Source organism: Pollicipes pollicipes, unplaced genomic scaffold (assembly GCF_011947565.3).
Source record: "Pollicipes pollicipes isolate AB1234 unplaced genomic scaffold, Ppol_2.1 Scaffold_5724;HRSCAF=6776_pilon_pilon_pilon, whole genome shotgun sequence".
Taxonomy (NCBI): domain Eukaryota; kingdom Metazoa; phylum Arthropoda; class Thecostraca; order Pollicipedomorpha; family Pollicipedidae; genus Pollicipes; species Pollicipes pollicipes.
Genome location: NW_023596746.1, coordinates 21,670,172 through 21,773,029, shown reverse-complemented (window position 1 = coordinate 21,773,029; position 102,858 = coordinate 21,670,172). Strand labels below are relative to the sequence as shown.

The window sequence follows — 102,858 nt, the reverse complement described above, 5'->3', positions numbered from 1 at the left end:
ACGAGACCATGGCTTGCGGCGACGCAAAAACTAATGGGCGTGTATTCTTTGTTTGATTCTAAGCACAAATGGTGCATATTTTGTGTGGGTTTGGAGCATATTTATGAGATGCTTCTTCAATACAGCAATTTGGCCCGCCGCGCGTTGTTCTGCCCGCCGGCGTCATCCGTAGATCGCCGTGCGTGCCAGTATCCTCGAAAGCCGCCCGCCGCTCCGAAACTAGACAAGTTGAGAGCACGTTTTGGGTCAACGCACGCGCAACAGATGCCCCATAGGTTATCGAAAATTTCGGCGCGATTGCACCGCATACCGGAGAGGTATCTTCAAAAAACCTCACTGTGGGTCGCATTGCCCGCCCCCCCCCCCGACCCCCATTGGGGCGAGGGTAAATAACCGGTGTGCAGAATAAGCGCACTCGTGCTCTATATTTGTCGGCCGGGGTTTCTGGCGGCGGGTGCTTTTATCGCCGGCTTTTCATCCACCGCTGGTTCGGAACCCAGAGTGCACCCAGCATAGGGTGGTATGGGGCGCAGCAGCACAGCCTGCAGAACAGACAAATCGACTCAAAACCCCTAAAGATAAGGTATGGTGAGCGTCAGTGAGAAAGCACGGTAACAGGGAGCATTCGGGAGCATCTCAAAGTAGTAGTGTCATAAGCTGCTGGTGGCTGCTGCTACTTGACAGGTGCTGGCTAAGCCATAGATGGAGCGTCTGTGATGAAATTGGGGTAACATTGGGAGTTTTGCCGCAGCCTAACGTATATCGTGCTCAGAATCCGGTTCACACGGAACTGTCATCCCATATCCAGCTTCCGCCCCCCCCCCCGTCTCCCCAGTCTCCCGTCAGCTCCCCCTCCGGGCTCCCGTCAGAGGCTGTTTTTCCTGGCCTCAGGAGGCGCGCTAGACTGCCGCTCTGATGGCCATGCCAGTCACATGCGGTTGCGGTGATCGAAGGACTACACGGGTCACCAGGCGCGCCTCGTGGCCGCCCCATCGCGGCACATCCAAACCGGCCGTGCGTCAGAACCCACGGCTCTGGACTGGCCGGCTCGCCGGGGCGGCGGTGCCGTGACGTCAGCGCGCCACCGCACCGTGGCGGCCGGAGCGGCACGCACCTGTCCGGCCCCGGCCACCTGTTCCGCCGGAAACACGCCTCGCTCCCTCGCCCCTCCCCTGCCCGCCCGCCCGCCGCCGCCGAGCCGAGTGAGGGCCTCTCCGGGGGTAATTAGGCGAGTTCTATTGGACAGCCGCGGCCGGAGCCTGGCGGCGAGCGCCCTCTCCCGGTAGCGCGGCGGCCGGATCCCCACCGGCCGTGCGCGGCGGTGACGATCGGCGACGGACACGTGCCTACGCGAGACCCGTCGGGACAGGCCGCGGTTGAAGCCGTGGTCGTCTGGACCGTGACGGGGTGGTGCATGACTTGACCCCGGCGAGCGTCCCGCTGCGATTCACGTCGCAGTGGAGCGGGCCGCCACGGCGGAGCGAGCTGCGGCGGCCGGCGAGCTGACCGTCGCCTCCTCTCGGGCGGCTCTCGGCTGCGCTCCGGCGCCGACAGCATGTGAGCCGTTCCGATCGGCCGTCCGCCTGGAGGGACGCGTCTGGTGCGGGGGGGGGGGGGGGGGGGCTGCCGGTGCCCCCACTCGGGCCGTGGTCGGCCTTCTCCCATCTGATGGCGGAACGCGCGTCACCGGTCACACCGGCGATCGCCACGAGATTTAGCCCGCGCCGCGGAAGCCGGCCGCCGGCCGGCGCTTCCTCGATGAAAGCAAAGTGGCAGCGAATCCGGGACGGCGGAAGCGGTGACCTTTGCCGCCGCGGGGTCAAGGGTTGCCGAGTGCGCTTCGGGTGACCGGCCCGCCGCGACCCCGGTCCCAGGCTCTGGGAGAGATCGATTGGTTTGTGTAGCGGGTGACGTAACAAAGCCGACTGTGTTATGCTATATAAACTTGTGGAAGGCATTGCACGTTCGCCGAAGAAGTCGTGTCCGGGCCTGCATGAACGAAGGTTGCAACTCATTGCCGAACTTAGTCGGTCATTGGGAACGTCGTATTCACGCCTCTGCCATGTCCAGTTTCACGCCTCAATTCCGGCTGACGTGTTCGTGGCCATGCGAGCGGATTCGTGAGCCATACGATGCGGGACGTGCTCCGGAGCCGGCGGCAGCCGTGTGTGTGTGTGGTGTATGTGTGTATCGGCGGTGGGGGGGAGCGCGCCGGCCGGCCGCCAGCGCCGCTCCGCGGTGCGGAGAGGGCACGCGCGGGCCGCCACGGGCCCGCGCGCCGGCGGCCGCCGCGACGCCGCGCCTCCAGTCGAGTGTCCGCCGCCGGGCCGCGCGGTGCACGGGTAGCCATGATCGGCGTGGGCAGTCCTACCCCGGATGGGTGACGCTGCCCAGGGGTCACAAGAGCCGCACCTTCCACCACTGCTACGGACGCTGCAGAATAGGTCAGTCATGCGGCCACATCGCCCCGCCCGCAGACCTGCCGTTGCCGCAGGGATGACTGTGGCAGGGCAGCTGGGACCGTACTTCCGTCCCTTCTTCGTCTACGTTTCTTGTCTCGTTTGAATTTTTTACGATTAGGTCTACGGCACATTTTGGAATTTCGCCGTAATTCCAGCAACGTTTCGCCTTTTGCATTCAGAATCTCAAGAAAAATTCGTGCGCATCGGTGCGTTGGGCGCAGGTTGTCGGCACGGGCTGGGGCTCCTGCGGACACTGCGCTAACTCCCTACCAATCGCGCCGATGATGAACTAATGGCCTGTTTGCGCCGGGTGCCCCGCCAACGGGCGCGTGGCGGCGCACCGCTGTGAACCCGACTGCAACATTCCTTAGGCGCACCGCGGTCAGTAGGTGCTGACCACAGGCTACGCTGTTGATCTGAGCGCAGGACAGACGCCGTGTGGCATGGTTGTTGATGTGGACAGCGCACTGGATGGGTGCGCTATAGTTTGACTGCGAGCGAGGCCGCCGCCTGGGCTGACTGGGCGGGCTGCGAGTCTCCGCTTAAAATACGGGAAATTTCAGCTAGTCCAAGCTATCGCCTCCAGGCTTCCAGGAGGCGATAGCCTTTGCAGCTACTGATCACATCTCAAGTTGGTCACATCTCAATGCAGGTTTCTGCAATACAAAGCCCAGTATTGTTTAAAGCACGTGTGTCGTGTAAGGTTTTGGACCTGGCGTGGCTTTCCCGCGGCATGGCGATCGGAGCAAAATGTAGCATTGCTCCATCTATACATGCGAAAAGTGAGATGTTCAAATTGCGACAAAAAACGGAAGAGCGCGCCGTGAAACCGGGCTCAAGTCTCGTCGGGTCGAAGCGAAACCAATCTCAAAACCAGAAACCAGGCTCAGTTCTCATTGACGTCGTCGGAGCCGCGGGAGGCCGATACGTTCAGTAGGGGAGGAGACCAGGGTCAGCGGCGCGTGTTAGAAATGTGCATCGGGTCACGCGCTCTCGAGAGAGCAGCTGACGGTTCTGCCCGCTGCTGAGGGTGTTTGAGAATTGATGTCGGAACACCGCAGCTAGAGCCTCTGGCTGCCGGGGTGTACCATCTACAAATCGCTAGCATGTCCCAAAACCGTCTGACACGTAGGTGCGTCAGAAGGTTACCGGGGCATCGGCCAGTGTCACTGCTTCCGAGGCTGACCTTGAGCTCAACGCGTCGCGTTTCAATCGAGGGAGATTGATACCTAGAGGTTGCATAGGTGATGAAGTCTGCAAAAATTGCGTGACCAAATACCCACACGATGTGTTTGCGGTTCCTCACAGCATGCTCGTCACAGTCACCCAGTACGGAAAACCTTGCCACATTTCTCGGTTTCGTGGATCGAAGTGGCTGGGCATTGTCTGGTCCGAATCCGGTTATTTTGTGAGCGAAGTCGCTTGGAGACTTACGTGGGAGCGCTTAACAATCACTTGCGTCTGCCGGCCAAACTCAGGGGGAATGTAGTTCAATGCAATTGCGTTGACAAGGCTTTTGTGCAGGGTGTCCCAAGTAAGCTGGCTTCAATCTCTTGCGTTTTGTTTCCGTCTGCGCGATGATGGCACTCGCCGTCTGCTACCGCCGCTCTCGTCCCACGCCGCCGAGGAGGTCCCCGTCTGCTATCGCCGCTCTCGTCTCCTACCGCCTCTCTGGTCTCACGCCGCTGAGGAAGTCCCCGTCTGCTATCGCCGCTCTCGTCCCACGCCGCTGAGGAAGTCCCCGTCTGCTGTCGCCGCTCTCGTCCCACGCCGCTGAGGAAGTCCCGTCTGCTATGCCGCTCTCGTCTCGCCCCCGCTGAGGAAGTCCCCGTCTGCTGTCGCCGCTCTAGTCCCACGCCGCTGAGGAAGTCCCCGTCTGCTATCGCCGCTCTCGTCCCACGCCGCTGAGGAAGTTCCCGTCTGCTATCGCCGCTCTCGTCTCACGCCGCTGAGGAAGTCCCCGTCTGCTATCGCCGCTCTCGTCTCACGCCGCTGAGGAAGTCCCCGTCTGCTATCGCCGCTCTCGTCCCACGCCGCTGAGGAAGTCCCCGTCTGCTGTCGCCCCCCCCCCTGGTCTCACGCCGCTGAGGAAGTCCCCGTCTGCTGTCGCCGCTCTCGTCCCACGCCGCTGAGGAAGTCCCCGTCTGCTGTCGCCCCTGGTCCCACGCCGCTGAGGAAGTCCCCGTTCTGCTGTCGCCCCCCCCCTGGTCCCACGCCGCTGAGGAAGTCCCCGTCTGCTCTCGCCCCTCTGGTCCCACGCCGCCGAGGAAGTCCCCGTCTGTTATCGCCCCTCTGGTCCCACGCCGCTGAGGAAGTCCCCATCTGCTATCGCCCCTCTGGTCCCCACGCCCGCTGAAGAAGTCCTCGTCTGTTATCGCCCCTCTGGTCCCACGCCACTGAGGAAGTCCCCCGTCTGCTGTCGCCCCTCTGGTCCCACGCCGCTGAGGAAGTCCTCGTCTGCTATCGCCCCTCTGGTCCCACGCCACCGAGGAAGTCATGCTGCGGTTGATCCGCATTAATCTGGCGTATTTTTGCCGCTGAGTTAACACTTGAACATGTCTGGTGGTTGCTGTTTGCGTCTTATTGTTATGCAAGTGCTCCAGTATTTCTAGAAGGTGATTAGCTTATAGGTCGGTCTTCTTCAATAATGAACGTGCAGTGACTGAGCGCTGTCAGAAGCTCCTTGTCAAGGCCGCGTGTTTGCCGCCGGGATGGTGGCGCGCGGGCACCAGCCGCCGACTGGCCGGGCGGAGCATGGCGTGCACGGTGCTGGGGTTCTTTGGCGACGCCGATGACGTCCGCCCCCGGTCGCGTGCTGGCTTTATTTGGCCGCAGCGGCGTGCTGGCCGTCCAGCGCGGCCGGTTTGGGAAAAAAGGGCCGGCAGGCGGGGGCCTGCGCCCGGCGGGTCAGGCGGCGGCGTTCGGTCACAGCACGGCCGACACGGGACGGACGGGGGCAGCCTCAACGGATGTGATGGCTGTTACAAGCCTGCCGCACTGCTGTTTCTGCGGTGTCCCGTACTGCCCTGGCGATCAGCCAGCTCTGCGAACTGCGCTTGTGATCATTCGGTGTCGCGTACCGCGGGTGTTGTCATCTAGCTTCACGAACTGCGGTGCTGACCTTCCAAGTGCGAGACGCACCAGTCTGGTCCGGGCCAGACACCTCTAGTCCAGACATCTCCAGTCCAGTCCAGTCCAGTCCAGTCCAGTCCAGACATCTCCAGTCCAGTTCAGACACCTCCAGTCAAGTCCAGTCCAGTCCGGTCCAGACATCTCCAGTCCAGTCCAGACACCTCCAGTCCAGTCCAAACACCTCCAGTCCAGTCCAGTCCAGTCCAGTCCAGCCCAGTTCAGTCCAGACACATCAAGTCCAGTGAAAGACTCGATAATTCATGGTATTATGTTTACACTAGATAATTGTGGGTTCATTTGCTTCGTTAACGCTGGACGTCTCTGCTATTCCTGCTTTTGGGGGGTGGGGGGCTGGAAAAGAACGTCATACAGTACGGCAATTTTCGTAGCTTTTCTTGTAGTTTTTTTCTCGCGTGCTTCGTTCATAGCTCCGTTCTTAGCAGTCCGTTCTCTGAGGGCACGTATGTGGCTTCGCGTGAGCTGTTGACCGTAATATGTTCTGATACCAGCTTGCATTTTTTATACCCAGGCGGCCGGGGGACGTCGGGTGACAGTATTTTCTGTTCGAGTTTGGTGCATGGCCCGCATTGTTCGTGCATCGGCGTTTGAGTGTCCAATTTTCCTGGTTCGGTCTGTGGGATAGATGGGGAGATTGCAAACAGCAGTTGCATGCAAGCAGTTCATCCTTACCAAGTCGGAACTATGTGGGGAATTAAAGCCATGGACCGTCGTCGCGTGAGGCCCCTGTGCAGGTATTCCTGCCGGTGGGAAATCAACGAATTAGCATACTCATCACCCGCCGGTGCAAATTAATAATGCCTCAATGGCACCAAATTAGTGGCAACAACTTCCAGCGGTGAGATCTGAGCCGAGGACGTGCCAGCGCCGCGCCGGCGCTCGGCGTCATGACTGGGGCGCATTCCTCGTGTCGTCTGCCTGGCCCGCGAGCGCCAACATCAGCGCGCCACCAACCCTCGAGCGCGGGAAGTTCGTTTTGCATCGCGTTACGGGTGAGCTGCTGTGGGCTTCCGACCTTGCCAGGTGACGACGCCGCCCGTGGGCGTCGTGCCCGGCCGCCCCGGGCGCGCTGTCGGGTGGCGCGCCTCCCCTGCCGTCCGCTGCCGGCGGCGGAGGTGGCACAGTCTGGCCAGGTGAGAGGGGCGGCCATTGATCTGCCGACCATCGATTGTGATGTGCCGGGCACGCGTTGGTACGGCGCCGGCCGTGCTGGCGTCGCGCCGGTCCGTCCCGGCGCGGCGCCGTCGTCTGCCGGCTGCCGCCGCCGCCGCCGCCACTGTTGTCGCTGTCGCTGTCCGTGTCGCTGCCATGGGCTTCCTGGCCTCCAGTGAGTACGAGCTGCGGCGGCCTGCGCCGCCCGGCCGCCGGCACCGATCGACGACCGGAGGAAGGCCGGTGGTGCTGTCGAGGTCGGGCTTTAGGTGCCTCAGATTCCTGAGCGTTTCACGGGTATGAGAGCGTGCCACTGGGAACTGAGGCTGGTGAACACGTGGGGCAGGATTGGGCAAAGCACTGATGACACCCTCTGAAGACGTTTGTTCCCCCTTGTGGCCGAACGAAATCCCAGTTTTGTCGTGAAGCCAGCCGAATCTTCGGCTGGCTTGGACGGCCTTCAGCTCGGCTTGCCGGCCGGCGTCGGTGGCACCGATGCTTTTCGTCGATGTATGCTCTGTGCCGGTGCCATCGACCGCTCCGCACCACGTGCCCTGCTCGCTGACAATTTGTTCGCTGTCGTGTTTGTGAGCCGGTCTGACCCGGACCAGACGCACCTTACGCCCCTATTAGACGGCCCGGCGAGAGCGGTGAATACCTGCGCCGCGGCGCGGGCCGGGCGGCCGCGGCGCGTGGGCCGCCCCGGTTGGCCGCTCACGCGGCGCCGCTCTGCCCTGCTTGACCGGTCACGTGTCACGACCCGCGGCGTCACATCCGGCGTCGGCGCGGCCCGGCGCAGGTCACCCGCGGCGAGTGCCGGCCGGCCCGCCGGGCCCCACGCGGCAGCCGCCGGCCGTCCCAGCCGATGCGGGCGCGTGACGTGCTCGCTGTGGGCGTAACGATTCCATAACGGCGCTGGCTGTGCAGCCACGCACTGCCCGGCGGCGCGTGCCGTGACCGCCGGCAGTTCCGGCGCCGCCGATCGTGATGCCCGTCGGCTGTATCACCTGCGACACACGCCGCCTCCAAACCCGCCCCGGTCACGCGCCCTCTGCGCCGCCCCGTGCCCGGGTGGCCCGCTGCTGCAGGCGCCGTGTTCGGCCTGCCGCAACGGCCCTGTTTGGCCGGCTCGGCGGCCGGTAAACAGGGCGGGTTACGCGGATGGGGCTGTAGCGCCGCCGAGTGCTCCTTTGTTTACGCGATGTCGTCCCGTCAGCGCGCGGCCGTCGGCCGGGGAGGGAGCGGGCGAGGGAGGGGATTATCCGGCGGCCGTTCCCACGCCGCCGCCGCCGCCACCGCCGGGTGTCGGTGTCGGCGGCCGCGGGGGAGCCGTGTTTGGACCGGGAATTAGCGACCGCCCTCTCGCCGCGCTGACGAACGGTGGGAAGCGGCGGCGGCCGCACCGCGCTGGTACTCCCGGCGAAAGTGCTGGCGCGCGGCGCGAGTGGACGGCCGACGTGGCTGGGCGCGCGTCGGTGGGAATTTCGGTGCCCTCTGCCCGGCCTAACTACCGAAGCCATCCATTGTGAACGGCATTGTTACAGCCATACGCTCACAAAAAGCGGAGCCTTCTCTCATTAGTTGTTGACCCGCTCATGCTCGTCACCAATCACATGATGAAGTATTTGGCTGCCTTAAAGTGACTGGATCGCCAAGCGACGCGTTAGTGAGCTTATGCTTAGTATGATACCGAAAACAAGTTGTTCTATGTCAGCTGTTCTATGGGGTCGCGGTAGTGATGTACATTGTACCTTATCTAACTTTAGGCATGCCTCTCATTATTATCAGCCTTAAGTTAATGTCACGTCTGTTATTAATATGGTAGTGCTCATTTGGGAGGGGAGAAGTGATTTATATGGTAATGATAATGCCTTATGGCGCCACGCACCGAAGCCGGAAGCTCCCGTTGCTCAAACAACGGTATAGCATTCTCCATTGGTGTGACCTTATAAGCCAACGCTTGTGAGTCACATTTTCCTCAACGTGTAAGAAATAATACAGGAGCATTTTGGTGTGAGGGGACGTAACGCGCCGCCGTGGCGGCGCGGCAGCACGGTGGCTGGCCGGGTGGACGTGTCGCTGTCGCTGGCGGTGAGGTGAGGCTTACGTCCGGCCGGGGCCTGAGACCGACCCGTGTCCTGCCGGCGCCGCGCGACTGACGCCCCCCCCCCCCCCCGCCTGTTGCAGAGGCGCTGGTGGAGTACGACTACGAGGCGCAGCACGCTGACGAGCTGACGATCCGCGTCGGCGACATGGTCACCGAGCTCACGCCCACCGAGCCGGGCTGGATGCGCGGCCGGCTGCGCGGCAAGGTCGGCGTCTTCCCGGACAACTTCGTCAGGGTAGGTCCGCCCGGGCGCGGCCGACGGGGTCTGCCCTCGACGCCGGGCCGGTCCGGCGCTTTGGCGCGCGACGCGCGGATGTGTTATGTGGCGAAGGCGATGGCGGGTAGCCGCTGAGTCACCAAAAAAGGTTCGATGAATGTTGGACAGACGCGCAGCTGGCCACGGTTTTTTTTGCCGTCCGTGCGCTACCGATACGCTTATTAGGTCGGGCAACAAAGAGCGCCTGCCTAAAGAATTATCCGCACCATTGGCTTCCCGCCGTGCCCGGCCGGCTCGCGTGTGCATGCCGCGCCGCCGGCCGGGCCCGACCGCCAGTGGGCCGGCCGGCTCTGTGGGACAACAGCCGGCGCCGGCACACCACCGCACCTGGACGCGTCAGGAGACGGCCCGTGACGGACCGTCACGGCGCGGGCGGCCGAGGCCGGGTGACGCCTGTGACGCCCTCCCAGCTGGGGTGGCGATGCGCCACCTGCCTGGGCGGGCACTATCGGCGGTCAGGAGCTGTCGGCTGCTGCAGAGGCCGCGGCTGTCCGTCCCCACACACCGTGGCACGGCGGCCCTGTGAGCTGGATCGGTGTTACTGCGAGCGGAGTCGACGGCGTCTCGCCCGCCGCTGACGGGGCCGGGTGTCGCGGCAGCGCCTGAGGCGCCGGGCGGCCGGCGTCGGCGAGCGCGGGACACGGCGGACGGGGCGCCGGGTCAGTAGTGGACGTCACGGGCGTGGGAGGTGCGGCGACCGGCGACGCCACCCGCGGGTCTTGCGTCACTCGGCGACGGTCTGATCGTCCGGCGGCGCGCCCTCCGGTCACGCGTCACCGGCGCGGATCGACACGGATTCGCCGCGCGACCGCGGCGGAGGCGCGCGCCCGCGGCGGAGGCGTGCGCCGCCGCCCGTGTGTGCCCTGCCGAGGCGGCGGCCAGCCCCGCGGGCCGACGCGGCGGCGTACGGCCCAGTCGCGATCTGGGTCAGCGGGCTGCCGCTTCCGGACCTTTGTTTAGCCGCGCACGGCGCCACCTGCCGACGGCCGCGCTCGGCGACGCCGAGCCGTCGGCCGGGACGAACGCCGCTCGGCCGGACCTCGGCGCCGACCGTCCCGTCCTGACGGTCGGGCCTCGGCGCTGGCCGCCCCGTCCTGACGGTCGGACCTCGGCGCCAGCCGTGCCGCCCTGACGGTCGGGCCTCGGCGCCAGCCGTTCCGTCCTGACGAACTGCCGCGCGGCCGCGGCGCGGCCGGAGTCTGTGTCGCGGGACGCTGGGGTGCAGCTGGCAGGACGGCAGCGGTTCTGGCTGGGCACCGGACGTTGCTGGTCGTCGGTGCCGGGACTTTCCGACTTGCCACGCACCCGGACTTGCTAATAGGACTTTCGGCGCTTGGGAATACTTGCGAAGCCTGGTCGAAATGTTGATGCTGGCTCGACACAGCATGGCGTGAAAGTAACGTGCTTTGTGAGCTTACAGTTCAGAAGCAGTTATCTGGGCTTAAGCGGGCTCGTCCGCCACTGCATTGCCTTCGCGACGCCGCAGGTTTGCTATCACACCATACTGACCTTTGGTCACCCTCAACCCTCGCTTTGCCGCTGACAGTTCCCGTCCGCGCGTTCCATCATGAGTCCTGAGAACTGAACAGGTCGACGATGTGGTTTCCTAATGATGGACCTGCTGAGCATTTGCGAGTTGTAACGATCGCATGCCCGGAAGAATTTATTGGCTCACGCCGGCTTCTGCGCAGAAAGTGGCGCCCTAACGAGCGCTGGGCGACTGCACATTGCGCAGAGGCGGGTCACAAAGGTCATGCGATCACACGGGCGGCCTGATTCGAATGACCCGGGCGCTGCTACTCTCTGGCCCTGATGGATCTACCCATCAAAGCCTTGCAAGGGCATGGTAGGATGCTCACCTGCGCTCATGCGACCCTCTTGTAGTTAATTTTACAGCCAAGAACCGTTGCTCTCATGTCGTGGACACTGGAGATATGCTTTGCTGTGAACTGTGCGGCATCCTTAAACCGCGCTGTCTCCTGGTGCTTTGACGTGAAGTTTATTGAGTTCAAACCAAAACATACATACGGGCCTTGACCGATGAATGGCGTTGCCCTTTCAGCCTCGAGAAACCGCGTTCTGTCGTCTCGACCGCTGTTCGCGACTAAAATTGTTAAGTACTTCGGTAATCGCTGAAGTGGCACGCTTAGCGTAAGTGAAACTAATGGGATTAGTTGGCGGTACTTAAGAACATGGACGCACGCGCGGTGAACTGCAGACGCGGCCTCCGCCTGTCCGGGCCTGCGCCGCCCCGGCCCGCTCCCGACCCCGTCTCTCACGCCCCGGCCCGCTCCTGACCCCCCCCCCCCCCCATAGCTCCCGGCCCGGTCCGCTGCTGACCTCCTGCTCTCCTGACCCGCCCCGCTCCCAGCCTACCCTCCTGACCTGGCCCATCTCGCCGCCGACCATGCGATGGGCGCGCCGGCGGCCAGTTTTTCGGCGGGGTGGGGCGGGCGGGGCGGGGCGGCGCCATGGGCCCGGGGCGCGGCCGGGCCGTCCGGCCGGCCGGGGCGAGCGCGTGCGCCGGCCGCGGCCGGACCGGCGATCGTTAGCGTGCCGGCCGGCCGGCGACGCCACTCGGCGTCCAGGTGGCGCCGGCGCCGGGCTGCGCCGCGCCGCCGCACGCATGGACCTGCTAGCCGAGGTGAGTGCGCGCCGGCGTCGGGCCGAGGGGGCAGGTGCAGCGCCGCCGCTGCCTCCGCCGCCGGATGTGGGGCTGACGCGCAGGAGGCGCGGCGCCGCCCCCTGCCCGCCGCGCCGCGCCGCGTGTGCGGCTCCGGCGCGGCCGCCGTAACCGCCGCTGCACCGCTGGGCGGCCACTTCCTGCCGGCGGCGTCGCCGCTGCGGCGCCCGGCCCAGGGTCTGGCACCGGACGGCGCGGAGGCGGTACGGCCTGAGTTGGCGCCACCCCGCCTTCGGTCGTGGTCTGCGGCGGCGCTGGTCCATTTCCGATTGTGCTGCGGCTTTCGTCATGGGGCAGGGGTCAGTCATGTCGCGTCAACTAATGATGTGACATGACTGTGCTCACGGTTGGTCGTTGTTGTCATTGGGGCTTTACGACGCACTCCGTATCTGACGCTCTGTGGCGTTCACTACCTATCCTGGCAGGAAGCGCGGACGCCGCTGGGAATTGAACCCCGCACCTCTGGTTTCCCTTCCGCCTAGTGAAACCACCGCGCTGCTAGCATTCCCCAGCTTGGCCTTTCCCACGCTGATTTTGGGTGCTGCTCAGTTCAGTGCGTGAGCTATGTACGCGCAGTGATGCGCCTGAGGACGCCCGCTTTACCCCGTCCCTTCGCACCAAGCCCGAGACACCATCGGTCCAGGCTGGCGCCGCGTGCGGGGTCAGGTGTCTGTGACCTCCGGAGCCGAGCGGACGTCGCCGGCACAGGGAACGCCGTCACCCGGCGCGGCGGACCGCGGGCCGAATTCCGCGGGTCATTAGCGACCGAGCTGTTTGCCGATCGGGCCGCGCGCGCGGCGGACCGGCTGGCCGGCCCGCGCTGTTTGCCGGCCGGCGGAAGCGGGCGCTCACAAGGGCGGCGCCGTGCCCCGGTCGATCTGGTGCCCGGAAACGGGCGCCGTCGGCCGAGCGATCGAACTGTCGCGTCCGCCGCCGGCCGCCGGCTTCAGTCACCCGACGCGCTGCCGCTCGGAGCGCGGTCTGTGCAGGGGCAGCGGCTCAGGGCTGGACATGATGTCCGTCCCCAATGGACATCGTATGCTGTCCGTGATGGGATTATGGGCAGCGTGGGGTTTGACTGCTGCGGTGCCGCTCCCCGTTATCCGGGGTTTATCCGTCACGATGATGGCCTGCCTCTCCAGCCGCTGATCTGAGGGATTACGGCCCCTCCCTGGGACGTGCCGTGGGAGTTTGTGGCTGCGAACGTCGGAAAGTAGCCCGCGCAAGTTCGAGCAAACAATGCAGGCGCGTGCAAGTCGCAGTGTTCCCAATCAGGCTCGCCGGAGAAAGTCAGCTGGGCGGATGACGAACGGGGAAGAAGTCCCGACGCTGTTGGACGGAGTCTGTCGGAGCAGTGCATCGCCGCCGCGTTCCGGTCTGCTGTGTGGACTCGGATCACCCATCCTCCGAAGCCAGACCGACTGAGGCAGACCGTCGGCCGACCTTGCTCAGCTGCGGCCGGTCCTGCGGCGTGGGGCCGGTCCCGCGGCCTGAGGCTGGCACCGCGGCGTGAGGCCGGTCCCGTGGCATGAGGCTGGCACCGCGGCGTGAGGCTGGCCCCGCGGCGTGAGGCCGGTCCCGTGGCGTGGGGCCGGTCCGGCGGCGTGAGGCCGGTCCCGTGGCGTGAGGCCGTTTACACAGCGCCACGGGCGCCGCCGGTCCAGTCGTCTCTAGTCCCGCGGTCGATTGTCGCCGCCGCCCAGCTGTGACGGAGCAGCGCCGCGCGCTGACGGCGGGCGCCCGGCGCCGTCGGCGGGCGAGCTCGGGCCGCCGGCCGACGCGACAGCCGGCCGGGGAGCGGCGGCCCGCCGGCGCTCCCGACGGCGGCACACTGGGAAACACTAACTGGTGGCTAAGCTGGGCTTTCTCGGTCGGGGGGGGGGGGGGGGGGGGGCGTGCTGGGCGCCGCCCGCCGCCCGCCGAGACGCTCCCATCCGCCGACGTCAGTCTGTACCGGCGCGAGGCCGTCGCCGTAGCTAGGCTGGCAGGACGCCGGACATCTGGCGCCAGAGGCGACGTCGCGAACTGATCGGCGGGTGCGCACACAGACCCCCTCATTGGGACACCGTGCCGCTAGAATACAACTTATACATTACGACTTATCACACATTGGAAGCCATGGTAGGTGTACTTCGCGCCACGCTCTTTGTGGGGCGCAGGGGCGACGCCGCGACGGTTAGGGGGTTTGGAGGATGGGCACCGTATGCCGTTCCCGCGGTGGACATTTCCCACAGAGTGGACTCACCGCAGTTAAGGGGCCTCTGAGCGCACTACTGTCCCTTCACTGGCTGGACAAAAATGGGAGAGCACATTCCAGGACCATCAGTTTCTACGACCTCAGCGCAGCACCAATTTGCTTATAGTTCCATAAAAAACAAGCAACACGCGTGTGTTACGAATTATTGTGGCATTGGGGCTTTGCCTGAGCTACTGCACGGATCTGCTAGCAATCATGTAACGTACATCCTCGTGGTCAGAAGAAGACTTGGTCTCGGACTCGAAGTCATGGCGAGGGAAATCCAACGTTTTTTTAACGATCGGCATCCTTTTATTGTGGCTTGGCATCTTGTGGTTTACATAACCATTTGAGGGCAAATGTCGCTTTTTCTAAACCTTGCCGCATACCAAAGCCGCGCTTATTGCTTGATTAAAGGAAGTGTTCCATATTTGTATGGGTCTTCGAACTGGAATAGCGATCTCGAAGATCATTCGGTGGAGTTCACAACTTTGCCCGTCTTAAGACCCAAACCCCTCTAGTTTCTAAGATACACGCCCGCGAAAATGGGGATGCTTTTTCGGAGTGTTTCAAGATCACACAGGCATCCATAATGCCATAATAACGTCATTCAAATCCTGCCATTCCGTTAACCATGTGATGATCAAGACCAAGAAAAATATAATTGTCGAGTCGTTCATATCTGGCGTTCTTGAGAACGATTTTCAGATACAACGGCCGTCAATTTGTTCCTAATCAATGTTGTGTAAGGTCCGATGACTTCACGAAGAACTGACGTATTGAGGAGCGCATTAACCAAACAGAGAGATCGTCTTGTCTTGCAGTCTTTTCCACTTATAAATATACCGATGATTGTAAGTTGCCTTATTTTATCTTCTCCGGTGATTGCTTGTGGATTATCAAATGTGGAGCATTCCCACATCGTGCATACATGTTGAGGCACGGCCGAGTGTGGCCCTGTAAGACGGCACATATTTGTGTAGTGTACAGCGCACAAAAACTTCTCATTGTACAAACACTCATTTACGTAATCATTGTTCGTAATGGCACACTTCCGGTCAACAACACACGAACGTTCACGCTTGTTTTACTCAGCTGAAACACACATCTGAACATATCTCAGCTTTGGCCAGCCCTGCCACTGGAGGCATTCCGTCGTAACATGAACCCCAGCCGTCTCAAATGTAGCTAGGTCATCGTGGGAGCTTTCTCTCCGTCATCATGGAGCCTCGCGCCGTCCCTTGGCTCCCCATCACGCCAGATCCATTCCTTAGAGGCCACCTCTCGGCACGCCCTTGAGCCCCAATCATCATCATCTATCACCCAACCGTCTGATGCACAGAGTTGTGACCTGCTGTCGGTCATGATGCAGGTGTCCTGCTCTCGGTCATCATACAGGTCTCCTGATGTCGGTCATGATGCAGGTCTCCTGCTGTCGGTCATGATGCAGGTCTCCTGCTCTCGGCCATGATACAGGTCCCCTGCGATCGGTCATTATACAGGTCTCCTGCTCTCGGTCATGATGCAGGTCTCCTGCTCTCGGTCATGATACAAGTCTCCTGCTCTCGGTCATGATACAGGTCTCCTGCTCTCGGTCATGATACAGGTCTCCTGCTCTCGGTCATGATACAGGTTCCTGCTCTCGGTTATGATGCAGGTCTCCTGCTCTCGGTCATGATACAGGTCTCCTGCTCTCGGTCATGATACAGGTCTCCTGCTCTCGGTCATGATACAGGTCTCCTGCTCTCGGTCATGATACAGGTCTCCTGCTCTCTGTCATGATACAGGTCTCCTGCTCTCCGTCATGATGCAGGTCTCCTGCTCTCCGTCATGATACAGGTCTCCTGCTCTCGGTCATGATACAGGTCTCCTGCTCTCAGTCACGAGACAAGCCTCCTGTTTTATCTGACCTCTCAGTCTCTCAAGATAATTCCTAATTAAAATCAAGATAATTCCGGCATCTACTCGGTCATGAGAGCCGCTGCCTGCAGCACGATAACCCCTGACCACGTCCGGCTGTCCATAGCTGGGACCTCCTCTCCATCAATGCAGCGTTACGTTAGGGGTCATGGCCGGACCTGCTGACCGCGTCGTTGCCGCGTATCGCGTACATCACACACAAGGCTGTGGATGAGCCTCCCGGAATTTCGAGATAGGGTGTCCAGTTGTTGGTGCTCCATTATTGGCTGCGCAACAGCGCGCGCCGCGTAACCTCTCAAAAAATGATGTGATGGGCGACCGTGTCTGACTGCAGGGTGGGTGGCTGCTCATGCTGCCCACCCGGTGGTGCTGCCCCTGCTGGCAACCCTGTGGCAGACATGTGGATTGGCGCCCCAGGCATCGCGCTGTTTGACGCGTGGATGTCAGTCAGTGGGCAACCGCCCGGGGATCGTGCTGGCCCGGGGCGGCCGGGCCATTATACCCCGCATGGCACGTTAAAATCTGTCCGCACAAGGTGCCGTTGAGCTGGTGCTGGTGGCGAGGTGTAGTGCCCTGGTCTTCGCAAGGAGCCATGTTTAGCAAGGACTCTGATATCAACTTATTTCGCATAACTGTTGATTGTATGCTTTTTTTAAATCGATTATGAAGGCGGCACGACTGCGGTGGCTGAAGCGCGGCGGCCCGAACGCGTGGCCGCGTCCCGTCCCGAGCCGACCGCTGACCTGACGCTGCCGCTCTGTTTCAGATGGTGCACCGCGACATGGCCAAGCCGCGACCCAAGCCGGCCGAGCCGCCGACCGGCTCGCTCAAGCCCAACGGCGTCACCAAGCGGCCAGGTGAGATTCGGCCGGCGCCGGACGCGGCGGCCGATTTCGTCCCGCTGTTCGTGGCCGGAGGCAGCCCCGCTCCCCCCCCCCCCCCCCCTCCCCGATGAGCTGTGACGATGGCCATACAGCTTATTGTAGACTGGGCTCGACCGCGTGGGGCGTCTGATTAAGCCTCCATCCACCCTTCCTCGCTAGTTTTGGAGGGGCGCTCTATCGTCGGCACCATGCGAGGCCGGCGCCGTCCGCCACCTTGCGGCGGCCAGCGCGTCTCCCGTCTGCCGCGCCGGCCGCGAGATGTCGCATGCGGCCGCGCCACCCAGCCGCGCCGCGCCGCGCCGCGGCCCCTGCCGCCGTGGCGCGGCCAGTGCTACTCGCGCGCAGCGGCCGCACACGCGCCGCGCCGCCGTGCCGCGTCCAGCCGGCCTTGGACGGTGACCGAAGTCGGCCGTGGTGAGCGGGCGTCGCGCTCCCGCAACGCGCTGCAATCGCGCGCCGTACGGCCTCGCCCGGTGTCGGCCTGTTATCGGCCGCCGTCGCCAGCGGGCGGCCGATACACCGCGCCGCTATCGGGCGGGCGACGGGCGCCACACACGCGCCGCACGCTGCGGCCGGCACGTCCGCGACGAGTGCACGCACGGCCCTGACCCCGGCCCGGCCCGCCGCCCGGCTGACCCGCCGCCCGACGTGAAATCGATGGCGCGCCCGCCGGCCGGGCGCCGCTGAAATTCAGCTGCGCCGAGTTCCGCGACCGACCGACCGACCGACCGACCGGCGGTCGGCGTCCGGCGTGCTCGCCCGCCCGAGCCGACGCGCGCCGCGGCGGACGTGCGTGTGGTGGTGCGTCAGCGGCCGCCGCCCGTGCCAGTGGTTCGAGCGGCGTCAGTGCGTGAGGCGAGATCGACGGCCGGACCTACGCCATGACCAGTACAGGTATGTAGCGCCGCCGCCGCCGGCGTCGCCTGTGACGTCGCGACGCGGGGTGCGGCGGATGACGTCATGGCGGCGGCCGCGTGACCCAATGTCGTGTACGGATGGTGACGGCGAACGATCCGCTGCGGCCCCGGCCCGGCCCCGGCCCGGCCCCGGCCCAGCTCCGGCCCAGCCTGGACCAGCCCAGCCCAGCCCACCCCGTCCCAGCCCGGCCCAGCCCGGCCCAGCCCAGCCCGGCCGCACCTCCAGACCTTAGGGAGGAGCGCGTGCTTCGTCGAGCAGCGGGGGGCGGAGCAGATTTGCATGCCGGGCACGGGACACCGCCGCAGCTGAGGCGAGGGGGGGGGGGGGGAGGCGACCCTGGCTCGCGTTGGGCGGCGTGGCCTCGCGGGGAGAGAAGTGGCTGGCGCAGCGAGGAAGTGAGAGCCGTCTCTGGAGAATGGGGATAAATCCGGCTCGTGCAACACCTCTGCGGTCGAGCCGGCACACGGCCGTCACGCTGGCGCTTCGTCGAGAGCCGACTCCCACGACATTCCCCGGCTCTCGTTGGCGCCGTCCAGTGCTGATCGGTGTGTTCGTGCAGCCGGTTTCGTCACGCGTGGCGCCGACCGGTGGCGGCCGGCCGGCTGTCGGGCCGGTGGTCTGTGCGGCGGGCGGGCGGCGTGCTGCCGCCGTACCGCCGCGGACCTGTCGTCGCCGGTGCGGCGTCAAGGCCGCCTCTCCGGGCAGAGCGGCCCCATCGCGCGGGCGGGACTACGCCGGTCGGCGCGCGCGGACGGCGCCGTTCGCCGGCTGTGCCGCCGTCCGCACGTCCCGTCCCGTCCCTTCCCGTCCCGTCCCGTCCCGCCGCGCCGCGCCGCGCCCCAGGCCGCTCCGTCCCGTCGAACCCCGCCCCCCCCCCGCTCCCCCCCCCCCTGCCCCCGTCGCTGTGTCGACGGAACGGGACAGCCTTTGGACGGACGGCGGCGCGGAGCGACGCCTTTGTGTACTCCGCCACCGGCATGCTGCGCTGTTTGGCGACTGGGGAGGGGAGCGTCAGCGCTTGACAGACGCGCTGCGGTCACCGTGCTCTCACCGCCCCACCGTCAGGCTTGATGTATTGACTGAGCGTTTCGCCCCACCTTTTCTGTAATTTTCCGTATTGACACTGGAGAATCCACCGCGTCGCGACCTCGTGCTTCGCGCTCTGGGCGGCTTATCGGGTCTCTCCTACCTCTCAGTGGAGTAGGCTGAGCTCATTTGGAGTGCTCTTTGCCAAGCGTCGGAAGTTTGGGAGCACCACAGCGACCCTGACGTCGATACGCCGAAGGGTTGCGCATCACATAGCGTGCCATGGAAGCTTGCCCGACGCCGACTGGCGGGCCGTCGGGCGTCGTCGGACATTGCCGCTGTCGGTGGGCCCGGTCGTGTGGTTACCCCATGGGCCATGTCACGCCATACTGGCGGCCGGCGGTGGGCAGGGCGGCCGCGCGGCTCCGCCGACGCCGCCGCTCCAGACGCTACCCCGGCCGCCGGTGCTGCCTCACAGGCTCGGGCTCCGGCACTCCGAGCTCGGTCCGTCCGTCAGGCCGGCCATATCACCTGTTCCGCCGCAGTGTCACGGCCTCGGCTCCGTCAGCTTGTCGTCGCGATCTCTGCCCGCAATCCGGTTTCCCGTCAGTTCCCGTGTCTGGTCTCCGTCAGTTTGTCTATCGGAGGCGCCGGTGTGAGTGTCTCCGGCGTGCTGCCGATATCCCGAGGCGTGTTGGCCATCCAGAGCGTGACGGTGTGCGGACGATTAGATTGTGTCGTGCTAGCCCCATCAGTATTCGCGTCGATTAGATAGCTATCACTGTAAGCGTTCTGTGGCAGCGACACCGGGCCCGACGGCTAGCGCCCGTGGCCGTGTAGCAGTGCTTTCGCGACCTAATGCAAGACGATGACGCAATAATCCGCCAGGAAAATATGCATCGCACGAGGCAATAACAAACAGGGTCATCTCGCTCCCGGGAGCGCCTCGCGCGACGCAGGCGTGTTGCGTCACCTGCCCCGGGCCCGGCGGGCGGCGGCTGACGCGGCGCCCTCCGCCCTCCGTCGACAGGCCGCCGGCGCTGTCGCGCCCTCTTCAGCTACAGCCCCGAGAAGGCCGACGAGCTGGGCCTCAAGCTGCACGACATCATCGACGTGCTGGAGGAGGTGGAGCCCGGCTGGTGGAAGGGCTCGCTGAACGGCAAGGTGAGAGTGCGCCGGCGCCGGCGGCTGGCCGGCGGCGGCTGGCTGGCCGGCGACTGGGTGTCAAATGGTTCCTTTGTAGCCGGTAGCTGTTCATTTGGATATTGTGTAATTTATCACAGCTTCCCAAACGTTCGTAAGAATATGTTGTCTCACGCCGGAGTGATCAACCTTGATAGCGCAAGATAACTCAGGAGTCGGCGCGCGCCAAGTCGGTGGGCGCCCAGCGCTCCTGCAGCGGCTCGTCCGCGCTCGGCCCTGCCGGATCCAGGCTGGCGACGGCGCGCGGTCCGGTTCGTCGCGCCGGGATGACAGGGGCGGCCGTCCTGAGCGGGCGAACCGGTCGTCCGTCTGCACGGGCGGCTTTTTTGCCAGGTGTCTGGGCGCATTGGGCCGAGTCATGCCGTGTTCGTGTGTAGTGCGCGGGTGGCGGCGGTGCTCAGCGTGGCAGACAACGGCAGGGCTAATGGCTGTTTACCAGGCCAGTGTTCGCGTAGTCTTACGGTCAAAAACCAAATGAACGCTTCGTTTGGTTCCCCGGGACCACGCTGACCTTGCAGCCGTGGTTCTGGTGCTCTGTTTGGGTTTTGCAACCCTAACGGTAGCCAGATGCAGCATGCCGGGCTGGTTTGTTGCGCAATTTTCATACCGCGCCAATGAAAACAACCAATGTTTACATTCCAGATATTGGAATAACACGTCCGAAGCTGAAACATAGGTGTTTTGTCTGAACTATCGTCCTCGTCTGATGTACTAGTTACGCAACGTTTCGTTGAGGAAATTCTCCAGTCGTCTTGACGTGTTACGGGGTCTTGATGTGATGCTGGTTGGCAGCGAATGATGCTTGGCCATGGACCAGCTTTGCGTCACAACGGTCATGCTCTCTTTCGAGAATTCCTGTTCTGATCCCAGGAATTGCTGGGATTCGAACCCCGCGGCTTCTTGATTGTAAGTCCAGTGTTCTGTCAACTGATCTAACCGTAAGGACTCCTCATTGCCTGACAACGGCCGCAGAGTGTACTGGCCCAAACTGACACACTGACACACTAAGCGAGAACGGTAGTCCGAACAATGATTTAATCCTTGGTTCCTGATGCCTCGCTGAGATCCCGTAAAACTATAGGCTTTTCGCTGAGTCTCAGAGTCCGATGGAGGGCGAAACAAGATAACAGTCAGAGAGCAAGGAGTCATAGCGAGCAAGTGTGAAGCGAGAAAATCGCGGACACACGTACCGCATTGTTTACTTTAGTCGCGTGTTTGTCCCAAATCAGCCTCGCGGCCACGCCAGGCCACGCCAGACTCGCCAGAGATGCGTGACCAGAGCAGCATGCACACCGCGACCGGTGCCCAGCAGTCGTCCTCAGACACACCACGGGGACAAGCACACCGCAACGAAACCTAATATACCTGGCTGTCGGGAAACTTGTCCAAGGCCGTTGCCCGGTGTTGAGAGCGTCGTGTTTTCCGCATGACTGAGCGGTGACGCGGGCGGCCGGCCGGCCGTTGCGCAGCCCGGACCGTCTGGCGTGGGCCGGGCTCGTGCGGCGCGGCGCCGTCGCCCCCCCCCCCCCCCCCTCCTCAGCAGGCGGCGAGCGGTGGGTCGGGGCGTTGCGGATGCTGTGAAGCACTCTGAGGTGGCGCCGGCAGCGCAGGACCGCCCAGGTCTGGCGGCGCAGTCGTGGGTGTAATCACGCCTCGGTGACTGGGGACGGTCGGGGCTGGTCTAGAGGGGGAGGCGACCAAACTGAAAGCTGAGCGGGGAGACAGCGTGGCACGGAAGTATGTTTTGCATGATTAAACAGAACTTGTATGCTGCTAGCCAAATTGGAAAGGACAAAATCTCATTTGGGGAAATCTCAGATTAAATCTCATTTAATCTCTAGCCAAATTGGTGACACCTGGCCCCAGTAGTCGCCACCGTGGGGCAATGGCTTGCTGCCGCTGCCGGGCAGTGGGCAGTCTCCACACCGCGGCGGGTGGCTGGGTGCTGGCGATGCGGGGCGTGGGCGGTCTTGTAGGCGCCGCGCTGCCGGTGCCGCCGGCGACAGAGCCTCCAGAGCCCCTCCCTCTCGTAGCCGGTCGGGCCGCCGCGGTATGGATTGACTGGAGGCAGGCCTGGCTCGGCTGGCCAGTGACTCAACGGGCCGGCCGGCGCACAGGAGCGGCTGGTCACGTGCTCCACCCCACAGCGCTGGCCGCCGGGTCACGTGGTTGGCGCTCAGCGCGCGTCGCGAGTCACGTGCCCCCACGCGCAGCGCTGCAGTCATCGGATCATGTGGTCCGGCGCGGAGCACTGGTGACGGGTCACGTGGTCTGCCGTCCGGCACCGGTGTGGGATTCTTTCCGCGCCGCCGTGGATCTCAGCGACTGCAGAGGCCGGATCGGGCCGACCCCGTCTGCCTGCCGGCCGCGGGGGTCGGCCCGGCGCGGGCGGCCGGCGGCGCTGCCAGTGACCTTGGGTCGGCCGCGCTGGACACGCTGTCGCGCCGCCGCTCCGGGCTCGCGCCCGGCCGCGGCGTGCGTGCTGTGGCCCGAACCATGCAACGCTGGCGACGTATCGCAGCGCCTGTTGCGGTCTTTCCCGCGCTGACAAGGTAGCGGCGGTACCTTGGAAGCGTTGCAGCGGCCCGCGGCGGCCGCTTCGGCTGCCTGTGATTGATTGAGGCCTCGCGTTGTCGCACTCGCCGTGCGGTGCGCGTCGCAGGTGACGTCACTGTGCGGAGGGTGACCCTCTGACGCCGCGTTCGACCGCCAGGTGGGAGTGTTCCCGTCGAACTTCGTGGAGGAGCTGGCGCCGGCTGCCGACACGGAACCCGTGCAGGAGATCAAGCCGAAACCGTTGAAGAACAGCGGCGGCTTGGGCGACATCCTGCGAGAGGGGAGGACGCGACCGCAGCTGCCCCGGCCGCCCGATCCGGCCGCGGCAGCGGCCACCGACACCCCGGCCCCGCAGCTGCCGCCCAAACCAGGTCAGGGCAGCCGCCGGGGCGGGGACGCTCGGTGGCGCCACGTCAGGAGCCCGTCCCTGGGTCACTGGTCAGGGACTCCGTCCGTGGGTCGCTGATCAGGGAGCCCGTTCCCGGGTCACTGGTCACGCAGAGCCCGTCCCCGGGTCGCTGATTTGGGAGTCCGTCCATGGGTCACTGGTCGGGGAGCCCGTCCTCGGGTCGCTGATTTGGGAGCCCGTCTCTGGGTTACTGATCAGGCAGAGCCCGTCCCTGGATCGCTGGTCAGGAAGCCCGTCCCAGGGCCACTGGTCAGGCAGAGCCTGCGCCCGGGTCGTGAGAGCCCAACGGTGGGCCAGCGACGAGACGCCGTGCTCTGCTTCCGCCCTGTACAGATCACTCCTGTGCTGTGAGTCGTCTGGCGGCCACATCCTGGCATCCGCCGCTCGCCGCCAGCTGTTTCCGGTCGCTCGCCCCCCCCCCCCCCCGCCCTGCACCCCACCGCCCCCACGCTTGACATCACGGCATACACCGCGGGGGAACTGGCGCGCCCGTAGCTGGACGGTGACGCTGACCTTGTCTCCGAGGAGAAGGCGATGAGTGGTCTCGGTGGCGACTGAAGTCCTAGTACAACTGCCGTAAATAAACAGTGTTTTTCACGCGGTGTCGTGCCGGCTTACGCAAACATACTGACGAACGCGTGGAGCGGAGGCGTTGGTCGCGCGCAGTGAGGGTTTGACTGGGGTGAGGTGTGTCGCGGATTAATTTGACCGCATCGTGAGCTGGCCAGTGAGTGTCTGTAACGATGGCTGGAGCTGTGTGACCTTGTTCCATCGTCACTAGAGGGACGATCTGGGTTCGATGTTCCCGCTCCCGTGTTTTGTGGCTCAGTGAAGGAGCGGTGTCCGACGCCGTGTGGGACCGTTCTCCGTGCTGAGCTCCCAGCGACGGGAGACCGTCGAGCGCCGCGTGACCGTGCCGCCCGCCGTGTGTCCCAGTGAAGGAGCTGTGCCGCGCGCTGTTCGCCTACCAGCGCCAGAATGAGGACGAGCTGACGCTGAAGGAGGGCGACGTCGTCACCATCGTGTCCAAGGAGAGCGAGGACAAGGGCTGGTGGCGCGGCGAGCTGGCCGGGAAGGTCGGCGTCTTCCCCGACAACTTCGTGGAGGTCATCTCGACGGCGGAGGTGGGCTCTCGGGCGGCCGCCGGGGGTTTGAGGGACTAAGCCGCTTCAGTCTAAAAGCACCGGCGCAGTGAGCAACGTGGGTAAAATTCTGACACAACTCAGTGCTGTTTGGACAAGCCATTTTGTCACTGTCATTGTGTTTTCAGCCGCTGCAGTCAAGGCTTCAGACTCGTCCAAGCCTGTGGTCGCCCCCAACACGCCCAGTTGACCTTCCGGCGTTCACTGTTGATTGTACGCCGTCTGTGCCAACGGCGGCTGATTTGTGTCCCAGCACATCCGCCGTGCGAGCTCGTATCAGCGCAGCGACCTATGGCGGGTATTTGCCGCCAGCCGGTATTTGCCTGGAACGCCGCGCGCTAAAAAACAATGGGCTTCCTACAGCGTGCCAACCACGGAGTGGGTTCGCCCCGAGTCGATGCCGGCCGGAGACACCCGGTGCATGAGCTGACTCAGAGTCAGTGAGTCAGCGGGCCACCCGGGCCGCCGCACGCACCCCCGCGCCGTCCTGGGCTAGCTGGGTGGGCGGGGGGCGGGGACGCTAGAGGCGCGGCGCCGGGTCGCATCCGGCTCCGGACCCAGTCGGCGCGGCTGTGGAGGGGGGGGGGGGGGGGGGAGGGGAGGGGAATGACGTCGCCTTCTCATGAAATCGGCTGTTAACGGCTCCAAAACATGCTCAGCTGCGAATAGCGCGAACGACTTAGCGGTGGTTCAGTGGTAGTAGTTAACGTTGTCAACGGTGGTAATGTTTTATCCGCTCTTGGGTAGGAGTTTGCTCTGACAACGAGTGGGAGTAAGGTGTGAGGTTTGGGACTGCAAAGCCAGTTACGGTTCGAAGTACTGTTAAGATGATGGTATCTAAATCACCCATTGCGCTGGTTTTAATGACCGCCGCTGCAGTACTCCCAGTCTACTGCGTCCAGTGTGTCCAGTTCGCTGTGAACCCTTTGTGACTGAGCTGCGACGCTGAGGCTGCGGCTGCAGTGATCGATGGACCGTGTTCTGACGCCGATCGGCTCACCTTGACCGGGCCTGCGCCGGCTGCGGTGCGCGCGCGTGCGGACGTGTCGCACGCGCCAGTCACGCGTCCCCTCTGTCGCCCGCAGAAGCCGGCCCGGCCCGACAAGCCGCCGTCCAAGCCGCTCACCAAGCCGGAGGCGCCACAGGCCACGGACAGGCCGGGCAGCGCCGAGCCGGCCGGGCCTAAGCGGGCGCCGTCGCTACCTCAGCCGTCGGCCGCCGGTCGGCCCGCCACCGGTCAGTAGTGGCCGGCAGGGAGAATCACTAGTCATGAGTCACGAAGCCGGTGGATCCAGCTGCGCTCGGTGCGGTATGCATTATGCACGGGGCAGGTGGTGAGGCGGGCAGGTCCTCCACAGCGCGGATGTTTCCTGGTGTCGCGGTGTGAGTCGTCGCGCCGTGTATCTGTGCCGGCTGATGCGTGCCGACGTTTCAGAGTCTCCCGGAGAGGCGGGTCGCGTGCCAGCCATGTCGCCCCCTCCCCTGCCGTCCACGGCGCCGCCGCAGCCATCCGCAGCCCCCTCCCCGCCCCCGGCCAGCGCGAAACCCGACCCCGGCGCGTCGGCGCCACCCCCCGCCCTCCCGAAGACGCCCCCGCCCAAGCCGACCTCCCCCAACCACGCTTCCCGCGAGTCGACACCGCCGGCCACGGCGTTCAAGCAGTCGGCTAAGCCCAGCTCCCCGCCGCCGCCCGCTCCAAAACCGGCCGTCCCGCCGCCCACTAACACGCCCCATTCTGAGCCCACTAACACGCATGTCCAAACAGAGGTGGCGGCGCCGCCGGCCGCCGCGCCGACCAGCGTCACCGACGGCGCCAAGAAGGCGGGGAAGCCCGACGGGGACACGAGTCTAGGTGAGGCGGGTGTGGCGCGGCACTTGATGAGGACGCCGCTGGTCGTAGCCGGCGTCTTATCGTAATGATAGGCCAACGTCTTCGCATGCGTTCCTTTTTATAGCGTACGCCTGGCGCGAAAGCGATGATCGATTTTCTCGAGAGTTGTCACTGAGCCGGGCCAGCTGCCCGTGAGCGTCGCTGGCGGCGGCGGGGTGTCCGCGCCGCGCGTGACGAGCGCCTCGGCCTCGCTGTCGGCCGTCTGTGCGGCCTCGCGCTGACGGCCGGCGCCCGACCCGCAGAGGAGTTCGACGCCGTGGAGCGGGGCGCTGATCGACTGACGCACATCACGGCCGACCGCGCGCGCGCGCCCGGCCGCCGGCCCCCCTCCAGCATCTTCGTCCGGGAGAGCGTGAGTTGGCCGGCGCGAGCACCGCACCTGCCCCCGGAGACCCCCGGACGCGGCGGACAGTGACCCGGCTCAGCACGATGGGTCGGAGACAAGCTCACAAAGTTTGGGCACCCCTGCACACTATGTGTGGTAGATTGTGAATGTCGATGGCTGTGCACCAGCACATGGCTCTGCCCGACGCTGCACGGCGTGTTTTGCTAGCTGCACCGATTGATGGTTGCGTGCCCGACTCGCTTGTTGGCGACCAGTCTCAGCCTACACCTCGTATCGCTCACTCTCAGCTCTGTAGCCTAGCAGCACATAGCAATTCTGCCGAAAGTCGCTTTTGTAGATTGCACTGCGTGTTGTCCCGCCGCGCGGGGCAGCGTTCCGACTCGATCGCTCGCAGCTTAGTGTGCCTGTGCCCTCCACAGATGTCGCCACAGAACTCGCCGTCTCCCTCGACGCCCGTGGAGACGCCTGTGTCAGAGGTACATGGTCGGTTTGTTCGGGTGCCGCCATCGGTCCCGGGCGGGTGGGGGCCGAGGCTGTCCGTCCGGGCGCCCGCATGCCCGTGTGTCGGTACGCGGCCGCCCGCCGCATGCCCGTGTGTCGGTACGCGGCTGCCGCCCGCCCAGCCGGCCGCCGCAGGACGGGGCGGGCCGCCGGCCCGCCCCGCCCACAGCCGGTGACCGATGGCGCGGATGGTGGGTGAGGCCGTCGTCTCCTCTTGCCCGCCCGCTGAGATCGGTGTCAGAACAGCCTCATGAATGTACGTCTGTCCCGCACGTTCTGTGAGTGTGAGCTCCGCTCCTCCCGTGTGGCTCCGCGGGTGAGAGCGCCGCTCCTCCCGTGTCGCTCCGTGGGTGAGAGCGCCGCTACTCCTGCGTCGCTCCGTGGGCGTTAGCGCCGCCCCTCCCGTGTCGCGCGGTCGCAAGCGCCGCGTCCGCTGCGGCGGAGTGGGCGCGGTGAGCGCGGCCGCTGACCCGGCTCTCGCGCCTCGCCGCCAGGAGCCGGAGCTGGTGAACGGCTCGGCCGAGCGCGACGGCGCGCCGGTCGCTTCGCCCACGGCGCCGGCCGCGCCGCCCTGGATGAAGGAGCTGCAAGCGCGCCCAGAACAAGCGCAATCTCGCGGCTAGGTGGGTTCCGGCTCTCGCGCCCGTCGCCGAGGGTGGTCCGCGGATGTTATGTGTGGCGCACGTCTGTGCATGCTGACGCGAATACCGCACTGGAGTCCAGGGTCATGCGACTCAGACGGCAGCAGGCACCGAAGGCAGCGTAATTGCCACAACTGATGTCATCTGTCATGTTCTCTCCCTGTCTCTATCGGTCGTTAGAAAGATCGTCACGGCCACGGAACTCTCTCCTCTGCGATACTGCGATAATCGCTGTTTGAGTCCGGGTTTGTGTGGTCTCTGCGTACACTGCGATAATCGCTGTTTGAGTCCGGGTTTTGTTGTGGCGTTTGACCACAACTTAGGGGCGGAAGATGGGAGGCTTAACCCCCCCCCCCCAATGTGCTGGCAGCTTAGCATTGACACTATGTACGTTGTTTAGAAAGAAATGACAAAAAAATGTCTATTGCCCCCATCCCCGAACTTGGGAGAGCTTCCATCTCCCCAACACGGGATCATCAAAGCAGCATCGCAGTTTGAAATTAGTTGTAAACGGCACCAGTTGCGTGACTTGTGCAATAATCAAGCCAAGCTGCCTAATGTGAGTCACAGGGTGTCCAGTACTGCCACTTGATTTTTTAGTGTCTGAAAACCGGCGCATGCGACGCACGTCACGTATGCGGTTATTACGTTCTCGTTCTGGGACAACCAGTAAAGCTCATAAGATTGAGCTTCCGGGTGATCTTGCCGGAAAGGATGATTGCTAAACCGGGCGGGCGTTCCCACTCGTACCGGCTCCCGACTGACTGCCGCTGGTCGGCTCCGCGCGCTGTAACGCTGCTGCTGCGTTGTGTGGCTGTTGTCGAAGGTGGATAGCTCTCAGCTGCTTGTACTTCTGTCAACGCGGCATGCGGTGCTTTATTGAATATGTAGCTCAGGATGCATGTATCGTGCTGTAGATGTGTGCACATTCCGGCTGGAGCACAAGTCGCCGACCCGCGTAGCTGCTTGCTCACTGGCTGCCTGCTCACTTATGCTCGAGTTTGGCCGTTGCCCCCATTCGTTGCCTGTCTCCCTACGCACGCCGCCAGGCGGTGGCCTCTTGCGCGACCGCCGGCCTGGCCCGAGCGGCGGCGCCGTGCCTGTGGTGGCCGCTTGTAGAGCCCGTGTTTCTGCGCCGCTAGTGGAGACCGATGACGATAAGATGGAGCAGCAGACGACGGAGCCGGCGGCGGAGGCCGGTCCCGCCTCCGCCGCGCCGCCGCCCTGGATGCGTGAGCTGCAGCGCGCCCACAGCAAAAAGCAGCCGGCGCCGCGACCCAAAGGTGCGACTCCGGACGGGCTCACGAGCGCCAGCGACCGGGGTAGGTGGCTGCGATTGGGGCCCGGGTGGTGGTGTGCGCGCCGCGGCGGGAGTCGCGGGTCGGCGCCGCCGGCCGCGGACGGCCGCCGCATGTCGGCGAGGCTTGCGAGGCGCCCGACGGACGCTCCGGAACGGGCGGCACGACGGCGTCCGAGCGCGGAGGCCGCCGGCAGCACGGCCGGGGCGAGCCCCTGCACCGTGCGATTGCCGGAGGCGGCTGACCGGACGCGGCGCTCTGTTGCAGACGAGGAGAAGGCGGCCGGCGAGTCGCGGCCGGCGCCGGACGCCGCTGACGCTGCCGCCGCCCCGGCCGCCGCCCCCGGCCGGCCAGCCAGGCCCGAGCCGCCGTCAGAGGGTGAGCGCAGCGCTCCGGCTCCCGACGGCGTGGAGTGGGCCTGAAGCTCGTACTGCGGCCGCTTCCTGACCGCCCTTGAATGGGGTTGCATTTGGGGCAGTTCGTTTGGAGGTTGTGTTGCGTGTTGCCGCTGCTCCGTGCTGCATGGCGGTCCGCTGACGCGTCTCTGTCCCTGCAGTGAAGGCTCGGAAGCCGACGGCCCGCGTGCCCGTCGCCAAGGCGGGTGGAAGCGGCAGCGCCGGCCGCCGCTCCGGCCCGACCCGCGCTGCCGGCGTCAGTGGCGGCGGCGGCGGCCGTCGCCGCTCCGCCCGGCCGGCCGACCGACACGCGAGAGCTGCATGAGGAGTGCAGCCGGCTCCAGAAGCAGCTGAACGAACAGGTGAGGCGCTGGGCCGGACGCCGTCGGTGGGCGCCGCCGGTGTCCGCAGTTGTTCATCTCGCTGCGCGGTCCCCGTGTGTCCGATTGCGGTGAACAAAGGTTTGATTGTTCTTATGTGACTCCAGGGGAGCTGGGCCTGACAATCCTTGTCCTCTTGTCGATCCTTGTATGTGACTCGTGAGCTCGAACTCGAACATTCCGTGTGTGGATTGTAAGGCCGGCAAGCAGCAGTCTGTTTGCGACTCGAGGCGCTCAAGTTCATACATTGCATGCATGTGTCTGGCAATCCCGCGTCACAGCAGTCCATATATGAATGCTGACCTTCGAGTTCAGGTGTGCAGCGTGCGACTCCTTACGCTCGCGTTCCGTCTCCCCGCACGTGCGTGAGTGGCCTCGTCCGTTTGCGCCTCGCCGCGCGGGCCGGCCCGAGTTGTGACGGTCGGCGTCGGGGTCGCCAGGCGCGCCAGTTCTCGGAGGCGCTGACCGCCCTGCGAGCCGACTACACCAAGCGGATGCGAACGGTGCTGGACGAGCTGGACGCCGAGAAGAAGTCGCGGCTGGTCATGCAGGTGCAGCTCGACCGGCTGGACAAGCTCGTCAAGGACATGAACTTCACCGTGTAGCGGCGCGACCGCGTCCCGCGTCGGCACCGGCCGTCCCTGTTCGTTCCCAGTTGCCAAACCGCCGGCGCGCCGTCAAATCCCCGTCTGTAGCCTAGAGGGGGGCGCGAGCGAGTAAATCCATAGCGTTATACTATATAATATATGAGGCGATGTAGAGTGGGATCAGTCGTTCACCGCTTGCGAGACCTGATTGCGAGGCGGCGCGCCCGCGTTTGCAGTCTCATGCGACCGTCGCGGGCGCGGGCCCAGTCCGCCGCCCGGTCGAGCGGCGCTGCGCCGCCGCCCGCCGCCAAGTGCCCATGCTTTTAAATCATAGACCACCGTGTGAAGTCTGCTGATGTGATATGGAACGTTCCCGCGCCCAGATCGGCTCGCGCCCCGCGTAACGTGTGGTGATCTTGTTTGCGTGATTCCTGTTCCGTTCTGTTGCGAGAGCCGCGAATCGTTCGAGGCGCGCGCGCGTGTGCCTGTGTTCACTATGCCCGCAATAGGTGGAATTCTGTTGGGGCCGCGTCACGTGTTGTTGCCATTGCGGGCTGATTGTGCTCATTCTCGCGGCTTTTTACTTTGCATGTCGCAGCAATGAGACCGGGCTCCTCGTGCTAAATCATGGCGCTGTATTTTCTGAGTAGGCGATTACATTTTTATGGAACTTCGGAGCGTGTTTTGTTGCGCATTCGGGCTGAGGAGTCTCACTGGGATGTGGCTGAAATCTTGCCCATCAAATGTCACTCATCAAATCGTCAAATACGCTTATCAAAAGTGAAGCCCTTATCAGCATGCCACGTCTACATAGCCTGTCTGTTGATCAGACTGACACTATATATCCCCGCTTTCAGCGCGGGGTGTTGGGATGCAGCGTTCTGTGCTGTTCGCCTGGCGTGCATCAGTGACGCAGCCATCTCCCCTGTTAGAACAGTTGTGGTCATAACACATGCAGTCGGATATCCCACACCCAGCACGCATCTCAACCTCCAAGCTTGCCGCATTCACGTTTTGTGGCATTTGCGCCCGTTACGTCCGCTCAACTCACTGAAGCAGGCGTTTGGCGACTGGAAAGTCAGTTCGGGATCACACATGCCTAGAAGTAGTGGGTAGCACCCACGCGTCCAATCGGTTCAGAATGCAGTGTTTTTTGTTCGTTTTTTTGCTAGGCCGTGTCCACCGTGCGTGACAGCTGCCAGCAGCGATCATTTCATCACATTGTTATTCGCTTGCTGCCCCGTCCGTTACAGTACAGACACACAGGCACTTCGGCTGCTCCGACGCACGGCGCGTGACATTGTAACTTACCGTGACAACTGCACAAGTTTAGCGCCATGCAATCACGATTTCACGCGAGGGGATGGTGATAGCAGTACCCATCACTTGCGATAGGTGCTTTAATGACATGGTGATGCATTTGGACGGGGACGTATTCAAGGCGAACATCAGAGCACGTCCCCCTCCCGTGAAAAATTGCTGCTTGCCGGTGAAAATGTGGGGCCGTCAGAAAATTACGTTGCACATGTCCAGAAAATCCGATACGCACAGAAGGGGTGTGCAGGACGTCACGCCTCATAACGGAGGCGTGCGGTGTCAAAGGAGGGCGAGGCTTTTGACAGTAAAATTGCTCTTGCGTGTTTTGCAAGTCATGCTAAAACCTTTGAACACAAATCAAGCCTTGCGGCCAGATGCTATTGACTTTCGTTCATGACAAGGAATATGCCCGTTATTCCTTGCATGCAGCGTTCCACCAGGGATTTAATCGGCAACATTTTCTTGGGACGGTTCTATATACTCAACATAGCGTAACCAGGATGGGAGTGGGTTTCACCCGACGTAACTAAAAGAACCTCGGCCAGGATGAGTCTTAAGGCCCGAAGCTCGGTGGGCGCGCATCACGCCGAATTTTAATATTCTATCGGGAACCCTCAATGATGAAAAATGAATGGGTATGATTATGTCGACCGGCTATGGGGCCCAAGGGGACATGACTCCGCCCCCTCCCTACTCTGGATTCGCCCCCTGAAATCCGATTAGTATTTCGCACCGGTCGCCTTTACAGCGACTTTCAAGATCCTGACCCCCCCCCCCCCCCAATCATTTTGGGAAATCGATGTCCATGGGCCTGACACCTTCCATCAGACCGTGCCATTACAGGTCAACGGCAGAATTTGGTAGTCACCACTCAACGTCGCCTAACCTTTAGCGTGACCGCTGATTACGACCGCAAGCCATACCTATCAATAGCAAATAGCGAGCATTTAAAGTGACTCGAACCCCTCGCCGCGGGTGGGCAGATCGGACGGCAGGCGCTGTAACCAATACATAACCGAGCTGTGATAACGCATCGTGATGCCCTTCTGAGTAATGAATGGCATTTCGTAAATTGTGTTCCTTTTTGTGCATCAAATGGGGATGCTGTCCTGGAAGTTGCCTTTAATTTGCCCAGAAAATAATTTTCACGGTTTGCTCTCAAAACTGTAATTGCTTGCGGAGACTTTATCACAATAATAGTTCATTGTGCCGCAGCTGTGACAAATGCGAATTAGGCCGCTAACGCTATGTGCACTTGTACCTCGACGCCGGAGGCAAGCTATACGCGTATCTCGTATTTAGCGGGGTGAATGCTGACTCCTTGTTTCTAGTGTTGGCGAGGGCCGAAGGAGCAGGCGGTGACTCACGAATTTGCAATTAGTTGAATCAGTGACCTGTTCTCAGTTTTCTTCAGGCCCTCAGATATGGTGGTGTGTAAATATTTCACCCAAGGTTATTGTCGTTATGGAGATAAATGCCGATTTGATCATCCATTTAAAGGACCAGCCCAAGGTGAGATTCTTTTGCACAGATCATTTCATGCACGCGTATATCACTGTAAAAATAGCTGTGAGTGATCTTCAATGTGTTCTTGACTCTACAAGGTGAATAATGTTGGTAATGATTACAGGAAATGTATCAATGATTTAGTTTGCTAATATGTATCCACTGTGCTGGATGCCTGTTCAGCAGCTGTGTACTGAATCTTATGCCCATGTATACCAAGCTTCAGCTAGGCCAAGTTGTACTTTCTTCTTTGGGGAATAGTTTATTGTCCTTGGATGTTTGCTTTAAAGAATCAAGAGAATTGTTCTTAATGATTGAACTGCCTTGAATTTGGTACAAACTGTGTGATCATCTCTCATTGCTTGGATTTACAACATAAGTGTGCTGAAATCACTGCTGTTATTTTTCTGCCATGCCAGGCAATGTTTGGCAGAATGTTTCTCAGCCCAGACACTGATAACAGCATTTGAGTCATAGGTATCTTGTCTGATTGCATCAAATAAGGCATGCCATGTTCATTTCCATGTGGTAACACACCATTACACAGGTCTGCAGAACTGAACATCAAGTGAAAAGTGAACACACCATGTTTCAGGGGCATTCAGAGGCCAGCAGACCAGTTCCCAGCCAGCAGGTGTGGCTGTCACACCCACTACCTTTGTTGAGCTTCTGTAAGTTCTGTTCTGAAGTGACAGCAATTGGACATGAATCAGTTGTATGCTCTGATGTAGGAAGGCAAGGGATGTTGAGTGTGTGAAAATGTGTTTGCATTGCATATTGGTATTTTAACCAAATGTTTCAGGCCAGGTACATGAAGTAGGAATATGATGTGTACCAGCTCAAGTATTTGTCATGTGTTTGTTGTTGTAATATTATCCAAACTGTGAGAACTTTGCACACCATACTCTGTTTTCAGGAATGGGATAGCAACTGAGATGAAAGTATGGGAGGGCTCAAAGCAGTGGCCACTCTCCTGCTTCTCACCCCTGAAGGGCCAGCCCTGCATTCCAGGTAGTGACTGAAAGAAGTGGTTTGACTTAAAGCAGTCCAGCTACTAATCTCAGAGAACCATTAAGGAACTGTTAAAAAACAATTATCAGACAAAATGTTCTTTTTCACTACTGCTGTCACCTTTGTGTTTCCAAGTTTTCTGTTTGTTTTTTATTAACATTTCTGGCCATGTCACCACACAGGCAGACTGTATGCATGTGGATGGTGTGATCCAAACCTTTCACAAGCACAAGCAAACCATTACAAGATGAATGTAGACCCAAAGTGTGGCATTATGGCTGGAGCATTTGGTTAGCATGCCATACATCTGTCACTTGTGATGTCTCATTCAGGTCTCCTGGACCTCTCGCCCGAGGAGGTGCGCGCCGAGGCGTACAAAAGCAAAGTGGCCAACACACCGGACGTTTACGTGAGTATCAGGGACGGCCCGCGGCCAGCTGCCGCGCTGCCCTCGGCCTGGACCGGCGATGCAGCGTCCGGCTACGGCCAGGAGAACGGCTCGCGCGCCGTAAAAACTTAGCGGTGCTGATTCGGTGCAAGATGTCTGCGCAGATGTACAGTTGCTGGTCCGAGAGACTATGCCTGTGTGATATGAAGTTTGCTATTATGGACGAGTGGGAGTGTGAGAATTTGAAGAGAGAACGCGATTGTGCCCTGTGGTTCCTCATGTAGCCATAGAAGGAATGCCAAATCCCAATGGTAAATTAGTACTGAATCAGGGGCAATGCCAGTTGTGGATCGATGAAATGGTAAAGCTGCACGTATTTCTGCTCGCCCGTTGTAGTTGCTCGTTCAGAGCGCGGACCTCGGAGCAGGGGCTGGGTTAATTCCCCTGTCTATGTCATGGAGGTTGAACATGTTGCAAGTTTGTGTTAATGTTTGCGACAAGCTTGGGGCGCCAGTTCCTCATTTCGAATTGGCTTTGAAATGGGGTTGTTATGGACGCTGTGTGACCGTGCGTTTCATGCGCCCTGAGACCCAAATAACCAACCAATAAATAGGGTTTGGTGCCAGCTTCACCGACGTTCGTACATCTTTGGACATGAGGTTGTTTATTTGGCATTCCGGTTCATTTCGACGAGATATTGATGATCTGAACTTCGGGTTGTGTGGTTGCCAATTTGGCTTATTTCGACGAGACCTTGATGATATATTTACGTTTTAGCTATGCTCGTAACGCATTAGCCGCCACCGCCGTGTGAGTTGTTCGCCGAAGTGGTAACGTGGTCAGTGACACTGGCTCTTATCAATTGCAGCTGCAGTACTTCAACACTCAGATAGCTGACTATCGACAGAAGCGAGAGACGCTGAAGAATCCGTCTCCCGAAATCCGCAGTTACCTGGTGAGTGAAAATGCTGATTCACAATAGAATAGAAGCCAGGCGCGGGCTTTCGCTGGCGAACATGGCGGCCGGACGAGGACATGGTGACGCAAAGATGCTTTACCAAACAGGAATGGGCGGTATTTTTGCGCACAAGATGCCACGGCAACACTGAACACCTATTTGTACCAACATGAAGGCCCGGTATGTGGGGGCGTCCTTACTCTTCACTTGTCGACATGTGCTGCCGAAGGCTGAAGGTAGAAAAGGTACTTTTATTTTACGCACAAGCGGTCATGACCAATTCAACAAGGCTTGTGCTGATCCTCGTTTTCCAACACCAAGTAGCCGTGGTTGTGACTGGGTGGAAGCTCAGTGTTGGTTGTTGATATATAAACTGCGTGCACTTTCAACTACATTTGATAAACATTTGTGCGTAAAATTTCCAGTTTGGCCATTTCAGTACAAATCCGAGGACAAAGTAACCGTGACAAAACTTAAGTTCAGTGCTAAACCTTTGGACCTTGGTGGTTTGATTGCACTAAATATACAGGGAGGACTGTTATGTTGAATTCAAACCCGGTCTTGACTAGACTTTATCTGCTTCCCACCGACGTCGTGCGCTATCCGTTAGGTATGTATTTGAGCGTCACGCGTTGTTGTATATCAAAGACAATTGTGTGATATAAGCAAAAACGCCATTCGTTAACCCTTACAGGATTTTACTTCCGGTCCATGTCATACCAGCTGTATTTCGGTACGGCGCCTGCGCATGACCTGTTCCTTCGTTTTCCAGCAGCAGATGTTCAACGCATCCGCGGCAGGCCCGGGCGGCGGCGGCACTGCTGGCACCATGTTCGCCGCGTCCTCCTCCAAGCCGTCTGTATTCGGCGGCGGCTCCGGCCAGGCGTCCTTGTTCGGCGGCGGCTCCGCGTCGGGCGCGGTGTTCGGCGGCGGCGCCTCCACCGGCTCTGACCTGTTCGGGAAGTTTGGCGGCGCCCCGGCCGGCCAGTCCGTCTTCGGCGGCGGCGGGCAGCAGGCTTCGGCCGGCTTGTTCGGCGGACAGGCTCAGCCCACCTCCCCGTTCGGAGGTCAGCCGCAGGCCACGTCGTCGGTGTTTGGCGCCCAGCCGCAGGCCGCCTCCTCTGTGTTCGGTGGACAGCCGCAGGCGTCGTCTTCTGTGTTCGGTGCACAGTCCCAGGGTGCGCCTTCGGTGTTCGGCGCCCAACCTCAGGCTACATCCTCCGTGTTCGGCGCTCAACCGCAGGCTGCACCATCTGTGTTCGGCGCACAACCGGCCGCGTCGCCTTCTGTGTTCGGTGGGCAGCCTCAGGCCACCTCCTCCGTGTTCGGTGGACAGCCCCAGGCCACCTCCTCCGTGTTCGGTGGACAGGCTCAGCCCGCCTCGTCCGTGTTCGGTGGACAGCCTCAGGCCACCTCGTCCGTGTTCGGTGGACAGCCTCCGGCCACCTCGTCCGTGTTCGGTGGACAGCCTCAGGCCACCTCTTCCGTGTTCGGTGGACAGCCTCCGGCCACCCCCGTGTTCGGTGGACAGCCACAGCCCGCCTCGTCCGTTTTCGGTGGACAAGCCGCGCCTTCCACGCTCGGGGCCGCCACTCAGTCCGCCACGGGCGGCGGGCCGTCCGTGTTTGGCTCGGCCCCCGCCGCGCCGGTGTTCGGCTCGGGCGCGTCCCAGCCCCAAACCCCTGCGATGCCGGCCGGCGGTGCAGCCGGCGCCGCGCCGCCGGCCGGGGGCGGCCTGTTCGGAAAGGGCGTCCCGGCCGGCGGCGGCGGCGGCGGCCAGGCCGAGGTCGAGCCGCAGGCCTACTCGGAGCCGGCCGAGTTGAGCGAGGCGGAACGGCTCGAGTTCGAGGCGGCCGAGTTCACGCTTGGCCGGGTGCCGATCAGGCCGCCGACTCGCGACGTGTGCGCCCGCTGAGCGGCGGCTGGCCGCCCGATCAGCTCGTGTCGCGCGGCGCGTGCTCTGTGAGATTCACCACAGCTGCGGGTGGTGCTGTCCAGATGTGCTGTCTGTGATACGTGCCGGAATGTCGTTTTGTCGTGCCCTTGTTCTTGAAATCCTGAATAGTTGGTCGTAGAGGAATACGGGACTACTGGCCGTCTGATGTATTTGATGGATCATGAGTACGGACCTTTTGGTTTCGTTGGCCACCCCGCCCACTCACGCAACGTGTGTACCTACGTTTATCAGTGGCCGCTGAGTGCATAATTTCGTTGTTTGAGAAGGCAGCGCTGTAGCACAGCGTAATTACTGGCGCGTTTAAGTGCGTGCGTTCTTCACATCGTATCTGGTATACCTTGTGATGATGTTAGCGGATGTCTCCGCATCCCGCAATCACTGCGACTGCACGACCATCGAGTGGGCGTGAGCTTTCTGATGGGTCTGATGCGCGTTTTTCGGGTACTTCGCACGAAGGCGCCGTGTTGTGTGACCAATTTGATATAAAAATCTGATGTTTGTCGTTAGTATATCCTGGAATTTCGCAATCTCGCTCACTTGCCAACTCGCTTGAGTGCAATGTAATCGCTTTGAATGAAATTCTAAATTCTAAAAAGTCTAAGTTACCATTTTGTGTTTGAAGAATTCAACCGGTTAATTGATTATAATTATGACTAGAGAACACGACACTCGATCAAACACCTTTTATAAATCGTCGGTGCGGTTAAAGGTATGCATGCGCTTTGGCAATGCTGAGTACTTGAGGCACATACAAGCTGGAACGGCACTTACAGGCAGTCCACGGCAGACGCAATAGTCATACCAAGATGAGGGCTGATCAAACATTTGAGTAACACAAACAACCATTTGTGCAACGTTGCAGCAGATACGAACCTTTGCAGCGTAAAACCGGTTTGGCATTACAGTTGGAGTTGACACTAAACAATTTCCGCGATAATATTCATGCACGACTGGACGTTCAGACTTGGTTCGTATTCGGCCATTCCGGTGGATATCGATGTTCTCCAATTTAGTAGTGTATTGGTGGGTCTTGTATGTGCCACAAATTTCGATGGGTTATTAATCGATGGATATTAATTCGACCAATGACGCTATTAACGCACCTGGGTGACCGGTTGAATGCCCATTGCTCGGGTGGGGGTCACTTTGACGCCCTGAGATCTCCGAAACTAAGAGAAAGAGGCGCCAAACTCAAACTGTGTGTTAGCCGGCGCCTGAACTCACTTGTGTCAAAGTTCGATGTTCCTAGGTCATGACATTCGGGTCAAGTAAGGTCAAACGAGGTCAAACTCCAGTTTGGTGTCCAAAGTGCCCCCAGACCTTCTCATGTGACCACCGTGAATTTGGATACCTGTTGAAGGCAGAAGGTCACCGGTGCTCATTTAAGGTCAGTGACCTCGCGGTTCTTTCGAAGGTCATGGTGACCCAAATCATGCAAGCTTGCTTTGATTTTTGCATTTGAATAAGCGTAAAATATCATGCCAGACTGTGATCCTGAACAAACAAAAAAATGTTTGCCTGGGTTATTTTCAGTCAATGATCTATTCCGACCTTTGAAAAGCTCATTTTAGATGTGTAATTCGGTTCCTGTTATCATTAAATTGGGAATGAGTACCAGAAACTACCCCCTATGGCAAGCTCTAGGGTAATACAACAGGTTGGTTTTGACCTTCGTCTGACCTTTATACTTGGCCCTAGGTCAATGGAACTATTTATTCGACTGTTGTGTTGCCTAAGAAACTGTCTGAGAGATTATGGTTTCCTCTAACACTACGTTGTTGCATCAGACTGAACCACTCCCTAGTCATTGTCCTCGCTGAATCCATGGCCTGACTGACCTGCCGTAGGTCAGCGACCTTACAAGGTGCATCGAAATTTTTAACGCCAAACTATCCACCATTCAATTTTCTAAAGCTATACAAACTTCGTAAAAACCTTCCGGGGTCAAATTGACCTTATCCAATCGCATGTCAACCTTCTTCAGCAGCACTAGAACATTGGAACCCCATTGCATTTATAAATCCTCGAACTCCTTTCAAATCATAATCGCGCATAGAACTCTTTCAATCGCTCCGCTGCGCACAAGTCAATACTATTGACAGAAATATGCTTCCTATAACAATCAACAGCCACCGCATCAGGCAACGGACACCGAGACCATAACGCGCTGCAACAAATACTGCCGCAGCAACCCAAAACCGGCCGTAAATCCCACTTGCCCATTGCCCCACAACGCAGTTCACTTGTACAAGCATCAGAAGGCGGCGCCGCGCCCCCCGCCGTGAAAGCCCCGCGGTCGCGCCGGCGCTGGCCTGGCGCGCGCGACGTCACGTGCCCACCGTGCTGACTGGCGTCGGCGCCGCCGGCGACTCGCACCGGCCGTCTCCGTGCGCGCACGAGCAGTCGGGCTCCTCGCCCGTGGCGGCGGTGGCCGGCGGCGAGAACTCTCTGAACACGTTGTATGGCTCCGTGAGCGAGCTGTCTGCGGCTGGATCGCACTCCGACACGCAGCGGGAGCGCACCTCGGCGACGGCGGCGGCGGCGGAGGCGGGGCTGGCCACGGTCGACGGCGGTGGCGCCGACTCCGCCTCGATCAGGTCGCACGCCTTGCCCAGGATGACGATGGTGTTGAGCACGCGGAAGGTGGCGAGGGCGAGGTAGGCGGCGGCCACCAGGAGCCAGGCGCCGGTGCCCGTCAGCCGCACCGACTGCAGCAGGATCCGCGCGGTAAGCGCCGCCAGCGGCAGCGAGATGAAGCCCATCCGGTGGCTCACCATGTCCGAGTGGTCGCTGAACGCCTGCCGGGGGTGCCGCGCGCCGGTCAGAGCCAGGCGACGGGCCGGGGTGTGCGGGCAGTGGACAGGCGACGCCCCACACGGCAGCTGGTCAGGTCACGGGGTCACGCCGTGCCACATGCACCCCGTCTCCCAGCTGTGTACAGAGGAGCCAGCTCAGAACTCGATCGGTTGCAAGACTTTAGAGCAGGACATCAGATATGGAAGAAATAGCAGCAAGAAATACTGCTGCGGATAGTGCCCCTCCCCCCTCCACCTGATAAAGTTCGGTCAAATCGAACAGGAAGTAACAGGTTCCGTCATGGACTAAAAGGCAACCTTTCAGCTTCAGCTGGGCGGGGATGCCTCGGTCTGGGCTCCGTCCGCCGCCGCGAACGGCGCGGCCTCGAGCCAGGTCAGCCACCTCACCGCGCGGGCACACGGCCAACGGGAGAGCCTTCTGTCATCAAGTCATGCAGCAGCACAGCCTTCAACCAGGCCATCTAACCTCTCCACACCGGTCCCCAACAATGTCCCCAGTCCTAACCCCGACAGAAAATCAAGGTGACACAATATCGCAACATCTTGCAGGATCGCAGTAACGCGGTCGGCGGTCACCAGTCCCACAAGTACGCACGTATTTCCCCTCGGGTACGTACGTATTTCTGTTTGCTGGATATCAGGTCGTACGCCAGTGTGAGCGTGTACTCGCGATAAATTTCGACGGGAATCTCGTTGAATCGCGTGATGAAGGCATGCTTCACCCAGTCCACGAACAGCTCGGCCACCAGCACAAGGATGCAGTCCGGCAGCAGCACCCACAGCTGGTCTGTCGGCAAGCGCGGTCACAAAAGTTCGGCAAACAGGCGGACACGAGGACAAACACTTATCAATCGTCCACCGGCAGATATTCCTGAGCATGCTTGAGCATGAGCACTTCCGTGATAAACATATCTTGATTGCAGGAAGGATAAGGTTTAAGATTCCATAGGGCTTATGGCGCGGTTATCGTACGTGAGTGTCCCCCGGGGCCGGCATACGGGTATGACCAGGGCCCGCTGAGCTGAGGGCCTCGCCCATTTGGTGCTTGATCTTCCGCAAATGCCGACAAACCACATACAGATCCAACCCACTACGGACCAGATCCACGTTAGATGGAACCGAAAGTGCGTCATAACATACCGAACATATTTAGATGGAACCCACCACTCCGACAATTTCAGGGTGTAAAAAGCTAAGCGAACATTAAATAAACACATTTTTGAAGCGCGAAAACTGCACAGGCATCTCGTCGTTTCAGTATCGATAAACATCAACTTCAGAGCAGCGCACTGGTGAATCCGGCACGGTTGACGGGATAGAAAAGCATGGGGCCTTGACATGTCAAACCACTCGGCCAACGTCAGGGACGTGCGTGGTGTCGCGGACGTTTTGCAGCACGTTAGCCGGTATACTTCCAGTCGGGCTCAGGCCTCAGCCATCGTCAGATCACACCGTTTCCATAAATCAGCTGCACAGCATTTCCCCACCATCCCGGACCTCATGTGCAAACGGGCGGATGGACCGATCGGCTTGAGAATAGCCTGGCTGCCGACACATGTTAGTACTGCCCGAAATCTTCGCACAGCTTTCCTCCGTGTTTGTCACTGATGACATTCACGCAACGTAATCAAACGCTCTCACTTGATAGGTAATACAAGTAGGGTGACGATCTGGAGAAACGTTTGAAGTTCTGACGGCACTGGAGGCTTGCCATAACCAGAGCGTGCACTCAGACTCGATGATGACTGATCGTACAGCCATCACTTTTCAAACAAATGACATCTTGGCGTCTAGTAAAATAGCTCAAAAGGCAGTGACACGGCCTCGTGACACGACGGCGCTGTCACTTGCCTGACCACACCACCTGGCCGGAGTCAACCTTGGTCAACTTGTTTCGTTCTCATGTAATTTTAGGCATAGCAAATAGTTTTCCGGTGCATTTTGGCTGTGCGTGGTAATTAAATACCTTAATTTAACGCTTCAAAACTCAGGTACGAAATCTCACGATCACAAAGTTCGTGTGATCTCATCACACTTCTTACGTCAACCGATGTTCAGCCTAGCCGGGACGGAACGCGGTCGGGACATCACGCAGACGAGACGGAACACGGTCCGGACATCACGCACACGGGACGGAACACAATACGGGCATCGCGCAGACGGGACGGAACACAATACGGACATCGCGCAGACGGGACGGAACGCGGTCCGAGCACCACGCCTGTCAGCTGAGGGCGTCGGGGTTCGCGCCGGCCAAACGCCGCGGTAAGATCAGGCGCGCGCGCGCGCTCTTATAAAGCAAATGCATTCCTCGATTTAACAGTGCGCTTATGTTGGGCAATGTGATCATCATGATCAAACACGACCACTTGAGGCGATTTGGTGCCTGAACTTACTCTCATTCCAACCAAACTCCTTCATGGTCTGAACGGTGACCAGCAGGAGGAGGACACAGTAGTGGAAGCGCTCGCGGATGTCGCTGCAGGCCACCTGGAGGAGATTGTTCCGATCGAACTTCTTGAACACCGAACCTTTCAGCTCGACGAACTGAGAAAGAACGGCAGACATTTTCAGATACGCTGGAGTCCACATACGAACTAGTGAGAAACTACATCCGAATCGATCGTAGAACATTCCATATCTTCCAGAGGCTTGAAGCCATATGTTAATGGGCTAGCATCAAACATATTGGCTGGTTTAGAACAATTGAACCTAATCACTTCATTTAACAAGCTCGACCTCTATAATACAAGCAGCACCCGGCACAAATGATACTGCTCTCTGTGCGCTGCAAATACGGCGTCACTAGATACGGCATGCCATACATGGGAACGATGACTCACGTTGTTGGACATCATAACCGTCAGCAGGGCCTTGTTGCTCGAGTTGATCGCTACGTTCAGCACGGTGGTTTGAAACAAAATCAAGATCCCGTGCAGGACTGCGACTCGGTCAAGGGAATTTCGGGGTCCAGCACAAACGCCGTAAAACCAGATCCCAACAATCAACAGGAACTATGCGTTACCTATTACCAGGAGCATCCATAAAACAACACTTCGAGAGCGGTTTTCGTCCCCCCCGCCCGCCCCCGGCTTCCGAATACGTGTCGATGGCAACAGTGCAATACAGCTATAGTACAGCTTACAGCTGCGTCTGTCGAGGGTTCGTTTGCGGGCCCTGCGGTAACTCGTGGCATGACGCCGAGCACGGTATGTAAACGGCGAGATTGTACAGCTGCGTCTGTCTGTACTGTCTGTCTGTACTGTACAGCTGCGTCTGTCTGTACTGTCTGTCTGTACTGTACAGCTGCGTCTGTCTTGCTGTCTGTCTGTACTGTACAGCTGCGTCTGTCGAGGGTTCGTTTGCAGGCTCTGCGGCAACCCGTGGCGTGACGCCGAGCACGGTGTGTACACGGCGAAACTCGGGTCTGAACTTCTCATAACAGCCCCAATCGTAATACTAAATGACAGCCGGCTCCATATTGTTCACTAGAGGATAGCAAAATACAACATTGGTACGCCCGGGTGAACACATGACAGGCATGACGAGTGATGTTAGCAGTCTGTACTAAAAGAGCCCAGAGAGCTTAGTGCGGATAGCCTAAAGAGCTGCGTGCCTGGTATGACGCACATATTTCACACGAGAAAGGACGCGTTTGTTCTTACCCATTCTCTCCCGCCTAACGCGTGCGACGGGACCCGTAAACGAAAGCCCAACCAGCTCTGACGGTGAGGATACAGACGTAAACGGTGGCCAGGAAGAAGTGCGGCAGCGTGCCCAGGTGCTGGCGCTTCTTCTTGCGCGGCTCCGTGGCCGTCCAGTGAAGCGCGTCCAGCGTGTCCTGGCCGAACGACGACATCAGCTTGTCTCCCACCTCCAGCATGTTGTAGAACATGTACAGCTTGATGATCGACTGGCTCTTCACCTGCCGTCCGAAGAGGGCTCGCGTTATCGCCGTGCAAGCTTCACTGTTCTCTGGTCTCGCAGATGCGGCATGTTTGACAAACGACACCAGCGGCATGAAATGGACGACACAGATGAGAATCAGCCGGCACAAACGTTTTCAACGGTGGTTAAAAATGCGACCAAACGTTTAAGGTGCAAGACAGATCACGCAAAGTCAACGAACACAGTGCCCTCGTCGCGCTAAACATTTCAAAGGATCACTTACCACGTGATACAACATAGACGTGTCGATGTAAGACAAAAAGAAGCACGTGATAATGATAATCAGGCCTTTCATCATGTCGATAATCTCGGACGGTTTCAGCCAATGGCCATCTCCCTGCTGTCTTCTCAACCTACGGACGCAAAAGCCAGAGGTCAAAGACAGGCGCAAAGGTGTACACAAAAGAACACTATGGAATGACATCGACCACTTCGATCCATGAATCGCTCCAAGCCATCGCTACATCGCGAGCGATTGATGAAAAACTCAGGAAAGCAACCGTCGTCACCTGACCACAGAACGATTAATTCCTTAAAATAATCGGCATTCCGGGGTTTAAAGGGATGGCGCGCTAACGTCACTTCGGCACTCATCCAAGGCTCGGGTAAGTACCACACGAACATCACATAACCAACACTAAATTAGCACTATATACCAAAAGAAAACTTACCCGACGGCGATCAGCAGCGGCCTCGTTAGAAACGCCCAGACAGCGAGCACAAACCGCAGCGGCAAGAACGTGAAAATGAAAAGGAACGCGTCCACCACCTGTAAATCGAAGACATCGCATGTGTCGCGCGCCGGCAAAACCATTCCTCGTGCCACGCAGGGGAATTTACCCCCTCCCCCCCCCCCCTATTAGAATATCTTGTCAGCGAAGAGTTTCCAACTTTGTCGAGCGGTAGTCAGTGCATTCTAGTCTACTACTCGGAACCAGCTTCTTAATAGGTCTCAAGGATACCCTTATAACTGACCAGAACACCCCCGCCTTGACGGGGCCGATGCAGCGTTGCAGAAGTCACGACACAAGAGCCACGGCCGTAGTCAACACATTTTTTCGAATAAAAACTCATCGCGAGGTAGTTTAAAAGCCTCGAGCGGACATTCCTCGAGATTCAGATTCAGCACAGATTCAGGGAAGACCGCGGACTAAACAGCCACACTGGGTTACGCTGAATCGATTCATCAGACACATAATGTGGGTCGAAATCGAGACAGCCATACCAACCATTCAGCCACGAACCTTCCAATGTTTTTGTGTTTCCGGTGTGCAGCAAATGCATCATTAGATGCATAGCTGTATTTCCCGACAGTTGTTGCATGTATGCTGTCACGAAACCCATCCAATACTGTATCACACTAACTGCTGTCACCTCAACCCAAGTCCCCAGAGATGCTTTCAATGACACTGGTTCCGAGAATGATTCATATATCCATGAGCCAGGCACAACAGTCAAGCCCAAGGTACAAAATGCGGCCAGCGCCAGAATGGGAACCTATCCAATTTGCTGTGAGACAAGCCAGAATCGGTTCAGAGGGTCGGAACAGAGCACCAGTCCTCTCAACCTCATCCACTTACTTGTCCAGGCCATAACAATATATATATATATATATATATATATATATATATATATATATATATATATATATATATATATATATAGCCCAAAAGCATTGATTCCAAGAGAGACATGTGTTTAAATGATGTGTACTTACCTGGAAGAACCCATAACCAATCAGCTTTTCAACCTCTCTTGGAATTTTCATGAAAGTGTATATCTGTTCTCTTTTGAATTCATATCGTTCCTCATATTGTTGGAGGAAGTAACTTCGTGTAACTTCAGATTTCAAGAACTTGCAAAGTGAAACACCTGAAAGCATTATACATGCTTTGTTTGATTTACTTGGCAACACACAAACTGAGGTATTATCAGCACACCAATCCACGTACAATCACATCGCTGAAATTTGGCCTCACAATATCACATCCACTTGTACCTGAGCAGCACTGAATGTGTCTTTGATAGCCTTGACAAGGATCAAACAAGTTTCCATTTAGACAATGGTCTTCTGTCTATTTGCATAAGAATTTTGGTTCACATATGAGCAGCCTTTTCTCCAGAAGTTACTAAAAAACAGATCAGAAAAAATGTTGTCACTTACGATTTTTCTTCTTGCGATCTCTAGGCATTGTTTTTTATCTTGACTTCTTCAGGAGCCAGGCACAATGGGCTAAAAAACAATAATGAATACATCAGCAGCAGCACAGCAAGTGAGTGGCATACATACTCATGAATACATACTCATCAGCTATGACAGGCCAGTGGCCCTGAATGTGTATAAAAATTTTAAGAAAACAATGGACTGTCTCATTCAGTATTACAGCAGCTTGTCAAACACCAGAATATTAGTGCCACTGAGTTGCTTTTATACCACAGCAACATCTCCAGTCCATATCCAAATGTTGTGACCTGTGGAAGCATGGTTGTTTGACCTGAACAGGAAAGGGCCACTCACTCCAGTGATGATGAGGTGGCTGTGGAACACACTGCAACATGTTGGAGCATACAAAAAGGTGGCCACAGTAGCATCAGCAAGTCTGCACAACATGCATTACAAAGCAAAGGCAACAATCTCAAAATCCAGCAGGCCACACATCTTCACCAATATGTACTAAATGCACGGCAGTAAGCTTACTTCAGTATGTTTTTACTGTCATGATTGGTTTACACACAGGCCTATGTATGCTGCAGCCAAATATTTTAGTGAGCTCCCATGCAAACTGTATAAAAATTGTACATGAGCACTACACTTCATCCCAGCTGGCATTCACAGCCACCACCTTAAGAAGCCTCAACTTGGTTATCAGTATGTCATACCAGGTAGAATGCCTATTGCAGTATTAGCAAGAGTCATTTGTTAAGGGTTGTTTGCATTATTTGCAGCTTCAAAATGCAATGTGGTTCATATCGTTCACAATACAGCATACATGCAACCTGCTTTTAGTTTACAGGACACAACTGGCACATGGTGCCTAGAGGGTAAACTATGGGTCTGGCACCCTGCAGAGCTACACAGATAACTTCATGGATCAACCTTCAGGATTATTCAAATGGTGGGAGTGCTGAAAGTTTACAGGAGGCCATGGCCTTAGCCTGACCACCACAACTGACAACAGCCCTGAAATAAATAGAATCCCAAACACTGTCTCTATGGTTTAGGGAAAAGATGCTGGACCAGTTATCTAGCAGCATTGGGTATGAGACCCAAGTAAGTGCAGTACTTGGTTTGCTCTGACCACATGGGAAGGTCAGCTGGGTATTGTCTTCTGCCCAAACTTCAAAAGTATGCACTATGCTAAGCATTCAATATGAAGTGACCACACCACTCTAACAATTTTATCACATGAGCATGATAAATTCAATTGCTCGTGGTTAAGCCCACGTTCACCACCAATTTCGGTATACAAGGCCAATGTTTCAGGGAGTTATGATGTAACACAGGCAAGTTTTCAAGCAAAAGGACTTAGAACACTATTATTACAGACTCTGACAAGCTGGCTGACAGATTCTGACAATTTGGCCTGATCTCCGTCCAGCACACAGAAATACAAGGTTCAGTGCATCACAAGATATCAGTGTACCATGCAGCGGATGGATTCTATGCAGCCTGATCTAATGTAAGTCAACCCAGGCTTGGAGTAGTCATTTTGCAGCACTGTGTGGCACAGAAACATTTTCTGCTCCTAACCAGTGACAAGGTAGAGACAAGTCTTCAATTTGTTCACTGTCCACTTAAGGGGCCTTTTTATCATAAATACTGTGCATTCCACTAGTATCACCAGGCAACACTCGAGCGTGATGCAACTGAATAGTGGGTACCTTCTGATTCACATTGGGACATTTCAACATAATCCAATTGCAGCTTGAAGTGTTTGGGGCAAATACATAACAAGTAATAGGCACTGGGACTTCGGGCAATATGCCACAACTAGCACCCCCTGGCCTGGGGAAACTCATCAATTCCCACACAAATTTCATCACTAATGTTAAACGGTTCAATCACCTTGCATGTACCTTTATTTTAACGGTCCTAATTGGGCAATGGCATGTAAACATACTCCCCGCAACATACATATTCCTGCCAGCACAAAGCTAGAAAAAGGGTAGAGTATTTTTTGTCTCTACTGCGTCAAAATAGGATGCACAAAAGCAATTGTCTTCTAAAGTACTGCTAACACTTTTAGATGCACTCATTGAGCACCTTGTGACCCTGCTTCTAATTGGTCACTTGCTATGGTTAAAATGACAATAAAATCGAATATCAATGTTATAATTTTTCATCTTGCGAGATTGCTGTCCGTTTAAGGTAATGCATTGATTGCTGAATTATTAGGCTGGTGGCAAATCCTCAATTTGCTTGTTACAAACGGTCACGTGCGTGCACTCATACCCTCTAAACAGATGAAGAAATGATCATAACAGTGTCAAATGATAGATTTATCCAATTTTGATTCGAAAGCTTGCAAAATTTCCTCCTAAGTTCTCAGGTATCGAACTTACTCGCCAAAGATGGCATAGCAGTATTTCACATTCCTTCTTCGTGGTTGTAAGACCTTGTTCGTAAACGATTTGTGGCGCCACCTTCAAAAAATCAATCACCTGACTGCAGCATCAGTGTGGTCTAATGAAATGTAAGTTGTTGATTGGGAACGGATGAGAGAACATACTGCATGATAAGATCAACCTGTGATATTCCAGTTGAGCAGGCGACACAGCTTCGGAAAACCGGCATGACCAAGATGCAGCAGCCTTATAATTTAGATTACCAGGGACAATGCTTATCTGACTTATTACCGTCACGTGGGTACTTATAATTTCGGCTTGCAGAGAATTGGAAAATAACGTGTAAAACTGGGCCTGGTCTGCAAATTATGACAGACTTTTATAATCATGCGCAGTCAGACTTAGTCGGGGGCCGGGGGGGGGGGGGAGGGCTGCAGCCATCTGCACCCCCCCCCCCCCGAATGAATAGATGCAGCCTAGAGACTGTGCATTTGTGCAATGCACTCAATCCAAATTCACAGGATGTCAGAGAAAGATTTGCATTGCCTCCCCCTCCTGAGGAAAGCTGTTACATGCCAGGGCTTTCATACTTTCTTTATGCATGTTCTTTATGCAAGACACAATGCATGTTTACTGGCCATGTTTACATCATTCACCATTCTTGGAATTGGTGAGCTGCTTTCTGATACCACCATGCTTGTCCTGTTACTTAAGACAAAGCATGTAAAACCTTTATTAGTGTGTCTGGCATTTGCAAATGACTTTCATCATGCGCCATCATACATTAATGGACAAAATCATTAAAGGTACAATGCAGGTAACAAAATAAGCCATGTAACAAGACATCCATTACATATTTCAGGGACACACCTACAGGTGTGTCCCTGAAATATAAATATGTGTGTCCCTGAAATATGAAATATATGCATTGTGTCTTCTTTGACTCATGATACCACAAAACTGTCAACTAGATTGGGGCCATGATGCTGGTGTCATGCAGAATGCTGCCCTCCTAAAATTGCCCATGTCTAAGATATATAAGAGAAAGTTACAAAAATTAGCAACATTTATTGTGCAGTTCTACAAAAATAATCAAGTGCAAAGAGCAAAACCGCTGATATGCTTCACATGTCGGTATATTATAACAGGAGCATATTCTGACTACAGCTCCCATTGTATGTATCTACAAATTGTTCCATCTTGATATGTGATGGATGATGTTGTACTTATGCAGATCTGTGCATATGCAAAGCTCATGGTTAAACCTTCCCAAAAATGACCACTGTGGTAACCTGTATTTAGGAGGTGGCACTCCTTTGTATTTCATCACATAGACAAAACTAAAAGCGTCTCACAAATGTCTAGAAAACTTCCATTTTTTTCTTCTGGGTTCTTATAAGCAGGTTCTTTCCAGACATCGGTGTGACAGCAGCAGCAATGACATGGCAGCCAAGAGTGTGTCTGAGTTTGTGAAGGAGTCGCGTCGGCTGAGGAGCCAGCTGTCCGCGGCTGAGGGGAGCTGGAAGCAGTGGTACAGCGACGAAAGTCGACGTCAGCTGTGTGGCCTGCTGCAGCCGCGCGGCGGAGATGGCGACGCCGACAGGTAGATGGACCACCAGACGCCAGTTCAATAGGCTTGACGTGCACTAAATATCATGCAAAGAGGTGGCTTAAAGCAAAGAAGGGGGTTGGGTGGGTATGCTTCATCAACATCGCATGAAAGTGGTGTACTGTGCGCAAGGAATCCAAGTTTCACTGCAGATGAAATAAGACTATAAGGGGCTGATGTCATATGCAGCATGTCCGATGCAGCTGGTATGCCCGCACCGCCTATGGCGCATAACCAGCCCTGTGCAGGACCAATGCGGCCATGACCGAATCGCTCCCTCAAACCCATAGGCGAGATGGCGGCGGCGACGGTGCGTGGCGCCAGCTGGTGGCGGAGGTGAACCAGGTGCGCCAGCGCGTGCTACGCCTGCGCCAGCTGTGCCAGCTGCCGGTGCACCACCAGGACCGGGGCCGTGATCGGGGCGCGTGGCCGCAGCGTGCGAGCGCAGGCGGTGTGCCGTGTCACACCGCTGCTGCCAGAGGTGGGCACCGCTCTCGCCCCGGCCCGGGGTGAGTGCTGGGCACGCACGGCGCCGGCCGCCGCCGAGATCGGCGCCGGTCACCTCATGAGGCTCCCATAACGGTATTGGGCGAGTCATGTGTTGTTCGCCTCAAATCAGGATGTGTATAACTACCGCTAAATAATAACTGCGTCTTGATAAGGTATACCATCCGTTTGTGGCCAGTGAGGGAGCATTTGTGTTGTAGCAAATAATATATACTGTTGATGGCTGGATACTATTACTTTCAATTGTCAATCAGATGGTTCCATTCGTGTTACTAAAAAAAACCGACAATGTGTTCCACCTAATGGTATAGTGAGACACATGGCAGTTGGGTCGTATTTGCCAGGCCGGTGCCTGCATTGCATTCCATCTGATGGTGTACCAAACCGCACAGCAGCTGATTGTGTGTGCCAGACCCGTGCCTGGGTTGTATTCCATCTGATGGTGTACCAAACCGCACAGCAGCTGGTCGTGTGTGTCAGACCCGCGCCCTGCGGCCGGCAGGCGGCGTGAGCTGGATGAGGAGGAGCGCGAGCTGACGGCGGCGGTCGGCGCGCTCTGCGACCGCGTGCACCGCTGGAGCCTGAGTCCGCGCCGGCCGCCACGGCACCGTCCGGGTCGAGGCGGCCGCCGGAGCGGCCCCGCCCCAGCCTCAGGGTCACCGCGCGCCGCCCGAAGTACGGCCCGGACGCTAGGTCGGAGCGGACTTGGCGAAGGAGAGGGGGGGGGGGGGGGGGCGGCCGCCAGACTGTGGGATGGAAGGCACCGCGATACGGCTGTCCGACCACGCATGGGGGCGTGTTAAGGGGGGCCCTCATGTTCACACTGCAAGTCAGATCCTCTGGGCTTCGCTCTCTCGCTTTATGCAAAACAGCTTGCTATGATCGGAGGCCGCCTTTATTAACAGGGAGCAACTGGTCTGGTTTGAATCTGCCGCCTGCCCAGGTTTCTTGGTTTCTGATCTGAACCTGTTGTCTCCAATGGACTTCAGGTTCTTGTTTTAACCCGCGGCCTCTCTGGGTTACTGTGTCTTGTCCTGACCTGGACCTGCTGCCTGTCCAGGTGACCTTGTCGTGTTCTGACCTGAACCTGCTGCCTGTCCAGGTGACCTTGTCGTGTTCTGACCTCAGCCTTCTGTCTCTCCGGGTGATTGTGTCTTGTTTTGACATGAACCTGCTCCCTGTCCAGGTGACTGTGTCGTGTTCTGACCTGAGCCCGCTGCCTCTGTGGGCGACTGTCGTGATCTGACCTGACCCTGCTGCCTGTCCAGGTGACCTTGTCGTGTTCTGACCTGAACCTGCTGCCTGTCCAGGTGACCTTGTCGTGTTCTGACCTGAGCCTTCTGTCTCTCCGGGTGATTGTGTCGTGTTCTGACCTGAACCTGCTCCCTGTCCAGGTGACTGTGTCATGCTCTGACCTGACCCTGCCGCCTCTCCGGGCGGCCGTATGGTACTAAGGTCTGAGCCGCCGCCCCGTGCCGCCACCTCTCCAGGTGATGGCGTACGACGCCTTCCTACGGGAGCACGGCGGCCTGAGCGGCGGCTGGGACGAGACCGACCACGCGCTGTTCCTGAAGCTGCGTGCCCGCCACCGCGGCGTCGCGCGGCAGTGCCAGGCCATGGCGCAGCAGATTCCCAGTCAGTGAACAGCCCCAGCAGCTCCTGTCGGCCACCACGCCGTCAGAATCAGCTTAGGCTTCATGTCTGTGTTCGTGTGTGTTCATGAGCGCATACCTATAACCGGAGTAGCCTGAAACAGACACTCAATTCAAAAGTTTGGCCAGCAAGCATTGCATGACGAGGATGTTGATACTACGCCGAATGTCTCGCTGTCCCAAAGTCAACAGGCACGTCCCCCCCCCCCCGCCCCCGCCTTCCTAAGCGCACCACCCTTCGCCTCGTACGCCACGCGCCCACCAGCCAGCCCACGTTACTGATAGCGGGCTGCGGGTGGTCGTCGGTGGCGACTGGCACGATGCCCGAGCGTGCCGGCCGACGGCGGCGCCGCCTGGAACCGTCACCGGGCTACGTCCTGACGGCGCCGCCGACCCCCGCCGTCCACAGCCCGCAGCATGGCCGAGATCGTGGAGCACGTGCAGTGGCACGAGCAGCTGCAGTCGCTGGCCGAGGAGCGTCGCCGGGCGGTGCGCGGCTGGCGGGAGGCGCGGCGGACGCAGACGGCGCACGCCGCCGACACCGAACCTCAGCCTCAGCCCCAGCCCCAGTCCCGGGTCAGTCAGCGGCGGCGTCTCTGCGGAGCGGGCCGGCGGCCAAATTCTCTGCCGGACGCGTGCTGGCTCGTTAAAACTCTTCGCCGCAGCGGAGTGGGTATTCCGGATTGGTTGCGTGCATGAAACGCTGCGCACCGGCGATGCTGGGTGCGTGCCAATCTGCGGTGCCAGTCTGCGCCCATCGCGAACTGCGTTTGGGTGCTGTGCGGCGATCTTCGTGGTTCCGCCCTCTGCTTCCAACTGTGTCATCTGGTCTGCGTATTATTCAATGTTCGTACTGGATAATAACATTATGAAGTAACGCAGTTTTGTCGGGGACAGATCTATCACTAATACTATCCCCGATTGTATCGCCAGAGTCACAAAGCAAAATGTGATGTGTCGACTCGGCCTGCCTATCATGCAGGCGGAGTCGCCTGGTTCTCGTCCAATACGCCTGTTCCTGACTCAAGCCGTGCTTGGGTGGCCGGCGCCGCCTCTAACAATGCCCTGAACTCCCTCACAGCCGCTCGCGGCCGAGAGCGGCGGTCGCCCCATACGTCGCCGGCCTGCGCAACCGCGCCCGGCCGGCCCGCGCCGCGAGCGCCCCGCCTCCGCCGCCGCCGCCGCCTCCGCCGGCAGCGCCGGCGCGGCTGCGCTGGGAGCGCGAACAGCGCGAGCGGCGGGCGGCGGCTGCCGAGCACCGGCAGCGGCGCCGAGAGGAGGAGCAGCACGCCCAGCGACGTCAGCAGCAGCTGCAGCAGCAGCAGCGACAGCTGCGCGGCCGGCTGGCCTCTAAGGCACTGGAGGTCTACCGGTCAGTCAGGAGCGGCGCTGCTCGGACGGCAGCCCGCAGACCGCCGCGCCGCCGTGACGCCTCCCCCCCCCCCCTTCCTCACCGCGTTACTCATTCGGCGTACGTGTTCCCTGTTCCTTCGTTTGTGCTCGGACGCTGCTTGTTTGCTTTTTTTGCATCGGCCTCTTTCGTTGAAACAGTCGTTCGCTTGCAGTGGGTTTGAAAGAAGTCCTTGTGCTTCGTACGTTTTGCCGATCGCCAACAACTACGTTGCCGCGGCACTTCAGGTCAATTCATTCATAACGATTCTACAGCTATGGGCGCTCGCACCATTTCACACCGCGTGGCTTTTCCCCACCGTTTCCCGCTGTTGGATGCCCGCCTGCTGAGCTGCGCTGCCGGCCCGCCTGCAGCCCCCTGAGCAGCTCAGCTGATGCGCCGTACCGGTGGTGTGCAGGCGGCGTGACGCGGAGCAGATGGCGCGTCAGAGGGTGGCGCGGCTGGAGAGGGCGTCCCAGCCGACCCGGTCGCCGGTCCGGCCGGCGCCGGCGCGCCCCGCTGCCCGGCCCGCCTGCTGGCCGAGACCAGCGCCACTCGTCGACGGCGGCAGGCGGCGGAAACACACCCGGGTCCGGTTAGCGTCGGCTTGCTGGCCGCGTCGCGCAGGTGAGGTTGGCGGGATGCTGTGCTGGGCGGACGGCGCTGAGCACGCCTTCATCGGTTGTTTTGATTTTGTTTGGTCGTGATCCAACGAACGCAAGATGTTTGTTTTTGCTTGAAGAGCTTAATAGGCCAGGCATCATCATCTCCCTAACCCCAATATGCGTCATTGATTCCACGACTGACTAGTTAATTAAACCGTACAGGCATTATTTCAGGCAATTTACCACGCCGCGTTCGACTGTCGCCTTTGCTACGACGAAAGCTTGCTGATGACACCGTCTCCCCTGGACGTTTGAAAGCTGGATGGTTGATGCGACAATCACCACAGGCCGGGAACCCATAGCGGCCAGGCTGCCCCCGCTATCTGCTGCTTCTCGTCGGTCTGTGGTGTATTCTTGCCGTTGTGTGTTCTACATGTCATTGCTCCTCGGTGGGATCCGTGGAATGACCTTCGTGTTCTCATTCGTGTTTCTCGTGCGTCGCCGCTTCTCATCGGGTGGTGCGGGTCTCTCCAGGGCCGTCCCGCTCTGGCGAACCGGATTGTAACGCCACGCGATCACTTCTCGCCAGAAACAAGTATGTAAGTACCAAGTGCTGTTTTGAGAGCACCGAGTGTAAGGCAGCACGAAATTGTGCCGCTCGCGCACGCTCGCGTGCGATGCGGATGGGCGTTTCCGGCCGGTGGCCTCCCGGAGCCTGCCCGCATGGCAGGCGGACCGGCCGTCGGCGCATGGTGACCTCTCAGCCATGGTCTAACCCGAGCTGGCCAGCTGCCCGCCGCTGAAGGTGCTACATTGGAGACGTGTTAATACATTTTAAACGTTACATCTGTGCTTGTGTGTGTAGGGGACGGGGTAATGGTCGAGTGGTCAGCACACTGAACCTCTTACGTATGGGGCCGGCCCTTGCCAAATGTCAGTCAGCTGGGACTGGAAAGTGACATCTTGTAGAATAACTTGTATCTGCGTGAATCGAGCCCCGTCCTGCCGCGCGTGACTCGTGCGCTGTCGCCCTACACTGCCAGCCAAAGCAACCCTTCACGCTCTGCCCTGCCCCGCCAGCAGTCGGCCCCCGCCCCGGGCCGAGGTCAGAGACCGTCACTCCGTCGTCCTGACACGACCTCCCCAGCCGCCAGGCGGCGCCACCGGCAGCATGTGTCTCCCTCTGTATTGCGAGACGCGGCACCCGACCAGCCGGCGCCGCCAGAGCCGGGTTGTACAACAGTGGCGCGGTTTCGGCACGGTCCGCCGTCCACAATATCACAGCGGCTCGCGGCGGCGCCACACACACGCTGCGTCTGGCCGCCGGCCGGCACAGTGGCCGTGCGGTCGACGCCTGAATTGCGGCACGCGCGCACACCTCCGAAGACGCAGTACGTGTACGGCGAGTCAAGATGTTGTACCACGGTATGTAAGAATAAACCCACAGGCTCTGAATCAGCAGACGTCGATACACTGACACGTCAATGTCATGATAAGAGGCGTAAAGCTAGGCGTTTTACTTTGAAGCAAAATATCCGCGGTAGCAAACTATGCGATCTGTACATATATTTGTTTAAGCATCGTCTGTACCCGGTCCGTGGGCCAGAAAAAAATACCGAGACCTTACAAACCACCTCGGCTATATGCATAGTGGCAGAGGCTCCAATACCAAGCAGGTAGACATGACAGTGCGTGACATTAGTGGTCTGTTATTTGCAACTTCATCGATATCTCATGACCACTTCTGTTTCACTGAGCTTGCGCTTTCGTGCGGCTAATCGTCACAGTACCTAGTAGATGAGCGTCGTCCGTCGATCGTTCTAACCATAATGGGCTCCTCAGTGGTCAGTGGTGTGCACGCATTTGAATTCGCCCTTCATCACAAAATAATTCACATGCCCCTCCATGCAAATTCCTTCACATCCAAGACACTTGGCGGATACCAAACACCACGGGGAGCTCGTACCTCCTCGACAATGCGGGCATTGTCTACACGTAGATATTCGGAGCATTAAACATCATATTACCACGACGGGGAGGTCGCAATCTCCATGTCATTACTAAAGTTGTTATTTAACGCTGGCCTGGGGCGGCTCTCCCTCGCGCCTGACAAAAGCTTGCCCCCGGACCGACCCGCCCGGCCCAGCCGCGGCCGCCTGACCGCCGGTTACCTGTGCATGAGCGTCTCGGCCCGCGCCAGCACAGTGCGGATCTCGACGGGAGGGTAGCTCTGCAGCAGCTTCATGTTGTGCGCGAAGTCGCCCGACATCAGCTGGTCCCGTATCAGGCTGGCGGGGCGCGGCGGCGCGGTCATGTCACTGTGGCTGCCGCTGCAGGTCAGGCGCGTGAAAACGCCGCTAATCGTAAGAGAAAGCCCGTCTCCGGATGATGCCTCAGCCGGGCGGGGGGGGGGGGGGGCAGTTAAAAAGGCTGCTCTCGGGAGCATCTGGAGGTTTTCAAGCGCGTATAACACGGACAATAAGGTCATTACTTAAGGAAGATCACAATCCTCGTCAGGTATACAGATCGAATAGTTTTCAATGCATGATAAACATGCTGTTGGACACGATACTCTGCTGCTAACGCGCGAAGGCTATTGGAACATCAACTCACACCATCATGGCGCAGCAGACTTCTGTGAGGAAGTTGAACCGCTTCTCGTCGGCGAAGAGCGAGTCCCAGATGCGGATGACGTCTGGCAACGTGAACTCTTGCGACAGGAGTAATGTCATCCACCTGACGGACCGCGCGAGTCGAGTCAAATACCTCCACAGGACGCCCGGTGAGCCGCCGCGAGCCGCGGCAAGCCCACGCGCCACGGAACACGGCAGACGAGCTCGTGAGGCGTCACGCGCTCAGGCCCCAGCGGGGCGGGGAACCACGAGCCAGGCCACATCCGCGCCCTGTCCGGTTCTGCTTGCTGCGGATCAGCACCCGACGGTCGCTGGCTGCCGCAGGCGGGCAGACAGCCCGCAGGCCGTCGCCTCAGAGGCCCGCCGCGGCGGCACGGTGCGGCTTTGGGGACCCGCCGTGGCGGCAGGCCGACCGGCACGCAGGTACGGCTCCGCTAAACCCCCTGTGCCAACGCACAGACGACGGGAACCGCCTGGCTCCGACTCGGACGGGAGGGCTCCAGACGGCTTCATCGTCGGGCGGCGAATCCGGCGCGAGCTCCACCTCCGTGTGTGTCATTGGGGCTTTACGACGCACTCAGCTGCTCAGGCTATATGGCGCCGCCTGCCTCTCACCCTGGCAGGAAAAGCGGGCACCGCGGAGAATCGAACCCCGTACTTCTGGCTTCCCAGATGTGCAGGGGTTCCCAGACCACTGGCGCCCCCGGAGCTCCATCTCCGCAGCCGAGCACGAAGTGTCCCCTGGGCGCCCCTCAATCCGCCGCGAGGTGGAGCGACTCACCGGAAGGCGAAGTACTGGGGTCGCAGCTCCTGCACGCGCAGCCGGACGGCCAGGTGCGGGTCGTGCTGCTGCAGCCGCTCCATCAGCAGCCGCAGCCGGTAGTTGATGCCAGACTCCGAGTCGTCCAGCGTCTTGATGAAAAAGTCGCGGATCTCCGACATCAGGTTGGTGAACACGCCGAACGTGTCTGCCTCGGCGTGCTCTGGAGGAGCGGGCCACCGGCCCGACGCCCACGGTCAGTCTACGACAGGCGTGTTCGGCGCCTGCGTCGCCTTGGCTACCAGCGTTAATCTCCGAACAAACCGTGAGTGGTGTTCCAGAGTGTTTAAACAGAGCGTTTGGGACTCGCCACTCCATTCGCTGCTATGCTACTGTCCTTTAAAATAATTTGTCCATGGAGGCCCGTCACTCAGGAGCATACTACAACGTCCCGTAGTTTGATGAGCGATGTTTAGGACGAGTGCATCACCGCAACAGTTGAAAAGCGTGTTACCAGCTAAGTGTGATGGCCTGACGCGGCAGCGGTGGTGAGCTGGGCGGCTCGGCGGTGCCCTCTGCTCACCTCTCCACTTCGTGTCGGGATCCGAGGCGAACGTGTAGTAGATGGGGCCGATAATCTCGTTCATTGCCCTGCACGTAGCTCTGGCCGGGGTTGAGCTTCGCATACAGGAAGAGCACGCGCTCCACCACCTCCCAGTGGGCCTCCTGACCCAGCGGCAGCGGCACGTAGTCCATGTCCGACGGGCGCAGCTTCGAGTCCACCATCTGAGAGCAAAACGACGGGCGGACGCAATGACAGTGACGCACGTGACGGGGAAATGTATGTTCAAACTGAGTCAAGAACGTGTATGTAGCCTGTCTTATTCCGGGACCTGTAAGGACTAGGCTATTCACCCACTTGTTGCATTCCAAATCTGTGGTTTTCTATAACTGGTTTGAAGCAGAAATAAAAGCTGAACAGAAAAACAAGAAATGGTTTTCGCCCCCCCCCCCCCCCCCTCTCTCTCTCTAAAGCCCAAGCTTCGAGTTCGAGTGGGGTTGACAGAAAACATTGCATAACAAGTAGGACACAGCCATGAATAAACATAAAACGGCACTACTCAATGCAACAGAAAACATACCTATTCTTCACATCTGTCACTTCCTCTGCATACCATAGCATACCAATGTCGGGCTATATTCACTAGTCACTGAAGCATATCAATAGCAAAACATCGCAGCGATGATTGATTACAAACATTGACTGACATGATTTCATGCCGTTATTACTTTGTTCATGCCCAGCCCGACGCGGCGCACGTTAGACGAGCTGAGGTAGACACGGTCGACGCGCTCGTGCAGCCGTTCGTGGTAGTCGCCGCAGACCACCTCCCGGCAGGGGTACTCGGTCGGCTGCTGGAAGAAAGAGATGTCCGGGCACAGTCGCCTGCGGCAGAGGACGATGATCCGGTTAGGGGCATCGGCGGTGCTGAGACGAGCCCTTCCTGATCCGGGTGTGCTGCTCAGCTGGTTACAGACTGGACCAAGCCGAAATACAACAGGATCCTGCGGCGATCTCCGCCTGATTTTCCGCGTACGAAAAGCCACCAAAGCGCAGAGAGCAAATGGCCGGATGAGTCTGTGCAATATGCCGAATACTGCATCAACACTATGCCATACATAAAGGAAGACCACAGATCAATTGCAATTGTTAACCTTACTCCGGACGCCTACAAAAAGTGAACGGGACCACAAGTGGCCACGTGCTGCTGGCCAAATGGTCAGGTGCGCCATTTCACGCGGTTGCGCGTCCGTTGGCGTACATACTGACCTGACGTCCTTGTCGATCTGTCCGAGCACGTCGTTGTCCTTGAAGAAGGCCTGCCACTGTGAGTCGGGGTCGAGGCTGAGCGGATGGTCACGCTCCGTGACGTCAACGCGCGACGGTACGCTGCCGTCCGCTCGCCCGCCCGGCCGCACCACCATCTCACCTGACCGCCGCGCAGATACAACACTCAATGATCATCATTGAAAAGACAGCAGTAAACAATCAAAAGGCACCAAAACCACTGTCATCCCATTAACTAATGTGGCTGTAGTGAAGTCGGATGGGCACCAGATGCAAGGCACACTTGACTTCTACTTGCGTCACATCTGCTGCCACTGCAGCCAAATCTGCCCCGTCCCCAGGATGTCCCGCAGTAAGTCTCTCCTGGTGTCGCATTTGTTACCACTGCAGCCAGGTGAGCCCCAGGATGTAGCCACATCAGACTCCTCTGAGCGCAACACTGTATACCAGACGCCTTCCTCCAGTACAGCTATCTAGACCGCAACCGGCCCGTATCACGAGCGTGTGGCGAGCTGAGCAGGCCGGCCGGAGACTCACGGACAAAGCGCCGGTAAGTGTCACGCTGTCCGCGGAGCGCCTCGTCCCAGGCGGCGCGGCTCGGCGGTAGGTAGTTGAGTAGCAGCTTCCAGCAGAGCGCACGCCGACCCTGCTCCACAGGAATGCCTGCCCCCAGCCATCGGAGGTGTTACCCACATTGTCACAGCCACGGCAACAGCCAGCAGAGCGCATACGGACCCTGCTCCACGGGAATGCCTCCCCCTGCCGTGGGAGGTGTTACCGACACTGCCACAGCCACGGTAACAGCCAGCAGAGATAAAACCTGCACCCCGACCCTGCTTCACGGAATGCCTGCCTCCATGCATCGGAGGTGTTACCGACACTGCCACAGCCACGGTAACAGCTAGCAGAGTGCACCCAGACCCTGCTCCACGGGAATGACTGCCCCCAGCCATCGGAGGTGTTACCGATACTGCCACAGCCACGGCCACAGCTAGCAGAGTTCACCCAGACCCTGCTCCACGGGAATGACTGCCCCCAGCCATCGGAGGTGTTACCGACACTGCCACAGCCACGGCAACAGCTAGCAGAGTTCGCCCAGGTCCTGCTCCACAGGAATGACTGCCCCCAGCCATCGGAGGTGTTACCGACACTGCCACAGCCACGGCAACAGCTAGCAGAGTTCACCCAGACCCTGCTCCACGGGAATGCCTGCCCCCAGCCATCGGAGGTGTTACCGACACTGCCACAGCCACAGCAACAGCAATGCAGTGCGCCAAAACGATAACCACATAATTTCCCAGCAATCGTGACATATGTTATGCTTGCATGTCATGACACAATACATGTGATCAGACTGTTGTGTTGTATGCAGTTATTGAGAAAACCTGGGTAAAAATTGGACCTCACCTTGAAAACAGTATTTCCTGAGCTCCTTGAGACATATGATATCCTCATCCAGCATAACATCCAGTTCCTTCAACCTGTTTCAGTTGTAACAGTTACACCACAGTACTGGCATAGCAAAATAACATAGACTGAGTTATCAGAGCCAGGCATCAAACATGCCTAAAATAGAAGCTTGATAACAGATCTTAGAATGTGATTGGTATCCACACACATTACCTGGACCTTAAATGCAGTTTTGAGGCCAAATCGAACAATAGAGTTCAGACCACTATGCCGCACAATGATTGACAGAAAGCTCATTACCAGAGACTTTACACTTTAAACAATATAATTCATTGGAGTAAGTCATACACATTCTACCAACGTTCAGCATCATTGGTCGTGCTGCAAACAGAAATTAAACACCAAATGACACCAGCATTGTAATAGCAAACTCAGAGAGAAATTATGCATCATATGTGCAAATAGAAACACACCTGGCAAATCTTGAATCACTAACCTGGATTTGAATGATGTCATTTTAATCTCAAATGGACTACTTCCTGTGTCACAGCCTGAAAATGGAGGGCATTTTACTGGAAACTTGTCATTATTGTGTTTGCAAGGCATGACATATGCTAAAATCATGGGCCTTTTGAGTATTCTGGGGATACAAACTAACCAAAGAATGCTTCAGTTTTAAGCAGGTGTGGATTCAACACACCTGATTGTAATTTGTCTGTTTTATGTCCAAGGGCTTTACTGTAATGCAGCTATCAGAGCAATCATTACAATGCACATCACACTAGGTACAAATACAGCAATGTGCAGGGTCTATTGGGTTTTATGGGGCCATTGTGGACATTTATGCTGTGTTACAATTGGAAGAGGGAGTTTTTCAAGGAACACTACAGAAGTGAAACAAGGAAAGAAGGGGTAGGCTTTATAGAGTAAGGTTACATTCAGGAGTAGATGCAAATCATGGTAAAATCTTGAAAAACACTGATTTCTTTCAGCTAGAAGCCTCTGCCTCTGGTCATGAAAGGGAAGACACTTGTAATCCATTTGCACTTCTAGCTCAATTAAGGGTCACACAGGCATTTTGGGAGGTGTTATATTTAATAGCAGAACTTGAGGGAGTGGGGGGGGGGGGGGGTTGCCACCATAACCAATGCAACCATGATGGAGGAAAGATTGAGAAATGGTCAAAGATTTGTGACACAATTTAAAGATGGCTCCTTATCATTTTATGCAGGCTGCATTTTATTTTTCAGTATGGGTCCAACTCCCTGTAACTTTGAGAAGCAAGTGGCTAAATCATGGGAGAAAGCTGTTTGTTGTGCACTTTGGGGCTGGTTAGCCACTCACTACTACTGATCTCCATTCACTTATACTGTCAACTACATCCCTGCCAATTCTTTACATCTAGCCCAAGGGTATGCTATTGCCAAGTTCCTGCAGACCAGCATGTCTATGTAATAGAAGTAGCTTATGACAATGGGTCAGTTTTGTTAGGATTACACCATATGTGTTCTACTTTCTGTATTATTATTACTCCCAGTTCTGTACACATTCTTGGAAGCTGAATGTTACATATAGTGCCCATCACTTGTGCCCTGTGCATAAACTGAGCATGAGATGCATTTTTCAGCAAAGGTCCAGCATAGCAGCAAAGAAGCATCAGGCGACTCGCCAGTTTACGTTCAGCTTTATTTCCAAGGCATGCAAACTGGGGAACCACATGTCTGTTTTAGAACTGCTTGAGTCAACTAGTCACACACATTTAGGAAGTATTCACCTACCAGTCCCTGAAACATGGTTCAGCATCTCACATTCAGCAAAAGTTTTTAAGCGACCAAGGGTAACATTGATCAATTATTGCTTTAAGTGGGATTAACACTTTATTGTCTGCACTCATGTTATTCCAAAGATGACCACATTTGTTTCAAAAATGTTTGCACCATTGCTCTGAAATCCAGTGTTTTGAGCACAAGCCCAAGCCTATGCCCAATTTTTTACACATTTTGTTTTATCAGACACTCATTACTGGGTTTTCTCAAATTTGCAGTGGCTACGTAAAAAGGGAACTTACATACCCAATGAAGAGGTAGATCCAACTCTCGCGCAAACAGCAATTTTACGCAAAGCGCTGTCGCCGGAGGATACAGGAAACAGAACCGTTCCCTACAGAACCACCTTCTAGTGCTATCCAAGGCTATCTAGGGTATAGCACCCCACCAATGTATTTAGTGCGTTACACTGGCGAACATTTATTCCGCTTCCACATTCATACCAGATTGAAAGAATAAAAAATATGTAGAGCATAAATTCTGAAAAAGCCACATTACAATTCACAACCCGATTGCAATTGCGGTTTGTGTTTGTGTATGGTTTTGTGAAACTGATCTTGGTTTGAGCCACAGGTTCATTATTGCTGAATTGGACGTTGGCTCCATTGAGTGAATGGTGTCCCGAGCATGAAAAGTACCACGCTGAATTCGCGCAGGGTTTAGATACATATATACCGGATCAAGGTGCATGTGATTTACGTGCCCTGGATACGCATCGAAGCATGCTAACTCTTAATCCGGCCAACTGCAGTTGTAGACATTTTCCCTTTTCCCTCACGTATTGGGTTGTGTGCGTTAATAGCAGGTTGACTGATAACCTTCAACCCTTACACTTCAACTCTTAAACCTCAGTGTTAACACGGAATAACGCAGAGACGACTGTCAATTGCACGCATTGTTATCGCCATGAACTACGCTAGATGATGACTGGAGCAAACAGGAATCAGCTTCGCTGTCGCTACTCGAAGCATCAGGCCAGACTAAGTTGGGTTTAAATCCTGATCCAAAGCCAATGAGTGTGTTAGCTTGGCTCCATTTAAAAAAAAATGTATCGCGACCGTGTCAAGACAGCAACGGTCACCGTACTGAAAATACGAGGGACAACGGGTTTGACGGTAATGATATATCACTAACTTGCATTGCTCATACATGGAGCATTCGACTGACAATATTGTGGGCACCTCGCACACTGCGATTTTTCTCCTACACGCCAATTTCAAATGGAGATAGCCGAACATATTGGCTGGAGCGACCCTTTGGCGGCGCGCGCGAGCTGCACAGCGGTTAAGTCGATTGCGTTCCCACCGGCGCGACGCGGAGCGCCGCGTTGTGCCCCTGTCACGATTTCAGCACCGCACTGGTGCCCGCTCCGCGTTCAGACGAGGTCCACTGGCAGAGAGGCAGGCAAAAACTGCGGTTGTTTACCTGAACATACAACGAGAAAACACATGCGACGAGGACTGAAAGATCTTACTGGTTGGCAGGACCTTAATGATACGGAACTCCAACTGCTCATGCTCCTGCTGAACAAGGCACAGAAAAAAACTACAAAAAAAACACTTGCACTTCAGTTTTGCGTTGATGACAAATAGAACACGATAGCCTTGCCGTTGTAGAGCTATGTGCTTGTATTCAACTGAAGAAGGAAACAAAAACAGGCGCCCTAACACCTGATCGACACAAGCCCGACCGAATCAGGCGTATGTGAAGGCGAGAAGCACACAGCCTGACACGGGGCACCCTCACGTGTGCAGTGAGTTCACACAGCTCTGTTCAACAAAGTGTGAAGCAAACTTCTATGCAAATGACATTTCAGATATTCCAGTCTGGACCATTCACCGCCCACGTTGCACGGACATTCTTATATCAAAAGTTAGCAAGAGGGTGTCATTTCACACTGGCACGTCTACAGTAGGATCAAAGTGAACCCCACATAGATAAGGTCCATAAAAGCCTTCCATGCCGGACAACGCACCACGCTGCAATAGACAACTCCCACCAGGGACTACACACGACGCTGTATGACACTGCAAGCCATCGTCACCTCTCGCGCTACGTCTGTGAGGCTAGCAGGAGCTAATGCACAAGATAACGCGACATGCCCCCAGCAGATATTTGCCCCAAGGACTACGTATGACGCCGCAACTAGTCTTCGCTTCGCGCACTAGGTCCGTAAAGCTAACGCGAGTTAACGTGCAAGACAACGACACTGATGAAATCCGCGAAAACAAGCGTTCACACAACACCAGCGGCCGGTTTCTCATCTCCACCCTGGGAATGTGTCCCAGCACATCGCAGTCCCACCAGACCTCTCCGCGTGAGTCGCTCCGGTGTCCGCGGCCCGCCTGCTCGCCACCCCACCTGTCCACGGCCGGCGGTCTGCCCGCCGCCCCTACGCGTCGACGCCGGTCTGCAGCAGGTGCAGCGCCTTCTGCAGGTTGACGACGGCCGTCGGCACGTCCTCGTAGTTCAGCGCGCTGTAAGCCAGCTTGCTGTACTTCTGCGCCTTGGCGATCTGGTCGAAATTGAGTGACACGGAGGAGCCGCTGCTGGCGGCCGGCGCCGGCGCCGGCGGCTGGTACGAGCTGGCCGCGGCTGGGGCTGGCTGGTACGGGCTGGCGGGCGCCGCCGGCGGCGGCTGGTGATGGCTGGCCGCCGGCGGAGGCGGCTGAAATCCCATGACGTTGGGCCCCGAGGGACCCGGTCCGGGCTGGTGCGGCTGCTGCGGAACCGGCATTGACACGTCTCCCGTCAGATCCTCCTCTGAAACACAGCACATACATCACATTTGGCATTCAGTGCGCGCCTGAGCGTCGATACGCCGCGTAATTGCTGGGCTGCAGGCAGGGAGCGGGACCGCAAGCCAGGAACTCAGTATTGAAATACATAATGAACCGTGCACGTCGGTGGATAAAACCTGCCGATGGCTCATTATGCTGTCAAATGTGGTACCACACTGCAAAATAATATGCAAGCAATTCAGATGCTTAGCCAAAAAGTGACCAACAAAACCAGGCATTCTAGACTAATGCGTACATACAGTATAGTCATGTAACCATATGTTAAACAATCTCGTAGTCCCAAAGGTCTTGGCTTGGGCAGGCTTAACAAAACGCCCATAGCCAGGTTTGGATATGTCCTCTGATCCACATTTGTTTGTCAACACACCAACCAGGTCTCAGCAAAATAATAAAAGCGTATCCCTAGTCCACTCCAATATGGCCCGTGCATAAACCCCGCCGTGAAAAACGATCACTGACGGCCGCTACGCGCTAAATTGTGGTTGCCTGTGTTTGTGTGAGTGTACGTGTGTATGCGGGTGCGCGCACCCGCGCACGCACCGTCGTCGCCTCCGACCGGGCCGGGCTGTGGAGTCTCCCCTTTCTTCAGACAGCTGTGAATGTAGGCCGCCTTCCACTTGGCGTATTTGCGCTGCTCCTGCACCTCCACGGACAGCTCACCGAACGTCTCGCACACGTCATAGATGACGCCGGCCGTGTAGAACGCCTTGACCACGTTCCTGGCGACGGGGCGGCGGTGACGTCATCACTGACCGGGTCACGTGACAGGGTGAGCTCAGACGTCACGTGGCTGCACGGAGCCAGCCGCGTCCCAGTCACACGGATCGCGACAAGGGTGACGACCGGAACCGGCTCGGTTCCTCAGAGTGAAGTAAAAAGTACTTGTTCAAACAAGTACTGCACTGAACAGAAATGCTGTGTGGCCGCCCCATCTGCAAATGTCTTACAAAGCTGCAACATCTGACTGGTTATACTATGCATAGGTACGAGCTGATCACATATAAATGAAAACAAGCTTCATTAAAATGCAGACTGAGTCCAGTGGCAGCTTACTGTGCTAGGTCATGTGACACAGGTGATGACAGAGATAAGTGTTACTGCATAAACACAAAGTATACAATGTATTATCACGTGAGATGCACCGCACCCTTCCACCGCTTGACTAACTTGTTGAAGTGGGCAGCACGGTCCTCCTTGTCCGCCCAGAGGAAAAGTCGGTTGCCGCAGTTTTCCATGTGGGCCTGGGCCACTACATCATTGGTGATGGCTTCCTCACTGGCACCACTCTGTGCATTGGAATATCATATGCACTGTTAAAAGGACAATGGCATAAAAAAGACTGGTGGAACATACAGCACATGGAAATTCAGCCACCAACTTTGATACTGTTCTATTCACAGCATTGGACTTCATTGAGGGTTACACCACATATACAAAAAAGGGCATAACCCATTCAAGCCATATTAGATGACATTCATGGTAAATGTTTGCCAGTTGTGACTGCAATATTACATTTGGAGAAATGGTTACAGGTTGCACAGTACCAAGTGTCATCTAAAAAGATCTCAAAAGTTTATGACAGCTGTTTTGGAAAGAACTGTCTGATGGATAAGGGACAAATCAAACCACAACACAATCACAGATTATAGACATTTTACATATAACTAATCAGACCTTCTTTGCATTTTCCAACCAGTCCATCAGGGGAAGAAGGATGGCCAATGATTCTGCTGATTTGTCAATCTGTAGGCCATTCTGCAAGGCATACAGGCGACCTGAAATGACAGCATGGAAACTTTGATCAATAAACCTGGGGATCGAATGTGGAGGATTGGGATTAATAGCAGCACAAAGAGAAATACAAAAAACTGCAGTTATTTTCAAACAAATTTACAAAAGCAGGTACAGGCCAACAAAGCACAATGTGATATATTTGGATAAAAATCCACCACATAACATTGTAACATATAAACTCAAGATGCATCTGATACAGAAACAAAAAGGTAGCCAATACAATACAAAATGTAAAATATTCAAGCCATTGTAGCTTCAGAACAGATAAGACCTGATGCCCCCCTCTAAAAATAAATGATTTCTTGTTTGTTTTAACTGACACCCAGTGATTCCTGAAATGCAAAATTGTGGGTTAATATGTCATTAACCAAGAATAGTTAACTGATAATCAAATTAAAACAGGTTAGTAACCACACTAAGCAGGTTAGGCTGGACAAAACAAGGCACATTCATTTTTTAAGAAATGGGGAGAATGCAGAATTGAATCCATAGAGCATGTATAAAATGTAAGCCACATCCTTACATGAAACAAATTCAGCACGGAACATTACGAGACAAGGTTGTGCTTGTGTTGACTTTGAATGAGCACCATGGTACAGATAGCTGTTATAAATTAGATCAAAGTGAGGATTTTCACCTAGCTTTACAATGACTGATTCCATACAATTACCTTCTTTAAACAGAAAACACTGATTTTCACCTAGCTTCACAACTAATTCTATATTATCTCCTTCTTGAAAACAAAACACGTTCACCTGGCTACAACAATCTCAACTGGTGTGTTTAGGGTTACCTCTTTCAAATCATTCGTGAAATCACTGGGAAAACAAACAGATAGGTTACGTGGGTGTCAAAACTGGTCCTCACAAAACTGAGGCATCAAAGGGCAGTCATTGTTCAGGTGTTGATCATTGTTAGATTAGGTTAGGTTAGGTTAGGTTAGGTTTGCCTATGTTGCATTGCATTGGTTATGTAGCATATTTACTTAATATCCCTGTGACATCATGGATGATTTGATATACTTCATCTGTAACACATTCACACGATCCTCATCCCTGATTCTGAGACACATATAGTGACTGTCACTTGCAATAGCTGAATGCTGCAGATCGTTAAAATTGATTTTTCTCTATGTTTATTCAATTTTGTGAAAATAAATATTGCTTTCCAGCTGGCATACCATGGTCAATTTTGACCAGATCTTGTTTGGGCAGAAGAAGTGGGACACTAATTCTTATTTGGGGTGCTTTACCAAAATTTTGTGGCAGAAGCATTTTAACTTGAGTATTGTGGGCATCACAACACATTCTATGAAATACAAAACAGGCAGGATCACACTTGAGGCCAGTGATGTTAGCAAAACTTCCCACAAAAAGGTAACTTACTACCCTATTTGGGGCAGGGTTCTGCCTGCCCCAAACATTTCATTTTGCTTGCTGTAGCTGGCAGACGGGATTGTGTGACTGTGCAAACATCCATAATGCATTTCCTGTACTGCACAAATGTTGCTAGTCCATAATATTCTACATTGGCACCATACAGAAGCGTCTTACCATGACTATACTATTGTTTTCAAAATCATTTTGTCTTCAAGGTATGATTAAAGTTCCTATTTTCTACTGTTTCTTATGTTTCCTCTTATAGAACAGCAATTGATGTACAATGTGTTCCTGTAAAATGAAGTAAATAAATGGTATAGCCCACACAACTTACACCAGTAAGTAACAACTGGATCCCGCCGCTCATGTTCAGCGGCAACCTTCAAGAAATGCTGGATGGGCTTCAAGATGGGGGGTACTGCTGGCAGGTGAAGCGCCATTGTGGGGCAGTGAAGATCAGGGACCAGATGATTGAAGGATCAAATGCCGGTAAATATAGCTTGCGCGCACTGAACCACCAGATTCCCCGCACGCTGCACCTGAACGGGAGCAGCGCCGCAGCGTTAGATAGCCTTGGCTGTGTGCCAATAGCATCGATATTTGTCGCCGCCGCGCCAGAATTGCAATTTTTATGCCTCTGATTTTAGGGTGGTGGTATTTCCAAACATTTGTGTTACGGCCACTCGAGAATACACCACGGGCTTGGTGCAAAGAATCTAAAACTACTACCTGACGCATTACGGATGGATTAGGGAATGCGCGCGGGCAGGAAGCGGCGTGATCGGGCAAATAGATCCGCAAAATCATCGCTGGCTCTTACACTGGGAACTGACCGAGTACAGGGGCGTAGTTCCGCAAAATGATTGAGGAAGAGTGACTGGAAAGCAAGAAATTCCTCAACATACCCGAAAAACACCAACAAACTTGCTCCTCTCCGGATTTGGGCCTTTCTTTTCTCAGAATTGAGGCGAATGGAACCTGAGTTGGGGTGGGGGTGGGAGCTAAATGGGGGCTTGTAAAATGACACTTCCGAAAGTATTAAAAGCAAATTGGTACTGGTTAAGGATAATACTGGGGCGTGTCTTTTTCTACTTTGGAGTTTGTCTTGTGCACAGATTGATGCCTATATTAACACAAGTAATATATATTCTACCTTAGCACTGCCGGTGTCACCACCACATTACAGTACCACTTCGCCGGCACTGTTTCATCTGGTCCGTTCTAATCATCGGTAAACAAATCGCACAGGTTAACAATACGCTTAGATGTTAGACCACCTTATGAATGTATGAAGTGATGTCCTAAAGAGCTTAAACGTACTCCTTGCAGACGCGTCATCATTTTCGTCTGCCCGTTTGGCCATCTCTGAGTGTAAACCGCGGGGTCGGGCGGTGGCGCCGCCGCATGATCTATGAAGACTGCAGCACCAGGCAGGCGCGCAGCCGGAGCCTTGGCAGGGGAGTGGCACTGGGTTGACAAAGGGCCCCCTAACAGCAAAATCCCCCTTCCCCAAATGGACGAATGTGGTCCATTTGCTATAAGGTCATTTTTTATTTTCTATGACTAATATAGAAGCTAGAAACTACCGCGATATAAATTCTGCCTGGACTTCATTGTCAATGGACTGATAGAATCGTGTGTTAACAACACATGGTTCTCATGTGTAAAACGACCGCTTGAAATATGTCACCGGCGCTCTTCCTTTTTACGATGTCCCAGTGGACTTGTTCTAAACCAATAGAACTCAGAAGCCTTGTCAGAATTTCTATCTGGGCTGTACAGAGCTTTTGGGGACCCGCGAATGTAGAACGAAACGGTTTGACAATCTGCATTGATATGGCCATGCCATGTTTGTCCGAAAATGTTGAACATTTTGTCAGAATTAATTAGTGATGCATTTCACTTAACGCAGTTGACGTTGCAATCTTCATTGGCCGCGCAGCGTCGATCTATCGGCTAGCGCTAAGCCGTGGTCAATGGGTGGGCGAAAATGACGACGCATTTGAGACGAGTACCTTTAAGCGCTTTAAAACATCAAACCGCACATTTAGAAGGTGGTCGGGTATGTATTTCACCTGTGTGAATTTTACACTGATGAATTGAACGGATTGACCTTAACAGCAATGCGAAGTGGTGCTGGAATTTAGTAAAAAAAAACTGGGGCAGTAAAAGAAGAATCTCTATGTTTCGTGCTGTTGTAGCTGTCAATATGTCCAGAAGACAACCTCAAAGCTGTAAGAAAGGCAAGCCCAGCCTAATCTCTGAATGGTGCGAATTGATTTCTGAAGACAATCGGAAGCATTATTCCGCGACAGTCGTTCTCACGCGCTCAGCACCCGACGCCTGGTTTTACTTCAAGCGGCCAACGCCGTTCGGTGCTACGGAAACTGCAACCCAGGCCATCGCTGTCTTTGCAGATTGCAGGCGCGCAGGCTCAAACCTTTTGTTTGAATTTTCTGAGGCAAACATGGGATGGCTTCATTCGTTTTTTGGGGCTCATTTTGGCCCATTCTCTGAGACCCCTGGCACAGGACCATGTCATTGGCTCTGTGTGAACGATCAGCATAATTGTCATGCTTTCTTTCACTGACATAGGGTCCGACCAACGCAAGGGGTCCTGTGTCATTCGAGATCCCGCCGCTGTCCCCGTTGAGCAAATATTCCCCTGACCGATTCGAGACCCCTTGTTGACACATAATATCCTGTTAGGCACTGTGGCTCCTGACCAGCACAGAAGCCGCTCATTGTGTCAGGGACCCCGAACATTGCAAATCGCGGACCCCGTCCTCGTTCCTCCTTGGGAAATGGTTCTTGACGGCTCAGGCGAACATGGAGCAGACTGCTCAGCTCCGTGTCGAGGCTCTATGTAATCAGAATAGAGAACCTTGATAAGAGGGCCCTAATAGAAGCCCTCCGACTGAATTTCAGGTCGCAGCACTACGGATGGGGGCCGGGGCCGAGTCCAATCGGGTCCCTGATCTCTGGTCCCGAGAGGCCCTGGCCCCTCTTTGGACCTCCTTAAACAAAGCCCGTGACAGACTAGGGCCACTAACCGTAACATAGCCCCCTGTAATTTCGTTGGGTCACCTGGGCCCCCCTCCCGACCCGTAGTCGGCTTGGGGCCCCTTGCGAACACAGGACCTTCTGTTGGACGTTGTGGGCCCTTGACAGATGCAGGGGCCCCGACTAGCGTAAATCTCTGGCCCCCGTTTTGTAGCTGATTGGGAGGTGGCTCCCCGGCCCGTACCGGTACGGAGCGGACTGTGCGGTACTGATGGCGCCCGGCCGACGTATAGACCCATACCGACTCAAGGTGTCCCTGTTCAACGCAAAGCGCCCCCTAACTGTCATTTGAGGGTCTGTCTACCTGGGCCGGATCCCTGAGTAAGACTCCGACCAGCTCTTCGTGACCTTAGACCATCCAATCAAGCCCTCGATCGTCGGACCCGGTGAGCCTCCAGGCTCTTCGGTCCTCCTCGAACACTATCTCTGGCCGACTTGGGGTCCCTTACCAGCACAGGGTAAGGCGCTGCGGGTCGCCAACTAGTCTAAATCGCTGGCTCCGGCTTTTTCCCTGCTTGGGAAATAGGTCCCCAGGCCTATGCCGCCACCAAACCGACTGTGCGTTGCTGGTTTGTCTTACCGATATACAGGCACTTTTCGATTTAGGGGCCCCTGATCAGCGCGCAGGGGCCTCCGACTGGCATTGGAGAACCCTTTGGTCCCTCAAATCGGCCCCGTAGTTGTAGCCCCCCTGTGCCCCCCCCTCCCCTCTGCCTGCGTTTCTGGCCCTGGATGTCGAGACTTTTGTTGCAAGTCCTGCCAGCGCGCATGTTCAAAACCACGGAACATCATTTTTCACGAATCGATTCCGACTGAATGTTGAACTTTTCCAGACAAACATGGATTGGCTACGCTACTCCAAATATTTTACCCATTTTGGGGTCTTTCACCATCAGGAGACTCTTTGGCAAGCACTTAACCTTCTTCTCCATCCGTTGCCAAAGTTCTTGTTGCACCCCTGTAGCGCACGTAAATCCAAGCACTCGTGTGAGATGAAGCGCCACATTGCCAACTGCCCCACAACTTCGAGAAGAGAGAGGCCCAAATCCAGAGACGAGCTCGTTTGTTGTTGTTTTTTTGGGGCACATTAAGCCATTTCTTGCTGTTCAGCCCCCCTTTCCAACTCATTTTGTGGATCTGTGCTGTTACTGCCTTCGTTACTGTCACTGATCTGTTACGCCTCTGCGCTTGGTCATTTTGTAGCTGAAGAGCCGAAGAGGATTTTACGGATCTGTTTCACCCATCGAACCTGCCGTTGTATACCTGCCTTTTCGTAGTCCGTAATACACTCATAGTGCGGCATACGGTAGTTTTGAATTGTTTGCCCCACGCCCGTGGTGTATTTTCAGGCAGTCATGTTTCACTATACGCGGTCACATTTTCAGACGCGTTTTCAATATGCATTACATACATCAGGAACATTTGAACATACACGCCCACCATCACGTGGGGCCAAAGCGTCACTGGTCACATACGACGATAGGCAGGTAATGCTACTTCAAATTCAGTGAAGGCGCTGCTCTTCAAACGTGACATGTTGTTTGGCAGCGCGTGCATGTCTACTTCCAGTTTCGCAAGCAACTAGCTCCATCTAGCTGGAGCAGCTAGCCTTTTGGCGTGCACTTGCGTGGCGCTCCGCGGCCGACTGCACGTTCGGAATGACGCCTCCCGGGGCTGACGCCGCCACCGAGCGAGGCCGATACCACCACCGGGGCCGGGGCCGATGCCACCGTCGAGCGCGGCCGATGCCACCACCGGGGCCGGGACTTGTGCCGCTACCGAACGGGGCCGATGCTACCGCCGGGGCCGGGACCGATGCCACTGCCGGGGGCCGGGACTGGTGCCGCTGCCGAGCGGGGCCGATGCTGCTGCCGGGACCAGGACTGGTGCCGCTGCCGAGCCGGGGTTAATGCCACCGCCGAGCGGGGACGGGACCGATGTCCCTCGCCGAGCCGGGGCCAGTGCCGCCGTCGGGGCGGGGACCGGCGCCGCTGCCGAGCGGGGCCAACGTCGCCACCGGCCGGGGCCGACGCCACCGTCGAGCGCGGCCGATGCCGCCGCTGAGGCCGAAACCGGCGCTGCCGCATAGCCCCGCTGCTTTCTGCCAGTGATGTTTTTCATAATATGGTGTGCCATGTAAAAAAGCGTGCTGTTTGCCATAAGTCATATTTCAAATTGTCCACACCTTAAACTGTAGCTAAAATCTGTAGCAGTTTGTTTGGTCATCAATACACTCTATCCGTATGAGCTACTCCACTGTCACTCCCGCGTTCATCACTTGGTTTGCTTGCCTGTCACTCACACAGACAAAACAGGTACGGTTGACATCAGACGCTACTGGTGTCTGCATTGTGTCTCTGCCATTTTTCTTCCTATGCAGGTGATGCAATGAAAAAACTCGCAAAAATGTCGGACAATGCAAGCCCTGGGGACCGCTCCAGCGAGGGGAAACGGGTGCATGTGGTAACACTTCGGTGACGTCAAAAGCCCGCAACCACGACATGGAAGTACCTGGTTGTACCGAGCAATAAACGATTTCGTTTGGTGGTTTTCGTGACAGAAGGATAATTGCTGCCTACATCGGTGGCAGCAGTTTACAGCGTGCAAAGAGGAAAACATTGCACGATGTAAGGGTGGCATGTTGATCTTCATCTTTCCTCATGTTATGCATATGTATGAGTCTTGGTTATTCACAACAGCTTGCTTCAACACTTTGCTACTAATCTAGTTCCAAAACTTTTGTTTTCCAATGGGATCAATACATTCGACATTGGTGTACGCGAGTTATGATGAGAGACACGGATGCAAAGCGTAAATGAAGGTAAAGAAATGTGAGAAAAGACGTTACAACCCGAAGCTGTAATCAGTGGAGCCTGTCTTAACACTTTGGCACACGACTGATGAAACAAGAGACTTAATGACTCTTCTGCCTTGTTGCCTCATGTCTTGAACCAGTGGCACAAATCAGTGTGTAGTTGAACGGAATGAAATAAAATGCTTACTCTGTTGTTTACATCACTAGCAGATCCAGAGGGATCGGGGGGGGGGGGGGCTATGCCCCCTTGGGTCACGATGGGGCCCCTAAGCTCTGAAGGGCACATAGCCAGCCGAACAGGCGCACTTTTTAGACGAAACGCAACAGAATTGGACATCTTCGGGCCTCCAGACAGCCAAGAACAGTTGCAAGGAAAAGTGAAAGATCCACAAGCGGTCATTGCCTCTGATTTATTTGCATTTCCTTGGAGGGCCCTGCGCAACTGTCAAGGCCCTTTCCGCTGACATGTTGGGGCACTCATGCCGATCAGGGGCCTTCCGCAGGTTCTTCCCGAAAGGCTCTACACGCTATAGCTGGGGGCCCCATATGTTAACCTGGCGGGATATTCTCATTCGCTCAGGGGCTCTTCACGTTGGTCTCGGTTGACCCACCGATGTACTCACGATACGCTCATGTGCTCTCTGCATTGGTCTAAGACCCTTCCAGTTCCTTGTCACTGGCAGAGAGCGCTACGCTCCTGTTGGGCCCCCATCTGTAAACCTGCTCGGACATACTCGATACTTCGGGGACCTTCCAAATTGGGTCTTGGGTACCTCTGATTCGAAAAGTTACGTTCTTGTCCAAGCCCCATCTGCTCAGTACAATCGATCGTTCCAGGGTCCTCTACATTGGGAGGACTCTTGGACTTCCTATTCCTGGCAGATGCTTCCTTTTTTAATGGAGGGCTTAACGCTCTTGACGGGGGACCATCTGTTACACTGTTCGGCTGCGCTCGATCGTCTAGGGCCCCTCCATATCGTATCTTATGTACTTAAAATAATATACTCCTATATTATTATAATAATGTACATTTATTTATATTTGTAAATATATGTGCAGTTTCCCTGGAGGGCCTCAACCTCGTGTTGGGGGCCTCACCTGCTGCGCAGTTCGGGCACACGCGGTCGTTTGGGGGTCAACCACACTCGGCCCGGGGTACTTCCCATTGGCCTTTCGGGCCGTACGTTTTTATCGGGGACCCAATCTGTCAACTCGCTTGGGTACACGCAATTGTTCGGCGGCTGCATATTGGATCTTGGTATTTAAATGTAGAGCCCAAAGTTCCCGTCCCGGGCCCATCTAATAACTTCATCGGGTACCCTTGGTCTTTGGAGGGCATTCAACACCGGGTCTTGGGTAATTCTTATTTGAATGAAGGCCCTGCGCTCTCGATGGGGTCCCATCTGTTAACCTGCTCGGGCACACTCGATCGTTCGGGGTCCTCCATGTTGTGTCTCGGGTACTTCTAATTTCATTGGAGGGCCCTGTGCTCTTTTCGGGGTCGATCTTTTAAGCTGTTCGGGCCAGTGGCGGATCCGGGGAGAGGGGTACTGGGCCGTGCCCCCTTGTACCCCTCTGGGCCATAGACTCCGAGGAGCCCATACCCGGCCGAACTGACGTCGCATGTGAGATAGTGAGACAGTGCATGACGTTGGTTAGTGTCATGTATGGTTGTGATACGGCCACTGATCAAACGCGTTCCCTTTCTCTTTCTCCATGCATGCGACGTCTTAGTTTTGAACCGGATCGACGCGCTCACCAGCCTTAAGCCCAGTGTGCCGGCCGCTCATGTACTTAAACCTACGCTCTAACCAAGGGTTTTTTTTGGCGTGGCCAGCAAATGATAATGAAGGCAAATGAACCCTTCGAAACGGAAGAGTGATGATGTTTATTCTTATTCCGGGATTTGTCTTTTTATGTGGTTTTTCGCAATTGCAGCTATACTGCAAACGGCTTGTGATGTTTGGCTCCAGGTGACAATTTAGGCTCTTACAAACGTTGTCTGTGTCGGAAAAGACACTTCCCTGTGCGCGCTATGCACCTTTCGCATATTGCTATGCATATTTTGCATCTGGCTGCATAGTCTACACCAGCACAGGTCTAAGTTTTGGAAGGTAGACGTCTCTCTCAAATAATCTCTTTGGTTAACAATTCCAAGATTTCCATCCGAAGTTTCCTTAATTTATTCGTGGAATGACTGTCGAAACACAATCTGACTTTTGTCTTTTTGTACCACCATGCGCCGCAGGCCTAAGCGAGCTTTCTGATGCCGCTTTCTGCTTGGTTCTAATGTTAACAGTTTTAAGGTTAAAAGGGGGGGGGGGGGGGCTCCTCCTCTGGTAAACGGGGATGGGGTACTCTCGTGCAACCGAACCAAAATCATAATGATGCTCATGTGACACATTTTAAGCCCTGAAATCACCAAAAACAAAATAATGCGACCAATGGCAGCACATTGTACATCAATATCAAAGGATTAAACAATGGATTTTGTTTGCTGCTCCCCAATGTGCAAAACAGATCCCTCCCCGATAACACAAAGCTATTTAGATTCCCTCCGTCATTTTCAGTGGCCTTAAGTTACACTGAATTTCAATTTTCTGTCTCTACAAAAACCTGGACATCCATCCTGTCTCTACAAAACCTGGACAAAAACCTAGCCTGGACATCATGTCATTGTGCTAACTGTCCGGGTGATAAACTTTGGTGAGCTGGACTGCTCGTGTGTTGAAGTCACCCAATTACGTAACATGGCATACTTCTCCCGGCGAGCGTCTTTCCTAATTCGGAATTTAAACCAACCCTGGGCGGCCTTTTTAGCTTCAGTTGCAATCAGTGGCCTTTTTCCTGACACGCCCCAGTCCCATGCCGTGAGCCCCCCCCCCCTACCCATTTTTTAGAGCACAACCTTTAAATGGTAGTAGACCTGAACACAAAAATGAGCACCGTGTGGCGAGTTCCACCCAGATAATTTCATTGCATTCTGCTATTTTTTGGCGCCGCGCACTGATTGAAGCTTCACCATCATACTCAAGAAGAAAGAAGAAAATGTGCACTACCGTGCTTGAAAGGGGCAAGAAAATATGAAAATATGTGGCGCACCAATTCAAGTCACTGAAAATGATGGCATACTGAAAGACATCTGTCTCCGTCTGTGGGGATGGCGAGTATCTGTCCTGATTCGCACTACTGGTATGGTGATAAAGGTAATACATGAGTCATTTGTAACGATACCGATGGTCCACGGTTCGTGCATGCCAGATACAGTGGCTGCGCTAAGTCGGTACATTTTCGCGATTTTCATGTCGAGGGAAGCTTTTCTTTCCGAACTTTGTTGATGCTGCAGGTAACCTCTGCCGGTAATGACGGATAAGATGATCCAGATGATGAAGTACTGGTGTCAATCGCCCGTGCACATGCCCAAAGTTCTGTTCCGTTCTGTTCAGATCTTAAAGGGAATGTTTCAAATTTGAACGTATTGAAGTAAGCATCAAACACGCTAAACCAGCCCATTTATAACTATTGGTATACCTTAAAAGCCGAAAAACTGCTCTAGACAGCCCAATTCTCTGTTAGTAAATGTGCTTTTCATCGTGCCATGGTTTGATCATGTCATCGTACCCGGCACAACATAAGACTTGAATGACGTTATTATAACGTCATGAATGTCAAGGTGACTTTGAAATGCCCTCCCCGATATACGTTACCCCCATTTTGGCGGGCATGTGGCTCAGAAACTAGAGAGGCTTAGTCCTTAAGGAGGACAAGATTGTGAACAACACCGAAAGGTCTTGAAGATGGCTATTACAGTTCAAAGCCCCATATCAATGGGTTTTCCATACAAACGTAGAATAATCCCTTTAGAGAGAGTGTTCCGCATTTGTATGGGTTTCAAACTGAAATAGCCATGTAAAGATCATTCGAGCAGTTAACAATTCTACCATTTTTAAGAGCCAAAACTTTCTAGCTTTTAGCTACACGCCTGCGAAGACGTGTATCATTTTTCGGGGAGGCAATCTCAAGGTCACCCTGGCATCCATGACGCTATAATAACGTCGTTAAAATCCCATCATTCTATTAGCCATGTGGCAATCAATGCTAAGAAAAGTACAACCGTTGAGTCATTCCTATCGGCCGTTCGTAGCCACGTTTTCAAAATATAACGGCCGTCAGTTAGCTCTCAATTAATATTGTGCATGGTACGATAACGCAATCAAACATTGACATATTGAGGAGCATATTTACTAAACAGAGACATTGTATTGTCCAGAGCAGTCTTTTGTCACTTGAAAGCATACCAGCAGTTATAAGTGTGTTTATCTCATCATATCTTATGCTTGGTCCAAAGATTTAAAATATGGACATTGCTCTTAACCCGGCATTGATCGCGCTCCTCAGAGGCACACCATTGACCGGAGGGGGCAGATTTGACCCTCGCTTATGTCAGGAACAGCCGAGCCGAATAAAAAAATTAAAATCGCAATCGATATCGCCGAGGCGTGCGGCCTCACATCACACAACAAACTTATGTTTAAGCGCGTCACATTAAGGTCACAGGTCAAGGTAAAATTATAAGGATGTTCATTTAGAACATCTGACATTTCCCTAAATACATTTGATTGAGAAGTGCATCCCATGGTGTGAAATCATTGCGCCCTGATCAAACATACAACGTAGGAGGGTATCCAATGTTACGCGCGCCGTACCTGGCCTAGAATCAAGGTCAGGCCTAAAGCCAAGCCCGTGCAAATGAGAACCGAAACCTTGGTGTGTAGGTCTGTTTTGTGGTCTTTTTGTTTCCGTCAGATACGAGCCATCTGGACGTGAAGTGGAAGAGTTTAGCCGCAATTATCGGATTAAACACACGAACAAGAGCTGATACTTGCTCATAAACCGCCTAAGGCCAGGGTGATATGGATGACCCGGTGGTGAATAGCGGCTGGATCGACTGTCGCGTTGCTTCCGACGGTGCAGTCCTGCCGACAGCGCAATCTGATACTCTTCAACCACGCTGCCAGTCGCGTGATCGTCAGTTTGCGTGTGAAACTGATAAACGGCTTCCGCTGCGCCGTCACCGCGCCACTGCGGCAGACCTGGGCCCAGCCGCCCGCCGTCGCGGGCTCTGGGCCACCTGTTTTTGCGTTTCAAGATGCAAACCCGATGCGTTTCAAGCCATAACTCAGTCATTATTACAGATAATTACTTGAACCTTGTTACAGGCATCCCTCATAGTCGTATCTAGGACATCTTATCTAAAACTTTCATGATTATAAAGTATGAAACCAAAAAGTCATGTGTACCCTTTTCATTAATGTTTTGGCCATTTGACATGCAAATATTTAAATGTGCCATACGGAGGCTACACAAAGACAGATTTTATGCATGGTAGACTAATTAGCTCACATTCCCCTCTAACAGATGTCAAATATGTCCTTTTTTTGGCTTCTGTGTCAATTTGTCTACGGCTATGTGCTTTTGACAAAAAATCGGCAAACAGCACGTCTCTCTGACATTACTCACGCTTGATCTATTGAAATATAATATTTTTTCTTCAGCCCAAGGCGCAACATGCATCAAGTGACATCTACTGAAAATTTTGCAGCTGTAACTCAAGGCGTTTTTGAATTATTGCGATTATCAGACGGGGAGCAGATTTGACCCCCGTTAATGCCGGGCTAAGCTTATCGAAAAAAATGTCTCAAAGGTTCCGAGCGGCTAATCTTTTCCAAAGTCATTATATTTGAAGTTTTGTTTCATCGTATGGGGCATTACGAACGACAAAGGTCCGTGGCGACCTGCGAAATGGGCGCACGGTGCAGAGATTTCTGCTAGCACTGCCGACTATATTCGATTGTTATTTTCATGACCGTTAACCTGACTCAAGATCACCTCATTTCACTGCTTGAGAGTTATCGCGTATGTGTTGGGTGGAATGATGGAGGCGTCATGGAAATCAGCCCGTCATCATCGGAGCTGAGTCAGCATACGCACAACTCGGGTTCAAAACCGCTCATCCTTTTGTTGTATTTGCATCTGAGATTGTTTCTGTCAAACTCGACTAAACCCAACCAGAACAAAAACAACAAACCAGACTCAAGTGACGACGCATCGTTCGAAGACCACGTATCTGAGAAGACTTTTGTGTTGGTGATACATATACGCATCATAGACAAAACGCATAAGACGTACACATAAGACATTATCAGCGCATGCTCACTGCAACGCATCCGACGCAATTATCACAAGGCCCATGCTCCCGGTAGAATAGGCCTTACTCAGCGTTTAATGTGGGGCTCGTTCTTGACACTCGCAGGCATCAAAAGATCCACACCCTCGCACACCTGCATGACCTTCAGTGTTCTGTGGCCGCTAGGGCAGTCCCTGCGGGGTTGGCCGCTCCCTTCAGGGGAGCTCACTGTCGGCCTCCAGCAGGCCGGAACCCTCCAACAGGTCGGCGCCCTCCGACAGGCCGGATCCTTCCTCCGGCAGCAGGTCAAAGTCGGGCGCCTCCGGCTCGAAGGCGGGGCTCTCGGCCTCCTGCGTAGTGAGCAGGAGCTCGTCACCGGCTGCCTCCGGCGCCGGGGCAGCCTTGATCTCCTCGTTCAGTAGAACCGTGCCAGAGGATGGCAACACCTCATTTCCTAGGATCGCATCTAGCATTTGGCCGACCTCAGAGATCAGATCCTGATTAGAGGTGGTCTCTGGGATATCTTCCCGAGCATCTGAAATTACTTCTTGATCAGAAGTGGTCTCTGAGATCGCTTTCTGGGCAGGAATGGTTTCTGAGATTTCTTCCTCTTCAGGGCTGGTCTCAGAGATTGCTTCATGCGCCGGAGCGCTTTCTGAGGCTACTTCCTGATCAGAAGTGTCCTTAGGGGTCAATTTCGGAATGGAAGCGCTCTCTGGAGTCAATTCCAGAGCAGGGGCATTCTCTGGTGTCAATTCCTTAAGAGAAGAGTTCTCCAGGCCCAACTCCTGAGTGGGAGCAGTCTCTAATATTACCTCCGGAGCAAGAGCATTCGCTGAGATCATCTCCAGGACTGGAACGGTCTCCGAAATCATCTCCTGAACTGAAATGCCATTCGACGCCGCCTTAGAAGGGATACCGTTCGGAATCTTCTCTTGGGCAGTAGCCATCTCCATAATAACCTCCTGAATCACGTCTTGAGCTGATGCTTCAATCTCAGCCGCCACCTCTTGGACCACTGCAGCATCCGCTGCATCCTCTTCAGCTTGGCTTATTTCCGAGATCACTTCTGGGGTCATATGCGGAGTTTGCACGTCGTTGTTCGAGAGAATTTTCGTGGCCGGTGTGTCCTCGGTGTTTTGGGTCGATTTGAGCTCAGATAGTACCTCTTGGATCACCTCCTGAGCTGAAGCAGCAATTTCCGAAATTTCCCTCCGGACTGGACCGGGAATATCTGCAATGACATCCTGAACTGTCCCCTGGACTGGGCTGCCGGCAGTCTGGGCTGCTTCCTCGGGTGAGCTGGTGATCTCCCGGGTGGTCTCATCTGCTGAGGCGGTGAGCTTCTGAGCCTTCTTCTCGGCTGAGATCGTGGGGTCCGAGATGACCTTCTGGACCAGGCTGGGCTCTGTGATCACTTCCTCGAGCTCCTCCGCCACCGGGATAACCGAGTCGGTGGGCTCCAGGGTGTCGATACCTGCAGTCGTCGGCTGTGGCTCGGCTGCCGTGGTCTGCTCCACCGGCTGTGACTCGGCTGCTGGAGCCCGCTCCACTGGCTGCAGCTCGACTACCAGGGCTTGCTCCGCCGCCGGCTGTGACTCGACTGCCGGGGCCTCCTCCACCGGCTGGAGCTCGACCACCCGGGACTGCTCCGCCTGCTGTGGCTCGACTGCCGGGGCCTGCTCCGCCAGCTGTGACTCCTCGGCTGCCTGGGCCTGCTCTGCCGGCGACTGTAGCTCGGCTACCAGGTCCTGCTCCTCCGGCTGTGATTCGGCTGCTGGGGCCTGCTCTGCCGCCTGTGACTCGACTGCCGGGGGCTGCTCACCCGGCTGTGACTCGGCTGCCGGGGGCCTGCTCCAACGGCTGTGACTCGGCTGCCGGGGGCTGCTCAGCCGGCTGTGACTCGACTTCTGGGGCCTTCTCCGCCGGCGGCTGCGACTCGGCTTTCGGGGCCTGCTCCGTTGACTGTGACCCGGCTGCTGGGGCCTGCTCCACCAGCTGTGACTCAACTGCTGGGGCCTGCTCCGCCGGCTGTGACTCGACTGCCGGGACCTGCTCCACCGGCTGTGACTCGGCTTGCCGGGGCCTGCTCCGCCGGCTGTGACTCGACTGCCGGGGGTCTGCACTGCCGCTGGATCGACGCTATTCAGCGGACACACGACGCTGGGGCAGCACACGCCATCAGTGTAGACGGGTTTGCAGCCCCGGGCGCGGTGCTCACTCTCGCGCCGGTCCCAGTCGCATTCGGCAGACACCGGCTGCAACGACAGGGGACATGTCAGCAGGGATCGCCTCAGGGGACACACTGAGTAGATACCAGCGGTAACGACAGGGGGCATGTCAGCAGGGAACGCCTCAGGGAACACGCTGAGTAGATACCAGCGGTAACGACAGGTAGCTTGTCAGCAGGAAATGCTCTCGGTGGACGTCGGTTGCGACGGCAGAAGGCCTGTCGGCAGGGAATAGACAACAGGGGCGTGTCAATAGAGAATTCGCCCGGCAGGCACCGCCAAGGTCGACGGTCGGGTCAGAGGGAAACCAACAACCGGAAGCGTGTAAGCAGGGAACATGCCCAGAAGACACCGCCTGGATTGACAGCAGTGTCAATTTCGAATGAACGACAGGGGGCGCGCCAACAGTGGACACACCCGTCCCGGTGTAGCAGCAGGCTGTACGCCAAAAGCCGGGGTATAGGCTCCTTTTCAGTTGAGGTCGGGGGCTCCAGCAACGCCAACAAAAGATCCATCCTCCTACTCTAGGAGAAAACTATCCTAGGTCTGAGAAGCACAATTAACTGCTCAGCTCCCCCTAAAACTAATTTTGTGAAACTACGCCCCTGGCTTAAAAGTACGGGCACAGGCACAGGTATCTGTGATTACACGGGCAGATGCGGGTGATCAATACGATGTCAGCAGATTGGGACGGCGCCAAGGACACTGAGTGCCCACTCAAGCAAAGGTGTGCATGCTCGACTGCCTACGTCATCCTCCAACGCAAGTTCGGAACGCGCCGGCAGTCATCTTGGTGGCCGACTCCCGCCACTGGACTTATCGCCTCACATCGTTGAGCAACGCCTAAGCCACCCGTGAGCTCGGTGACCCAACCTGTCAGCTACGAGTGGTGGGGTTACCCAATGATCAGCCCCCCGTGCCATGAGCATGCTGGCAATCGCAGCGGTTGCAATACCCGTAGGAATGAGAGAAGCGGTCTCATGGAGACGAACAGTTAGGAAATATTCGTAGGAGTTCTCGGGAAAGGATGCTTATGGCCCTGCCACACTCGCATTGGGGCGTACAACAATGCAATAGCTCATGAAGGTTAGTGACTGCTTTCACCTGCGTACTGCAGGATTAGAAAACACCCTAAACATGGCTGTTCAGCTTTTTACAACGAGAACTTGCACTGATACCATGCATGAACCTGCCGGGACATCGCAGGCGCGAAAAACGCAAGTGTATGGACAGCTTTGGCGAAATCGTTTGTCGCGAAGAATTTCCCGGAAATCAATGCCAACACGGAATGAGACTGGCAGCACATAGACGTACAATTAAAGGACAAACCTTTGGGAGAAAACAAAGAGTAAACACCCAACCAACGCAGACAAAATGCCAACCAGAAGGCCCGAAACACAACAGCCGGCTTTCAGTGTGCAGCTGGGGCAACATAACTAATTACAGGAAGACGTCGCAGGCTGCCATTCAGAATCATTTGACGTCATCTGTTTGTGAAAATCCCGTGACGGTGCAAATCTCTACCGAAATCCACTTTCTGGTGCGTTATACCACCGTTTGTAATGTTGGCCTCACAAAAGCTTGCAAGGAAGTGTGTAACTGATTCAACAACAGATCGGCCTTTTAACATCTCATACATAAAGTGACAACCGACAACAACGCACTAAGACTTTTCCGTAGCGAATTCAACGAAAGGAAGGCGGACCAAGAATACTAACTTCCGGGATATATTGTGCACGGATGGCGGTTCCGTGAGGCCCACGCGCCCACACCGACGGCCGCGGCGCGGGATTGCCGACAGTGGACGGGCCACTGCTGCAACGCGGGGCTCCGCGGCTCGCCCCCGGAAAGTGCGGCGCCACGGAAAGTGGCGTCCTTCGCCGGCGTGGAGGCCGGCGATGTCGTCCGAGTGCGGCCGCCAGCCCGTCGCCATACCGGGCGGCCGGCGACACAAAGTGAACACGCAAGCGGGGCGCGACACCGCTCCGTATATAGCCGCCGTGGACAGACGGCCGCCGCAAGGGCTGGCGGCCGGGCTGGCCCGGGCGGCAGGCCACCGCCGCCGCGGACTTCCAGCAGCGTGTCATGGCCCGTCGAGCCGTGCTTTTGCAGCGCCGCCGACTGCCAAGGGAGGTGACGCAGATGGGCCGGTGTCCCATCTCTCACAATATTGCTTGCGAGAACTCCGATAGCCAGAACACAACAATGGAAAAGGCGGAAGGGCAGCGACACTTTCCTTGAAGACAAGCTATTCTAGCTTTGCATCATTGCCATCGCACGCTATTCGTGAGCGAACTGATGGAATATCCTGCAACGACGCCTCTAGGCGGTCCATGTCGGCCCATCTCTTACCTAATATTTGCGTAATGCACCATGCCTACTGTTTTTCTGATGACTTCATACCGACCTTTCCTTCCATGAGCTTCCGATGTATTGTTGGTATCTTGGACGCTGACCTTGGGACGTGAAATGTTGTCGCGACGTGTGTGGAATTTCGGTGCAATGGACGCTAACATGCAGCCTACTAATGGTGTGTAGACGGCAATGACCTTAAATTTGCACGCCCCTATGCTTCTGAAAGACGACTCATCTCTGGTTGAGGAGAAGTAGAGCTTTCCGAGAGTGGTATACCATTTGACTGCTCTGCGGCTAACCATTCACAGCACGCTGCCAGCAATCCACGGCTCATCCCGCCAATGTTGTGCCCAGTCAACGACAGAATATAGAGGTGAAAGTTTAAGGTGCCGCAATGCTCGGCACAGCCAATCTTACCCTCTGACGTCACCTCACCTTCAGGGTGGCCGCTGCCACCAGCCGTACACCATACCAGTCAAGGGCAAATAGCGCGCACTTAAAGCGATTCGAGCCCACCGGTCGGAAGGCAGGTTACCTGACCAACTGAGCTATTGGGACGGACGGAGGTCTTAAAGACCGTTCCAGGCGACCAGTTAGGCGCAGCTTCTATGACAGGTCACTCACAACCGCTGGTGGATCCCGGGGGAGGGGGGGGGGAGGGGGAGGGCCATGTTCGCCCAAGATAAGTAACAACGATATAGCTTACATTCTGTTGGGTCGGGACTCGAGGTTTGGCCCGTCCCAAGATCCGACTATGGATACGCCTCTGCCCACAATAACCCTTCAAGCCGCCCAAGGAGCTAAGCAACATTGTATGCAAGCAAGGTACGTTTGCAACGGCAAACCGCGATGGACCACGGTATCCTATATAGGAAAACAAGGAGGGATCGGGGAGGCTAAGAGTGTTAACAAGCCACGCAAAAACTGACATGGGCCAGACAGAACTTTAATGCCAGTTGTGACAAAGGAACCAGCATATGCACGTCGAATATCTGCAAGATTCCAACGACACACAGCTTCATAGTTCCGTGAATCATCTGCTTAGATATGCAACTCACAATGCACTCGTCTGGCGTGAAGCACTTGCAGAAGTGGCAGGGATCACCCTTCACCGGTCCCGTTTCGAAGCAGATATCTGAAAGCATCAAAAGCAGCCATTGCATAGCATACTTTCAACTCACGTAGTGTTTCGCTAGTCCGCGCCATTCATCCGCTCGATTAAAACAATAATGTTACTCTTGCAACTCAGTTGCCTCACACTGGTTCAAAAGCATACAGTTTCCAGTTAAGCAGGTACAAGTCTCCATTACTAAGGCACTCCCCATGACAAACAGTACTGAAATTATAACTGACAACACCACGCTAATTTTTCTAGGGTGATGCTGACTGACACTGTACGTGCATAATGAAGACAACCCCGCGCAAATGGCCATTGCTGCATTCTACATGAAATGGCCATCAAGCGCACACGATAGCACACGCTATTTTGCAGCTACAGCATTTAACAAAGGTGTGACAAATGAATTTGACAGATTTCAGAGGCATGTCAATGATAACACATAATATGCATGCAGCAGTCCTATGTATATATATATATATATATATATATATATATATATATATATATATATATATATATATAGAATGCTGCAACGCCTCTAACGAAGGTACTTCAGTCAGCGAATGAGCTAGCTGCTGTTCTTTGCAATTATCTGGTAACGAATGGGAGGGCTCAAACAGACTCAAACGGCGGCACAGACATGTTCTGTTCTGTTCATACCCCGAACCCTCCACCTTGCGTAATGCAGGGCATCTCGTCAAGTTACCTTTCGTATCAAGCTTGGCCTTGAAGATGGTCTCGATATCTCCCACGGGCAGCGAGAGCGCCAGCGAGGCGGTGGTCAACAGGAGCAGGCCGCGCATCGTGTTCAGCGCTGTCTGTCCGACCGCAAACTGCACTGCCGGGGCGACCCGCCGGCCGCGTGTCTTATACCAGCCGCTAATGGCGTCACCGGCCCCGGGCGGCCGTACTGCGCCGATTCGAGCAGCGATAGCTGACATCGTCGCCCCACGAGGATGACTAGCGGCCACACTCAACCTGGCCCAGCGTGTGTCCACGACGTTTCGTCATCTCGTCTGTAGGAGCCTACGACTTAACCAGCTTAACAGAAGGTAAAGGAGGAGAAGGAGGAGGAAAAGTAGGAGGAGAAGGAGGAGGACGACAAGGTGGATGTGGAGGAAGAGGAAGGGAGAAGAAAGAGGGCGAAGAGGAGGAGGCGAAGGGGAAGGGGAAGAGGAGGAGAAAGAGGGTCATTGTCTGTAGGCCAGGCTGCCCGTGATGACGTCACGGATGACGTGGGCGGGGAACGGAAAGAGCATCGTGCCTAACAGGTTGAGCACAGGGCTTTCTGGGTTCGCCGGCAAAGCATCTTGACATGAAGTGGCAGGGAACACTCGCCTCACCTGATGGTGAGGCGAGTGTTCCCTGACATTGATGCCATAGCGGTATGATGTAGGGTGTTACACATGATGCATATGGAGGACACTTCGAAGAAATGACAGATAATTTAAGTATTCAGTAGGTAGTCAGAATGGTCGATAGCACCTTGTTAACGACGCTCATCTTCCACAAACCAAATTTTGAACGCTGGCTGGACGTGAGGAACAATTAGAGATGAGTGCTCATTGCAATTCGGAATTGCAACCATGTAATGGCTTTATTCTGACCTGAGCTTGGATTCGAGACCCAAATTAGTTTTAATTTGTGTCGACATCTAGAAAATCAGCCGCATTTTACGTCCCACTTCTAAACCAATTTGTTTGATTTCTGGCGAACTGCTCTCACATTTTATATTTACACCCTGCTGAGCCATATCCTCCCGATTGAAAATGGTACTGAGCATTCGTGTTGGTACACATATCTACGCGTGACAGGCCGCTTTGTTCGAGAAAACTTATCTGAGATTGATGAGGCCTGCTTGTGGCATGTAGGCCCTTGAACTTTGGTCCGCGCTCTCCCGGTTTAAATGCTGTTTTACTTAAGCTCCCTTCTTTAATCAACTACACGTTGGTTGACCACAGCAGTGACCACAACAGTTGAGTTAGTCCGGAACCCACAGCAGTAGGGTCCAGCAGTAACTAATGCAGTGCTATAGAGCGCGTAGGACAGGCGACACTGGTGCAACACAGACATGTGCGTGCTGTATCGAGTTTATTTGAAGGAAGGTGGAGCCTACAGCGCATTCCATCGCATTTAATCACATTCTCAAATAACGCCAAGCAGGATTCGACATCAACTTCAACAACATCAACATCAACATCAACAACATCAACAGCATTGGGATCCAAATTTCTGGGATTCATATTCTCATTTTCAGACTTTCAGGTATTGTAGGATTCGAATCTACTCGAATCCTTCGACTCAGAATCCTCAGTCCAGTGGCAATGCTCCAAGCCATGCACGCGGTGCCGAATCCAGCTTATGGCGCTTGCACTTCACTGTCAAGGATTTTTTAGCACCCATGGCTGTGATGTGTATGGTAGGAGAAGCGTGGGCACAAGTGGCTCACGATGGATTACCAGCTATTAGTGTGACAGTTTGCGTGGCCCACGAGGGTTGCCAGCTTTTCGTGGCTGCTTAGCAGTCGCCCTACGGCTGTTTTCCCCTCCGCCTTACTATAGAGGGGGTGAGGGCAGGGGGAGGGAACTCAACAGCTTCTTTAATGTTTCGGAAACTAAACGGGATAGAGCCACGCGGCAACAGCATTGGAAAGCTCCTTTTAGAATGCATCAGTTAGGTGTCAGTGATCAGCGGCGAATGTTACGTTTGGCAGGTCAAAGTAAGTCATAGGCTAAATCAACACTTGATAGATCTATCGTATTATCCCGTAAGTAAGCGTGCTGCGACAACGCAAACGACGGTGTTGAATAGCTCTTAGAAAACTCTATCACATGAGCACGGGTGAACACAGACTTACCTAATCTACAATATGTCATGTCAGGTGAGATGGAAGCCCTTGCGATTACATCACGAGCTAAGCAGCCACGCAAATGGAGCTAACAGCGTTAGAGAGGCCTTCCAAAGCTGCAAGCTGCTATCATTGCTGTTAAAATTGTATCACCTTTAAAACGTCAAATGTGGTCACAAAGGTCAAAATATGACCTAACTTGACCTTTGCTGACCTAACCTTGAAAAAACAGCCGGGGTGATCGTAATGCAATTAACGGTAATGCAACTGAGTAAAACAGCCAAAAAACCTCCTGGGAGTACATTTCCCGCGAGATATAAGCACTACGTGTTATTTGTGTGCAAAATGTCACCAAGGTGGCCTCGAGATAAAGAACATACATGATGAGACATGAAAGTTTGAAGCAGCAAATTTTCATACGTGTAGAAATAACGTAAACTTTTTCTTTTTCATTTGCTGCTCAAAATATAAGCACCACGCTCACAGCCGTTCAGGAGTTGCTCGAAAAAACCCGTCGAAGAATTTCCGAGCCCCTCCCCTCTCCGAAGTAGAGAGATCTCCATTGGGATTATGACAGTGTATTGCAAAAATATACTTAACAGGGTTCAGGGCCCGATCTCTTTTTGTGAAGCTTTTTGTGTAGGACTTGGCAAAAGCCCTACACAATCATCAAACCTCCCAGAGAACCGCCCAGACAGCGCCATTGAGCCGTTTCGCGATGTAATACGTGCCGAGAAGTTAGCCTGGCATTTTTGATAGTCTAGGGGTCTCTTTATCGCTCATTTCCTCCACACACACTATTGGCTGCTTGGGATGCCTCTATTTATAGCCTATTCCGAATCAAGTTATGACAACCAGCAAATACACTATCTAAAGGCCCAACGTCTTAGTCCTGCTCTTTGCCACATGAACTGGATTGTTTGGATCATGAGAAGTAAACTACCATGCTCATTCGAAGTTTCACAAATGTGTCCGATAATCCGCATGAATGACTCTCAGCAGTGTCAGGCGGCATCTTTCCGATCTAGTCTGGTGCAATGGCAGGAATACCGTTCTTCGAGCCAACTCACCACAAATCCCGGCTTATCGCTCGATGACAGCTGCCGCGTTGACATCGTAACTCGATGGTACATGGTGACGTGGCCTGAAGCTCATGAACAGGTCGCCACGAGTCTGGCGAAAAGTGGCATTGCAGTCAGAGGTGAGTGTGATGTTGAAATGCGTTGTGGAAACTCTGAACATTACATAACCGAGTCTCCACCCGGCCACACCGAGGCCATACTGAGCTGAACACAGTTTGGTCGTATTCCGCTTTAGCCAGAGCGCAGAACATTGGTGCCTTTTCATGCCAGTTTGATATTATGTCGTCATGGCATGCCTTGCGCTTGATGTGTTATCATATGATAGCATCCGGTATCCCAGCGCGGTCTGACAGACTTCATTACCCAGGGATGGCTCCAGGCGCAGTTTGTGTGGGACACGTCTAATGTCAAGTCGAGGTATGCTCAGCGACGAGCTGTGAAAGATTTCTTCCTGCTAACGAAGACATTGCTTGACTGACGTGAGTTCTCATGTCAAAGGTGCCATAAGTGACCATTGTCTCGCATGCTTTGTATCTATCACATACTTTGAGTTCATATAGATAGATTTAGAGGACTTCAAAGTAGGATAATGATACCATGGGTGAATAGGTTGCTAAGATTTATTGACAACTGAGCGGACAATCCAGATCTGTAACGGCTTCAGTTGTTGCGCATCCTGCACCGCCAGTAGGTCCACCTGGAGCACCTCTTCTTGTCATGATTTGACGGATTTGGAATCAATGATGAATACCGCTGTCACTGATTGTGCTTTGCCATTCAGTTGGCAGTTGAATACCACCACAGTTACGATTTTAGGACAAAAACACTTGCCTCTGCGAAGAAAAAAACGCAGGTGAGACAGTAGTAATAGCCTTATTCTTCGGAAAAAGGAAAATGCAGATATAGTTGCGTTGATATTTCGGCAACGTGCCTTTGTCGAAACAATAGTAAAAGTGGCATGTTGTCGAAAAAGGCACGCTGTGAAGCCCAAGTGGCATGTTTCGATAAAGGCATGCGGCCGAAATATGAACTCAACTATATCTCCACTTTCTTGTTTTTCCCCCGAAAAATAAGGCTATTACTGCCGTCTAATCTATGTCAATAACGTTCCACGCTAATGCGCTGAACAACTTACGTAAGAAGAAAACGGGTTAGCTTTCATCTGGGCCACAACGCGCTTTAAAATGCTGGCACATACCGCAGTTAATCCTCTTTATCCCAATCCAGATGTCATCATGTGCTTAACTTGCCAAACGTTTGCAAGTCTGGCCTACCATATGAGGGAGGTGGCGGAGGTAAGAACATTAGGCAGCTACATGATAGCCTGTGGTACAGAATAAACATGTAACTAGTAATGACAAGCCTGGGTACCTCGTGCACCGCTATGTGAAGGCCCTGTTCCACATTTGTATGAATATTTCCACTGAGGCAGTCTTTTAAGATCATTTTCTGCACTGCAAAGTTATGCCCTTTGTGAGAATTCAAATTCTCTTGTGTCTTAACAATGCGCTCGCGAAGTTGTGCAGACCAATCCGCGCCGCCCGTTTAAAAATGACGGCGCGAATCAGTCTGCACAAGTTCACCCCGAGATGTTTGATGACACAGAGATGTCCTGCGAATTCTGCGTTCCCTATGGCCATGCTGTGTTTAAAGGAAGTGCTCCACCTTGGTATGGGGTTTTAACTGAAATAACCATCTTGAAGATCATTCGGCGCAGTCCACAGCCCTGCCCTTCTTAAGATATAAGCGCTTCTAGTTTTTTAGGTTCACGCCCGCGAAGATGAGCAGACTTTTTCTGGGGGACTATTTCAAGATCACCAAGGCAGCCATGACGCCATGATATCGTCATTCAAATGCTGTCATTTCATTGGTCATGCGACGATCAAGGCCAATAAAATGTAATTGTCAAGCTGTTCATACCTGGCCGTCGTGAGCACGCTTTCCAGGTATAGCGGCCGTCGATTGGCTCTCAACGGATGTTGCGCAAGGTGGGGTGACGCAATCAATCAATGACGTATTGAACAACAAATCTACTAAACAGAGAAACTGTGTTGTCTAGAACAGCCTTCCCCTCTTGAATGGGTAGTTACAGTTATAATAGAGCTTATTGGATCATATCTGGTGCATATTTCAATATCTTCGACTGTAGAACATTCCCTTTCAGATAAAGACAGCCATGGCCATTGAGTAATATTTGGGGGGGGGGGGAGGGGATGGAGGGGAATTTATGGTGTGGTGCGTGCTCCGCGCTTCTGCCGGGCTGCCGCTAGATGTTTGTGCGCCGCCGGCTACTGCTGTCGCACCTCCCCACAGGCGCGAATTTATAATGAGGAGCCCATTGGTCAGCATACGAGCCAGATGATGTTAGCGCACGACTCGGCACGTTGTGACTCCGATACACACCCGCAATCAGCACACACTCAAGTGTGCTACAGAGCTGGATGAAACGGGTGCCCGGGGAAATGGCGGGATGGTAGGTCCGATCAGGCACCATGAACGGCTGTCTGCCCTTACTTGACTGTGTTAACCAAGGTATTTCACGTTTACCTTTTTAGCTGATGACAACATCTAAACGGGGTAACAACGGAAGCAAATGCATCGACAATACGTGCAATTGGAAGGGATCCCACGCAAGTGGTGAATCACATTGGCAAGGACTCGCTGGATTAACAATCCTGTGAGCCCCTCAGCCCCTTAACTAATCCACGCAGACTCCATGCGTTCGGCGCCCCACCACGCTCACTCCAGCATACACATCCGCTGGCACCCACGTGACTCCATTCACTCCTGGCTCGCACGAGGATGAGGGCACACCGCTCCCCCTTTATTCAGCGCCTTGACATTATAATTGGCTCGTCTGCGCGAGTCCTCGATAAGCTCAATTAAGCTAATTTATTACGTTTCAAACATCCAACAAATCCACGCTTCAGACCTGTTTAAAACATGTCATATTTATTTTTCAGCTTGCCACCAACGCAGGCACTGGGTCAACAGCAGGTGTCTGAAGCTGGACGACGATTCGCTCCCTCGCCTGACCTCCAGGGTGACGGCTCCCTACTCGGGCAACGCTCCACGCGTCTCGTCCACCATTGATTCTGCCACGCCAACCACTCGCAGCTTTCCACTGCCGCGCACTCGCCTTAGACAGCGCTTCGCCCAGCACGAAGTCGTCGCCTACGGCGCTTCTGCGCCTTCGCCTCCCACCCGCCGGATAGAGTTTTGCGAGGCACCGTCCCCCGGCGCTCCCTAAGAGACCTGGAGGTGGGCAGCGCGCCCCACAGGATGGTGGAGTTCCTCGGCAGATAGTGAGCGTCCGGCGTGACCTTCGTTCACGCCGTACGGCCTCCTTGGCGGGCGCGCTCTGGAGACTCGGCCTGACCCTCTGCGACGACCTGGTTCCTTGTCGCCCTTCCTATGAGCGTCGATGGAGGGCCCTTCATCGGTCCCGAACATTCCGCCATTAAGAAATATAAGGCCTGGCGTACACCACGTCGGAAGAGAGCAGGCTGTGTCCTGTTTTTCTCCGAAGGCATTGCACGCCAACGGACAGACCCAGCTACAGCTGTGCATAATTCGGCATCCCGGGCGGTCTCCACTGGTCCTTGGTCATGCCATGACCTATGCCTCTTCATGCCATCACGCCTGAGATCAAGTGAGAGACAACGAGGCGAGCCGACCGTCTCTTAGTCCAAAAAAAGCTAAATCTCACCTTCGAGTCGCGCCGCCTTTCAAACATTACTGCGCAAGAACAGGGTCGCACTCGTGTGGCTCCCTCTCAGTCCTGAACGCATCTCAGGTGTACTGCTCGGGTGTGTTCCGCGCTTATCACTCTTCGCGGCCATTACCGATGCTGCGCGACCCGTCCCTCGTTAAACGGGCAGCCGGATGTGAATCGACAAAGGAATATGCCGTCTGACTAGAGTCTCGCGAGCCAGATGAAGCAACGAATTAAAAGGGGAAGAGGCGTAAGTGCAGGTAAAACCCGCGCATGGGAGCTGGCTGGGGTTGGCTGAGGGTCTGCCGTTCCTAATCACTGCGGAAAAACTAAGGAAACAAGAAACGGGCAATCAGACGAGCTGAGCAACAGCCTAACGTTCTAGCCAAAGACAAGCGCCTGGGACGTACAGTCGCGGCTCGTACACCACGCCAACCTCGAGGCGTGACCGGTGACGGCGATAACGAATCGACCTGGATCCCTACGGCCGCCTCCAAAGGCTAAACCAAGGTAGCCCTGGCGTAGGCTAATGAGCGAGCCACCGCACCGAAGCGCGCGTCACCGGCTTCGGTCACTGTGCCCACCCGCGCCGGGCGCGAGTGCCGTCTCGCCGCCTAACCAAATCACCTCCAGTCTCGATTCCGCACTGCACTACTAAAACGCAGACCGTCACCTGTATTTACAAAAATCACCCACACGTAGGCACCATAACGATTCACCGCTTCACGCGGTCCCAGCGCTGACCCGCCCGGCACATCATACCCCCCCCCCCCCCCCCTCTTAACAAGGAGAGTACGCCCGAGACGCAGTGCCCGGCCGGGAGGGTCGCCTAGCCGGTGCCCCCTCCCCTTCCCCAACTACTCGGGAACAGACATCGATGCCCCCCGCCCACCCGGTGGGGAGGGGTCAAGGGATGCGTTTGGAGCGCCAGCCGTCTATGGTCAGGTGGGAATGGGGGACAACAGCCTGCGGACTCGCACGTGCATGCTGTCGCCGGTGTCCGGTTGCCCGCGGGACCAGATGTCGTTGCCAGGTAATGAGCGGTTGGGTCGTTTCGTCCTGTCGAGGCACGGCTGTAGGCGCCTGATGCACTCCCTACTAATGATCTCCTCGGAGATCTCAACCTCCTGCTAGCTCCTCGCTCCAGACTCTCACGTTGACTCCCTTTTCCCCCAGCGCCTCCCGAGACTCTCCTGACAGACTCTTCTGGAAGCCTTTTCCAACCGGCTCAATCCGCCTTCGCTTCCTCACAGTCCAGTACTTTTACCCGCAAAACCCCTCCTGTCCAACGCGTTGCCTAGCCGGCCTCCGCTGCTTTCAAGGCTCGGCCCCCAGCATGCGTCTGAGCAAGATCTCGGGCGTGCCGTCGCCGGCAACGGCGCAAGACCCGCCCACTCTCCTCCTCTCTCGTCCCGGGCGGGCCCCGCGCGTCCCATCTGGCCCAGTGTGTGGCGCCCGGTCGCCGCCTAACCAAGTCACCTCCAGCCTCAATTCCGTACTGAACTACTAAAACGCAGACCGTCACCTACCTCCCCCCGGGCGTTATGTGGGTGGCGCTTCTGATGTCAGTTGGGGTCAGTCAGTCAGCTCCGGCGTCGCCGGAGCGGCGGGAATTTTGGGGCGCAGTGGCAAGCACCTTCGAAACATGTAAGACAAACAGCCCTGCGGCCTTGTTATTTCGCTGGCGGCCTTGCTTTTCGCGTCCATTTTTCTTCACGCGATGGTCAATTCGGAAGACAGGGTCGCCGTCGTAGCCGTTCCGGCAGGAAAACAGCGGTTTACCCCACCTGGCCGAGCGACATACGCTGTTTCCCCTCGCAGATCTGGTCAACAACTGGTGCCACTTTGTTGTAGCGGACCTATCGGCTAGAGCGTCGGGCGGATCAGCATTCCGCTCTCAGGCCCCGCTCGGCCCAATCATCATGTTTGGGTTTGGCGGCGGGGGGAGTTCCAGACCATGGCCGGCTTGTTTGCTGTCCCCACCTCGCTGGGAAGTTTATCACCGATTCCGGACGGGTGGTGAGGAAAATGAATCGTTGGAAATGTATGCCTACAATTTGTGCCTGGAGTGCGTCAGCACGAATTGTCCAGAAGTTGGTTTTCAACCGGTTTGCTCCGTTCAATGCAGTCCTCGATCACGAAACGCGTTTTGTGATACTGACACATACAACCGGACAATCTTGCTAGCTGCGACAAGCATGAGGCTGGAAATTATCGAATGACTTCAGAATAGCACCGTAACCGATAGTGCAAATGCAGGTACAATTACAAAACCACAGACAAATATACAATAACATCACGAGAAAGGGCCAAAACACGCGCAAATAGCGATCGTCAAGCTTATCACGAGTGCATAAATCTAGAAGCCACTTGCGGGAAGTTCAAAACACTACATGTACGTCAACTCGTGCGCTACAGTAGCGATGCTGACACGGCCAGTCTGGCAGCGCCTCTGACGTCATAAATCGCTCCAGGACACATCAAACGACGATCTACCAAAGAGCATATGTACTGAATAGTGCAATGTTGTTAACTGGAGCAGTTTTTTTGCATTTAAAGCATATCAATAGCTACAATTAACATATTGTATAATATCTGATGATCGTTCAATGCATTCAAACATGGGACATTCCCTTATACATAATTTTCTGCATTTATTATCTCAGCCTTCTGTTTTTGCTCATAGAATTGAGAGCGCTCAAAGGGGCACTGGGGGTGGGAGGAGGGGGCTCTAAATCCCATCGTAAAATGTATAGTCGAATTACTGTCCAGATACTCTCTTCATAATCCCCTGCAGTGTTAACTACTGGCAATTTCTTGAACGGAAACGTGTTTGATGTGTCTAAGAGATCCAAATTAGTTTGGTTTCCACTTGTGTGGTTTTAAATATTGCTCATAATTCGAGATAGCGGCGGTCACCATCTTGAATGCCGGTCAATTTTCACAACTTTTAATCTCGATGACGTGGTTGACGTGGTTGTGTGATAACAATTTCAAGGTTTCTTGATAGTGTGGGCCATTTCTGGATTATTGTTTGAATCCAGGCCAAATTTATTTCAAATCGAATGCCAAGCGGTGAAATTTCCGAGTGAATCGAAAAAATGCACCCCTATTGACCATATTTACGTTGTTCGTTATCTTCTCGTGCTTATTGTATTGGTACCAACGTAGGTTGAGTGCGGCGGAACTGAATAAATACACACACCCGGTAGCGTGAGATGTTTCCGCTTCTATTACATCTACAACTGCCAGGTGGCGCCCGACAAAAAAAAAAAAATACACTCAGGGTGAACTGGCCATCGGGGAAAGCGGATGAAAGGGTGTTTCGCTTCTCTAAACAGTGGGTTCCACAAAACAATAAAGTAGGATATCAGAACAATAGGGACGCTCAAGCAGCCGGGCTAATTCGACTTTTCTAACTGTAATCGAACATAAATTCGTGAAGAAGTTTGCGGTCGTTAGCATTGCAGGTTCGACAATCTAGCAACCTGACTATCGGGACGAGCTGAAAGCTGCCGTGCGCAGTCTGGCCCATTAACAGCAATTTGACCTTGTCACCCAGCTTACCGCTAGAATCGAGAAAGCCAAATCCAATCAATAGTCTGATGAACAGCTACATACAGTACATTTAAGACATACAATATGCTTGTCTTAAAACTTGGTGCTCTCCGATGGATCCAGTTGCCATCGAATCGCATCAAGTCATGCCAGTCATCAGTCATCGGGTCATGTACAGGTGAGAAGAGTAAAATCAGAGTAAAATGAAATTAAACGTTTGACATGTGACCTAGTCCATGTCGCAGGTCAGATGGACCGTCATACCAGAGAGGTCCTGCATGCAATGCAGGCAATAAAACGTATTAGACATTGCTTCAATACAGATTTCCTGCCTGCCGGTTCCCTCAACGTTATGAAGATGAGAGACTAGACTAGAGGGTTAATGAAAGGTGGGAATGTTGGATGACATCTGATTTGGAGCACGGTCCACTTGGTTACAAAATAGCCGATGATCATCTTTGTTATGCTTTTCTGTCTGCTGCCGACAACCCATTTCATGAAAATTCGAAATTAGTGACAGACAACTTAATTGATTCGACACAACATAGTTAGTAATGTATATCAGCCACCGATCTGGAGTAAGAGCTGAGACTGGTATAAGTACCCTCATTACGTGGTGAAGAGGCAAATGTCTACTATTTGCTACGTAAGCGGCCTGCTCACAGCGGCCCACCTTGCTGTTCTACATGATCTGAAGATTCAAGACACACGATTAAAGATATATTACACAATAAATCAAACTTTGTGGTTCCCCACCAGCTGGCGGTTGGCTGTGGTCATATACAGTCAACAATATCATACGGCAGAAAGCAAATGCCACATCCGTAAAATCACTCCATGAAGACGTTACGTGCGCGCTATCACGTCGTCTGCCACTCTTGCTCTAGATCCCAGCCAAACATCAGAAATATAAGCTTGTGGAAGCATGGGCTTCAGTGTATTTACTTTGGGACCGAGTGTTTTGAGCTTTCCAACAGCCATCTCATGCGCTGTGTTAGCCCCACTCTGCCTTAAGTCATGAGTTTGATTTGACCATGTTACGCTCAGAGTCCATTATGTGCTATGGGTCAACACCACGTCAGCAACACGGACCACGTTAGGCCGATATATATATATATATATATATATATATATATATATACATATATATGTGTGTATATATATGGATACGCATAAATATGCATATATACATAAATAAATAAATAAATATAGATGTGTGTGTGTGCGTGTGTGTGTGTGTGTGTATGTGTGTGTATGTGTGTGTGTGTGTGTGTGTGTGTGTGTGTGTGTGTGTGTGTGTGTGTGTGTGTGTGTGTGTGTGTGTGTGTGTGTGTGTGGTGTGTGTGTGTGTGTGTGTGTGTGTGTGTGTGTGTGGGTGTGTGTGTGTGTGTGTGTGTGGTGTGTGTGTGTGTGTGTGTGTGTGTGTGTGTGTGTGTGTGGTGTGTGTGTGTGTGGTGTGTGTTGTGTGTGTGTGTGTGTGTGTGTGTGTGTGTGTGTGTGTGTGTGTATGTGCAGAAATGTCGAACCCAACTGATCTTCGTGTCCCATTGGTAATCCAAATGGAATCCCAGATCTTTCACACTAATGCATTTTCCGAAGCAATGACTGCCGCCATGTCATCATATTACTGTAGGCCATTTAGCTCGGACCAGCAAAAACGTCACGAGTAATGCCTTACCAAGTTAAGGCGTGAACTTAGCTTCTGACCTTTGGTAACATGATATTTTCCTGTCACGGAGCCATGCTCTCTTTTTCGTGAGGTGTCGGTTGCAAGATGCTACGACTATTGCTCCAGGATGTACCACTCCGGTTTGCATTATTCCGCATTGCCGTAGCATGCATAGCTCTTGGGATAATGTCAGTGGTCTATGACGTGCCAGTTGGACCGCTTTGACCTGAGTTGACTTGTCAAAGGCAGCATTCATCATTGCTTCAAACTGCATCATATCTAATACAGTTTGACAAGAGCCATCAAGTGCGTTTTCTCCGTGTCTCTAGCTTACTCAGTTTTTACGATCTTGGGAGGGGCTGGGGGCTCTGAAACTCTACCCGCTCATGGGTGAAGGCGAAAAAGACACCGTAGGGTGAGAATTAGGCTGCCAGGTTCCGCTCGCTGATGTTCCTGGTGAATCTTATCTACTCAATCTAGTTCGTGAATGTTGAAAGTGAGGAAAATAGACCTCTTTGGCTGCCAGTATCCTCGTTAGTTGCCGATCTTCAGTTCTTTCATTTCTTCATTCCCATCATTTCTTCAAATGCCGATCGTCCTTCATTCGCAACTATGTTATAGCCGAGAAAGACTTGTCTGCATGTGTCTGATCCTGTTTATGTCTGCGTCCACTCATGTTTCCGTGAAAGGATTTCCGGTGTTAGGTTTCGGTGTTCATAGAACAGTAACAAGACAGAAACATTATTAGCTGGGGATTCCTATGCCGACAATTATCGACCTTCAGCATACCAAGGCATACCGGTCAAACAATATTATCAAGCAAACATCGCCTGCATTGTCACAACTCGACATTTCAAGGTCTTCTCCTCGTCACGAACAATCGTCAGCTTGGAATAACAGTTTAGAACGTTGACGTTTGTCAATATTGCTAAAGCGTGCGTGATGACGTCGTTAAGCCCGTATTTCCTGGTATAGAGAATATCGATTATGTCATATGAGCGGCTAACGCGCAATGCCGATTCACAGCTTCTGCACAAGACACAAAGTCCATGGATAGATCATATTATAAGATTGTCTTTCGCTATGCTTTCAACATTGCAGGCTTTCCAGGTCACTGGCAAGCCATTTGGCCTGGTAACACCAGTCTGCGATGAAGAGACCTGGGAAGCACTCTTCTTTATTTCTTCGGATAGTCGACCAGATTCTGAGGCCTTGGTAGGGGCTACTTTTGACCTCAGTCGGTCACGCTCGGCAAAACACCCGAAGCGGTGCCAGCTCAAAGCGGTGCCAATGCTTCAGTGCGGCGCACGTCCGCGATCAGCCGACTCGGCAACGTGGGTACGAAAAGCCTGCGGGAGGTCCATTCGGTTCAGCCGCCGTCACCAGGGGTCAGGTCGGCTGATTCGAGCCAGCTGCGATCAGAACTGACGACGGAAAAAATATGAAGCACGGGAAATCCTCAAGCTCGAATCTTTTATGGGTACTTCATGTTCTAAAATGTGTTTGTAACAGTCAGCAGTTGAGCGGAGTCCTCAACATATTTTCACGTCATTAACAGTTTATTTTGAACCGTCAGTTTCCGCCGCACTGACAACAAGTTAGGATCTAAGTCACAGGTTGCATCGTCTGACAGCAGTTGCTTGCGAGCTGGGCAGAGAAGTCGGCCGCCGGTCCACGCACTGCGCCGTGGTGACCACAGGCACCAATCACGCCCGTCAAACGAGTGCGGTGTCCGGTCCGGTGGAGCGCGCCCGGCGCTCAGCGGTCACCCGGCACGTGTGGGCCGGAGCTGACGCAACCTTATCGGTCACACCTCATCTGCATCGGAGCGTGAGGCGGGCGCAGCCTGGCACACGTGCACGGCGGGTTCACGGCGGCGGGCGTCCAGCCGCGCCGAGACACGGTGCGCGCGGAAGGGCGGCCATCAATGTCGGGTCCGATCCGGCACCGGCGTTTGCCACCAGCTGCGGCCCGCTGGCCAACAGAGAAGTGACGTGCCTTCTAAGCAGAGATGAGCTATAAAAGAGTAACAACGAGGGTCATGGAGCAGATGATTAGAAGCGACGAGAGCCAATCAAATCTCAGCTGGAGAGGCAGCCGGCAGCCGCTGGCCGGTTGGGTGCTGTGAAGAAACGTGGTGCCACCAATAGTTGCATCGTGGCGTAGAAAATTATCAGCGATAATTCTCTAAGCGCTCCTCACACAAAGCGTGCACTTTTTGCACTTTGCAGATGGCAATAACGATCGACAAGTACTGACATCACAAGGCGCCATTTTTACGTGGACATTTGTGAGTCACCCACTGTGATCACAGGGTCAGAGATAGACATAAAGCGCAAACACGAAAATACTGAAATATGGGCTAATGGCAGACAAATTTCGAGTCACTGCTTGTACATTATAATTGTCAAGGAGCATTTGCTCATCAACTGCGGATGCCAATCATTAATCGCCTATCAAAGTTGACAGAAATCACGCTTTCTCGACGGTGAACGCAAGCTCCTCGAGGACATGTCAAGCGGTACTATTTCCGATAGCCGAGTTCACAGTCAATGACAGCGGATTCGAGGCCTGAAAGGTGTTCTTTGCACCTTTGTGTCGCTTACGACTGCGTGCACGTCTCCAGCCATCAGTTGTGAGCCCCAAAACTTATGACGGGCTAGGTGTCTCGAACAAAAAGGCATCTACCACGTTCACGTGTGATGTTATGTTACAATGGCTAGTTACAATGGCTGCCATCCCCCTACCGTCCATACCGTCCAAGAGCTCTTTTGGCCGCTTGTCGGGCTCCTGACCGCTCAGGTGCTATTTGGACGCTCAGATGTTGCAGTAGACATCCGAGGATCCGTGTCTGCTCTGTTCCATCATGTGCCAGGCAGGGCCCCCAGTACCGAACTGGGCCCTTCGCCCATTTGAGTCCAGTGGCTTAGAGGCCGAAATGGAGCCTCTGTGCTTATTATTGGGCCCGTGCGGCGGTACGGGATATTTCTACGTCAATAAGGAACCCCTGCATCGATCTGGGACCAGCTGCCTGGGTCAAAGGGCCTCCCGCGTCTAGGAGGGCATCAATGTATGATGTAGGCCTAAAAGGGCCTCTGTAGCGCTCAAGGGACCCAGCCCCCGTGTCGCCAGAATGGCAGCCGGTAGGCACCCCTCGCTGGGTCGGAATGACCCTTCATCCCCTGGCCGGGAACGATAATATACCCCCTAGGGTTCTGCGCACGAAGCCCGTTGCCCGGTAAAGTAAGGGAGCTCATTAATTTAAATAAAGGGGATCGAAATGAGGTGAAAAGTAAGAAAAAAACGCCAAACCAACAACAGCTTGAGAACGTCTGTCCTTTTACACAATCGAATAGTACAACAAATCAC

At 55.2% G+C, this 102,858-nt stretch overlaps 6 protein-coding genes across 6 annotated transcripts; 2 read left to right on the top strand and 4 right to left on the bottom strand.

Annotated features, from left to right (window-relative positions):
* Nucleotides 1-6,920: 6,920 nt before the first annotated feature.
* Nucleotides 6,921-30,838, top strand: LOC119102809 (SH3 domain-containing kinase-binding protein 1). Its single transcript, XM_037226261.1, has 11 exons — nucleotides 6,921-6,939; nucleotides 8,952-9,106; nucleotides 16,754-16,844; nucleotides 19,846-19,979; nucleotides 22,732-22,837; nucleotides 23,920-24,107; nucleotides 25,211-25,361; nucleotides 26,259-26,368; nucleotides 26,782-26,831; nucleotides 29,364-29,559; nucleotides 30,018-30,838. The coding sequence occupies exons 1-11, from the start codon at nucleotides 6,921-6,923 to the stop codon at nucleotides 30,180-30,182; spliced, it is 1,365 nt and encodes a 454-aa protein (XP_037082156.1). The 3' UTR covers nucleotides 30,183-30,838.
* A 1,939-nt stretch (nucleotides 30,839-32,777) lies between these two features.
* LOC119102808 (nuclear pore complex protein Nup98-Nup96) lies at nucleotides 32,778-37,259 on the top strand. The gene is made up of 8 exons (XM_037226260.1): nucleotides 32,778-32,993; nucleotides 33,583-33,658; nucleotides 33,904-33,998; nucleotides 34,331-34,407; nucleotides 35,255-35,341; nucleotides 36,117-36,227; nucleotides 36,309-37,037; nucleotides 37,092-37,259. The coding sequence occupies exons 1-8, from the start codon at nucleotides 32,906-32,908 to the stop codon at nucleotides 37,257-37,259; spliced, it is 1,431 nt and encodes a 476-aa protein (XP_037082155.1). The 5' UTR covers nucleotides 32,778-32,905.
* Nucleotides 37,260-39,585: 2,326 nt separating this feature from the next.
* LOC119103273 (protein TAPT1 homolog) lies at nucleotides 39,586-46,300 on the bottom strand. The gene is made up of 9 exons (XM_037226739.1): nucleotides 46,230-46,300; nucleotides 45,783-45,937; nucleotides 44,737-44,834; nucleotides 44,289-44,418; nucleotides 43,856-44,042; nucleotides 42,961-43,058; nucleotides 42,514-42,664; nucleotides 40,735-40,904; nucleotides 39,586-40,099 (listed from the first exon to the last, which is right to left on the bottom strand). Exons 1-9 carry the CDS (start codon nucleotides 46,255-46,257, stop codon nucleotides 39,629-39,631), a joined length of 1,488 nt encoding a protein of 495 aa, XP_037082634.1. The 5' UTR covers nucleotides 46,258-46,300; the 3' UTR covers nucleotides 39,586-39,628.
* A 10,261-nt stretch (nucleotides 46,301-56,561) lies between these two features.
* LOC119102806 (TBC1 domain family member 13-like) lies at nucleotides 56,562-63,168 on the bottom strand. The gene is given in 11 exon segments (XM_037226259.1): nucleotides 56,562-56,682; nucleotides 57,008-57,130; nucleotides 57,809-58,010; nucleotides 58,371-58,434; nucleotides 58,436-58,573; nucleotides 59,078-59,234; nucleotides 59,619-59,778; nucleotides 60,174-60,299; nucleotides 61,044-61,117; nucleotides 61,543-61,597; nucleotides 63,119-63,168. Coding segments are annotated over 10 exon segments (1,185 nt in total). The 5' UTR covers nucleotides 61,563-61,597; nucleotides 63,119-63,168.
* A 1,307-nt stretch (nucleotides 63,169-64,475) lies between these two features.
* On the bottom strand, nucleotides 64,476-69,391 carry LOC119103274 (vacuolar protein sorting-associated protein VTA1 homolog). The gene is made up of 5 exons (XM_037226740.1): nucleotides 69,181-69,391; nucleotides 67,348-67,448; nucleotides 66,841-66,959; nucleotides 66,214-66,392; nucleotides 64,476-65,635 (listed from the first exon to the last, which is right to left on the bottom strand). Exons 1-5 carry the CDS (start codon nucleotides 69,284-69,286, stop codon nucleotides 65,265-65,267), a joined length of 876 nt encoding a protein of 291 aa, XP_037082635.1. The 5' UTR covers nucleotides 69,287-69,391; the 3' UTR covers nucleotides 64,476-65,264.
* An 11,735-nt stretch (nucleotides 69,392-81,126) lies between these two features.
* LOC119102805 (fibrous sheath CABYR-binding protein-like) lies at nucleotides 81,127-87,445 on the bottom strand. Its single transcript, XM_037226258.1, has 5 exons — nucleotides 87,324-87,445; nucleotides 86,556-86,632; nucleotides 83,022-83,169; nucleotides 81,831-82,718; nucleotides 81,127-81,377 (listed from the first exon to the last, which is right to left on the bottom strand). The coding sequence occupies exons 1-5, from the start codon at nucleotides 87,418-87,420 to the stop codon at nucleotides 81,127-81,129; spliced, it is 1,461 nt and encodes a 486-aa protein (XP_037082153.1). The 5' UTR covers nucleotides 87,421-87,445.
* Nucleotides 87,446-102,858: the final 15,413 nt, after the last annotated feature.

Excerpts from the sequence above, each read along its gene's own strand:
- LOC119102809 (XM_037226261.1), top strand. Across the intron at positions 16,845-19,845 it reads CGGCGTCACCAAGCGGCCAG|GCCGCCGGCGCTGTCGCGCC; the intron begins GTGAGATTCGGC and ends CTCCGTCGACAG. Across the intron at positions 22,838-23,919 it reads GAAGAACAGCGGCGGCTTGG|TGAAGGAGCTGTGCCGCGCG; the intron begins GCGACATCCTGC and ends CGTGTGTCCCAG.
- LOC119102808 (XM_037226260.1), top strand. The coding sequence starts at position 32,906 with ATGGTGGTGTGTAAATATTTCACCCAAGGTTATTGTCGTTATGGAGAT. Across the intron at positions 33,999-34,330 it reads GGGCCAGCCCTGCATTCCAG|GTCTCCTGGACCTCTCGCCC; the intron begins GTAGTGACTGAA and ends TGTCTCATTCAG. Across the intron at positions 36,228-36,308 it reads TCGGCGGCGGCTCCGGCCAG|TTTGGCGGCGCCCCGGCCGG; the intron begins GCGTCCTTGTTC and ends CTGTTCGGGAAG.
- LOC119103273 (XM_037226739.1), bottom strand. The coding sequence starts at position 46,257 with ATGCCTAGAGATCGCAAGAAGAAAAATC. Across the intron at positions 43,059-43,855 it reads CCTGGCCACCGTTTACGTCT|TCCTGCACGGGATCTTGATT; the intron begins GTATCCTCACCG and ends ACCGAGTCGCAG. Across the intron at positions 42,665-42,960 it reads CGGTTATGATGTCCAACAAC|TTCGTCGAGCTGAAAGGTTC; the intron begins GTGAGTCATCGT and ends GTTCTTTCTCAG.
- LOC119103274 (XM_037226740.1), bottom strand. The coding sequence starts at position 69,286 with ATGGCGCTTCACCTGCCAGCAGTACCCCCCATCTTGAAGCCCATCCAG. Across the intron at positions 66,393-66,840 it reads CGTGCTGCCCACTTCAACAA|GAACGTGGTCAAGGCGTTCT; the intron begins GTTAGTCAAGCG and ends CCCCGTCGCCAG. Across the intron at positions 65,636-66,213 it reads CCCGGTCGGAGGCGACGACG|AGGAGGATCTGACGGGAGAC; the intron begins GTGCGTGCGCGG and ends GCTGTGTTTCAG.
- LOC119102805 (XM_037226258.1), bottom strand. The coding sequence starts at position 87,420 with ATGCGCGGCCTGCTCCTGTTGACCACCGCCTCGCTGGCGCTCTCGCTG. Across the intron at positions 83,170-86,555 it reads TCACGCCAGACGAGTGCATT|CCGGTGTCTGCCGAATGCGA; the intron begins GTGAGTTGCATA and ends CTGTCGTTGCAG. Across the intron at positions 82,719-83,021 it reads GGCAGTGCAGACCCCCGGCA|TCGAGTCACAGGCGGCAGAG; the intron begins GTCGAGTCACAG and ends AGCCCCCGGCAG.